The sequence below is a fragment of the Chlamydotis macqueenii genome, chromosome 4, assembly GCF_036417535.1.
Source record: "Chlamydotis macqueenii isolate bChlMac1 chromosome 4, bChlMac1.mat, whole genome shotgun sequence".
In the NCBI taxonomy this organism is placed as follows: Eukaryota; Metazoa; Chordata; class Aves; order Otidiformes; family Otididae; genus Chlamydotis; species Chlamydotis macqueenii.
Window position 1 is genome coordinate 5,307,711 of NC_141559.1, and position 143,424 is coordinate 5,451,134.

The 143,424-nt window shown below is 47.8% G+C and overlaps 1 protein-coding gene across 1 annotated transcript; it reads right to left on the bottom strand.

Annotated features, from left to right (window-relative positions):
- Positions 1-16,931: 16,931 nt before the first annotated feature.
- On the bottom strand, positions 16,932-121,026 carry ANTXR2 (ANTXR cell adhesion molecule 2). The gene is made up of 17 exons (XM_086746949.1): positions 120,670-121,026; positions 119,875-119,946; positions 116,804-116,875; positions 110,668-110,749; positions 109,516-109,623; positions 109,349-109,417; positions 108,434-108,514; positions 91,720-91,780; positions 90,533-90,628; positions 86,095-86,164; positions 67,390-67,468; positions 64,387-64,482; positions 58,382-58,423; positions 57,241-57,336; positions 52,643-52,810; positions 52,065-52,145; positions 16,932-18,808 (listed from the first exon to the last, which is right to left on the bottom strand). Exons 1-17 carry the CDS (start codon positions 120,828-120,830, stop codon positions 18,770-18,772), a joined length of 1,473 nt encoding a protein of 490 aa, XP_086603075.1. The 5' UTR covers positions 120,831-121,026; the 3' UTR covers positions 16,932-18,769.
- Between the last annotated feature and the right edge of the window lie 22,398 nt (positions 121,027-143,424).

Here is a 143,424-nt window from a genome sequence, read left to right on the forward strand (position 1 = left end):
GTTTGTGGTGTCACCGCCAACGAGTGTGACGTGCGGGCCTGCAGCAGCCTGGCTTTCCTGGTAGCCGGGATGTTCCAACATAGATCTAATCCCTCTTCCCAGTTCCTGGTGCCTGCCCTTGCGCAGTTGCTGACCTGCTATCCCTGCCCTCCTTCCCTTTTCTCCACCAGGCCGTACCCTCATCACGGGCATCTTGCATCCGTCTCTGGCGTGTGAGAGGGCGGGGAGCCCCCGCCCAAGCCAGGTGGGCAGCGGCTGCCTGTTGTTTAATGGAGAAGGACTCTGATGCACGCTTCTTGCCCTAACAGCAGAGGTACTGCAGGCGCTGGAAGGGTCGTGCAAAGATGCTGGGCAGCTGAGCCTGCGAGTCCCTGTTAGATGCAGCCGTAACCTAATAAAACATCCCAGCTTCAGCGGTGGCCCGTCTGCGGCCCCCTTGGTCCCCATCCTGCCTGTACGGGAGGAGGAACGGGAGGAAACCACCCTTGCTGCACTTCTGTTACGCGGCTGGTAATTAACATAGCACAATGCTGTTACAGGTCCCAATAAAAATAAAAACTCTTGCAGTTATAATGAGATATTCATGCATGGCAGCACCAGGGTATAAACCAAACTTTTATTGTATGCGTTAGCGACGGTAAATGAAGCGCAACAGGGCTAAATTCATTACGTCCCATCTCGGCCCCATCTCACAAATAACGGGCCTTGAACATTCTCATCAGGAAGTCCATTTCCTTGTGTTGCCAGCAGCAGTTAACCAGCACTGAGTGTTCCCTCCGCAGAGATGGCTGAACCTGAGGGTGATGTAGGGCAGCGGTAAACATTTGTTAGGTAATTGCTATGACCTGTTTACAAGGAGTGCCCGCCAGTCACGAGGCAATAAATAGTCTCGCACCTTCTATTGCTGCTGGAGGGAGGGGAGCTCTGCGGTGAGAATGTCGGTCGCGCTGCAGCACCCAGCGGGGAGGCTGTGGCGGGTTGCGGATGGGGAAACCGAGGTGCGTGGGGCAAAGGTAGAGCTGCAGACGCGTTTCAGCACCCGCCACTTCTCGGTGCAAGGATGCCTTGCTGACTTTGTGACTGCGGGCCAAAGTTGTTTGCCCTGTGACCAAAGCCGCTGCTTCATCCGGAGCAGAATTTGGAGCTGAGGAGGGACAGGCAGTCCATGGTGGTGTCACCCCCTTGGCCTCGCGGGACGGGTGGTAGGAAGCAGGGGGCTGAAGGCCACGTTGGTTGTTCCAGAGGGAAGGGGCAAGGAAGGGCCGCAGCCTTCTGGCTGCATCTCTGGGTTGCCTGGGGAGATCCCTCGGGCCTCTTCACTCAGAGACGTTGAGCTCGTGGTGGTGTATGTCCATCTGGGCGGCTTCGTTGGTCTCTTGGGGTTGGGCTGGGGGTGGTGTTTAAGCGAATTTTCCATCCGACTTTACAGCACAAAGCATCTTCTGCACTTTTTTCCTGCCGAAGTGATCTTGCAAATGGAAGAGTGCTAACTGAAAGGTTGTCTCGTTTGGCACTGGTTTCATTAGATCAAGCTAGACGTTTGCTGCTGATAATACTTCCACAAATTCAGAATTAATCATAGCATAATAGAATCTGGTAGCTCTGGTTGTTAATTGTCTATTGAGTCTGCATCCCCGTGTTTATTCTCATTTGTTCTGATAAGGTCCATTGTCTCTAATATTGCTTCGTAAAGGGTAAGAAATAAATCAACGGTATTTAGCTTTTCTAACCATCTGCTCTGGCTTACATCCCAAAATCGGTTTTTAAGTTGGGCACAGTTCGCGTATTTTTGCCTTGTAGCAGAGAACGTCTCTGGGGAGAGGAGGGAAGGAAGAGTCGCTGCTGATCTCACCTCAGGGCTTCGTCATTTTATAGATAACCGCTCTTCAAACTCTGCAGGTTTTTGGTGCTGCCGTGGCTTCGGTTGGTGGGCTGAGCTTTTGCAAAGTGCCAAAAGGAGCTTCTTTGTCTCTCTGTTAAAGGGATTAATACTTTGAACATCAGCGCGTTACTTGGGAGTGTAAAGGCACTTGGTTTGGGCGTGCAGGTTATTTGCCTTTGGTAGCACTCGGTCTCGACAGTGTTAATCTTCAACGTGTGTATACGTTTTAGTGCACTTCTCGGGGCATTATAAAACCATCCTGTGGCCTTAAGCCAATTGTTTTTGAGAGGTGTTGTTACTGTAGTGAAATGCAATGCATTTGGGAGCTACTGTATTGCCACAGATGGGAAATACATCTTGTAAACTATAAATTTTTAAAAATTATTTAGCATCTCGATTGCGTTGTGGGGCCATGTGGCACTGCGCACAGGATAATTCCACAGCCTTCATTAAAACACACAATCATCAAACATTTAAAGTCCATGGACGATGTTTTCGGGAACTATTATAATAATTAGGAAAGGGAAATGGATTGAATAAAAGTTGTAAGCAATTATTGCCAGGCAGACCTTGTCCCTTTCTGCAAACCTCATCTGCATCGCACATCTGGGCACGCGAAGCAGGGAGCGTAGGAGTGTTCGATCTCAGCCACCCTGCCCCAGAAGAGAAGGCGTGCGTGTTTGGGGTCGCTCTGGGATGCTGCAGTGACAAAGAAACTTGAGGAGGACAAATCTGTAAAACGAGCTAGCAACCTAATCAGTACCCTTCCAGTCAGCCGTTACTGCCCTGGCCTCGGCAGCCTGCCGCTGGGTGCCTGGGGCTCGTTTTCACGAGGCCGTGCAGACTCTGCTTTGCCAGGTCGGTACCGAAGGGGCTCAGCCTCGGTGAGGGCTGTTTGTTACAGCAGGTGGGACGTGGTGTAGCGGGGCGCGAGGAGGAGTATGTCTGAAACAAAGGAAGTTCCACTGGCGTAAGCGAGCGGGATGGAAGGTGGCCACGTCTGTCCAGGGCTTAGTGGGGTCGGTGTGCCCGTCCCTCCCTCCAGGTCGGGGTCAGAGAGCATAGGCGGGTTTGCTGAGCCAGGCCTGTGCTGTCAGGCTGTCGCACCTGTCTCTGGAGCCTGGCAGATCCAACTGGGTAGCTGTTTGGTGCACTTCAGCTGCCAAGGTCAGACACGCGAGGTTAAAATTGCGAACTCTTACTTAAAAGTAATAACGGCTGGACTCTAATCTGCTTAATTGTGCCAAGCAGGGAAATCTTTGGGTGCAAAGCCGCTGTGTTGAACAGAGCAGTCGGCTGGCTCTGACAGCTGGAGAGGTCAGCTGGGCTGTGTTGGTCGTGAGCATCTTGTAAGTGATGAAAGTTACCATCCCAGATTGCACCCAGTGGAGGAATACTCTGAAAACCAGGTTGCATGTTTACATTTTGTATTTCATGCATCTGGAGTGCTCCTGCTCTTTGTGGAGAAATGTAGGATGTTCACCCGCAGCCTCTCTGATCTCCCTTTCATATCGCACTCTGCAGTACTTCAATTCCCTGGTGATACGCAGCGCCTCTCTTCAGTGTGATGGAGGTACTTGTCTTTTCACCTAGGAAAGAGGAAATTTAAGATAATGTGGAGGGGAAAGAGATTCCAGTGATCTGGTGAAGAGGTTGTTTAATATGTAGCTGCTTGCTCCAGCTGAATTCTGTTACTACTCCATAATAAATAGGCTTTTCTTGAATCAGCAGACCATTGACGTCGTTTGAGATCTCATGTGGGTATCGGCCTCCTCAGGAAGAAGCCAAGGCAGCAGACCGAGAGCCAGCGTCACAGCCTGTGGGCACCTCGGTTTGCGTAAGTGCCACTGGGAGAGGGCCCCGTTTCAGGGGGAGCCTCTGGAAGAGCAGACCCCTCTCTAGGCCAGGGAGCACGACAACAGAGCTGCAGTGACCTGCCGGTCACTGGCTGCCTTCCAGACCGGCCACCAGCAAGGTCTGCGCGAGGGAGCTTTGCCGAAGCTGTTGCTGGATGTCGCCCTGCTCCGTTGCCCCACACCTGGGCTTCTCCCACCCGCGCCACCCCACGCGGCTGTGATTTGTGTATTGGCACGGGAAGGCAAGCAGGATGGGGGGAAGCAGCGCCTTGTTTGCTTGGAATTGGGGGTTCTGCAGCTCGGTCTGGCTGCCTGACTGAACACGGGAAAACAGGGCTTTCATCTGCCCCAGCCCGGGCTGGGTGCTGCGTCCCGCCGAAGGGCAGCCCCCCCGAAGGCAGCGGGTGCCCGTGGCTGGGGCCGGCCTGTGCGCGTGCCGGAGCGCCGCGCAGCCCAGCCCGTCAGCGTTGCGTTTGGGCGGGCTGCTGGCTGCTGACCTAAATTGAGACTGAGCAAAGAGAGCAAGCAGCTGCCCCACCACTGTTGCTCTGTTTTCAGCGTGGCCCGAGCCTCCCTAATCCCCTCGGATTTTGTATCTACCAAAACAGCTTGGGCCCATCAGTAAATTGCAGTGGCATATGGTCCAGGTTTATGAGTAATCTGGCACACGCTTAAGGCAAGGACGACGTCATCCCTCAGCAAATACAGAAAATATTGTGGGGCACTTTTTTGTGACTATATTTAATGTAGTTGATGAGAGAGCTGTGAGAAATGTTTACCTTTTAATCCAGTCCTATTTCAACTTCAGCTGCTGGTTGAAGCAGCTACGTGACGGGAAACAACCGTAAATGAAAGGGGAGTCCCATTGTCCTGCAAGCGTTGTGTAATGCTGACCCCGGGGTGCCTTTGGGGCTGGAGGAGAGGGCGGTCAGCTGGTGCCACCAGTCACCCCGAGCACAGTGTCTGAGTGAGGGAGGTACCCAGCGCCACGCTGGCCACTTCAAAAAGTCCTTGTCACCTCTGTGCTGGTGAGGAAGTTCCTCTAGATGTGGCACGTGCCAGAGGCACGGCCTCCTCCCTAGAAGACAGAGGATAAAATGCAGTTTGGGCTGCTTTGGGAGGAAGAGGCCTGATCTGGTACAGCTCGGTGGGCTTGACCTTGTTAGGTGACGGCAGTGCACGTCCCGGCTCGGTTTCCAGCTGTTCTGCAGGGGTGTTGAAAGACACCACCCAGTGGGAGTTTCCTCACCGTTGGCTTTGTCTGGGCAACTCATCTTAAAGATGTCCGGGTCCCGATCAAGCAGAACTCGTCTCTCTCCCCTGTCTTGGCAGGGAGATGAGCACTGCGAGCGGTTTCAGCTGCCTTAGCCAGCGTGACAGCCGCTCTGCAAGGCGCCGGCACGGCTGGAGGCGTCCGTGGGCTCGGCCGCCGCTCCCCAGGAGACATCTGCCCCCCTCTTGGCCCTGCCTCAAAACCAGGGCGTCCCTGGGGGAGAGGGGAGGACGCGAGAGACGGAAGTGGCTTTGTTAGGCAAAACACTGCAACAGCATCGCGAGAGCTGTTCCTTGGCACTTGATTTACTTCTCCGGGTCTTACCAGTGACGCTGCTTTTCCCTCCAGCTGGGGTGCGGAGCTGTAGCTTTTCTGCTCTCCTCCCCGTTCAGCTGCTCTGGGCTCTGGACCCCGGTTCTGCCGTGCGCTTGAACTCCCTTTCACTCTTCCCAGGATTTGGGAGCCTCGCACTTGCCAGCTCTTCCCTAACTCACGTTACCAGCCTCCAGCACTGTGTAATACTTTGGCAACACGAAATGTGTTCTGTGGTTGCGCAGCCGTGGCCCGGAGCTGCAGCGGCGGAGGAGCAATCACCAGGGCTGGCTGCGAGGCGAGGGTCGGGGCTCCTTTCCTCCGGCTGGGTCGGCGGGGTGGGGAGCAGAGAGGGGAGCGTTGATGGCTCCCAGCTGCTGCCCTCCCTGCGCTTAGGGCCTGTTGGCACGGGTTAGACCCCCTTCACCTAATTCTCTACCTTCTTTTAAGAAAAAAAAAAAGGAATTTTTCATGTAAAGAAAACAAAATGGCTTGAGAAAACTGGTTTTATACTGGTTTTATGCATCAAAAGGAGCAGAAATGGTGTGTTTTTCTTTCCGGAGAGAGCCTTTAACCTCGGCATTTCTAAAGCTTTGGAAGCAAAGTCCAGCAAGCAAAGACACGAGTGAAAGTCTTTCAGCTGGCTTAGGCTGGGCTGGACACAAACACGCTGTTAAATAATACCGCCCCGTAAAATGGAAAAAGGGAGCTTTTGATGGTTATCAGATGGCCCGTTCAGAGGAAATTATCGGAAACAGCAAAGCCCCCCCATCAGCTGGTTTGATTTAGTTAGAGATACAGAAATGCTGGGGGCTGGTTTCAGAGGAGTCCTGCAGTCCATGTGTTTGTAGCTTGAGGGAGAATTACCACAAGGCTTGGTTCAGAGGGAAGCTAACCATGATCTTTTTGTACGGTGGCCGCAGAGCGTGCTGGCACGTCCGTGCCTCACCGTAAGGGGCTGCGGCCGGGGGCCCTGGCCCTGTTTGTGCAGCTCTTTGGTTTTCCTGCGGAAAGCAGGGGGCCTGGTCCGTGTGTCGGGGCAGGTGGGGACCGCAGAAGGGGTAGCGCAAGGAGGTTGTGAAGGTCTGTGGGCCTTGCCAAAACCCACGTCCCACGCACTGCTGGGGTCTGGCTGCGTGACTCCCTGGGAAGAAGGAGGGAGAAGCCAAAACAAAGCACTGGATTTTCTGACCTATTTTTTTGCAGGCAGGAAAAACAGTTACAGAGCTTGGTTGGGAGTTATGATGTGCTGTGGCCACCGCGTCCTCCTTAAAAACTGATCATGGCAATCAAAAGTATTTCACAGTAAGCGCGATGACCCCCAGCTGCCGTCAGTCCCCACGCTCACCTTCGCGGTGCAGGACCAGAGGAGGTACCAGGGGATGCAGGAGTACTTCACGCACATTGTCAGGGATCTGTCCTCAAGAGTCTCTAACCGCAAAGTGAAAACACACAGAAGCGTATGGCTGGCGAGGCTCTGTGCGCAGGGCTGCTGAGCCCTGCGGGGGGGAGAGGGAAGACACGGGCACTGCAGCAGGGAAGGAGAATTTGAGTGCCATCTGGGGGAGCTGGGTGCTGAACACTGACCCTGGGCAAACTCTGCCCCTGCTTGCTTGGGGCTTCGTGAAGAAATTCCAGTTTCTCCCAGGAAAGCCTCCGTGCTCTCTGCCCCGTGCTTTCAGACCCTGATACCAGGGGCTCAGGCAGCTTAGAAACAGCTTAAACCTTGGGTTTTTAAAACTTTGCACAGTGCCTTTGGGATTGTATTTGTTCACCCGATGAGGAGGGGGTGCAGCATCCCGATGGACGCGCTCTCTGCTGTGGGACCGGCGGTCCTGCCGTTTCTGGAACAAATTGCTGGAGCTCCGAGCAGGGAGCTGGAGTTTTCTGTAGTCCCTAGAAAGCCAAGGGCATCTGCTCACAGTTCTTATTTTAAGTGTGTGTTGACAGGATCTTCGCATGCTGCGTTGCTTTGCTGCTGATCTTGTGTGCGTTTGGGTTGATCGGGGACACGGCCCCGCCTCACCCTGCCGGGTCGCTGTGGGCACGGCTGAGGCCCCTCTCGCCCGGGCCGTGCGCGCTGGCGGGGACGGGACACAGCTGTTCTGCGAGGTCCTTGGGTGATGGCTGGTCCTCTGCGTGCTGGAGCTGCCCTTGCAGCCAAGGGGGAACACGGAGCCACGCGTCGCACCTTGCTGTCAAGAGGGGGATGACCTCCCGCCTGGAAAACAGTCCGCGCGTTATTTCCCTGCCTGCTCCTGCCTCAGAGACGAGAGCCTCTTCCTTGGGTTTTGGGTTAACATATGGCGGGTCCCACCCTGCAGGAGAAATGATGCTCTCCTGCCGTAAGAGGATTAGGGATGTAGGAGGGTTACGCTGGCTTGCTTGGCGGAGCGGGAAGCCTGCGACTTGAGGGACATCTCTGTCGTGGTGCTGAGAGCCGGGTGCTGTGATGGGCGCAGGCTGAAGAGGGCTGGGCACGGTGACAGAATGCCTCTCCCCAGCTTCCGTAAGAGATGGTCTGGAGGCAGAGACATTTCGGAATCCAGCCCTGTACAAAACAGAAGGAAAACAAAATTCAACAGCAAAGGAGTTGAACGTGGGCTGTCGTCATTCACAATGTGTGAGCGCGTGCCTGTGTTTCTGGAGGCCACTGGCGCCCTGGGTTGAATCTCCAGCAAGTTGATTTAGAAATTAAAGCACTCGGGAGGCCCGTTTAACAGGGAGGCCGTGGATGTAAGGGGCTTGTTTGAGGAAAAGGATGGCTCTAGGGCCAGTTTAGGTACCTGCCTATCACTGAGAGCCCAGAACTCAGAGGTTCATGATGCTGTTATTTTCCTTGCATGTTGCTGCTGTTATTCTCCAGAGCATGTAAACAGGAAAGGCCAGTATTTAATGACATGGAGATATGGGTCTTGGCCAGCTCTGGCGTCAGGCTGTATTGCACAATCGCAGCGACCTGCAGCCAAGCCTTGTCCCAGGTTCTTCTCTTGGTGCTCCTTTCTCCTGCGTGTTCCATCAGAGAATGGAGCGTGCCCGAGTCGCGGGGCAGCGTGGCACCGCTCACCAGCTGGGGCATCGCAGCGGCAGTCAGCGCCCACGATGGTCTCCTTGGCGAGATCAGGCCAGGGACAGCCGAGGTTTGTGAGTCACGTACAAACCCCTCCCGGCCCGCTGGCTGGCGGGGCCGCGTCGCTCCAGCGCGAGGCGGATTGTTTCCGTGGCGCCTCACACGCTGGCTCCCCGTCTCTCACCGCCACACCTTTGTCCAGCCCCTTGGCCAGGGCCCGCGGTGAGCCTCGTGAGAAACAGGCCCCCTGCGCCAAATTTCGGCCGGTCCCTGTGCAACAGGGTCGTTTCCACCCCTGAGAGCTGCGGAGCTGCTAGGGAGTGATTTTCAAGAGCTCTTGGCGGCAGTTTGGCTGCGGGATGTTGTCAGTGATAGTCCCGTGTGTTTCCAGGCTGCAGCGTTAAGCTCGGTGGAAAGCTGCTGAAAACCCTGGCTGAAGCAGTTTTTCTATGACACCCACTAACAGCTTGTTGGGGTGGAGAGGGAAAGGGAGATCTCTGCGCTGTGGGACTCCCTGCCCGGCTGGCCCTTCAGCGTGCTTTGGGTAGGGCCCGCCGTGGGCTGGGGGGTACGTCCAGCCAGTTGGGCTGGCGGCAAGGGGACGGGGCAGCCTGGGATCTCCTGAGCTCTGTCTTCAACTTTGCCCGCACCGTCCTTCTAGCCTACGCAGCGTGGGAGCTGCAAGAACAGAACACAGGCGGCTCCACAGGCTGGGGGTCAGCAAGGGTCGGAGCGGAGCGTTACCTCCCTCAGCTGGTGCGGGTACCTGCAGGCCCGCTGTGCCTGCTGGAGCCTCGTGCGCTGCCGGGGGAAACCCGGGCAGCAGGCAGAAGTCACAGAGCTGTTCGCGAGAGGAAGCAGAGCAGCAGCGTTCCCGTAGGCGCAGGGAGAGGGGCAGGTTGTCCAGCCTGGAGTCAGCCTGGAAGTCTGCGTTCACTCTCTGCAGAGGCTGGTTTGGATTGGGACCATCCCCGAGGCAGTATGTTCAAAACGTGTTGCCTCCCTTCCCTTGGAAAACCATGCGGAACAGGGAGTCGGCATGTCCCTCGTGTGCTGAGCAAGTGGTTTAGCTTGTGGAGAGTGGGAGCTTCTGAGTAGTTCTAGCCTTAAAGTTACTTTTTTACAGGTTATCATTGTGTGAAAAAGACATCTCTCTTGTCAGACCCGCATGTTGCCCTTGATGTTCTGGTTTTATCTCACGGCTTGATGACTCATAATTGTGTTTGTAGCTGTGCCCGTGCACATGGTGTCCTGCTGCAGGACACGCGCGCTGGATCCCTGAAAGCCGAAGGAGTTAATCTGCTTTCAGATTGGCCGTTGGCGCTAATAACATACCCTGGAGCCGGTCCAGCACGCAGGCACCAGGGTGGTCCTCCAGCATCCGACGCCCCTGGAGAACCAGAGCCTTGATAAGGTTTGTACACTCACAGAAGCCTTGGAAAAGAAAGGAGGCTTTCCATAGAAAATGGATTTTCAGGGCCAGCTGAAGGACATGATGTTCAAGATCATTGCTTTAAAATAATTTCAGCTGCCGTTAATGTGAAGCAGAGAAGAAAAGAAACCCCAAGACAGTGAAAGGATAATTAATTCCGAGTTGGAACTGCAATTTGAAAGGGCTATATTGTGAAGTGACCCTGCACCAACTTCTGTCTGAATGGGCTCTCCTCATAAAACCCTTTTCAGGTGAAATGTAGGGCTGTTTTACTTTTCTGGCGTGTGTTTGTTCTCCCCTGGTATCATGGAGTGACCTTGGATGCAGACCCTGCCTGGACGAGGTGGACGTGGCCCGGGGGTGCTGGAGCCGGCCCCGAGAGCACAGGCACGGGCTGTGCCGCAGCAGAGCTCTCTCCAGGTCAGCCCGCGTTTCCCCGGCTCTTGCAGCGTGGGGCTGGCTGTGCCCTGCGCTGGTCTCAGAGGTGCCCCTTCACCCTCACTTCTTCCCTCCTTCTGCCTCCCCAGTGACCGTAACACGCGCCTTTCCCACGATCAGTTTTGCGGAACGCGTTTTTGACCAGTCAGCCATCCCTTCGGGGAGCTGCAGCATCCCCACGGCCCAGGGGCTCTCACCTCGTGAAGCTGCTTTTCTCCTGGGCAGCTTTCAGCTCTGAGTGAACTTGGAGCAGCTGATAGCGCGCTCGGGCTCCAGCCTCCTCGCCCCATTTCTAGTACATCTTGCGCTAGATTGCTCCAGAAGCTCGGAAACGCTTTTTGTGAGGAGATATTCCGGGGAGTAAAGCCAGTATGGAATATGATGTTTATTAGTGGACAATTCCTCTGGAAATTGGAAAATGTATATTTCTGGCATAAGTATTCTTCCTCAGCTTACAGAGAACCCAAATGAAAAGCATCCAGGCCAGAGCTCTAATGAGATTCACGTTTTGGACATCCTATTAGTACAATAATGCATTTCACACTGTTGTTCCCTAATTTGCCTAATCAAATAAAAGGAGATCAAGCATTACATAGCCCAGCCTCCCCGTTCCAACAAGGTAACGCAGAACCCATCAGTTTTGCAGTTCAATTAGTTTTCCCTGCGCAGGTTGGCTGAAGCACGCGATTTAATCAGCATTTTGCGGTTTGTCAATAGGCACGATGTATGCCGGGTGTCGACAACACCCTGAGCAGCTGTCCCCAGCACCGAGGAACTGCTGAGTGTGTGGGCAACTTGGAGAGGTTTTTGGAAGGAGTAAAGGCACCTCGGGCTGCTGCGTTAAACGCTGTCACGTCGGTGTGTCGTGGCGGTGCAGGCTCTTTGCTGGAGTTTTTGGCTGCCTGGTAAACAAAAGGCTTTGCGTAGCGCTGTGGTGAGAGCAGGCGGCTTTCCCTGTGCCGTCAGTGGGTGATCCAGGGCCGTGAGGGACGTCGGTGGTGCACAGCCAGACGTGAATGCTGAAGGAAGTGATGTGGTCAAGGAGGAGTCTCTCCGTGGCTGATGCCAGTCGTGTGAGTAAAATCCAGAAACAAGAAATGTGCTTCAGGTGCATCCCTTTCTCTAAAGATGTCTTGCAAGAAGCGTGCTGGTAGGAAAAAGTTCTCATCTTCCCTTTCCATTGCCAGAAGCTCCGTTCTAGGAGTGCCGAGAGGCTGCAGGGGTTGGTGTCCCCAGCCAGCCGTCAGCCGGGGACAAACCAACGTGTTTGCCACATTTCAGCAAGTCAGGTCTTGGGGAGCGTGCGGGGAATGTAAAGGAAAAACTGAGTGTCGTCCGAGGTGGCCGAGGCACCACAGTCCATCTGAAGAGCTCGTAACGAGCTGGTTCTCTTCCTGATCTGTGTCCGCGGAGGGTATGGTCCTGCTGGGCGCCCCAAGCAGCGCTGCAGGCAGCTGAACGCCGTTGTGTTGCGTTTGATCCACTATACGGAAAAAAGCAGTTCTACATATGTAAGCTGGGCGCTTAAATCTGGCATCGCTCTCTTGACTGTAGAGCGAAACCGAGAACTTCGCAATGAGCTGCAGTCGTGTTGCCGTTGCAAATCCGCTGGGGAAATACTGGTGAGGTGAGGAACTGCGTAGCTCATGGGGTTTGGAGGTGACTGTTGTGGCTCTTTGTTATCAGGTTTTTCTTTTTCCATTACACTGGACTTTGGTAGCAGGCAAATTTGTGCTGAGACAGGCATCGGAGACCCGATTGCAGGGCGGGCGGGCCCACTCCTACAAACACTTGTCCTTCGCTGTTGCTTGGGCACAGACTTGACCTCAACCCGTGCTCCAAGCAGCTCCGCGAAGGCAGCAGCTACAGCCGCAGGAAACCAGCCGAGAGCGATCCTATGGATTCCAGTTTGGGAAAAGAAGCTCATTTACAAAATAAGGCAGAAGAAGCACAGGGGAGAAAAAAAAAAGTGTGAATTAAATAATATGACTTTGGTGCAAACATGTAGATCAACTGTTTGCTTTTCCATAGGATGCAGAGCCATCCTTGTAACATGGTAAGAATTGCTGTGAGTTTACAGCCAAAAAAATTTAAAAATCATGGAATACAGGCCGTTTCTTGTATCCTAAGTCCCTCATTATATTAAAAAAATTATTGCAGCAGAAAATTTACAAGTGCATCACAGGACCCACTTGCACTGTTAAACAGATGGCACCTACACAAGACCCAAAAATATATAACAATTTTAATTGAGCCAATGCAAAACAGATTTGTGAAATAAAATAGTACATGCCAGGTCTAATAAGGCTCTTACTAGGAATTTTGACATTAAGTAATTTTGTAGCAGCACGAGAGGTGTTTAGAAGATGCTCATTAGCAAATTGACTTCATTTGCCTCCTGTAGGCTCTGAAGTTCTTGCTCAGTGCGTTCCTACCTGCTTTAGTTTCTCCTGGGTACCGTTTGTCTGCCTCCCGCGGCGCCGAGGCTTGCCGTGTTAGCGGGATCATTTTCAAGTTCAGCGCCTTGGGCTGGGTGCTTTTGCTGAGCACGGCAGCGCAGCCTCCCCAGCCCCGCCAGCAGCCTGACAGGGAGTGTTTCTCTCTTCTCACGCTTGAGCGTGGCTCCCACGCAGATGGCCACGTTGATGCCCGTTCTGCTGATAGTCTCAGGTTGAAGTTTTTGACATGGGAGGAGCGTTTAGCCTTTGTGTCACCCACCGCCATGCAAACGTGCTCTTGAACACGGAGAGCTCTGTGCGCGCTGCGGGCTGCTGCGAGGACAGTGCCTACGGAGCCTGGGCTCCTGAAAAATCTGTACGTTCTTCTGCCCACCAGTATGAACGGACAGGGAAGGTGGCTCGAACAACGCACCCGCGTTGTGCGCTCACACCTGAAGTCAGCTGCGGTGTGTCTAGGGCAGGTTACTGTTAGGTCACCTTCCCCCTCCCAGCTCACTGTCTTAGCTCGTGGGAGATCCCCTGGGCCGCGGGGTGCTTCCCAAGCCACGGTGGCCGTAGGATGGAGGAAAGTCAGTGGTGCTTCTGCCAGATCAGTGCGTGTGGATCAGCTGCCGAGAGGGGGGCGTGTGATGAGCACGGAACGTCCCGGGGCACCTCGCGCCCCCTTAGGAGATGGGAGACGGTCAGCGGCGCGGGACGGGCACCAGCGGGAGTGGTCAGGGTCAGGCCCTGCCTCCCAGCGCTGCAGGTTTTAGTGTCCAAAATTCTCCTCTGGCAGGGAGAAGTTCCACTGAGCTGAAATCTAAAGACACACGGTGCCTGCACCTTTGCTGTTCCCAGTGAGCTAGCAAAAAGAAAACCGTTCTGCAGCAGAGCAGTGTTATTTTAGGTGTGAGGTAGCAATCAGTAACCACAGGATGAAATGTGTGTTTTCCCACCTGGAAAAAGCTAATGGATAGCACTCAGGTTCTCCCCTTTTCCCTGCACTCCAAATTGTGAGGAATAAAGGAGGCGGTTCTCCCACAGCTGGAAACGGGGTAAAACCCACCCTACTTGTGACTTTCACTTTTTTTTAAATTTTATCTTGAATATGTCAACATTATTTCCATTGTAAAGACATGCTTAAAAGTGGAAACAAGGAACAGTGCAGTGTTATGTCCCCACAGATCTGGGAGAGGCTGGATAACTGTATTAGGAGTGTGTCGACATCGCGGGGAGGGGACGCAGTCATGACTTGCGTGAGGTACTCTGTACGCAGAGGGTGACAAAATAACGTTATCGTGTGCCTCTAGAGACCCGAGGCACCACACGCGGGATTGTGTGCGGGCATGCTAGAACGCTTCCGTGTGATGACGTTGGGTAAACATCAGGGTGTAAACCACAGAGTTGTGATGTGGCATTAAGGACCATCAGAGGGGGAGGGATGCGGCACGGTCGTTTCCTGCAGGAGAAACACCAGTGTGAATTTACAGCAGCCAGCCCCAGCCTCTGTGCGGTGCGGTGGCTCGGGATGAGCCTGCGTCGTGGGCTGGAGAAACCCCGTACCTGGGTCAGCCTGACCCGACTGCTTCGGTGTAAGCCCGCGATTAATGTTTGGTGAAAGCTGTAGTGCTTGTTAAATTAAAAAAACGACTGAAAGGGAACACTGAAAAATTAATTTTAATTTTTATTTCATATTAACTCCAGCCAATTAATTTCTGCTATTATCAGGATGTATAAAATAAAAACAGCCGGTTAGATTTAGGATATCCTGTTGTCCACGGTAATGTTTCCTGTTCCTGTAAATGCTGCTTGTGTCCGGGCTGGGAGAGGAGCTCCTCAGGGGCTGGCCATTGGGGCATTTCTCTGCGCTTTGTACATTGCTCTTCAGAGAAAAAAAAAAAAAAAAAAAAAAAACAAACATTTTCACCACTGCATTTTTCTTGCTGGTGATGCTCTTATCCGTGCTGGGGTATGCGTTCAGTTTCTCAGCGTGATCAAGTAAAAGAAGCATCAGTAGATCTCTTTAAAACAGAGAGATTATTGCAGAGTGCTGTTTGTCTCGTGCAGACCCAGTTTTGCTCAATGGCTTGCCTGAGAACAGCGTTGGCACACATCTGGGGTTAGCAGGGAACGGGGCGTAGAGACAGTGAACTAACCTCCCCTTTCCCTGACACTTCGGGGTTTTTCTGCTGGGTGGTGCTGCACCTGAAACGGCTTTCGGTGTGGCTGCTGGCAGCTGGGCGAGAATCCGGTCAGATTTTATTTCTCGTCCCTGGATTGGGTACTTGCCTCCCCACGCTTGCTGTGTGCGATGTTGTACCCCGCGGTACGCGTCGGCGCACCGTGGTGAGCAAGGCATGCCGTTCACAGACTGCTCCTACGGCAGAACGTGTTCAACTGCAGTGAAAGCACAGGAGCGCTCGGCATCTCTGCGATGCGAGGCATCTGCAGGTTCGGGGAATACCACCCCATGAGGATTTTTTAGGTTTTATTCTTTTCTTTGCTCTACGTTAATCTTCATGCTTACAACACAAAACCCCCAGGCCTGTTCCGTTTTCAGGGTCCCTAGAGACCAGCGCAGTGTCCCAAGCCCGCAGTGCAGGAGCCGAGCGGCAGCGCGGGACGCGGGATGCGCGGGCGTGCCTGGAGCCTCACCTGGGCGTGCGCGCCGTTCGCCGGGCCGTGGCAGCAAGCACTGGCTTTGGACAGCGCAGGAACCCGGAGCGCGTGTTCCTGGGAAACCGCGCCTTCCTGAGAAGGAGACTGGTCTGATTAGACGCTCTTTCTCCTGGCATTTTTTGAGAGATCAGAGGTTTCCTAAACTGGTTTGAGATGTGAAGGGTCCTGCTATCCAATGCCTGTAGCTGCTGTGTATCTCGAGGATCTTTCTGACACAGAGACAAGGCACTGAAGAAGGAGCAGGCGCTTGCTAAAGAACCGTTTCAGACGGTGCAGTTTGTGCATGCTTTCAGTAGAACGTTTTCTGGATCACCCCTATGCTCGTTCAGTTTCTCGGGAGACTTCCTTCCCTGTGCAGGCTAGAATAGATACCGATGACGATATTGGGACGTGGGCTTTTTGTAAGGAGATAGCCAGGGTTTGTGACCGGGCAAGGGACGTACTCGGTTAGCCCTCCCATAGTGGTTCTCTCAAGCGCTCTGAGCTCCTGTGCCAGGGAAGTCTCACTCTGTGTCAGCTGGGGTCAGTGGATTTTAAAGTGCTGTTACCCTGTGCCTCCTGCCCTCCAAATGATTTGTGACAGATACTCCGCGCTGTGTAATAATGAAACTCCCGGGGTCTTCTCCTCAGCGAAACGCGAAGTACAGCATCCTGTAATATCACGCCAATTAGACGGGAAAATCAGCGCCGATACCTGAAATACGTTTTTGCTGGCTATCAGCCGCTGTGAAAAATCGCGCGTTCCACGGTTTTTAATGAGTATGGACAGCCAGCTAGAGAGGACAAAAGATTATTACTGGAATTCTATTTTGTGGCTCTGTTTGTTACAAATATTCTTGGAGAGACAGCAGATACATGTGAGAGGAAAAAATCCTCTTCATCTGCACGTTTTCCTGTTACGCAATGTGCTGCTCAAAACGCAAGCTGACAATTCCAGCGATACCTCACAAGAAGTGTGGCGTTTACATTAAAAATGGAGGGAAATAAGGTAAAACAGAGCAGAGTTCATTTTAGCTTGGTGTCTGATGAGGTCAGGGCTTCTGCCTGTCCTGCCTCAGGACCTTGAGGAGTGGCAGGGAACCTCACCCGTGTCCTGGCAAACCCGCCGAGGTGTGGTTCTTCCTCTCGAGTTAAGTTGGTTTAATCGATGGCTTGAAATAAAGCAAAGACTTGCTGACGGTTGGGCTTTGTGGATAAAATCAGCCTTTTGTAGGCATCTGGGCTGAAACGTCCCCGACCAGCGGGCAGTGGCGTCGAAGCAGCGCTCTCCCGAGGTACAGGAGTGACAGCCGTCACTGCGGGCGCTTTACTGTTGTGTTTGAGATGGATGGTACTTACTGTACGAGCCGTGTCCGACGGGTTCTCGCTGGCTGCGGAGCCCCTGCGCAAGGCTGTGGCGGGTCTCCTCGGCACGCTGCGCGCGGCCGCAGGAACGCGGGCTGTCTTTTGCAGCCGGTATTGGAGGGTGACCGTGTAGCTGGCAAAATGAAGGTGTAAGCTGTGAAGAGGATGGGAGGGTAGTGGGGAGAAGAACGACGAAATAATCACTGAAACTTAGAGAATAACTTTATTTATAGTGTACTGTGCACACATGGCTGTTGATGATGAGGCTACCAGTGACATAAATAAACTCAAGCAAAAGATGTAAGCAAGTGGATATATGTAAAGGCTTCTTTGGGCAGTGCCACGAATTTGGACATAGACCAAGAGCATTATTTATGTCCCTTGCAATTTCAATGAAGAGCATAAAGGAGATAATTAGACCAGGATGCATCGCATTGCTCTTTCCATCTTGCGCACATTTGTGCCCACCGAATGTGAAATGTTCGCCTTTTCCCCTCCAACGTGATGGTTGTTGAACTTATTTTTAGTGTCATTTGATAAGCCTCCCTGCTCGCAGAGAGACATCCCACTGACCCAGCCACTGGTCATTGTCTATACCAGTTCCCATCAAAGCGGGCGCGCTTTGTCAGGTTTCGACTCGAATATCCATTTTGCATCTGAAGTACAGTATCGAAAGTGACTGGATCATTTGAGCCTTTTTCTTCAGCTGCTCCCTCCTTCCTCCCCCACAGTGTTTCCGCTCACGCTAACATAATTTGGCATCGTCGACGTGACACGACACTGGTTTTTCTAAAAAATTATAATACATACATTGCCGATGTTTTGTGATGGCCGGCGCTCCCGTAAATTTAATTTCTAAATTGATGGAAGGAGGTCTTTTTCCACTGCTGAATCTCGACCAATGCTCGGCGCCCCCTCAAAAACCGAGTAATGCACATACAGTAATAGGTCATTCAATGTCAAAAGGCATAAAAAAGATGAGCAAAATCTTCACAGGCTGCTGCTTGCTGTTGCCTTTAATTATATTAATTAAACTTTGAAATTCTCATGCAAAGAGAGTTGCTGGCTTGTGACGCTGAAGAGCCCTTGGAGATCTGGGGGGGGGAAACCCTGAGATACCAGCTTAGTGGCTACTGCTTTTTTTAATCTTTGAAAAAAAAAAATACATAAGCCTACAAGTGCTAGGTATGTTTATAGATGATGATGTTTTATGCGCTACTGAACTCTGAATGCAGGAAAGGGGAAAAAAACCACCAGCCACAGTGTCAAGGTCTGGAGGCATCAGTCCCTCAAGCTCGGCTCAAGATCTCTGGTTACAGGCTGTCTTCCCGTGGAATAACGCTCTATTAATTTTCCTCCTGTCCCGGGTGCATAATGAAAGAAAGGTGTCTTCAGAAACTAAAGGGCAAAGTCTTGCTTGCTAGCAATACCTTGAGGCACCCTGTCTACATTTTGTCATGCGTGTGCACTTTTCAGTGTTAGAATGACAAGATTTCCAGTCAGAAGGTTCCCGTAAGGCACAGCGCGATGGGAGGTTCGCGAGGGGTTTGTGATCTGACGTGGCTGTAAGGCACTCGGCTCCTGCGCTTGCTGAGCCTGGTGGGAATTTTCATCCTGTGCCGGTGGCTAGTGGTCCCTGTTGAAATAACACGTGCCATCGCTGCTCTGAGAAACTCTGCATCTCCGCTAAAAGCACGTTAGGTCCTGAGAATTTGTAGTCCTTATAAAAACATTAAAAAACCCCAAAATAGAAAGCCATGGTTATCATCTTTGGTGCCTGTTTTTCCCTTTGGTGTTCTCTAAAGCGGAGGCGTGCAGGTCGATGCCGCTCTCTGCTCGCGGGCGCAGATCACAGAGTGCCAGCGCGCTGGGGCGAGACGCGGGAGCTCGGTCCAGCGGTGCTGGCTCCTGGGAGCGGGGAACGCAGAAACCTTCTGAGTCGGGGCGTGACGATGATCCCAGAAATGCGAGGAAGTGCTGGGGTCTCTCTGCTCAGTGGAAAAGTGGTAATGTGGCTGTCTGTCCTCCTGTCCTCTCCTCCTCTACTGAGACGGAACTCGGGTGAAGTTGATGCATCGGCCCTGGGGGAAAGAGAGAAGTTCTTACTGGTGGAGTAATAAACACAACCGAGATTTGCCGATGCTGAATACGAGACGCTGGAAGGAGGCTGTGATTTAAATTCAGATGTTTGCAAAAATAACATACCCCTGAAAAACCTGTTAAGAACTAATGGAAATTACCCAGTGAAGCACTGCATTTGACTTGGAAATCTATGATGCTAGGAAAGCAGCGATGACACAGAAGATGCGTTCTGAACACTCTCAGGTCTTCTGCGAGGATGATTTACAAATTCTCAGTAGCTGCAGTGAGCAAGCTCGAAGATGGCGAGGGAGATCGGGGCAAAGACAGATCCCACAGACCTCCCCAGCCAAATCCTCGCGCAGGGTGGCGCAGGTAAACGTGACTGTTAGTTAGCAGGGCTTCTGCTGGTCTGAGTCTGTGTTCTGTGAGTAACCACCGGAGCTCTGCACCTGTAAACTCTGTTCTTGCGTGCTTTAAAATCGCTGCGCACCAAAAGGAGAAGAGCTCTCTCTGGGTGTCACCCCCGCGGAAATGCCCTCCTCCCATAATGGGCCCAGGTTGATCCTCACAGCTTTTGGTGCGTAGCGGAATGAAACAAATCCACTAGCAAAAGTCATGAGCCCTTCTTATTAATGTGGGCTAAGCACTAAAAATTGCCAGCTGCTTCTCCGAGCTCATTTAAATGCCCAGACTCCAGCTTGGTCATCGGGTTTTGAAGCAGAGCTCTTCCGGGCCCAGCAGCGGTACCTTTCCTCTCCGAGAGGACAATCCCAGCTTACACCCAGCTTTGTTCAGGACCGGCCCCACCAGAGAAAGCGGTTCTCCAAGGCAGGACAGGGAATGTTGAGTACCTGTCTGAAAACGCGTGTGGTGGGACCAGTGAACGCCGGGCGGCACTGCGTGTGCTGGCGTGAGGCGTTTCATCGATTACCAAGTCTCTCCGTTCGAGTGGGCCCTGTAACACACAGTCCCACACCAGCACCCCGTAAGGAGCCCAAAAGGCGACTCCTTCGGCCAGGGGCCGCATCTGGGTCTGCGGTAGCCTGGTCCCAGTGGCTGTTGCTGGACTAGGGGGAGATCTTCCCCCAGGTAGGTGATTTTTGAACAGTATAAGGGGGAAACTGAGGAGGAAAGAGGACATAAACCTGTTCCAAAATAAATTTGCTATGTGTGGAGCCTTAAAATAAAATGTAGAGGTGATATCTAAGGAGTTACAGGGCATAGCTTTCATGAGAATTTCCCTGCCAGCCTCTAGTAAGGTTTAGGTGGGTTCTGGAAGATGCTCGTGCGATAGTTCTTTTTTTCCTTTCTTCCCAAGGTGGAGTCACTTCCACTCTGAACCACCCGTACACGTTAGCCAGTGTACCTGATGTACGATCAGATCCCGCTATAACTGCTGGGCGTTCCTGTACCGGCAGCAGGGCCTACCTTTCCTTATGTAAGAGAACTGCGGGATGAGAGATGTTAAATTAAAACAAAGCCTTCCCTCTAAGAAGCCATTTTTTGTGTGCGATGTGATGCTCGCAGAGCACAGAGCTGGAATCAGGATGTTGGAAAATACGCTGGAAGTGCTAATTAACGAGAAGGTCAGGAACGCTGCGGCGTCATTAACGGAACAGCAGATAGTGCAGGGCGGCGTAGCGGAGGGCAGCTTCTACGTTTAGGTAACGGGATGTGACAAGGTGCTGGTTTCACAGCACCTACACACGAAGCGCATGAAGAAGTACCTTTCCAGCCAGCGAAAGGGCTCTGCGCTCTCGCAGTGCTTGCGGTGTAAGTCTAACTTGCACACTTACCACGTGCACCTTTCATATGACTGTTTCTTAGCAAAACAGATGTATACCAGCAAGCCTCTCTCTTGGCCTGTTGGCCACAGTTTGTTTCATGTACCTAACTCTTTCCCCTAAACGCTGGTGTAGAGGGTTTGTCCTCCCAGGACACGCAGTTCCAGATGCAGCAGGACCCAGGAGATGCCAGCTGAGCCGTTACCGCTCTGGTGCCCTGCTCATCTCCCGTGGTCTCTGCCCCTAACCTCCCTACTCATGGGGGAGGAAGGAAAATCAGTAGGGCTTGTTTGGTCAGGCAGCCCCCGCTCGTGTGACCCATCCCAAAGACAGATGCGACACCGTTAACTGGAGGACCTCAAAGCCCTTATGAAATACCAGCCATCAAAACTCTGTCGGTATCGGGCAGTAACAGATAATAACAAATACACTCTTGGTTTAAGTGGGATTTTAAACCGTTCGTGTTCTAGATGGGCAGACTGAAGTAGGCAGACGATAAAAGACTCCTTTTCAGTTGTTAAGGATTTCTCACTCCAGATCAGAGCAATACGAACTGTCGGTTTTCATCACCAGAAAACCAGTTTGTGCGTGGTGTAACCCGTATCGCCATCTTCACGCAAGCTAGATTTGAGAAAAAGGCCTGTACTTGTGTAAATCGCTCCTCTAAGTGAAATCCAATCTTCCTGTGTAGCGATATCCATGTCATTGTTAGGACCAGCTTTTAGAAACAGAATATTCCATTTTTCTTCCGATGAAGCTGAACTTTACAAAAAGGACTGTTTATGTAAACAGAAGCACTGTTTATCAAAGAGTGGACTCATCAGTCTATTTCTGGCCTCCACGATTACGCCATGCTTGTCCTGTGTAACCAGTTACACCAGTGAACTGCCAGCCCAGCAGCGCTGCCGTGATCCCCAGTTTGGTGAGTTAACGTTACACTCGTCTCCCTGCACTCAATTAAACAACCAATGCAACCCATTTGAAATCAGATGTACCACGCCTTGTAAATCACTGGATCATAAACCTTAACAATACCAACATGCAGCCAGTATAAAATCGAACCGAATTAGTGGTTTAGGGCTAGAGTAATTAAAAAATGAGTTATGTGAGCATTCTGCGATCTTCATGTGGAATGTGGGAGTTGTGTCTGTGCACCAGATTCAATAGGAGAAAAAAAACAAACCCCCCTTAACTCCTGAACACGCACCACAGGTACTGCAGGAGAAGATTATGGCAGGTGTTTAACAAAGAGAAAAAAAAAAAAGGAAGAGATCTACAGCAAGAAATCTCACACCGAAGCGCAGATCAGAGCCTCGTAGGGCAGCGTCCCCACCCCAGGAGGTGCCTGCAGAGCGCGGCGTTCCCTCCTGCAGCGTGACCCACGGGCGGTGCGGCTCTGCCGGAACAGCGCCCGGGCGTCTGCGGGTGCACGCCTCTGGGGCGGCCCTGACAGCAGCCGGAGCTCTGCTCTTGGTGGTGGCTGGATGGGTGTGGAAGGCGCTTCCCTTTGTACGGGCGCACGTGTGAGGAAACGTGCGGTGCCCTCCAGCCATCCGTAACGTAAGGCCGGGCTCTGGGATGGGGGCGGTGGGGGGAACTGCCCGGGCTCCTCTGGAGCCCAGCCTGCTTCCCAGAGCCGGCCTTCCCGCTCCAAGTGCCATGCCAATATTCACCGTCCAGCTTTTGTGTGATCTGGAGAGTAAATTAGTGTTTGCTACAGACTTGCTGCTCTTGCAGTGACAAGCCGTGTTTGTTGAGATGCAGGCGCAGTCCCTCAGCGAGGTCGGGCTGGGGAAGCCCCTCACCCTCCGGTTCCCCCACCTCTCCGTGTGGTGGGGTGGGCTCGGGCTGGGGGCAGCTGGGTGCCAGTGCCGCGGCTGCCTGCTGGGCTGGGAGGGCTCTATTGCCTTGAGCGGTGTCAGAACACAACTCTCTCCATTATTAAGTGCCATCTGGAGCACTCAGAGCGTTCTGAGCGGCATCTTTTGTAGTGTATGACATACATGCCAAGGAGAGGCAAGCACCCAGCTGCAGATCTGTGGGCGCTGTTCCTGGGATCTCGGGTGTGGACGGGGTTTGTAAAGCAGCCACAGCAGCCCGCCCAGTACTGCCTCTGAAGCTGAAACCTGGCCGCAGAACTGTTTCTGTCTCTTTTTCCTGCGTGATGGGCACGTTGTACTCACATGTGAAAGACTCTGCTATTCAATACCTTCCGAACCGAAGGGCCTTGCTGCACAGAAAGGGCTTTTCCAAAATGAGTATTTAATCATGGCTTGATACAAATGCTTTACGTTTTCTGCTTTGCTCTCCTTTCTTGTGTTGTGTAACTGCCTGAAAGGATGCAGTTAGAGGAAGTCGGGTTCTCTATATAAAACCCTGAACCCAGCATCAATTTCTGGATGCTCTCACAAGGGTCCCGTGAGATGAGACCTCTTTGAGGCTGTGGATCCTCCATCTCAGCCTTCCTCCAAACACTGCTGAGCTGACGGGCTCAGGCTCCCTATGAGCCGTAACCAGTACGACGTGGGAAGTTGAAGGGACAGACTATCCTCAACTGGGAACAGACTGAATTAATTCCCTTAGCATTCGGGTAGCTGGTGCTGCTGAGCGGTCACTGGTCTTACGAGGTAGCTTTCAGCCTACCCCCCGTCTCTGGCTGCTGCTCCCCTGGTATGTGTGGCCTCGCTGTAGTGTAGTATTCAGCCATTCAGAAAGGGCAGGAGAGGCGGTCTGTAAATTCAGGGAGGGTGGAGGTGGACTGTGATGGTACCCAGCCGCCCAGCCTGTGCCGCACTGTCTGTTCTCCAGGCATTTGTCGCTCAACCGTACCTTGTCCTTGGTATGACCATTTCTTTAACATGCTGAGTTCACTGTGCCGATAGGAAGAGGTTTCCCCCGCACTCCCAAATTGTTCAGCATCCAGCTTAGCACTGCTAACAACAGTCCAGAGGAGCACTTGCAGCTCTGTTTTGCCCAGACAATTGTATCACCCCCTATGATATACCCACGGCTCATCCTGGCTGTGGAGGGTCCAGGTCCTCCTCTGCCTGTCCCGGACACAGCGGCAGAAGCTGAGACTCACCCACTTCTCCCCTCAGCTGCAGCGTCCCGGTACAGAGAATGTACCCTTTGGGGATTTGCCGTTTATACCGCACACATGAGCTCTGTGCCCTCCAGCCCAACTGATCGCTGCCCGCATGGCCGTGGGGAAGGAGCGGGTTTTAGGATAACGTCCCTCCCAAGACAGGTATTTAGCCCTGCCATCACGGTGCTATCGGAGCATCTCACATCTCTGTGATGGGTGGATCCTCGTTAGCTCAGCTTTGCTGTCCCCAGGAAGCTGTCTTCTCGCGACAGCTCTCCACGACAGTCTGCCGAGACTGCCGGTGCAGTTTGAATCAGCAGACGAGAACACAGTTTAGCAGATTCTGTGTCTTCCTACACGCATGTTCCCTGTGGCCCAGCCTGCAGCTGGCCTTTCTGTGAGGAATCAAAGTTGAGAGTACCAGGTTGTTCCCTGTAAATCCTGTCCTTTCAGTAAAGGTCCCCCAGCAGAGCCTGGGACCATGGAGTGGAACACGACAGCAGCTTGTGCCGATAGGCCTGGGTCGGGCTGGGGAGCCAAACCCCGCCGTCTGACAGCCTTCAGAAAGGGCCGTCGGCGATCTGCCCCCGCTGTGACTGCCAACAGGAACGTTAACTGCAGCCGTGTCTCGCTGCCCCATCTCCTGGGCATTAGAATTCTGCCGGTATTAACGTCCGCATGCGTCTTTACTAGCTCCCCTGCTCGGGATGTATTTCACAGCTATAACCGTTAGAATATTACGCTCACCTCGTAAATACCCCTTGACAAGCTGGAGCATACCACTGAAGTTAAGTTTATATATATTTTTATAAAGATAGCTGATTTATATGTTTACTTTGGAGAGGAGCTGCTAACCCACCCATGTCCTGCGCGGCTCTAAGCAGCCTTCAGAGATTTAAACTGGCATCTCTCACGCTTGCCCTTTGTCCCTCATCTCAGAGACCCGAGAAGCTCAGAACATGAATGACTGTTTGGAACTGGCTTTACGCTTCTTCTAACAGAAACCTGTGTGCCAAGTTCTTAGTGCTCAAACCTCAGCTCTGCAGTTGTGCCTTGCTCCCAGCGTGTTTATTTTATATAAAGCAAAACCATTCTAAGTTGCCAGAGTTTCCTGTGGCTGCGTGTGCCGTGTCATTGCCCACGGAAGACCACCCACAACTGGTTTCACTGGCCACGCACTCACCGACGGCCATCCTCAGGCAGTGCCGCTGGGCAGCCGCACGAGTTGCGAGTGAAGAATTGCCAGTCGGCATCCCTGAACCACACTGCGGTGGTAGATGTTTAGCACCTGGGAAAAGATGACGCGCAGTGCTATGCGCTGCTGGAAGTACCATTTTTTCACTGAATAAATCAGCAGTGAGTCTCTCGGAGGAATCTGCACGGGCGTTATTGCTGCAGGACCTGTCCATGCTGATGCAGACATCAGGATCACTTCCAGGGCAGCGCAAGGAGGCTTTCACCCCAAAATTACGTAATTGATGGCTGAAACGTCACTGACACATCAGGTAAGCTCTGAGCCCCAAGAACTATGCTGGATGGGCTCAGAATCCTCCTAAAGTGACAGCAACATCATAAAAAGAAACAGACTACAGATGAACGGTGCTATATATTTTTACCTTAGGAAGGATTTGTTTGTTCACGCGAGCAGATTTTGTCAGTAACCTAAGTGGAAAGGCACATAACTTGTTTATTTTCCTCATATTTACGTAATCTTGCCTCCCTCGTGTGCATGAACCTCATGATCTTCCCAAGCAGTTTAGCAGTCCCATAGGTCAGCTTTCAAAAGTCACACAGTCTGAACTGCAGGAACAGTGGTTTCATGGTGCAAACTGGCATCATCTGCCTCAGAAAAAGACTGCTTTGAGGGAGCGCACCAGCACAGTTACCGGTACCTCAGTTCCGAGTCTGCCCTCCGGCCACAGAGCTGCTCGGTTCCCGTTTGACGGGTCGTTTCAAGCGCCTGGGGTGTAGAGGCGTGTTTTGGTGAATCTCGCGTTGGCGTGGTTGCTGTACGTTTGGAGCAAAGTCACTGATGCAGAGCGAGCGTGCGTCTATCGAATGCTGCTGTTGGCATCTGGCGGGGCTTGGTACCCGCTTCACAGGCGCTTGGAGATGTGCTGGCAGTACCTGGTGCACTGCAGGGAGGAGTCGAGGGGCATTATCTGCAGTATTTTTAGTGCGCTGGCGGCTTTGAGAAAATGCTATTAAGAACAGCTTTTCACCCCGCTAATAACGCTTATTTTGTAACTGGACATATGGACGTTTCGGCACAGTTGCTACAGCGAACACAATCTTCAAGCACACATTTAGCAGTGGTGTAACCCTGTGGGACCGGGACTGAAGGGTTTTTTGTAGCTCAGTGTGCTACTGAAGGGCTCTTTCTGCCAAGACAGATGCAGGGCTAGACTGCCAGCGCTGGTTTGCCCCCTCTGAAATTCCAGGTAACTTCCGCAGAGCACTCTGAAAAGCTCCGTCCACGCCGGACTCCTAACGAAGTCCAACACAGACAGCGCGGCGCTGTGCAGCCGCTCGCAGCGGGGTGACTGTCGGTGCGAGTGAGCGCAGAAGCTGCGGTTGTTCTTACCGGCTGTCCTCCCCATCTGCGTGCCGGTTGCTGTCGCTTATGTACCGGGGGGGCAGCTCCTGCCCTGACCGGGTTTCAGAGAAGGACAAGGCGGCGAGAGGACTGCAGAGGTACGCGGGCACCAGGGAAGGGAAGGAAGGAAGTGCTCGGCTAGCGTGAGCGTTTGCCATCCTGCCTAGGCAGGTTTTGGTAATGGAGAAGCGAGGGATTTCTCTTCCTTTGCCAGCTTCCTGTGACTGCTTTATTCAGCAGTTCTCCAAATAAACTACTGCCTTGAAAAAGAGTGGTTGTGACAAGCTGCCTCTCCTGCGAGTTGGCCTTCCAGGTCTGGGAGAGGAGAGCGCGACGAGCTGCTGAGCCGGCTGCGTGGGCCTTAGGGGAGAATAAAACTGTATGCATTTGTAGCATCTGCTTCAAAAGGAGGCTGTGGCAAATATTTTATTCAGCAGAGCTGGAGGTCTCCTGTCTCTAGAGGGCAGGAGTTTGTTGTTTTCCTCAGACAAGGCAAGCATTGCTTATGCAAAAGGAAGGGATGTGGAAATGGCCTGGAGAGTCCCTGTTTTTCCACTGTGAATCCTTTGGAGCGAGGGCCCCGGCGTGCACTCCGTCTGACCCCTTGGCGTAAGCCCCCCTCACTTGCAGCGCTTCTGCCTCCCTGGAAATGCACCATGGCCTGGCAGGGTTTGACCCAGCTTCCCTGAAGGACACGTTCTTGTTTTCCCATTGCAAGCGCCTGCCAATGGCGGGCTCTTCTCCTTCAGATCCAATTATGCCTGGGAAGGCAGATCAAGCTTGCTCCCACTGCCACGGGGAAAGTGATCTCTGTCCTGGCAGCCGGCCCAGCACACACCTCACCCAGCGCTGCCGCTCGCTCACGTGGGCACGGTAACCAGGACACTTCTCCTGCCATCCCCAGAGCGATGCGCTGAGCCGTCACGGGGAGAGCTCCCGCTCCTCCAGTGACAAACCGGAGGGTTCACTCATTTCCAGGTGAAGCTTCCAGAGCTCTTCCCTAATTTCTGTGGTGTACGTGCATCACCATGGCGGGGTGGGTGTGCCGAGGAACGGGAGAGTGGCTTCCTCTGCGAAATCTCTTGGCTCTTTGAACTCTTCTAAAACCCTCTGAGATGAATCCTTGGCCAGGACTATTACTGGGGATCCCATTTATGTTATGGGAGGACTCAGCCAAGCTGACAGCAGGCCTGATCTTTAGTGCCAAATGGTTTCCTCGCGTTAGCCTATTAAATGACTCCTCAAGTCCTCTACCTCTTTTTAGGAAGAAAAGACAGAGAAGGCACTCTATGGATGCATCACACTTCCAGCCTTGTAAAGTCAGAAACAGAGCCCAATTTTAAGCCCACTAAAACCAACAAATGTCAAAATCTGGCCTTTTTCATCTAAAAAGGCAAAGAGTGTCAGAAATTTACAGTTCCTAGAGATGGTATCTGTAAAGCACAAGTCAAACATCTCCATTATTCTTCCTTCCTCCCCTCTGCGCAACTACTCAAAGTGAAAAGAATGCTATTTATCTTTCTCTGAAATCAGAGGTAACAGATAAACCGCAACTGTCAGAAGAACCATTCTCCTCAAACGCCTCTTCTCCTCCATCATGACCTCAACTCAGGAAAGTCCCTTTCAAGCCTCTCCTAACATCTTCCTTTCGGAGTACTTCAGTCTCCTTTTCCTGATCGACTTCTCTGACCTGGGCTTTTCTGAAGAGGTGTTGTCATCTTCAAACAGCTCGTATATTAGGAAGCAGCTGCTCTACAGCTGTACAGTCTGTGAGTCATCCAGGGGTCATGTTCTCAGCTCGCAACAGAGCAAGAACATGGCATTCATACCCCAGCCAAAAACCTGGCCCGCTGGATTTTACGGTATCTGACTGGCATAGGATAATTATTTGTGAAGAGAGAAGTTACCCTCGTAATACAGCATTGAGGATGCTATGTAGATTGTTCTAAAACAGTTATCACACAGTTACTAAGAGGAAAAAGTTCCACTTCAGAAATTCTGTGGGAAAATGTGAATGTGTTTGAAGATGTAGATAGGGTTTACGTGGAGTGTCTTAGGAGGAGGACTGGCAGGGTCCCGCACAGGGGGAGGGTGTAGCCCTTCCGCAGTTGTGACCGGGTGGATGGGGACGGCTCTGTAGGCAGCAAGACGGAGCCGCGCGAATGCCTGCACACACTGCATGCAGCAGCCCTCTAGATGCCACTGCGATCCAGCTGTCACCTCACCAGCCCGGCCTGTGCGGTGGTGTCTGACAGCTGGACCCTCCGCAGCCATAACGAACTCGGCACTAATGACGCTGACTGCTGGGCCCAGTAAGGAATGCCGATGCCAAGCTGTTTCCCCACCCCTCAACCATGGCGGCTTCCCGCGTACACCGAGTGTGCGTCAACGAGCCAGCTCTCCTTCCTACGCACAAAACCCCGCAGCACGTTATTAGGCTTTTGGTTTAATTCAATTGGATTAGTAATGATAAACTTCACAGGTATGTGGACATTCCTCCCCTCTCCCCCCAAAAAACCCTTCTCCCTTTACAGCTGTGTGAGAAGTGGGAGCTCCAGAACCCTCTACCTTGGACCAAGGCCTAAGTGCTTCCTGAAAGCCAAACCCTCCAGCAGCACAACAGTTAAAATGCCCACAGAACGTATCTTGTCCTGCGGCCTGCTCCACATCCCATTTAGGCCTTCTGGATCATGGGAGGAGGCTCTCGGAAGCTGATTTATGTGCGTGTGCGTCTCCGTCACTCTGCCTCGCTCTCCGTTTGCAGACATGTCTGCTAATTGTATGTCAGGCGTGTTTCAAGTGGGGCTAATTTACGCCACCGTTGGTAGCGTTACTGCTGGGTGAGGCCCTGGCCGTGGACCCACCGTCCGCTGTACTCGGGGAACACAGAGGAGAGGGCTGGAACTGGTCCGATACAACAACAGGTGCCGATTTCTGATGCTAATAAATGGGATGCTAAAAAAAGACGAAATGCCAGTACACAGGCTTGTGCCCAGGATGATCCTGACAGCTAGTAGTGCCGTTCCTGTTTCCTACTAGCACGGCGTTTGCGCACAGCTCACTGGGACACGTTACTGTCGCAGTTACCAGCCTCTGGTAATTTTTAGGCGCTGCTTCTGATCTCGCAAGTCTTCGTGAAAATCGGGAGTAGTTCCCTTAAGGTCAGCAGCATCAGGCTCATGGAGATAAGACAGGAGCTGGTCCTCAGACTGTATTATGACAGCGTGGTGTCTGTCACAGGCTCCTTTTGGGGACTGCCCAGCAGCTGGCCCAGCACGAGTGGTGCTGGCAGCCGGCAGGATGCGTGCACTGCAGAGATGCTGCGCCAGTCCCGCAGCAGTCGCACGCGTTTCCTTCCTGGTGGACTGGGGTGTGTGGGGTGAAGTCTGCAGTCTCTGAAATATTCTTTCCTCACTGGAAATCACTGCTACAGATGTGCTGGGCGGAGATGTCATCTTCTCCAGAAGCTAGGAGAAGTGTCCCGTGGGGACACAGCCAGACTGCATTTATTCTCCTCCCTGTACGTTGTTCTGAAGTGTACGCTACCAGCTACTGCTGGAAAAAGGATCTGGTACGGGTCAACGCTCTGAATCCTGCGGAAGAATAGGGTGTTTATAGTCTACAGAGGATCCACATGGGACCTGCTTCTCTTGCTGCCCCAACACTGTTTAGATCGCGTGACTTACAAGCAGCTCTGCACTGCCTGTGTTCCCTCTTAGGAGCTCTCCCCAGAAACACGGTACTGGTACACAGTGCTGGATTTTGTTGTTCTTCAATTTCCACCACTCCCTTTCTCCCTTCTTTTACTTTGATCAGTATAATTTGTATAATGAGTTTGGGTTTTGGTGAGGCTTTATTATACGTATGCCCTGAGATCTTTGTATTAAGTGCATTTTATAAATTAATAAATAAATATGCTCATTTGCTGTAGCACTTCTATTGTTGGTTTGGGAACAGTACGTGCTCGCAGCTCTCGGCTTTCACCTTGCCAATCAGTGTATCCCTGTAAGTGCACCGCAGTTACTTGGAACCTTCTCCGGGTTGGTGTTGGCATCCCTTTGCTAGATTACATTTATGCATTAGTACCATCTGTGCCTGCCGCACCTTCTGTGAGTCAGGCCTGGCCAAATGACTGGCATTTATCTGGAAGTGCACTAGAAAAGAAAAGAGGGAAAGAAAAAAAAAAGCGGGGGAAGGAGGACGAGGCAGTAAGGATGGTACCTGGAGGTTTGTGCTTGCTGCTGGCGCGCGTGGATCTCGCCAGTGCTCACACTGGTGAGCGCGAACACCTGCGCTGCCGTCCCTCCTTTCCTGTTGTATTGAAATAAATTCTCACTACGCTCATGGACAGACAAACTGGCAAGACTGATGAGAAAAAACAACTGCAGTGTGAGGGGCAGTTCTGGATTGGGGATGGTCTCCTCCCGTCGCATCTTGTTTCAGTGTGGACCGAGCGATGCCTTGTGATCTGTACGTGCACAGCACTGTCACTTCTGGGGGGCAGTGGCAGTTCTTGCTGCCGAGGTGTCTGGCGTCCCTGGGGCAGTGTCCTGGTGCGGGCGCACGCGCCGCGCCCTTTCCCCGAGGGTGCTCTCTGGTGAAGGCCGTTTATGTAGTAGCGCGGCGGGCGCCGCAGGCGGTGGTGCGTGGGCGCCTAGGGCAGCACGGGAGGAGGGTCCCGCCGGCGCCTGCCGGCCCTTCCCTGGAGGGCCGAGCTGGGGGAGCAGCGCCGCGGATGCCGCAGAAGGCGTCGGAGCGACAGCGGCTGCTCTGGGTCTGCGGCGTGAAGGCCAGGTTTTTCAGGCCTGCTCCCACGGGCATACTGATCTATTCCCCAAAAATGCTTGTGGGCGTTCTCCTCTGTACCCTCCGTGCTGCCCTGAACACCCTTACTTCAGAGTTACATCAGGATATATACGAGAAGAACTAGAGCTAGTTTCATAAATATTTATATGTAATAAATACATTTTTTAGCTTTGTTCTGAATGACCACTTTCACACAGTGGAATCTTTTCTGCTAAGAATATGATATTTGGAATTCAAGATTTGCTTTTTCTTTCTTTCCATATGTTCTGTGTTAAGCATATGCTATATCTTATATTTAAAAACTAGCAGCAGGCTGAAAAAAAATAGCCCACACCACAAAAATATGTTTGCTTCATTATCAAAAGCTTCTGGGTTTTTGTATTTTTTTAACACATGGCGGAGGAGAAAACACCCTTGGGGACAATTTCAGAATATGTAACAAACTTTTCAGAGCGGTGGAGAGAGCGAACATCTGGTTCTTCGTTTGCAGCGTGTATGAGGCTGGTCAGAGCACAGAGCTGTATGCTGCTGCGTAGAGGTGGTGAGGGAGGTCTCGGCGTGGTACCTGAGGGAGGGAGCCCCCTGCTTTATGCAGGAATCAGCTTTGCCATACCTGGATGATACTTAGACTGACCTCCACTGAAAAACTGCACTGAGGCAAATGAAAAACGCCCAGCGTCTGACAGCGGCGTAGGTCCCTACCTCGCGACCTGACGGGCTGCCTCTGCTAGTTCCCTGTCCGGGATTCCCGAGGTTTCCTAGGCAGCGCTGCGCAAACTCGGAGCCTGTTTTCAGGACTGCTGCTGAAGTATTGATTATTTCTTTTTAGTTGTTATAAAGAAAATTATCTATGGCCAGGAAAAGATCCTTGTTTGAGAGCAGGGAAGTGGTACGGTACATTTAAATCGAGGTAGGATTTGACAGTCCCGTGATAAATCTCATGGGTGAGCTCAGGAACGGAAACGGGGTTTGTCGTTTGTTACATAAAAATGAAGCTGGGTGGCTCCTGCTGTAGCCGACACCTTTCCTGTTACACCGCAGACCCGACTGTGAGCGTGCTCCCTGAGAGCGCTTCACAGCCGTGCCTTCCCCCCTTTGTTGCAGCTCTTTTCCAAGAGTGTTTCATTTGCTGTTTGGGAGGGGAGGAGGAAATGCCCAGCCATCCTCTAGCTAGGTATGAATATTTAAAACTTTATGAAATCACTGGTAATTTAGAACTTGTCTCTGAAATTACCTGGTAAATGACCACAGCAACATTTAGAAGTAAAAAGCAATGAGGTGTGCACAATTACCTTCCAAAGCTGGAGACGCACACACACTTGAGCGTGAATTTAATTACAGTGTAGGTAGATTGGTGCCTTTTTTAATCCTGCCACTGATGAGGATGGCAGCTAATTCTAGCTGATACCATAATAAAACAAAAGCCTCCACTGTTAAAATGATAACCTTATAAATAAAAATTATCTTGCAATAAATACATTTAAGTTTAGTTAATGTAATTAGTTGCATATTTCAAATTATATTTTCAAGCAGGTGCAGTTAAATCAGTGAAGATAGCTTTGTGACCTGTCCTGAAGTGGCTTACAGACATTTAGCTGCAGTTAGTAAAGCGCTGATTTAGGCTAAACGATTGTTAAAATGTTTAAATGACCCAAGCATGGCGGTGAGGGGCCTGGCAGCGGCTGTAAGAGAATTTACTCAAGCCAGTCCATCCTTTGCCTGTGTAAGGCCTTACTGAAACGAACAGCCTCTAAAAATCCTTGCTTGTAACGACCCCTTTGCAGACCAAGGGAGGTGTCAGTTTGTGAATGCACAAGTTCAAACAAGTCAAGAGGGCCCGGCTAAGGAGATGCACCGCCAGCATCATCCCGTACGGGGCGAGGGCCACACAGCCTGGTGCCGCGGGGTGCTCGGTACCGCCGTACGTGGTGCAACGGACAGACTAACAGCCCGGCTGTTGGCTCCGTCATCTACAACGGCGTAAACTCCGAGAAGGGTACGAACAAAATACTTCAGCTACCCAGAGTAGAAGCTGCCGGCAGTGAGGTGGATTTTCCCTTGACTGATCCTGTTGGAATCAACAGGGCTCCACTGAGACAGCAGTACCATGGGAAGGTGTATGAAATGTTGTCAGTGTCGTGTAACGCTTCATTAAAACGTGTGAAATGTACAGATACAGGAAAGTTCTGATAAGAAATACATCTGTCAGATCTATCCAAACAATTAGAAAAAAAAAAACCCAACCAAAAGCTGATGTGAGAGCTGGAATGTGGTCAGTCTCTGTATTTAATCAAATCTCATTTCAGAGCAAAGTCTTTTTAAAATAAACTGGCTTCCTGCAGTGCTTGCAGCCCAGCTATCACAGCATTATAAATTAATGCAAAAGATGCCAAAAGGCCCCTTAAGTAGAAAATGTCAACACGCAAATGTTAAGCAAGAGATTCACAGAAAGTCTCCAGGTCCCAGTGAAACGCTTCACATGGCGTACGCCCCTTGGAACGTGTCAGTCCTGTGGCACTGAGGTAGCCAGAGTGGCAGGTGGAAGGACCTTCTCCACCAGACTAGCCTGAACGTACGGGGACAGCTGCTTCCCTGCCACACGCGCGCGGGGACCGAGGGTGTCCGGAGCTCGGGGCACACGCTCTGATATAAAACCAGGTGGGAGTTGGACCAGAATCACTCCCACCCCTATCCCCTCCTTTCCCGTTCACGCGAAGCTGCAGCAGCGCTCTGGGCTCGGTAGGGGCACCTGTGCTGTGGTCCCCCTGCGCAAGGGACGAGTTGAAGACAGCGTCAGCCCAAACTGGAGTGAGCTGTCAGAGCTGTGACAGGCTCGCCAGTTTGAACGTCTGCCGCTTGGACGTTAAGCAGTCGCACGCAGAGCTCCTCCTCTCCCCACGGAGAGCGCAGATTAAGCTCAAATGATGAGGTTAACGTGGAAAGAAGAGGTTTTAGCTATGGCTACAGAGACAGGCTTTTTTAAAAGAAGCTTCTGGGTAAACAGCTGATTCAAGCAGAAGGAGCGCCTCGTGTTTCCACAGGGCCAGGGTGGGACGTGCGCTTAGGAGGCTGGGGAGCTTCTTCCTAAGACTCATTAATAACGGCTTCATTACAAACACTAAGGGAAGCGCAGAAGCTGGCTTTTGTAACAAATAGGAATTAGGAAGTGGTATTTCCGAGGAAACGTCGGGATTTAGCTGGGATTGAAATCCTACCCCCGCGCGACACAGACCCGACCGCACGCTGTGGCCGAGTCCGGACCTGCGAAGGCTGACAGCCAGGAAGGGTTCCACCCCGCAGATGGGGACGTGAACTCAGCAGCAGTCTCCCCGAAAAGAGCCAGCTGACACTTCCCACAGAGCTGTAGCCTTGGAACAGGCTGGCTGAGGCTAGAGAAAAATGAAGGGTAATGGTGAAAGAAGAGCAAACAAAAATGCCTTCACTGCTAAAAGTTACGGATTTACCCTTCACTGATGGGTAAATCAGCGCCATCAGCTGTGCTGGTGGCAGCGTTTGGTGTTTTAGGAGAGCTTAGCACAAACCTCTGATTTGCTTGGTGAAAACCCTGACACCTGCCTAGCGTTTGCTGTGGGCAAAACAGGAGCAGGAAGGAGAAGCGGCACGTTCGGAGGAAGTACAGGGAGCGCGGCTGAGCTCGCCCTTTCCGCTGAACCTGCCGAAGGTTGCAGTTGCATCTGCAGGGCCAAGACAGACATCTGCAGTGTACCAGGGCCAAATCCACCACTAATTCTCCATTTTACTGGGATTTATTGTTCTAGTTGGAAGCAGTGTTTACTACAGGTATCAAAAACGCACTGCTGTGGTGTGTCCTCTCTTGGTGTCTTACTAAAGTAAATAAGAACTGCAGAAGCCAGGTGTGAAATTTACACCAGGAAACACTCAAGAAAAATATTTCTATCAATTAGTGCAGTTCCCTGTACAGCAGCCCTCTCTAAGGGGTATCTTTACTCTGGGAAGAGCCCGGGTAAGAAGCTGAGGAGGAAGCGGATGGTGCTGGTGACCGAGCGGCAGCACGTGGCCGAGCCTGGACGATGCGTTCAGCTGGACAGACGGCTGTTGGCCATCAGCTGTCTGCTCGGCCCCTGCCCCAGGTCCCACACCAGGGTGGTCTGAAGGTTTTACAATCAGCACAGCCAGGGATGTTGTTTGTGCGTGGCCTCTTGTTCTTACAGGGACCTCAGCGCAAAACCCACTTGTAGCGTCGCTCCCCGTCGCTTGCTTAAACTGCTGGTGAATGGAAGTGTGCGAGGAGTTTGGCTACCCTGGAGCAGAGCGGGGAGCGGGGATGCAGCAGCAGCAGCACCTGGTATTATGGGATGGACGGCACTGGCGCTTGGTTCCTGCTCACCAGCAATGTGCCGCGGGGTCTCGGCAGTTCGAGGGAAGAGGTGTCGGGCTGCGTGTGCGGAGCGGGCGCTGGCACTGCTCTGGCCTGTTGCAGCCGCTCCCCGCCCGTACGGGCCTCCTTTCCTCAGCTTTCCAGTCAGGTAACCTCTGCCGCCGGACAGGCGCGGTGTTTGTTAACGGGAAAGGACGGTTCTGCCTGTGCGTGTTCTCCACCTCGGGTACAGGACCCCAGCTGGCACCGTCCGGCTCAGGGGTAAGGCTGCGTCTTTATCAGCAGGCCCCTGGCTAGGAGACGTAGCAGGTGACTGCACAGCAGGCTTAGAGTTTTCGGGAGGAATAATTCTTAACGTCAATAAAAAGGAAAAAAGAAAACCTTTGTTATCTCTTTGAGAGGATATTCTCGCTACGGCTTCACTACTACAAGTACAGATCAGAAAAAATGTTTCTGCTCTTTATCTTTTCCTTACTTCTTCTCACAGACAAGTGATTTGGCTGTTCCTAATTAGAAAGAAGAAAGAAGTGGCATAAGCTTAATTAAGATTTTAATTCAGTTACAGACTATAGGAATAAATCAGTGTAGACTCGATAGTGACAATAAGAAAATACAGCGCCTGTTCTTCCTCTGAAATAGAGATAATACCAAATGGTGGGCAGGCCTGGGGAAGAGAAGGGGGTGCAAGAGCTGCTGCCCCGTTCTGAGCCCCCTCAGGCACCACGCGCTGTCGGTGGGGGGACCCCACCCGTGGTAACCATGCTGCCATGGTGGGGTCCCGTGTCCCCTCCCGGGGCACGCCGAGGGAGGGGCTGCAACAGACTGCTGCTCCGTTCTCCTGCGTGTCTGGCCCCCCAGGCTGGCTGCTCTGAGCCCGGCAACGTGCAACAGGACAGGAGGAGGAAGAGGCCAGGTTTGTGCGAGAGAAATCAGAAGAAAGAGCAGGCAGTAGGTCCTGTACTGTGTGCATGAACTGGGCACAGTTCATGGGCAAGGGATTAAGCAGCCAGCGGTACTGGCACGTTATCTCAAAAACGGACACGAGCTTGTCCTGGATCCCCGGGTGCCCTGCCCGCAGCAGGAGCTCACGCAGGGTCGCAGCAGGTGGGACCGTCCTCCGGCACCTCACCAAAACAGCGCTGCAGAGGCTCTGAGAGACGCGCTGCCTTAGTGGCTGCGCGCAAGCAGAACTGCCGAGCTGCTGCTAAGAACTGAGACGTTTGTTAGCTCAGGCGCACAAAAGGTGAAGAATTTATTTCTGATCAGCACTTAAAGGTCCAGATGCTTCTCTAATTCAGTTAACCCTGTGTTTATACCTACAAAATCTGGATCCAAGTGCAGAAGAACTGGCTTTCTCAAATAAAATTACCACTCCTAACACTAGTGCTAAGAAATGTTAGAATTTTTGTGGGTTTTTGGGACACGGACACATTGTTTGGAAATGCAGGCAAGAAACTGGGAAAATGCGAACCACTGGATTTTTTCCCAAGTGAATAACGGCTTTCGTTAGCACTTGGTACGGGTTGCAAATGCGAGAATGAAAGGCAGGCTCTTCTGAGCTGTATGGCCTAAGCATCGCAAGGCGGGGGAAATGAGGCCAAGGCAACTTCTCTGCCAGAATCTGCGCAGAAATCCTTCTCTTCCATGTTCCAGTCAACCTAAGATCTTCTGAAGAAGACAAAGTTCCTTTGAGTAGCACCCCAGCTTGTACAAATTATATGAATTTTTAAAGTAAAAACCACAGTAACTTTAAAAAGTAGTTCTGTGAAACTACAGCGTTTTTTTTTTAAGAGAACGAAGGGCGAACTATCTTCACTCTTGGCTAGTAAGTTCTCTGAAACAAGTCTTATTTCTCAGACTTCTAACATGAAGTTTTCAATTCCTGATAGTCCTTCAGAGGAATTAACATGGTGTTAGAAAGGAGAAGTAGCTGCTTTCTTTTAGGGGCTACTTCTTTCTTATTCAGGACGCTTAATAAATTGAGCACTGTGCAAGAATGACTACTCATATTACAGTCATTAAAAAATTATATCACCTGAACATTGAAAAACGCTGCAGTATGAGAGAAAAGTTCTGAATTTTACAATATTGCCTTTCGGGATTAGAAAGGGGAGGAAATAGAACCGTATGTCTAAACACAGGGAAAATCATCCTCACACGCGCCCGTCTCCCTCAGCATCTGCTCCTGGGAAATGGCAGGGTCAGGGTATTTTGGCTGGGAAGCGAGGGGCAGGTCTGCGCGCGGGCGAGTGCCGGGGAGGCAGGGAGACTGGCAGCTCAGCGAGGCGGTTCGCAGGGCTGCTGGCGGGCAGGAGACTTTGGCACAATGCGTTTGCAGTTTAATTTCAATAGGCCCTTAAGCTCTTAAACACATTAAGCACATTCACCGGTGCTGGTGAAGTCTTTCATGGCTTTGACTCTGCCACGGCGGCGTTCCCTGCTTGCGGGCGGGCTCGGGGGCCCCGCTCCGGACTGACCGCGAAGCACCCTGTGCCTTCACTCGCTCTTTGCCTTGCCTTAACGGCAAGCCTGTGTGCATGTAGGGAGATATGGATATATACGCTTTCAGCCATAGAAGTATCTGGCTTTTTCCTTTCCGAACTTTTAAGATCATTCACTAAATGCGTAACTTTCCAGTTCTGGTCCTGCTGTCCCTTTACCGGGCAGAATTACCGGCTGTCGCTTTCCTAGGGCTTTTTGCGTTATGGCTCCAGTGCTGGTTTAAAGCTCCTGCTCCTCCACGGCGATCTCCGTCCCAGCAGGGTTATAAACTAGCGCTGGGCTGGTTATTGCTCTCGGCTGCCAGGTAGGCTGCCTTCCCGGTTATTAAAACTACGCCTTGGGTGTCCCCGTGGTACCGCGCCCCTCTGGAGCTGGAGCCGGAGCCATCGGCACGCTGCTGTAGTGCTGTACCCGTGAGGGACTCGGCGGAGCTGTGATGTTTTCAGTGAGTCATGAAAGGGCTAAGAATAAATGAAACAGGTCGTGGCACGTTGAGGGTGAACAGGCACATGAAACGTGTGGTTCATTTTTCCTGATCTGAGACAGCACCTCACTCGGCTGCCCTTGGGTCAGAGTTTAAAATCCAGGTTGAAAACTTTTAGCAGAAGTAAACAGAAATGGAGCCGAACAGTCGCGTATCACCTGTGCCGTAATAACAGCAAAGGCTAAAGCTGTTGCCCCCAGTGTTTCAGCTTCCCCTTCCAGGTCAGGCAGTGTCATTTTGAAAACGCTGATTCTCACACGTGATCCTTGCCGGTGAGGAGTCATTTCAGACAAAGCAGCAGCTGAACAACTAGGCCTCGAGTGGATCTGGCATTGACAACACTCTCAGATAGACATTTCCATAAAGAAAATGCTGTTCCTGAATAGCGACAATGTTATTTTAAACGACGCTTTTTCCTTTGGAATCGACCTAGCTGCAGTTTCAATCACACGCTGTCTGTCAGCTGAGTCACAAATCACAGTTGGCTGGGTTTTCTCCCCTCTTTTCCTTGTTGAAAGAAAGAAAAAGAAGCCACAGCAGAACGAGAAAAAAATAGCTAAATAAAAGCCAAGGATGGCCCGATGCCAGAGATGCCGGGAACCACCAATTCCTCCTGTCTTACTGTACCCTCTGATGACTCCACATCACTTCCTCAAAAACAAGCAGCTCACAAGAAATGAAGGCGGCGCAGCCTGCTTCCCTACGGACAGACACCGAACACCACCTTCTACCTGGCCACTGCTTCCATGGCGCTTACAGGCAACGTGACACCTGCGAACCCAGAACAGCCAGGCTTGAACGCAGGCCAGGACAGGAGCGCTCGGCCCGTTCAGGGGTGACACCTCCGCCTCCGCTCGCAGGGGCGTTCTCAACAGGTGGCATCCCGCCGCCTCGCTGGAGGACGGGCCGGGAACAACCGGGCGGCTTCAGGGCAGCGTGGCCATTCCAGCTAAGTGTGCAATTGCGTTTTCAACATAATTAGCTGCCTAATTGTGCGCCTCGGCCTAGCTGATGTATTTGCACGTGTATCTAATTATAATTTATCTAGAAGCTCTCTGGCTGTAATGCCTTGCTCTCCAGTCTAACGGAGGCATTCACAAAAGTGAGAGATCAGTTTGAGTGCTCGCTCTTCCCTGGCTTTTATTTTAAACTGAATTCCTATTTGCCTTGGGTTTTTAAACAGTCCAAGCTCACTGAGGAATAGGAAAACTGCAAACAGCAGTATTACTGGAAGAGAAGCCTAGTGCTGCACAAACAGCTGTGGAAAAAAAGAAGAATTTCAGGGGGAAGGCCAGGGGGAGGTTAATAAATGAAATTTCCATGCAAGGCTGCCAAACAGCACTGGGGCTGGACTTCTCCAGTGCTGTGGATGTCACGCAGTAAGAACTTGTACCAGCAATCACCGAGGCCAAAGGGGCTCTTCCTTTAATACATGTCAAACGGGAGCCGCAAAGATAGCACTTTTGTTGTGAAACAGAGGAGCTCACAAACGCGGTACGCAGGAGCGTCACAGCAATAGCTTGTGCTGCCTGCGTGAGCGATCCCTGACACTTGCCCATGTGTTCTCCAACAGCAGCCTGAAAGGCTGCAGTGATGTCTGTTGTTCACTGACTAGAAACCTCATTGAAAAAGGCAAACAAAAAAAAAAACCCCCACGGATTTCTTGCTTAAATTACATTTCCTTTTCCGTAGATAAATTCTCAGTTCCTCTCCGGATTACTCAGCTGCCTTTTAACACAACACTGGCTTACCTCAGACCCCATCCGATTCCCAGGACCAGCTCTGCTACCCAGCCTCGGCAGACCTCTGAATTCACACAGCGCTGTGAAAATGTCTGTTGTTTTCCTTCAGTGAAACACTTCTTAACCTACAGCATCCCATCATTCTTTACAGTGTATGATGTCAGAAACAGTTACTGCACAAGCGGAGATCTGTGTTTCTTTTGCCACAGACAATAAATCTTTAGTGTCTTCTCTGGCTACGCATCACTCCACTTGATCTCAGGAGGCACCGTACATCTCTCTCTCCCTCTGTCTCTTCTAACAAGGTCACTTTCCAGTGATGAAACAACTTTCGCAGAAGGTGTAGCGTTCAATAATTAATATCTACTGATAATAGCTTCCCAAAGCAGTGCTTTAAAACTCTAACGCAGGCTCTTCACAAACTTAGAGCCTGAAACGCCCTTAAAATAGAGTCGAGTAGCACGTCTGAAAATATCAGCCTCAGAAAGTTAAAACACGTCTGACTAAATTTACCACTGGTACCAACAGATCGGTATCCACTTAGCCAAGAGGAAATGCAGCACTTCCTCTCTGCCAGCCAGCATTACTTTACTACAACTCTGAGAAGGGTAAGTCATCCTAACGCATAAACTCTAATCTGCTGGGAACAGGGAAATAGAAATATCTCCTGTTGCTTTCACCACCGCGCGTGTCGGTGTAGACTGGGTAGCACCCGCGTGGCACTCGGAGTGAAGGTGTCCCGAGCGCAGAACCCATACATCCAGAGACAGAGACCTGGGTACGGGTGTGCTGGGAGGTTTCTCTGCATTCTTGAGACGCACGGTCAGGAGGGGAGTCGAGCTGCGGAGCGCGGTACAGCCTCCCGCCCGGCTGCTGTACCCTCACACAGCTGAGCCTAAGCGCAGCGCTGGCAATCGCAGATCTCGGTCAGCAGCAGGCACAGTTAGCCAAGAAGTTGAGTTTTAACATGAAACAGCCTTACAGATCAGGTATAACAAATAATTATTTCAGCTTAAGACCAGTTACATTTACCACTCCTCAAACAAGCCCTTGGGGGGAGTTTTGCAGTCCCTACTGAAAACCACGAGATGTGTGTTTTAGTGGTCCGAAGCGGGAGGCAAGTGCCGTAGCTCGGGGTCAGCTGCGCAGGCATCACTCCACGCAGGCTGGATGAGCTGAAGCAGAGCAACATGCCAGGAAATGAAAGGATTTCTTAAATACCTGTGACCCAGACCACTCAAACCTTTCAGAGTCAAACCCCAGAATTTCACTTGCAGTTTGCGCCACAGCTGTAGCATTTATCTAGCACAGAGAAACCGGTTTTCATTCAGTAACAGCATGTGGTACTTGGCAGGAATTTAAAACATAAAATGGTATAAAGCGCCATTCTTGGTGCTGTTTATTGGGTTGGCCCTGACGAGGAGCAGTGCTAAGCAGACGCAGATGGCCCTGGGGTCAGCTCCGCAGAGACTAGCCCAAAACTTGATGGGGGAAGCTGGACCCAAAGGCATACCATCAATTTGGAGGAGAAAAAAGGAGGATAAATTGGATTTCCCTTTGGTAGATCTGAAAACTTTTAAATGCCTACATACCAAAAAAGCAAATGCTAGGAGCAGGAAGGACTTCCAAGATAAAAATGTATGACTGGTAGCACGCGCTGCTTGCTGAGATTCGAGGGATGCAAATCCACAGCAGGCCACCTGTATACACAAGTCCTTGATGTGCATTTGCAAGGCCAAATTCACTGAAATTTGCTCTTTCTTTCATTTTTGTACTCTGTTTCTCTTTGCCAGAGTAGGAAGGGTGGTAACTAGCTCTGAAGCACCTTGTATGGCTAGTTGATGAAAGAGGCAGAGTCGATAGCAAAAACTCCAGGAAGGAGCCAGTGTCACGCCACCTTCTCTGCCGTTAGTACCGATGTCCGTTAGCAATTTCTTTTACTCTACCGACCACAGGACAGCGTATAGCACTGCACTTCTAAAGGAACGAGATTTGAGAAACTAGATCTAGAAATCACGGAATTGTGATGTACAGAATCTGAGCTCCCCTGGAAACGTTGTCCGTTATATTCTCCTGTTCCTTTACAGGCCTTTCTCTTGTCTTACAAATGCTGTTACCAGAGGGAAAAATCCGACTTAGTTGCCATCATCATCTTAACAAAATGCCCCGTGGAGTCCATTGGGCACCGCTGATCTCTGCCCATCTGCCTGGGGTACGCCGGCGTGCTGTCAGCCACGGGAGCCGACGTCCGCTCCTGCCGCCTGGCGAGCGGCTGTCAGCCCGGCCCCGCCCGTCGCGGTGAACGTGACTGCGCTAACAAAGGTCATTCCCGTCGGCGGCCTGGGACCCAAACCGACTGCCAGCGGGCAGAGCCTCTGTCTGCAAGCGTTATTATTTAATTAATGTAATTAAGTAAATGACCTGCCACTGGCTGTGGCTCGGCGGTGAGAGGTGCTCCAGGTGCAAGAGCTCTCCAAAGCTCCGCAGTGGGGGGCACGGGGAGCCGTCCGCGCCAGCCGAGGAACGGACCAGGACCAGCGCAGCCCTGACGTAACGACGTGCCCTGAAATATAGCACCACGCTCCTGAGGTGAGCAGTTGTTCTCCAGCGGCAATACGCAGGATTCTGTGGGCTTTAGAGACCGGCTACCGCTTGTAACACTGGAGCGCTTGGCTTTGCTCGCTGAGGAGCAACCCAAGAGCCCTTGGGCTCTTCTGAAAAATTTCAGCGCTAAATAATCAACTTTCTTCTAGGATCGTACTCTCCTTCCTAAAGATACTCGTCCATCATTTTACAACCATTCCAAATTCCAGCAGTTTTATGTTGTACTATAATATACAATAAAGTATCACCCATCTACCTCGGCACAAAAAGATATAAAAGATGCTGCTAGCTACCGTGCACTCTCCACCTGCCTGTACCCTCTCTGATCAGACAGCAGTATTTTGCATGCAGCAAGCAAACTTACACTTCAAACCATTAAATAATTTCTGTTGTTTCCAGTGGAAAAAAGTGATAATGAATTCCAAGAAAATCTAGTCCTTTTTAATTTGATCAAACGAATGTAAATTGCAGGGTCTGGATTGCTAGACTAAGTAACAGAGGAGACAGACCAACACGGGGCAGAAAACTGCAGGTAGAAATGTGTATAAAAATAATCTTTCTCTACGAATGAGAAATTGTGAGCATGAGCAGCGCGATGGCAGTGGAAGCACTGTCCTATGCAGGGTTCGCTAAGCGCTCGGCGGCAGTAGGTCGGTCCCGTTAGCTGTCTGACCGAGGCTGCCGGGGAACCGCAGCGAGCCTAGCTCACTTGAACTCAAGTGATTGGTTTGCCTTTAGCATTTATCCACCACAGTTACCAGAAGTTGCAAAATTCATGTCAGAGTGACTTGAAAGGAGCAGAATGGTACGCATCCATATATACGGAGTGACACGGAGCAGCGTTAGTAACTCCATTACTTGTAATTGAATTAACTTTTTTAAAGACTCTGGTTAAATTACATGAGGGCTGTGACACACGCCATCAGAAAGCAGCACATTCAGTATTAAAATTGAATGTTAAGGCTGAGGGCATGCCGCTGTGTCACAGTGCTGAGGGACAAACGCAGTCGTAGTGAGACACTCTGATTTATGGATGGATGTCAGCCTGAACCCTGACGTGAAATGGGCTCTGGCACCGCATGGCGCGGTCGCTGCTCTCGCTCGGTAGAGATTCCCCTTCAGACAAAGCAGGCAGCTGAAGAAGATGAGAGGCTTTATGTTACTTGAAGGCACTCCCTAAAGATACTGCAGCCGAGTTGTTTAGAAAATACTATGGTTTACCAAGAGTCAGTTATTTTTAAATGCTAATAACTCAAGCGTTTAGGGGTTTTTGTTAATTTTTCACGGATCTATAGTTCATAATGTACTTAGATGTGCAAAAACTGATTTCAGAACAAAATGTTTAATTATGGGAATACAGTAAAAGGCTCAGAAGAAATAAATACAGTTTTTCATCATTTTTCTTCTTTTTCTCCCCGCTGTCTGCCTCTAATGTAAAACTGCCGCATTGAGCAGCGTATGTGCTGTAGTCCTTCCCAGCTTTTGCTGCTCTTGTTCACTCCTTGGTTGGGTAGGAGCTACGCAATCAATGCCGAGACAATGGAACAGCTCCCTCACCCCACCCACTTTTTGATACTGGTGTGTTAACTCTAAAGAGAAAATCTGCATGTGTGAAATGATTAACATGTGCGACCGCTTTCAGGCGTCGGAGACTCCTGTGTTGGTGCAGTGATTGTCTGGGTGGGCACGTTTGAGCGTACCATGGACTCAGCTAGCTACAGTTCAGCTCAGGTTTGTAGTAAACACATCCTAAGTGAGGGAGCTTCCTTGAGGTCTGGGCTGCCAAGGTACCTGCAGGTGACACCAACACCTTCTAGGTGACACTTTCTAAAAACAGTCTTTTCAAGCTGTTTTCCTTAGCCGTTCCTGTTGGTTAGAGAACTAGAGCCCAGTGGAGCCAAAGGAAAACTAGCCTATTTCTTTTCCCCTCATTCTGTCACCAGGTTTCCCTTCCCAGAGCCTCTCTAGTTCCTGGTCAGATGATTTCCATCATCACTCATCTGTTTATAGAAAGCATTCGTACTGATCTCCTCCAAACGGCGGTGAAATCACAGTCTGAGTCATTTAAAACGTGCCAGATGACTGCTGCAGAACGCGGCGATCTTTCACTTCTATAGCTATGGAGATTCCCATCTCTGATAAACTATACTATTCCTAATAAGCTTTGGAAGCGTGGGAGCTTAAATGACTAATGCATTATTTTTGCTCCAAATAAAATATTTTCGTTTCAGTGGTCGCAAAAAGCAAACCCACAGGGGTATGGATAGGCAGCTAAAGGAAACTCTGCTGATTCTGCATGAGCGACTGGAGGGCTTCTCATTCACTCTTGGTGTTTTTGGCCTACAGTGTGGTTTCAGGTTATTTTAGTTTCTCTTCTCTATCTGTGACTCTCACATTTCACTGAGGGAAGACTGAATGCAATTTACTGCAGAAAATGAGCAAGAGCTGTGCGTAACGATTGCAAGAGGCAACACAGTACCCAGGAAGGACATGGCAAAAGAGCTTTCAGATCGTTTTGCGTGCTCCTGCGTTGACAGAGGTCCCTACAGCACTACAGCTGCTTTGTACACTCCAGTTTTAGGTTAGCCAAGTGATCCGTCTCCATTTCCCAGGAAAAACTGGGAAATTCTTGGACTCGGTTGTCAGTAAGTCCTCCCTGATTACAGGGATTTTTTTTTCTCTTCCTAAAAACCAGCAGTTAACCCTTCTCTGTAGTCTGAAGTATCTGAAACCATTCTTATTTATTGTGAACACTTTAAGAGCAGACTTTTCAGCTCCTGAGGAACTAAACGGTTGCCTTTTGTAATGTTTGCATTTTGCTTTGGGAAGCAGGACACCATGGCCTAGCACACTTAGCAAGAAACAGGAATCTCCCCCTGCTCACAGAAGACTTAGAACAAAAGGCCTCCTCAGCCGGCTCCGTTTCCACACGCGAGATTCACCATGCAAATAGTCTTCTGTAACCAAAGTACGGACTGCAGAAATTTGCAGAGCAGTTCCAATCTGCACAGAATTCAGATGCCAGGGCTCTGTTACAGGTTTGCTTTTCTTGCCTAGTTTGCGTGCTGAAGGCATAATTCAGTCCTGCAGTACTTTGGGAAGCGTGAAGCGGTGTTTCTGGGATGTCGCACAGTGACACAGCTGCAGCTCTGGCTGGCTGCACCTCTGTCCACTCTGGCTCTTTCAAATCGTAGCTTGTGTAAAAATAGAGAAGGGAAATGTGACGGCCTGAACATTAACTCACTGAAATTGTGAAAGACGAAAGCAGTAATGTTCGTGTTTGTGATGGGTACGTGTCTGCGTGGCCAGCGGCACACAGAGACGTGTGCTGCGCGTCAGTTAAACGTCTTATAACTGCCACTCAGAGATTCCATTTGAAAGAGAATCTAGGTAGATGGCATGTGTAATGGAAATGGGTTCATATACATGTCAACATAAACAGAGATATACATGTACATTGTGTAGAAAGTTAACCTCTGTGCAAAGTGGTGGGGTTTTTTTTTTCATTTTTTCACATTTTGCGGAAGTGTGTGATGTCTCTGTGCACACAAGTGCTCCTGCAGCTATTTGTGTGCATATACACATGTAAGTATTTCTTCATACAGAAAAGTATGTGTGTGTAAATGGTGTGAATGTAAATATAAGATAGGCCATATGTCCCAGAAGTCCCAAAAGAGCATCTGATGGTGACATGTAGACAGTGTGTTAAGGACCCTCCTAATTAATATCCCAGATTAAAACCTCTTGGCAATCAATTAAGATTAATGACAGAAGTCATTCTCTATCCCCCTACGCCCACGTCTCGGGCTGTGAAAACCCTAGGTCGTGAAACCTTAATCCTGTTATCTGCTGCCTTCTTCATCTGAAAAGCCTGCAGATTAACGCGGCAGCCATGATCGAATTTACAGCCAGCCGCTCGGACAGCTGCCCTGCTTTCGGCAGTTAATGGCCGAGGAACTAATCTGGTTAGGAGCGCAGGACTAGTTCATAAATCTGCACGCCAAGACAGTTAAAGCTGTCACGTCTCTCCTGGAGAGGAGCAACCAAAGGAACCTGTCAGCTTTCTTCCGCTGCCTCGTGCAGGTAGCGGGTGTCTCCGTAAGCCGGACTCCTGAGATACTCGCGCTAACATAAACCACGCACGGGCTGTGCCCAGGCTGGGGCTGTGTTTTGTGAGGGGGCTGGTTAGACACGCGCTGCCCTCTCTTCACCAGAAGCCAGGTAGTGATTAAATATAACTGGTTTTACTGCAGTTCACTCCAGAAAAAAGGTGTTTTGAGGAATTAAGAAAACAAATGGGTTTTTTTCCGTTTGAATCACGCCCAATGAAACAAACATCTATTAAAAAAAAAAAGTGCATTTCCCAATGAACTGTTTCCTTTCTAGTAGAGCTCGGAAGAGGGGGAAGAACTGTAATGCTCTTTAGGGTGGCAGAGAAGGTGTTTGACAGCTGTAGCAAATTCATTCTCCACCCAGAAAAGATTGACTTTTCCTTTCTTAATAGGCATTATCCCGGTGCTGCCAGCAAAGCTCAGGTTACCACCGTGCCCGCGATGGTGAATTTGTTGCATTTTAGGAGGCCTAAAGCACTCATCTTTCATACAGCTGTTCGTAAAATAATAAAGTCAGCAAGAATTCTTCTGGCTGCACGCTCTGGCAGCTCAGCTGTTTGAAATGCTCTATTAACGTCTGTCACATCTTCACCAAGAGTCCGTCCCACGCTGGCGTGGCAGTCCTTCCCCCGGGACCAGCACCCAGCCGCGCAGCCTGCTGCTGCCCAACAGCGGTGGTGACGGCACAGCCGGCGCGGCATCCTGCCAGCACGGCACTGCTTCCACGGGCCCGCCACGGCACCTCGCTCTCTGGGAGTACTGGTCAGGTCAGTAAAAATGGCACGACCTTACAGCTGACAAGCAGATTTATCTCTTTGTACTACTTTGTTCATACGAGTGTTTGTTCTCACGCTGATGAGTTCTGAAGGTTCATTTTAAAAAGAGCAACAGCACGCATCTGCACAAAGGGAGGGAGTGCCAAAAGTGTCTGCCTACGTAGATGGGAAAATATCCGTGTTTCTCCTAGCACCAGAACAACATCACCTTTTGATAAAGCTGAGTATTGCTGCTGTCACTGATTGACAGCTAGCACGTCCAGCTATTCTGATAAGCGCTGGAGCTGGGATGGGGCACCTGAGGCAGACAGCCTGGTGGCACCCCCCTGGATGGCAGCCTACTTGTACCCAAGTGAAGCTGTGATGCCCACTTACGATGAGCATCCTTTGGAGGAAGTTCTCCCATCTGATGTTTTTAAATTGGAGATTATTCTTCTGGGTCTTCAGCATAAGAAAATTCTGCTAAGTCCATAATTCATAATCGTGCTTGTCTCTTGGCTAACATTCACCACTTTAACAAAAGGGGCAAATGTCTTCTCCAAAGAAGACTTCTTTCTTTCAGGCAGGCCGAGGACCGCTTGTTTTTCTGAAATTCAGTTCAGTGCTTCACTCAACAGAATGCACTGCTTTATGTTGGAGACCGAGCTCTGAATTCAGCCTGAATAGGGCTGTTTGAAATGAATGCTCTTAAAATGATTTCTTTCACTTTCTGTAGCAGTGAACTTCAGAATTTCAACAATAACACAGCTCTGTTCTGGGAGTTTAAGAAAAAGTTTGGCTCCAGTTTAGCTCTCAGGTCTTCACAAACAAATTTCCCCTTGAAGAAACGGCAGAAGGAATATTTTGGCAGAACACATTTAAGAAAAAGAGGTGCTCTAGCTCCCTTCTACTCTTAAACGAACAGATGAAAAGGAGCTGCCCGTCGAATGCCGTGAAAGCACCATGGAGCTGCCAGCTTCGGGCACTCCGCGGCACTGCAGTTAGTCTTTTGTTTCGAAACAGTGAGTGTCCTCTTAGCTGTAAGGCACTTAAAGCCTCAGCCTCCTAACAATTTCTGTTCCGCTCTGCAACTGACAGTCTGAGCTAACGAGTCGGTGCTGGCGGCCTGTGCCCGGCGTAGGAATTACTGAAGAAACACAAAGGGAAGGGTCTCCTCTCAGAGAATATAACACCGTCAGGTGTCTCTAAGTGTAACGTAATTCTTGTGTATAACGTAGAGATGCTCAGAAAGTAGCATTAGTTTAAACACGTTTGTATTAATTCTGAAAAGTGTCTTCCTTTTTATTAGGCTGTTTCATAACTTTAAAAAAGCTGAAAGTCATCTATAGTTCTACTATAGAAATTCTTCTAGAATTAGCTATATATTTTTTTTCCTTTTACCAGTCACACATCTGTGCATCGTAATAGGAAAAAAATCTCAAACACAAGTGCTGTAGGCGATCTGTGGACTTGAAAGACATCTGTGTGCGTAAATGTGCACAGGACCGGTATCTCAGCCGCTACCCAATCACACAAAGCAACACAGTCATATAAAGAATTTGAAAAACCCTGATGATTCCCTTTAGGTGCTAAACTACAGATCAGGAAATCAGCCCCAGGATTTGGAGAAGAGAACAGGACCCCCAGGCTTGCATTGCGAACCTGTCCCAAGTTCTGTTCTCGTGCCGTAACAGACACCCTGGAAGAGGAGTTCCAGTACAGGAACAACGGCAGGCGCTCCTCCGCGGTGACCGTAACGGCACACGCACTCAGCGCTGCTTCCTGGCTGAACGTAATGCTGTGGACTGAAGGTTGCCATCACCCCAGTTAAAACCCTCGGACAGTTAACTGGTTTATCAGAGTACCCCCGAACTACCGTGGTTCGTTCTTCTTTGCCCCTTTAATTAAAAAAAGGAAAGAACGTACAGACAGGAGTCTGAACGCAGGGTAATGCATCATTTATAAATTATCTTGTTAGTGCAGAAAACAAAACATGGCTTTGAAAACAAAATCTCCTGCTGCGGACTCCGCTATGTTTGATGGGAGCCCTTCAAAAGAGTTCGTGGCTTAATGGAGGCTGTTTATGTGGGGACTTCGATCCGTACCTGCTGTCCCCTGTCACTCCCTGGAAACTTGGCGGCAGATGTTGCAGCGCTAACTTGTCTCTGAAGTGGCTCTCCGTCCTCATCTCCCCACCACAACAGAGTCAGACTATATTAGATCTCTTTATTTGTGCCTGAGGCATGTTTGGGAGCGCAGCTGTGTCCACCCCCACTCTACCTTTAGTGTTCCAGCCCCCAGGCAGCAAATGTGAGACCAAAACTGTTCTGCCACTCTTAACTACATCTGCTGACAATCCCGCCGCCGCGCTGCGGGCTGCCGAGGACCTGGGCCTCCGCTCTCAGCAGATGTCGGCGACAACCTGCTAGCTCGCACCTGTACAAGCTTCCCTAAACTCGCGGATGGCGAGCTGAAAAATTCATGACTCGGAGGACTTCCATCCGCAATCAAAGCCTCTCGGCTCAACCGCACACAGCCCTCAAACCGGGCCACCCTCGGCATTATCTGGCACCGCGGCAGAGGTGGGAGAGGACAGAGAGGAGGAAGAAAAGGCTCGCTCTGCTTTGATACTTCACGCCTAAATTTCAATTACTTGATCAAGGACTTGAATTCAGCAGTTAATTCTCCTACAAATGGGAACGACCAAGTTCTTAAACAACAAAAGAAAGAAAACAAAACAAAACAACTCTGTGGCTGCCGTTTACCAAACAGTGCTTCCGACGTAAGCGTGTGCATGCATGTCTCGCTGTACGTGCGTGTGGCTGCTCATCCGTGCCCTGACTTAAACCCATCGGGTACAGAATGGGATCTCCACCTAGCAAACTGTGAACAAGTACAAAGACTTTTCACCCCCCTGCCCGAGATATAAAATACGCTGCCAGGCAGAAATTGCACTCCTGCGGGTCACACCTTAATGACTACTGGTTTAGATTTCATTTGTTACTACAAATTCTGCTCCTTTTTTCAGCGGGGATACTGAAGATAAGTGAGCTGCTACTACCCTGTTTTTCATAAACCAGGGCATGGGTCAGCGTCTTCCTCTCAGGCCCAGAGAAGCGGATGCCTGACTTCACAATGGCTCAGCAAAGCCTTCCCTGGCAGACAATTTTTACAGTAACTACCTGTTTTTATAGTCAGATATCCTTAAAATAGGGCCTGACTTACAGTTTTTTAGCCTGTTCAAGCAGCATTTCTTCTATGTTCCTATTTACATGGAATTTACAGGTTAAACTGTGTTGTACTGTGTATTTTGTATGTAGATTTGTTACGGTCACTTGTGCGATGTCGAACAGGCATCACTGATGCAAACAGTAGATAATTTTCCAGCATAACAACTCAAATGATAACACTAGTATTCGACAGTGCTCCCCACTTCCAGCATTGCACTTGGTCATTCTGCTTCCTCCCACGCTTGTTCTCGTCCTAACAAAATCTCACCTTTTCTTCCTTTAGAATAGCACCAAAGTTCACCCCAGGAAAATAATGTGAATACCGATGACCTCTCATTCTCTCCAAGGTAACTCCCTCCCTGTAACTCCTCTGATTCCTTTATGTCATCTTTATGGTGTACCTTGCGAAAATAGCGTTCTCACGCACTACTGCCTCGTGGGGGGAGAGCCTCTGATCTGTCCCACCCATTTCGTTTGCTTCCCATGTGCCACAACCAGGAAGCTGAATGGTCCCAGTAGACTTGGAACACGTTGATGATAAATCAGTTCCTGAGACAAATACTAAGGTTTGAAGTAGCACTTTCCTAAGGAATAACAATCAGAAATTCACAATCTAGCTTCACTGTAAAAGGTTCAACAGCTCTGCTTCCCAGTCACAGCAGTCTGTAGCGGAGGCCACTTCTAATGGGTCGTGAGTGTACTAGAAGAAAGGATTGCATGAGAAACAAGTTTCCCTGTTTCTTTTTCTGTGAAAGCTGCCTTTGGCATGGACGTGTAAAGCTACCTGAAGCAATTTGCATGACGGTTGTTGGCGGTCACTTAAATTTGATACGGTTTTAGTACTCTGAGTGCCAGAGTCTACTCTTACAAGTACCTGGTTATAAAGAAGGTTTGGGTGTTTGTTAGAGAGTTTACGCTGAGTGAAGCATGTGCTATATTTTTGTTTTCCAACTGAACACACAGGAAACAAAGAATCCTTCACTCTGCTTTCAGGAGATACATGTTTCTGCAACATTTCTGGGCTGGTGTGATTCATCTTTGAATGCACTTTGTTTCCCCAACACGTGCCATGCTTTCGGCTGCAGCGCTTTCTTTAGGTAAGGTGACGGAATTACCAGTGTAAAGCCAGCTAAAGCCATGCTGTAACATGCCCCTCTGATGCCGACCATAGCGGATACACGCGCCACACACAAACCTCATCTCCTTGCTGCGGTCGCATCAAAGAGACTCTGTCGTACTGTCTTCGTAACAGCGCCCACAGTGCATCGAGTCGACCCTGCGGCAACAGAGCAACGGGATGTTGGGTACAACAAAACCAGGCAAGGGAGAGCACACCACACCTGCCAGGTTACTGTCCATTGAAAAACTGACTGGCAGAACTGAGCACCAGTTCCTCAGAACCAGGTAAGCAAAGCATAACCTTGGGCTGTCACTCGCACCACACAGCTGTGGTGCTGCTCTTTCCCATCAGTGAACGCCAGGCACTCCACGCTCGCCTCTGCTGGGAGCGGAGCGGCTGTGAGCTATCCCACCTTTGCCTCTCAGCGATCTAGAAGTCATACGTTTACATTGTTTTATGAGATTGTTAAAATGCTATTCACCCTGAGTAGGCGTTCACTTTGGTCATAGTGCATTGCACTTGAATGGGAATACTTGAAAAATAATGTACAGTTCGGCAAGCGTAGGACTGGTAAGGCAGACAAAATCCAGCCTTATAGTTACTAGAGATAAAAAATATGAAATTATATTGCACTGAAGACAAAAAAAGATTACCTTAATTGGCGTATACCACTTCTCCTGAATGGCTGGTGAGGTAGGCTTTGGTTTAGGTGGTTTAGGATGAAAAGGTTCTTCGGGTTCTTCTGGGAGTTTCACCACAGCATTTTTTGCTTTTTCCAATCTAGCCCCTTCCTCAGTGGATCCTTTATCACCCCAGCGAACCTAAAGCCAGAGTTTAGATGTAAATGCACTGTATGCAAAGGACAAGTAAACTTGCAAATAACAGAAGTGCTGAAAAAGTTTAAATTTGGAAGAAGTTCTGAACAAACAAGGAGGGGCGGGTACTGAGGATAATGCTCCTTCTTAATTTTGGATGAAAAATGCTTTTTTTTTTTTTTTTTTTGCATTTAACTAAGAATGCATTTGCATTAAATACGAGTCTCTCAGTAGCAACAAGTCAAGGAAAGTACTGAAAGAAATATCTACCTTGCATCACACAGGCTGTGTAGGAGACAGGAAATATTTTCTAATTAATGATGTAAAATTATCATTTCTAGTTCTGATGTATCCTAAAATACCAGACCTTAATTTGGCACCAACGAAACCCTAGATCTTTGTCACCCTAGGTTTCCTAACATGGCGTGTTTGTTGGGAAGTCCGGTTTAGCTAGAAGGCGATGCTCGAGTAAGTTTTAGCTGAAGCTCCTTGACACTGCTCGGGTTTTCAAGTAGTTCTGCCAGCAGACACATGCTGGAGGAAATGCAGATGAAGCAGTCTAAGCTGCATAGTGAGTAAATGTAAAACACGTAGCAGTGTATATTTTATCACTGCCACAAGCACGCAAAATGTATACAAAGGGTTCAGAGAGACAGGAAACCTGGGTTATTGCTGTTGGTGAGGCAAGCACAGATCGCCACTTCCATAAAAGGCTGTACTGACTATGCTGCAAAGTGGAAATACAGGAAAAAAACTTCCCTCTAGGAGATGATTTGTCTTGCTACAGTAATCTTATTTCATCTTGTAACTGGAAACACGGTGCAGCAATTTGAGCAAGGATGACTGCTGTGCTGTACGAAGAAACAAACCTAGACACGATCACTTTATCATCCAAAAAGAGCATCTCAAAGCTATGGCTGGAGTTTGAAAGTTCTTAGTAAAACTGGCGTGGATTATTTTCAGTGCAAGACTTTTAAATCATGCCACCTGCTACAATCTAGCCCGTAAGGAGGACCTGATACACCTCCACCCCGGAAATTAAATTCTGACATTACATCTTGGGTAAGTGTGACGTGCTGATGAGCTGTGACTGGAAAATAGCTAACCGTTACTGCAGGACTCCACCAGCATATTTGCTTTTTTCAGGGACCTCCTGACTGGGGATGCCAGGCATGAAAAGAGAAGAATCCAAGTAAAAAAAAATCAGAGAAGACTGCCCTTCCACCCTGAGGGAAAGAATTAAGAGCAGATAGGTCTGTGTCGGTTCTGGCCTGCCACCTGCCAAGTCAAGCACTTGAAAGCTAGGCAGAAAAACAGTGGGACACAGCAACTCTCCCACTGCAAAGGGGCACAAAGTCATGTTGCTCACCAGGAACATGATGCCCTCGGTCTGCCTTCTGCTACCCGGGGAGAGGGGCAGACTGCCGTAGACTTGCTAGGGTCATTCTGTGATGTGCCAGGATAAGTGTGCCATAGCATGGGAGAAGGAAGCAGCCTGACTTCATCCTCATCAGCGCCGTATGCAGAATGCGCTGGTGCGGAAAGGGAGGAAAATAGGTAGGCAAGCCAGAGCCTAGCCCCCTTCAGAAAAATGAAATAAAATAAAAGGGAGGAAAATCGTGGCGTTTTATCACCACCACCAAGTGGTTTTTTGCCACTGTAATTTCAATGTAGAGAACCAGAGGGGCGAAGTACGGCAGAGCATCATTTGGTCTGTAGCACTGTAACTCACCCTGGTAAAATACAGAGCAGCGTTGCTTAGCAGGGGTACTGTTTTGAACCTTTCTGTTACTTCGAACTTCACTGTTTGGCTTGCTTAGTGATTTCTTTTTCTCGCTGGGGAACCCTCTCTGCAATACCAGAATGGGCCTTCCTGTCCAAGTAGGCCCTGCTGAGTCATTAAAATGCATCTGTATCCTTCACTGTGATCAATGGTGCTTTTACGGTGTTTCTTATGAGGTTGTTAAAATGTATGTTAAACACTGTTAAAACCATTTAGAGATAGATGGTGGATTCCTTCCTGATGAAATGGCCTTCTCCTTCAGAGCAAAGCGACTTCACCCAGAAGAAACCAGAACTTGTGGAGTGTGACAGCACAACTTTGACGTAAAAAACTTACTGCCTGTACTGGGTGGGGCCTAGAAATGACATCCTAAAACTTTAAAGCAATGCCAAAAGAGAGATCTAGGAAGAGTGATCACTGCTGGCTAAATTGTTCTGGACTGTCACAGAGGAGTGAAGCTAGTGGAGAAGGCAGGAGTGAATGCATAACTGCCCCGAAAGAGTACAGAGTAAGTGAAGCGGGACAGGAGCAGTAAGCAGAAGTTTACTGGTTCATTCTCTCCTTTTCTCTATGCAGGGAAGCTGCCAGAAGAACAGCAGGAGAACAGAGCACAGAGAAGCAACAAAAAATAGACAACTGCATTACCACGTGAACTGAAACCAGGGAAGAAATGTAGTGAGCAGCCCAGCAAGTCTTTTGTTGGCCACAGCACAGAAACCACATTGAACTGTCCAGTAAGGAATAACCTCCTGTCCTGGTTCTGGCCAGGATAGAGTTAATATTTACCTGAGCTGGGTGGAGAACTGAAGCTGGTAGCCCCTATGGCTGGGATAGTTAACTAATTAGCTAACAGCTGGGGTTAATTTACCCAAATTAGCCAAAGGGCTATTCCATCCCATCTGACATCATGCTCAGTATGTAAGTGAGGAGGGTGCTGAAGGGAGGCCCCCTGCTACTTGGAAGAGACTGGATGTGGAGATCTGTTGTGAGCTATTGTACTGTATTTGTGTTCCATCACTCTCTTGTTTTCTTCTGTCATTACTGTTAAATTTACTTTTTGTTCAATCTCAACCCGCGTGTTTGGTTTTTTTTTCTGGTTTTCTTTTGTTTGTCAAATCTCCTCCTATTCCCTCGGAGAGTGGGGGGAGTGAGAGAGAGACTGCGTAGTCTGGTCCCCGTTGGGGCTGAACTACGACACCTCCCTATGAGCCGCTCTCTCCATCATCCTGTTAGAGGGTTTTTGTTTTCTCTCCTTTCCACACTTGCTCTGCCCTGCCTCACCAAAGGAGCAACGTGCTCTCCTGAGCCAGTGAACGGCAGGAGGCCTGGTACCGCCCTGTCGGAACAGCTGGGAGTGGGCTGGGGAGCCGGCGTTCCCTCAGCCCCACTGTTACAGGTACTGCAGGATGGGGTAGAGCTCCGTATTCGAATGCTGAGGCACGTAGGATGCAGCGCCCAAGCTTGACATTTCTTAGCTCCACAGAATGAAGTGCCTTTCACGAGCCCAAGATTGTCTTGTGACCACTTTCAGTCAGCTTCATCTTTAGCCCTTAGTCCTGCACAAAATTCCTAGCGCAGATCAAAAAGTTTTCTAACATAATCGTTGCTTTCTGCTCTCTTTTTTGAAGAGGAATTACTGTATTTTTCCATGTGATGAACATACATTTCTCTATGGTACTGACGGTACTTGTGTTCATGAGGTATCTATTGGTTTTCTGTTGGTTGTGCAAGATCCCTTTACAAACTGTCATGATTTAAACCCTGGAACCCCTTCTGGAACTCTCCTGGAGGCTCACCGTGGCTCCCGTTGGAGATCCAGACCTGTACTTCTTGATATTGAAAAAGTATTTTCTAGGTTGCCTCTGAAAAGCACTGCACAAAATGTTTTGTTGTTCTAAAAGCTGAAGCTCTTCTAAATTAGCAATTCTGAACTGCTGAAGGAAACGCATACGAGCAACACAGCTTTAAACTTGCATGTTCCTCTGCCATGTCCAAAAAGAACTCAAGCAAAGGCGATTCTTAGGCCAATACCCTTGAAGTTTCATTAGGATACATCAGTGTGGCCTAGGTGGGTATTTCAGACAGAGACAGTTTCCTAGGTTGAAGGTAGGAAGTGCCCAAAACCGCTTTGCAAATTCCGTAAAGGCTGACTTGCCTATGAAATCTGACATAAGGACGTGCCCATAAGGATGCACATTTTTCATTCCGTTTTAGTTAACATGATGCTATCGCGTCTCTTCAAAGACAGGCACCGTTGTCTCTGTGAGTTCCTCTGGGATCAAGTCTCTCCTTAGCATCACCATTGTCAGCGCGTTTGGCTGGCCCACAGTTGGAGGACTTATGTTTCACTGTAATTTCTTCCAAAACATTCTGAAAAGGCTCTCTCTCTCTCTTTCTTATTAGAATGATGGAAAGAGCATGTCTTCAGGCAGCTATTTAAAGTTCCAGTCAAATGCAACTACTGAAAGCTGTTCTTTCATAGGCAAGCTCAAAACTGTTTGATATGGTACAAAATTTTACAAGGCTTATGTCACTGGGAAGGAAGCGCACAGGATGCCCTTGTGTTTTCAGTACACTTGAGAAGTCTTTGTTTCCACCCTTGGCAGCCTCAGAGAGCTTGTGTTTTAGTGAACTGGTATCCCCACATACAAACCTCCATCCTTTTAATTCCTCCCACGCCTCGTCCACCATAGTAGGAAGCATCCACTGTGGGCCATTTCTTGGTAGGCATGGGCTCTTGTTCTTCTTCCTGTCAATACATTTACATAACATTTACTTCTAAAAGGTACTTTTTTCCCTCCCCCCGCTAAGTGTCTTTTTAGTGTGTTTCACTGGAGTTCATGGAGAGTAAGTATTCCTGTGTTAGGTGTGAAAGATCAGATATTTAGGTTCCTCAAGGATTTACCAGTTTCCAAACAAAATCTGGTCGTGTTTGGAAATATCTTTAACGTTTTTCATGGGAAAAGCATTGGCGGTGACCATTTGGAAACTCCAAATGGGGCCTCTAACTGTATTCTACTGACAGTTATTTGTTTGCCCTGTCCTTTGCCTTTCCACAAATAAAAATAAGCAAAATACACACAAAGAAAAGGATTTGCAGTGGCTGCCTCTTCAGAAAACAGAATGCCTTCCAAGAGCCAGATCATCAGCCCTACTCATTTGGATTCAGCCGACAGCGCCTGCAGATCTGCAGTAAGGGTTGCACAGCCGATCACGGTTTCCTAAGCCAGCCTTTGTCAAACTCGCTCTCGGCTGCCTCGGCTCCATGAGGTGTGCTTCATCATGGACTTAACTGTGAGAGCGCACTTGAGCACGCTCAAGCAGTTGGCTGAATCAAGACCAAGGGGCAAAAATACTGAAGACACCAGAAGATCCTCTAGTGCATTATTGCCCATGAGAGGGAGAGAAATTCCCTTATAAGGGTTCTTCACTGTCTGGAACACCACAGCTGTAGCAAAACGCTGTTTAAGTCATACATTAATCTTCAGACTGTTATACAAGAGCTACTGAGTCTTTCTGCTTTCACTGCAGAATGGGAAAAGTAATGTTAAACTACAGTGGGATAAAGCCCCCAAATATTTCTGTGGATTTGAGCTTAATTCATGCCACACTGAGATGATTGAGACAGAACAGAGATTTGGACTTTGGCCATCGTGCTCTCAGCTTAAGGCTTCCCACGGGACAGTTACTTATTCAGCAACCAGGACAAAGAGCCGCATTCGCAGAACACAGGAAAGCACAGAGGAGTGGGATCACGTAGCCAGTGTGATGAGCGGAGCACCGTCATACCGTACCTCTTTGGGAGGCGGTGGAGGTGGAGGAGGATCTTTGATGACCTGAAAGAGCCAAACACATAAAAGCGTTAGGAACTGTAGTGGCAGCATCCAAAAGCCAACAGAAAATGTTAAGAGTGAACTGTTTCCATCTGAGTCCCCCACATCTGCCTGCAGACTGGCAACTGCTGCTGCCAAGCCCCTTGGGTATCGATTATCAAGGCCTTCTGGAAATTAACACCATCCGTCTAATAGAAAATAACATCAATTGACTGGCAGACACTCTCTGGGCAGACACGTCTGCCACTTTGCTTCCTGACCGGATCAGACTCAGTCGTGCTAAGTAATAGCCAGTGATGAAACCCTATGGAGTTAATTAGCAAGACTGGGAGGAAAAGCGTCCCAGGGTCTACGCGAGGTCTTGCATGATCTTGGGCCAAGCCGCCTGCTTCCTTGTGTCATGCTGCTGGATCCTTTCTGGCCCTATGACAAGTGTGACGTGCCTTCTGGAAGCTCAGGCTTCACCTGTAGAGATCCGGATCATGTCACAGATCTCATAATTTAAGTATGTCCCTCCTCGACTGCTCAGCCTGCAGTGCCTGCAGGTGCGAGCTGGGTTCACAAGGCTTCTCAAACTGTTTCTTGATAAGGCTCGCTCTTAGGATCGTTCACTTACGCCTATATTTAAACCTCTCCCTACGGTTTCTGCCTGTTCCCTTTCTCACATATGTACTGTCAATCTCAGGGAGTTCTCTGGTGCTGACAGGAACCCACTGGGCTTTACAGGGAGGGGAAGGGGAAGGCAGCGACCCTCTTAAAGTGATGAAGATGACAACTGTATGCACAGCTGTTCTTCCACAAGAAAAGCAGGTTTGTAAGCTAAAAAGAAGTACTTCAGTGATACGAGGTAATTTTTTGTGCTTGAATATTATCTAGAAATTACTAGAAAATACTTAATGAATATCAAGGAGTCTGTTTCTGCTGCACCTTAGTACTATATAAACATAACCAAAACTGTCCATGATGACAAACACCCAAATCTCCTAATACAGGATTAAGTACCTGAATTGAAATATGTCTTATTTTATTCACTCTGTGCTATTAATTACAGTTCTTTCATTTATTCTACCACTGCCTATAAGTACTGTCACTGCACAGATGTATAGTATCATACATAAAAGAAACCATTTTTTCTTGACCACTCGTCAAGAGTTTTCCTTCTTGATTTACATTTCAAGTTACAGTGCCACCAAGATAGCTCCTAGTTACTGCCTAGACAAGCTGTGGACTTTTAGCCCTGGAGACAGGAATTCTATCAAGTGTGAGAAATAAGCATGGTACCCTTGGAAACATTTTTCCACAGCGCTTCAGGTTTAAGATACTGAATTGTTCATCAGGCAAGCTCAGAATACTTTGAGTGGACTGGGAAGTCAGCTATGGATTTTAACTGGACATCCCTTTGCTGCTGTAGTGTTGCAAAAACATTCCAGAAATTACATTTTCTTTAAATATTTCTAGATACTTTTTCTCCTACCCATCAGGAATTTTTCAAATATTGAACAGAAATCAGTTAGTTAATTAGTGAAACACTCGTGAGAGCCAGACTGGAATTACTGCGCTGACTTAACAAGAAGCACCACCACAGAGGGGCCACGGGACAGATTCTGAGCAAGATGCTCAGGCTTGGATGCTGAGCAATATTTTCCAAAGCATGAAGATATTTCATTCTCACTGAAAGCAAGTTAAAAAAATGGAAACGGTAAAACAGTACCTTCAATATATTAAGGGTCCCCTTTCTCATTTCACTTCTATTCTTATTTCCCTTTTGCCCGTCGCTAACGATTATCTCACACAAATGCATTTTGCTGCCAAGAAGGCAAGCTGCACGGGGAGACGGCCTAGCTGGGCTGCGCGTTTGTGCCCGTACAGATTGAACGGTATTGTGACTGCACTTTCTACAGTTCTGCAGTTCTTAAGTCGTGCAGCCTCTCCCGAGCAAGGACACCTTCGCATAGTAAACTTTTGTGATGCGTGCTGAAGTTTGCTTGGACCCTGTGCGCCCGCTGGTATTTACGGAATCGGAATTTCCACCCCAGTGAATCACGAGAAACTCCACTTGTCAGACCTCACAGGGCTTCGAAAGTCACGAGTCAACGGGTTTTCGTTTGACGCCCTGAGCACAGGACCAAATCCTATGCTAGCTGCTAAACTCCCTCAAGTTACAGGATAAACCAGATTTGAAGCTAACCAATACATTAATTAGCTGCTATTTCTAATAGCTTCAGAAAATGAAAGTTGTTTTAAATGTGACAGTGGTGTGAGAAAATAATCTGCTCTGAGTAGCAGACACTCACCCCTGCTGACAGAAGTGGAATGTAAGTGCCTGCATCCTTATGTTTCCACAGGCTCCTCTCACACTCGCACACTCTCTCACACACACAGATTATTTTCAGTCTTGTGTGATATTGCAAGTAAAATCAGTAAAAGCCATTTTTTTAAAAGAGAAATCTGAGGACCCCATGCAGCTTCGGCAGAAAACAATGCAAATGTAGCAGGAAACTGCACAAACTGAAGATCATCATATTGCAAATGAACTTTTCCTGAACTTGATTCAGATTGTTTAAATACGGAAGACTCTGAATAATGCTGCTGTCTTGTTAACCTCGTGTAGAGATGGATTACTTCCTGGTTTGGTTTTGTTTGTTTTACCATCATCATCACCATCACCAGGCAAAGCTGCATCTCATTTACTTAGCTGCAAAAGACGAAGACTTGAGTTTGGAGGAGAGCCGATTTATTTTAAAAAAAAAGAAAGAAAGAAAGAAAAAAGTTAGTTGCTTGAGGCAACAGTCCCTTTGATCTGCTCATTAACACTTTTCAAATGTTCGCTTGATGTGGGCATTAGGAAATGTCAGCACCAGAGCCTGAAGCCAGCTTGATGCAATCATCTGTTCTGATATGGAGGGAAGAGTGAAAGAACTGTCAACAGCGAACTGCCTTCAAAAAAGAGGAGGCGGGGGGGGGGGGGGGGGGCGGAGAAAGAAGAAGAAAAAGGAGTCCCCCTCCCCAACCTGTACGTGTTCATGGATCCTCCCAGCAAAGAACGCTGACCCGACGGAGCCCTAGCAGGGACAGAGCGGAGTGCCGGAGCCACCTGAGCTCACCACCCTGCCTGCGGCCCTAGGGATGACACACCCGTGCGGCACCGGACGCTCGTTCTGGTCCGTCCACAACACCTTCTGCCTCTCTCCTTTCCATTTGATGCTGAAGCACGGGAAGCTTACACAGTTTGGGGGCTGCTGCTTTCTTCCTTGCTCACGTTCTTCGTCCCGTGAAACCAGCTGCTCTGCACTGCCAGGGAACCGGACTCAGAGGAAGGGAAGAGGAGGCCCTGCCTGGCCCTGATATGCTGCCTCTCTTGTCAAGGACACTGGCACCAAAGCCCAAAACTTCATAGCCAGAAGTGGCCACAACATGGAATGTGAGAACCCCAGGTGCAGGAGAGAGGGAGAAAAATGGAGGCACAGTGTAATGGTCTGAGGAAACAAACATCAAAACCAAAAGAAAGGAAGAGTCAGTGTTTGGTAATAGGTTCAGTGCAACAATATGTGGTTTTGGAACTGAGCAGTGGTGTAGCAGTGAGTCCTAAAATTACCTTTTCTTTTCAAAGAAACAAATAATATCCATCAGGTGGGAGAAACAAGAGAGGGCACTAACACTGCAAGTGCTGTGGTTTTATTGCTGTCATAGAAGTCAGGCTGCTTCTAACTAATAACTTAGCAATCTACGCTCAAGCCTTCCTGGGAAATAGCCGATCACGCCTGTACCTAACACTGTATCCTCAAAAGATGCTGAGGGTAAGGTACTGTCTTGTAAAGCAAACACCAGGGAGGAACAGACATAAGCACCGGGTGAATCAGAACCAGGGGACGTTTCTCACAGCTCCGGGCAGCTTTGTGGAGACGTAGCTCCTCACAGGAGATCAGCCCAGACAGAGCCCGGCCTCAATGCCATGGTGCACCATCGGCACGCAGGGCAGTGTCTTTGCTCTGCAGTTATGAAGGGCAGCATCTGTTTTATTTAATTGGGTCCTAGCAGAGGTGTCCCTCCACAGCTCTGCATGGTGTGTTGACATCGTGTAAACTGAACTCCTTTCACTTATTCCAGGCGTAGGCTGGTGCAACTCACATTTTCATATATTATACTGGTATAGCTACCGAAAGGGCTGGAAGTTAACGCTACAGAACCACGCATTGACTTTTTTTAAATGTAGGACTTGGACATAAAAAAAATGCAGAAGGCACCTTACTGATTTTCATTAGAGTCATCACTGGAAAGAGATTTCCTGCTCTCAAGGGGCTGCGCTACTGCAGTCTCTCCTTACTCTAATGGAAGGAAAATGCAGAGCATATGAAGTTTCACCGTACCATGGGAGCTGACGGCTGATGAGCGCTGACTTCTGAACGCTGACCAATGTGTGGAGTATTTTGATTTTGTTCACTAGGTTGTACATGTGTAAACCTGATGCTGAAAAAAAAGCCCATCCACTTGGCAAAAGATTACAACTGCAAAGACAAAACCAGCTGTTTTCAGAAAAGCAGCTCTTGAGGAAGGATGTGGTGATCCCCCTCAAGAGTTACGACTGAGTAGTGAAACAACTCACTCCACAGTATGTCTGTAATTAGCCGACAGGAGACACTGAAAGGAAAAGTTACTTGGCTTCACTTGAGGATTTAAATTGTATTTTGCTTGCATATTTTTAAAACACATGAAACACAAAGTGTTTGCAGTTCTACCAGCATCTTTGCTGCAATACTACATCCTTCATGTCCTCCGCCTCCCCCTCCCTCCCTGCCCCAGGTGACAGATCTACGTGACATGCCTAGCTGTAGCCACTTTCTACAGACAGGAAGCGTTGGAACTAAGAAGTGGGAAGATGAATCTATGGACTATGAATCCCAAGGTTAGCCAGTTATTTTAAAATAAGAAAATAGTAAGCTTTCTTCTTCCTGATGTCAAATTTTCCTTTTCCACAGGAAGCCTCACAGTATCAAATAAAGCTGAAGTAAAGCAACTAACAGACCATCTCCCTGCATTTCTGATGGGACTGTACTGTGGGGAATGAGAGAGAAGAGAGTCCTTTGATTACAGAAGAGATCATAATTCCTGCCTCAGAAACACCAGACCGTGAGGATACAGATGGGACTGAGGACATTTTCCCCAGGATAGCCTGGGGCCTGACGGAGAGCACCAAAGCTTTTGGTTACGTGGGCTTTGGCGTGGTCAGGGAAGAAGGCCAGTTCCTCTGCTGCTCCAGGCCCCACAAGCCCAAGACAAGACAAGGAATACGGTAACAGCCTGCAAGCAATCTCCACTTCCCAAGTCCTCAGCACTGCCATTGAACTGGATGAATAAAAAACTTCACCAGTTTAAAAACCCCAGCAGGCCAGGGGATGGAAGGAGAGTTAGTGGAACAGCACTGCTGACTGCTGCTGGAAGGATAAAGAGTGCACTCAGATGAAAATAGATGTCATGTGTGCAAGGGATTATTAAGACAATAAGGGATTTCCAACTTGAGAGCCCGTAATGGACTACAAATACCAATTTTAGTGATAGGACTTTTAAAATGGTCCTTGATTTCAGGATAACATCTGCATAGCATTATGGCCAACAACTTTCAAATAATAGAGAAAAGGGTTTTACCAGGATTTCACAGAAATAGAACACACGTGCTCACGCAGCAGAACGCCAGTGAGCAGCACGCCAGGAGGCTGATGCTGGTTCGTGTGTGTGCAGGTCTCAGAAAGCCAGAAGCACTGCTGAGAGTGCAGTCCGCAGTATTGACGCTGGTCTCTTCCATTTATTGCATATCACTAATGAAAGAAAACTCCCTCAACAGATGGCTTATGTCACACGTAGCTCTCCTGTTACTTAGCCTGTTTTCTAGGGTATCTGTGCTTCCCGACACGGTATGAGTAACAACCGTGAGTCACACACCCAGTGGGTTTTTCTGAGTCTTTACTCACCACTTTGCAGCAGAGGGGCCAGAACCACCAGAGCAGACCGAGTGCCACTAGCAGTAGCAGCACAAGGACGGCAATAAGCGCGGCTACTCCACTAGACTGCGAAGAAAGCAGAAAGACAGCATCAGTGTATGCTGCAAATAACTGCTGCCTGGTTCTCCCGGTCACCCCAAAACAGCTTCCTACTGACCAACACAAATCGTTCTGTTCTCGCCAACGGAAATTCCTCACAAGGATCGAGAAGGGGGTCTGTGCACTGTACAACTACAGCATGCTAAATCCCTGTAGTAGTGCTACCTGAACCTGAAGCCACCATCCTAAGAAATTGTGAACGAGCGTTACTGCTTCCAGCAGTACTGCTTTTTTTTAACAAAGAAATGAGCAGCCCGTCTCTCACCACCCCAAACCCACATCTTGTAGTTGCTTTTATTCTTACACTTGGCGTTCTGTGCTGCTGTGCTCGTTTAGAATGACACTCAGTTATTCAGTCTGCAGCTGGGAAAAAAGGAAAGGAGGGATTCCCAGGGAATCACTAAGGCTGGAGTACAGCGTAATTCTGTCGAAGTGAGGAAAGTGCTACTGGAGATACACCATTGCACAAGGGAGGCGAAACAGAGCTTTAGTCCAGCTGCATCTGGGTGCAGCAAGGCATGCACATTTACAAGAAACAGGTAAGATGCATGCCTCAGTGCCTAAATGCTCCCTATTTTTTGTTTGTTTTCACTGCAGCAATGTGTGTGTGCTAGGGGAGGCTGTAACTTGTAGCTCTCATATACCAACTAGCCATCAGCTGCTCCGCTATCAGAATTAGTGGAACAATTCTAGCAGTGACCCATTTCTTGCAGTTGCCCATCCGCTACTATGGAAACAGCAGTTCTCCCTGTATGGAGCTGTCTGTACAGCAACATGTATGAAAGGAAAAAAAAATAAAAGGGAAAAAAAAAAGATTATCAGAACTACAGTAGTCAACGCACATCTGTATTCATTCTGTTTCCTGTGAGTGAAAACTTTTGCCCACAGAGAACAGAGAAGCACTGTTAGAGTACAGCCGAGGGAACACAGCCGTACCCAGCAGTTTGGTACGATCTCCTTGGCATCAACACTTTGTTTTTACCTATCTGTGCAATCTTAGCCATTTTTAAGGGAGCACGAGGACAGACTTAATATGTGCAGTCTGCTCTTAGTGTGCAGCATCCTCCTGTGACTGTGCTGCCCTTGCGTTACCATGCCGAGAGGCTGCTTCAGCATGCTTTAGTGTGAGACTGAAATGCTTCCCAATGATAAAGAGGCCCTTAAACAGAGAAACCTGGTTTTCCCACTATTTTCCCAGTGATTTGGGCAGTGTGCGTCTCTTCAGCTCTCCATTTACTCAGGCTTTCTTCCCGATCCTGAAGGGCTGAACCGAGATGACTCTTGATTTCTGCAGTTGCCCCAGTATTTCATTTTTAAATGAATAGAAGAAATAAAAATGTTGGTTTTTTCTCTTTTAGGTTAATTACCTACAAGCGACAAAAATACTGTTGGAAAAGCGCATGCTGACGAGCAGAAGGTACTGTTCTGTGTGCTTCTGTGCCTGACAGGAAAGCTGCACTGAAGTCACACTTGAAATGAGACAAATTTAAAGAAACACGGTATCCGTGCGCAGTACATTTTCAAAACCTCCATCCCTACATAGTGGTCTTGTGTCTAACGTTTATATATCAAGTCAGAGGAGTCACTGACTGCCGAAGTACGTGGTTTATCCTAGAAGGTGTGCTTAACTCTTTTCTATAAGCCCAGGATAAAAACATAGCAGGAAGTTCACACTGCCTTAACCCAGGCTTACCTTAGGTACTCCAGCCTGTGCTTTGACAAGGACTGTCTCCCCTAACTAACAGCTGAGAGCCCACACCGAAGTCAGGTATCTAGAGTTACGCAACATTAGCATCCTCCCGTGGGATTATTACCACCCCCCGGACTGGGGCTGAAGTCCTGACATTCTGCCTGCTCCGCTTCAGCTGCTCCCAGTGATCCCGCTCAGTGGGACGGGGCTGGGGTGGGACCGCCGGTGACTGTGTCACTCCTGGCTCTCACGGTTATGGTTACAGTGAGCGAGGCTCTGACTGCATGCAGGCTTCTTGGTATTTGGAAAGCCACAGCTGCACACTGTGCTCAAGGAATTTGTTGTAATACAACACAGTTGTATTACAGTGCACAGCTGTGCACAATACAGTTCACAAGCTATAGAAAAATATAACCCCCCACACAAGGAACACAGATGCTGCTTGTATCTCGGGCCAGAGCCGGCCAAGTTAGCCTGGGAGAGGATGAGAATTCCAGGGCTTTCCCGCTATGTATAGTTCTGCATATGGTCTAAATCAGCAGCCCCCGAAGCAGCTAGCAGAGCAGATGCAGCAGCAATGAAAGGAGAAGCCCTTGTAACAGAGCCTGTGTCGGAAAGCAAAGGTAAATCTCCTCGCCTGCCGCGTAAGGGATGGCTTTTCTGTGTTATCAGGAAGTCTCTGATGATACATACAGCAATACTTCACTTGTGTGGAATCCTGCAAAAAAAAGACCTCCCTAAAATAAAGCTGTTTGCCACCTTAATGGGAAGAATTAAGCAAATTGTTTTATATAACTGCAGGAAAAAAGTCTTGTCTGTAACTCCCCCCTCACACACTTCAACAGGGAATTCAGAACAGCTGAAAACTGTGTTGTGTGTAGTGGTGTTACTAACGGATTCTGAGTGTGTGTCACAATACAGAGAAAGCAATCTAGCACACACACACACACATATATATGTGTATGCACCTAGACCTTAAGAAATGGTGTATCGTCCAGTTCTGTACATCCGGTGTGTGTCTGCACAGGTGTACTCTTTAGGTGGGTGGGTTTCTGCACTCTCAACATCCTACAGCTCCTGTTAAGCACTAAGGCTCTCTGCACTGAGAGGTCACGCAACAGCAGAAGCCAAAGGGAAACTGGATTTCAGGCTGTCACACGGAATGGGGTTAGCCAGTTACTTACACACTCTGAGGCGGTGATTGTCAATGAGCTGGACATGAAGGACTGCCCTTCATTCAAACTCACCAAAACTTCCAAAGTTCTGGAAAGAGAAAAAAAAAAAATCAGCAGCCATAAATCACTCACTGAAAGAGCGCACACGTGCTATGGAAGCACTTGACAGCCAGCCCTGTTCAGCAGAGGAAGCGTCCAGGAGAGGAAAACGGGGCTCGAGGCCTCCGACCTGCACTGGACGACAGAAGTGACTTTACGCATGGCAAAACTAAGGGGATTGCTTTGTGTAGGTACTCCTAGAAACCTCTGATGGCTTCGACATGATCAAGGTACTGAGCTGCTGCAGGGCTGGACATTACAGATTTCAGAAACTTGTGTTTACTCTTTTCAGACTGAGGTTTCTCTTCCTCAATTTATGCTGCTTAAAATGAGTACAACAGCCTCCCGTGGGTACGGTGTTCATTACTATTGGCAAGTAATTTTGGTCACCTCAATAGAGTGCTGAGTAGAGAATATCCCTTTTCTATGCCATATAGCATAAAATATTCCAAAAAGTTTTACATAAGATAAACTGAAGTTCAGCTGTAAAAATAGCATTGTTTTGTCTGTTCCACACACATCTCTTTAGTCATACACAGACATTACGGATAAAAATGTCGGATAATTATAAATGGTCAAGACTTTCTATAAATAGAACATAAACACTGCGTACAAATAGTGTGTGGTTTACATTCTACAAATTAACCCTAGAAGAAAACAACACATGGTGAATGTTAAACATAAGAAGACTCTTCAGCTTCTCTGGCTTGGATTCCGAAGATTCAGACAGTTTATATTATGCATAGATGTAATTAAATAAAAATATAGATATCCATGAACTAAAATGATTAATCATTTATACCATTCTTATATGTCATGAATTTTTATTCTGGCACAAATGCTTTAGTCAATATGGAGTTCAAAGCTATTTTAACTAATTTGGCTAATTTCTGTTTCAGTTTTAGTAAAAATGAAGTTGCTTCCGCTAAACTAATTTTTAAATGATCTGTGTTATGAATAATTGATCTAACAGAAAGAATAATTCTCATTTACTTCTAATTATTACTGGAATAAGTGAACCAGAACAGATAAAAACAAAAAATTAATTCAATTCCCTTCCAACGCGCTAAATAAAGCAAACTATACCAAAACTTTTGTTAGTGATGAATTTTTTCTATGTGATGCTTTTTTTCCCCCCAATGTTTTGCTTTGCCACTTTAATGAGAAATGCATGATAATTCCACTCGAGTTGGACTGGCAAAACAACCCCATTGCTTGCAGTGGGGAGGATTTCACGCCGTGCCTTTTCTTGGTCAGAGAAAGCCGTAAGTACTAACGGTGCTGCTGCAACACAGCCCAAATCCTGGCAGGTGTCCCTGAAGAGATTTGTTTGTTTAAACCCTTAAACCTCTGGGAGATCTGCGCATCGTAAACACACCACACGAAGCGTTTTCCTGCCCACTCACTAACCTGCTGCCCAGTGACATTAACGTGACTCTTCCCGGCCGCATCCTGTCCTACCCTGGCCATACCACAGCATTAACTGTGACTGCACTGGGGTAACAATCTCGGAGTCATGGAATACCTCAAGTTGGGAGGGAATACCTGAGTTCAGCCCATAAATACTGAAGAACCCACAACATTTTCAGTTCAGTGAGGCACAGATTCAAAGGGAAAGATGAAGCGCTCAATGTCTCATTTCCCCTGCTAGCCCTGTCTTTTTACAGCGTGACTTGGTGTGGAGCCTGTGGCGGGTGCCTCCGAATTTCGGTTACGCCCGAGAAAGGGCATTCATTGTGGTCATGGTTCCTGAACATAAAAGCTGTTCAGCCTTTCTACTTTTCCTGACCTTCCCTAAGCAATGGTGAGCTCTTTCCCCTGACTGGGATTATCCTGCGTGGTTCAAAGCCTCCTAGCATGGTAAGAACCCTTCCCACTGCTCTAAATCCAAATGTAGTACATCCAGTAAATCTGATTTTTAAATTAAGCCATCATGTTCTTTAAGAACAAAGTTCCTTGTATGCCTCCTGCACTGACTGTATTTCCAGTCATCTTTTAACTGTGCTCAAATACAGTGCAGGTTTTCCTCAGCTCTTTTCTCTTTGGTTGGAGCCATTTCTGTAGTCTCTTTTTGGGCAAAACTCCCACTGAGATAAAAAATAATTCTGCCTGTGCACTAGTGAAGAACTGCTGGATTTGGCCAGTAACGTCTGACTGGAGTTGCTGCCAGCCACTGGGGTCATGTTTCCCAAACACTTTCAGATGCTCGCTTTTTCCCCATTTCTTTTTTTTTTTTTTAAAGTGAATGTGAATCTCTGATTTCCTATGGGATTTTTTTCTGCTCTCCAATCAATTCCCTTTGCTGCCTGGCAGTATCACCCCTCCTCCTGACCCGTGCGTGTTCCTGTCAGTCAGGAGTATTTTCTAACATCAGTTCACAATGTTTTTTACCTTCTGGCAGTTTGTTGATTTGTGCAATGTGCTACCACGAGTCCCAAACCTAGGTGAGTGAAAAGGAAGCTGCGTCGGTGGCAGGCTGCCTTGCCAGCCCTAGCAGGCACTATCTGAAATGCCACATACGCGGGCTTGTGTGTGTTTCGGCTGAGCAACTTGGAAACAAAACGCATTTGAAACTGCAGAAGAGAAGTACAGTACTGTTGAAGCATATTCTCGCTATGCTAGCGGTACCTCTAACTGCTACTCGTGTTAAATTTCATTATCGTGTATAAGGCGGCCTACACAAATACCTGCTAAGTCCATAAAATGATAATATACATTATTTCATACAGATCTTCCTAACAGTAGGCTTCCACATATCCGTCAGATCATCAGGAACCAAATGTCCTCATTTGCAGCAACTCTCCCGACAGCGACAGCCCCCAGGCTGCCCCCCGACACCCCTGAGAGGTCTGTCAGCGGGAGCGGAGGTGCGCGTCAGGGCTGATCCTGTGGGTGGGTACTGCAGCGCACTGACGTGCTGCGTGTCACACTAACTGCTTCCACGTCAGAGGGACAGCGTATCTTGGGAGTCTCTGCACCTAAGACTTAGGTGTTGGGCTTTCTTGGCTCACATCTTAGAAAAAGTCCAGGTTTCAAGCAAGACTTAACATTCAATCCCATTAAACTTCTCACTCCGTTTCCCCCTTACGCTTTAAAGCTTGAAGCAAAAGTCACTCTTTTTTTTTTCTGCCTTCCCCATGTCATGCAGCAAACTACATACTCCTGCTGCAGTACGTATTATTTTCTTAAATGTATAAGGAGTGTTCTCTCTTGCCTTCACATGGGACATCTGTATTAGTCTTTCTCTCGCAGAGTTCTGTAGCTACCACACTTCACGCTACTTGCCCGTGTGAGCCGGATGAGTCCTGGCTGAAACAGGCAAGGTTAAACACTCCAGAAGAGCATCTTAGCCCATACAAAATAAAAGGATCATTGCCCAGGTATCTTGTGGAAAGTACCTCTAGGTAGTATGAAAAATTTTGTAGAATAGCGAAGATTTCTAAGTGAACCAGTCCCCATGTTTACACGTCACTGTTTGCAACACAGAGCTGGCCTGCGTATGTCCACTGACAAGCTCCGCTCAAACAGGGATTCCCCGAAGGACTGCGATGCGCTAACGTTATCTCTGCTGTCTTCTACTGGAAAAGGCAGCTTTGAATTCCAGCCTCACCAAAAAAACCTTAGTTCGGCTGATGTGCTGTACAGCCCTGAGAGCTGCCTTCTGGCTCCATTCCCTACCGAAATATTCCACCTGGGCTTTAGGAGAAAACCAGTGAGTAAGGATGTCTGCTACCTATTCTCTTCCGAGACCTGGCCAAGCCCCTGCGGGGCGGTGGGCCAAGCGGGCAGGGTCACCGGGACACAGCTCCGGCGTCTTAAGCTCTTTGTCTTCACTTCAGAACACAGCCACGCTCAGGCACCAGGTAAATTACAATTAAACAACTCCTATTAGAGTCTGTGAGTTGGTGGAAACAGATCCTCACAAGTGGCACCAAAATCTCAGTCCAGCAAAAACGCCCAGGAAGAAGCTTGCCCTGAACCAAACAGACGCGTACTGCGGGGCCTGCTCAGGCCAATTCTTACAGACAGTTACTAAAGCGGGGAGCTTACCCCTGTTTTTAGGGGATGCCACCGAGCAAGCTCCTGTCACCCTCACCTGCTCCTCGCTCACAGCAACACCTCTGTATGCCGTCCCGGCAATACAGACGGCCCCAGAAAAGGGCACCGACAGCACGTGCACCCACAGCTCGCCGACTCCCACGGACTGCGCTAAGAGCGGCTGCGGAGTCCCTGGCGCCGTGTGCCACCGCGCTGCTGTCAGGCTGTGCGCTCCCCCGACGTGCTGCTGTCAGGAGGCCTGACAGATATCCCAAGTAGCAGGCTCACTGAACACATCAGCTATCAGCGCTGATACGGTGAGGGAGGAACAACCAGTCTCCCTCTCAGCCTCCATTCTGATACACAGCTGCAGGGATGAGCCACTTGAGATTTCATGGGAGTTGATCATACTCGCTCAGTTCTAGAAGCTACAGAGTGAACTCACACAGATAATTATCTCATCTTCAAAAGGATGAACCTGTCAACATACAAAAATCACTTCTTCCTGAAATTGTCGTGTCTGTAGGGTATCAGAAACATGGATTTTTTTATTTCTTTCACATCCACCTGTTTGATGGGCTGTGTGTACTCCTGATTCACATAAGCACTACCCCTTCAAATGCGGAGTTCCAGACACTGGCTGCCCTATTCCTTCTACTCACTCATTCACAAACATCCAAGAGAAAGAGCTATACATAACTACATCTAGTGTTTACTAGTAACTGTCCACGTGTGAGGCTTTTAGCTCAGCACTCTGCATAAACTGCAAATATTTTGAAAACGAGATGACATTCAGCAGTGATTCTATCTGGGGCACCTTCATTTCCCAGTGGTGACTGCCAGGTTCCTTCAGAAAAGCTGAAATCAGCTAAGAGCTGAACCAGCCTGTGTCACCAGGTAACATTTCTAAATCTTCGGACCTCCGCTGATCCTTTTTTCTGCAGACTGGAGGAATACCATTTAAAGGGCTATGAGACTGCAGGTTTTTCATGACAGCCTCAGCTCACTAGGGAAGAAGCAGCGCAGAATTTGGCCAGCTGGCCGTAAGACCGTACCTTCAGTCTCCTGGTGGAGCTGATCAGAAACGCCTCAAAAATGTCTCCACAGGCACTGAATGCCTGGATGTGTAAGTCTGTATTGCCACATCTCCCCGTAATTATTTATGCGATTTACATGACTACACCCATAGTATCTTAATTGTTTTCCAACGACTCAAGGAAAATGGCCTCTCCTTCGGCTGAGGTATGCAGAAAGAGCGAGAGAAAAGAAGAGGCGTCAGCGTCCCACCCTAGCACCAAAGGAGAGACCTTGCTGGCGCGTGAGACCCATGTCTGAACCTCACTGTGCTGGATTTGCAGTGAACCTGGTCGCACCCCAACAGCACAGCCATGCATGGCGGGGGGCGGACTGGCCCTGAGGGAAACCGGACCTTTGGCAGAACCCTGTACTTGCAAGGAGAGGTTAGCTAAGATACTGATACTAGTTTCATACCAGCACAGAACAAAACCAAGCACGAGCTCTTGAAAGCTGCTGCAGAACAGAGTGTCTCCTCACCTCAACCCTGATTAGAAACCCACAAAGACTCAGGAAATGTAAATGTTGATGTTGCTGTAGCAACCCAGGAAGGCATCCTGCAATGCCCAGCCAAAACCTCACCTCTGCTGTGTGACATGCTCTGCGTGGGTCGCAGTGTGATCCTACCCCTGTGCACATGGGATGGGGAGGCAGACCCCGAGGGTAACAAGTGGACGTGCTAATAATCGAGGCCCACTCACCCTGTGCATAGATACCCTGGCCCTCCTGCAGTTATACCCCAAAACACAAGGCATCGACCAGCTTCTCCATGTCTAGCCTGACAAACACCGGCTGCGGGAACAAGCCTCCAGGGACAGGCAAGTGCAGCCCTTCACACTGCTCCCCAAACCCGCAGAAGCGCCCAAATTCAGCATTGTTTTAAGACTTTTAGCCAGTCCTATCTTCTGACCACTTCTAAGCCAGCACTTGAGTACAGTGGAATCAGAGACAAGACAAACCTGAGCTACCCAGCATGTACAATTAAGATGCTGTGCAGATGTTCACAAACTCACTGCTGTCTGTGTGCCACAGGTTCAATGTGCCATTTTCCAGCAGTCCATACTTTTAAAGCTATTTCATCGTAACAGGAAAAACTGTGGGGTTTATCTACAGTTCACAGCCCTTGCTCAACGTGAGTTTCCTATATTTTGTCTGTGAAGGATCACTTTTTGGATGGGAATCAATCCTGGAAAACTTAGTCCAAAAAGAGCTTATAAAACATGTTCTTATGTACGACCAAAGTTAACCACAAGACTCGTGACTTTAAACTGCATCAGTCATGGCCCACTGGCCATTCTAATAAATAATTTACAAAAAAAACCCCAATAATTGCAAGTCTTTCTTTCCTTTACATCCACTGCCATTTTACTGTTACAGAAGAGGAGCGTGGTCCAACGGCCATATGTCAGTACAGCTCTGGTCTGAAGCATTTCATACCCTGTGAAATACGGCTGACATTTCCATCCACGGTAACCTATTTGCAAAGTATTCATTTCCTCCTTACTTTATGAGTATCCAATAAAAGACTGCCATTTTATGACCCATTAAAAAAGATGAAAAAATTAAATAAAATTGTGAAAGACATTTGCTGGAAGTAATAAATAATTTACCTCCAATTTTCACGCACTGAAAATTGAACTGGCAACTGCTCAAAAAGTTATTAAAATTATGGTGACAAAGGTATTTTGGAATCAAGTGCCAGCACTAAAATAGCTAAAATGCTGTATGTAGTGGGAAGGAAAAAAATAAATCTATGTATTTCAGAATGCTTTCCCTTTAAAAACCTGCCCCCATGAATTAATATCTAGCTTTATTACTCAGTTAATATCAGTAAGCCAGTGGCGAGAGTGTGTGTGTGTGTGTGTGTGTGTTCAGACGATACCTATACACACACACACGCACCCACGTGTATATTTATACGCATACAGCAATCGCACACTGGAGAGTCAGTACCAGCGGTGGAAGAAGGGTTTGTTGGCACTAGCGATTTCAGTGTGACGTTTTGCATGCCTATCACTTTACCCCCCACGTAACACACTATCCCCCACACAACAGCCCGGCAGCACAACGGGCTGCCGCCGTGGCTGTCCCTTATTTTGATGGTCACCTGAAGGATGGGGAAACTGGAACCCACTGTGACTGACAATGGTGCGTTCAGGTTTTTACCACATAGAAATATTCACCGCTGTTCACAGCTGCAGCAAACAAAAAGTGTCATTCCATGCAGGTATTTCGTGCTTTAGTTTGAAGGAAGAGCTCCACGGCCAGACAATACTGACCTCACCTCAGGAGGCAGACTGAAATTTTCGGTGCCGAGGAGGCAGCCTCAGTCGTGCTACCCCTCATTCTGTGCCTGAAGGGTAAAAAGCAGGCGTAGTGGCACACACAGGGAGACAACTGCTGCTCAGGTACGGGGTAGGGGAGACAGCCGTAGGACTGTGAGCGATGGTGATGATGTCTCAGTGGGATCAACGCCAGTCTCACTGTATGGACACAGGGGTTTCATCTGACCAACGTGACTTACTTTGAAATCGCTGGCAATTATTTGCTGGGGATACACCAGGTATTTACCCACCGATCCTCACCACCCAAGGCCCAGAGCATCCTTTCCCCTGTTCCCGGTTAACAGACACCCCAGGACTACAGCTCTGGCTCCCTGCAGCAGGAGGCGGCAACCCAACGCCATGGAGGAAGGCGTTTTGAGACCATGCTTCTGGTTTCGTGGCTGTTCCTAGACCCAAAGTGCCAGGTGCCTAAGGCCACAGCAGGTTCCCTTGGAGCAGGGCTACAAACCTTGCCTGCCACTCAGTGCAGTCCCGCTGTGCCAAGGGCCATCTACGCCTGGGAAGCACGGGAAACAGTATACTCGAGTCGATGGGGACAGTCAATAATCTGCAGTTAGGGTCAATGGTCAGAGCTGTTTTCCTCCCACCACCCACACAGGCATAAAAAGGAATATTTAATTATTTTTCTGAGGCTACCAAGACTTGCACTCAATGGAAATGGTTGTGGTGTTCTGGGGTTTTGGCACAGAATTAGTACAAACTCTGCCCTGGCGCCCACCTGCCCGTTCTTTGTGCGGCTCAGCACTGACATAAATTCAAATTCCAGCTCCCTTAGCAGCCCCTCTTGTCACCCCAGAACTGCCTCGCGTTCTCAGCACAGGGTTCAGTATGCTGGCTGGCTGGGCTTGGCTTTCCATGGGAAACGTGCTGGGGAATTTGAAAGAACTAGAAGGCAGCAACGACTTAGCTCCGATCTCACAGAATCACGGGAACCTGCAGTAACAGGGTATGAAATGTCATTATTATGTTAAATTAGTCTATTAATTCAGCCCAGGATACTATGTCCACTGCATAATATCAAGCACTTAGTTCTGCTCACGCACTTTCCTAATGCTCTGGGAACACCGTGTGCCCTGCTGAGGAACGAGAAGGACTGCAGCAGAAATTACTACTGATCTTAACACCAGACCCATATGTCTTAGGAGCCAGTTAGCCTATGCAACCCATTGAGGATCCTTCCAGCTGTGAATAGTTCCCATTATAATCTAATTGTGTCAAACTAAATGTATTTCTAAAATATTTTCAGAAGTTAATATTTATAACGGACATTAAGCCTAGTCCAGCTATATTTTTTATTTCCCCCTACTCAAGTTTATTTCTCTTGCTATTTTGGAGGGGGTAGATAGCACTATGTATGTAACCAGTGATCGGTAACCATACTCCTCTTGATTTTTGTTGGAACAAAGTGGGAAGAAAAAAAATGTAAGTGCTGCTGCTGAAAATAAATGCTAGGTGTGCATGACTTTGGAAAGAAAAGAATTAGTCCAGGTGGAAGAGGACATGATTCACAGCAACTCTCTTTACCCAGTGCTACTGGGGAAGAACAGCTGTTGACATTGAAGGATAATGTTATTATCAAATCAACTGGCCTAATTAGCCACGCCTACATCCATGATGGAGAAGTATTCCAGTCACCTGAGCACAGAAGCTCTAGCATGAGAACAGCAGGTGAAAACAACCTGATCTGATTGTTTTCCTACCAATCTGTGAGCACATCACATGGCTGACAAGGGTAGCAGGAAGTCAAAAGGGGGTGAGGATTCTCCTTTTCTCTTCCCCCGGGCGTTGGCTATTGTTGTGAGCTCTGTATTAGAGAACTGCTGAACTGCTGTGTGTGGGGCGAACAGCGAGGCTCTGGGAAGGCTTGCAAGCCCAAGGAAGCCCGGTGTTTCTCCTGATGGCCAGTACCTCCTTTTGCTATGGTGGACTGCCTGTTCTTTATCGAGCACTTCCAAAGATACAGTCAGTTACTGTGAGGTAACTACTCAAGTGGGGTTATGGTGCCTCTGCCTTTTTATGGTGATGACTGGGGTTGCACAGAATGTGGAGTATTTCAGTCAACAAGCTGCTTCTTAACTGAGAAATGCTATTGAATCCTAACTGGAATTGCTCCCCTTTTCTCTAGACAAGTTGCTGGTCAGGCAATGTTAAGTTGCAATGTAGTTTATAGACTGAGAAGGAGACTTTGTAAATGGGTCCTTAAACCTACGCTTGAATGCTTAAACAAGTTTCCTAACTTTCAAGTGGCTAAGTACTCATGATGTGCATTGCCCACTGCTACACTAAGGAATCATTTAGTTGTGTGGCCAAATGAATCTCTTGATCGGTTGTCATAAAGGTTGTGATGAGGCTATTTAGTTAACAATACCCCAAAAAGAAGGTGAATGCAATTTGTTAGTTGGAAAGAGAACAGAAAAAACTCAACACACCACATGAAACATTAACCTCTTCTTAAATGACTCTGAAAGACACACAAGTCTAACCTGTAGCTTTCATGCAACTTGCCTTCTTTGGCACTTTTTCTCTGTGCTTACAGCATGTTCCCCAACATTTTACCTTTCTCAGCCAAGGAGAGTAACAAAAATAACAGCAACTCCAGCCACAGCCATAGTAAGCAACAGTAATCATGTCATTCATCTGGTTTTTGGGTCTTCACTTCCTTGTCACAAGAAAACTCAGTTAGGATACACACAACTTCTCTCAGTACTCCGTAGGGCAGACAAATGAATGTTCTCCTCAAATTAATGAACCTGATGTGTTTATTCAGACAAGCTGATAACTTTGTCATCTCGCGTGTTTACCTAGATGCTCTGGAAATAACCTGGTTTTGTGAATTTGAGTATTTGCATGTAGCTTCTGTGGGAGATCCACCTGGTGTGACTTGTGAAGAGTATCATATGTTTAGATTTACTTTGTAATAACACATTTAGAATTTTGTAGTTTTAGATACTTTGTATTTTCTTTCCATCTGGTAAAAGAAATGCAGAAAGAAAAAGGCTAATTTTAACTGAGGATTGTTACGGAATTACTAAAGAACAGAGCGCTGAAAGGTCGTGATGTAGGAGGAGCACGGCAGTGATTTTAGTTCTTAAATATGCGTGTGGTAGGCAGTGTGGCTGGTGGATGGGAACTCTCGGGTGTGAGAGGTATCACAGTGGCTGCAGTGGTCTGTTATGCCAATGCTGAGCTATTAAGATGTAAAAATGGGTGCAGGGTTAGGTCTAAATATTAGCTTACTGCCTGCTTGTTTCCTTAGTGCTTGCAGCATTAGAAGGAAGTAGAATTGTGTAATGTTAACAATAAGTTAATGACACTTTGTGTGTGGGGATGTAAATCTGCTTATCATTCACACCCAGCCCCCACTCGCAAGCATTTCCAAAGGCACTCATATGCCTCCTTTGAGAGAACTAATGATGCGCTATCAGCTCTCTTCCTATTTAGATATTTCTTTCATATTTGCTTGAAGAATCAGGCCAATGTTTTTGAAAGCACATTTAACTATACCATATGCCTGCTTAAATCATCCCTATCAAACAAGTTGTAGGATGATGCTCTGGTTCATTCTGTTCTGTTTTCCCTTCCTTCACAATGTGTTTATGTATATTTATCCAATTTGTGCTCTTCCCCTTGCCAAATTGCAGGTTTGAGATCTCAGCTATGCAGGGGCAGCTGTGCTATTGTTGATGCCTTACAAAACAAAGGTCACAGACCCAGCAGTATCACTACAACTAATGACAGCTGCATGTTAACCACTATGGTCCAGGCACAGACTGATCAGGGTTCACAGGCCCTCAGGAATAAATCTTACCTTGCCCTGTGGTAAGCAAGGACTCAGGTCTCACTTTTTAAAAGTAGTTTTTGTGCAAATTAACCTCTTGCAAAATATCCTGCTGTTTATTTAATTTATCGACACAATTCCTCCCCCTGGGGAAAAAAACTTAAAACAGCCTCACCACAAAAAGCCAAAATCTAAAAAAAACCAAAATAACAGCTGAGTTGGAAGGAATGATCTCTTCTGCATGGAAGTCATCTCAGCTTTTTCACACCTCTGAGACTGATAAGAATTACCAGCTGCTCCAGCCTAGGATGCTATTTGACCACCTAGAGAAGTAGGCTACCACAAGATGACATTTCCTTCAAAAGAAGGTTGTTTCCAAACCTAGCCCAGCAACTCCAAGCAATGAAACAGCAGGGCGGGACTGTTTGAAAAGCCCTTTGTTTGGGAGGAGAGATCAATCTGCCAGGCTTGTGAATTCAGAACTGTTTGCCCCTTGGGTGGCCTGACATATTCCTGCTTCTGCTGCTTCTCAGACCAGAAGCCAAGAGTCCAATGTTATTTAAAAGGGTGTTTCTTAAAGCCACACGTTGCTTTTGAAATACCAAAGGGGAGGGACTGTAATAGCTGGAGCAGACTAACGAGATGAGGCACATGTCCGCAGATGTGGTTCTGAGACTAGGCAGCTGGCTCCGAGGCTGGCTGGCTGAGGCTACTTCACCAGTGTGCTGTTAATTATTTAAAAGAGAGCGCTGGGGAAGCCACCAGCACATCTGTCACCCACACACAGGCAGAACCTGCACTCGGTGCAGGACCAGATGTGTTTATTCCAAACATGTACTAACTAGCTACTTAATGGGTTAGAATTATTAGTCTGAAGTTAATTAGGCAAACATATTAAACATCAGTCACCTTACAAAGAAAGCACCACTACTTTAACACTGCTTTGACCTCTTTAGAGCCACTATCAACCCCAGGAAAAAAGGAGGGAAAAAGCCAAGATCTCAAAGGAGCTGCAGTAAGGAATAGATGTACTGAAATGCGATCACTGTGTGCTAAGAAAAACTGCAATGCTCCAGGTAATGGCCTTAATTATGTGCCTCTTAGTACTGCAAGTGTACTAGCACACTGGAGGAAGCAGTGAGGCTTGTTTAAGGCCCTACAGGTGTGGGAGAAAAGGAAATTAACAGTGGAAGAGGCTTTTCTTGGTACTGTCAAGTCAAACTCGAAAAAGGATGGATTCACCGCTCCTGCACATATTGTACATATCCCTGAAGATGCGAGCTCTTGCATGGCACTCTGCCTGCATAATGAACTCAAACAGTGCTGGCCAATGGAACATGCTCTTGTTGCCTGAGAGACAAAATTCAAAAGCAATTCTTCAGTCCCTGGCTCCCAGGTTCAAGTCACAGGAAGCAGTGAATGGAGCAGAGGCTAACATGCTCTCTTTGGGCTAGGCAGGGCGGGAGGGGGAACAGTTAGCATCCTTTGTCAGAAGCCTGCCATGACAACCATTTTGTAGAACACCTTTCAGCTGCTCTCAAATGAGAGCAGCTGTCTAGAAACCAAATGAGGTAATTTGGAGGATGGAGCCCACAATCCATTCATCTTCACTGTGTCTCTTCCTTCATGTGTCCGTGCTCTTCCTCTGAAATGTGGTGCTGGTATTAATAAAAATGACACTTCAAAACTGGGAAGGAAGAGTCAAACTACCACAGTTGCACTGTCTTGAAAACATCTTTCCCTCAAAGCACCTAGAATTAAGTATGAAGCACATGCTTCTCCTTTTTATTGAGAGATGGTTTCCCAGAGAGGCAAAACCAGAGGGCAGGAGTGCCAGTGACAGCTTGGGAGAGAAAGCCTGGTCTTTCAGCCAGTCCCAGGTTTTGCCTGCATAGCTGCTGTAAAGATCACCTAAAGCAGAGAGCAGGAACTTCTTGGTGCATCCCGTGAACTGCCATGAGTAAGTCTTAAATAGGCTCCCATAGTACTGTTTTACTTGAAACTGGTTTTACATTGGTTTGTTAGAAACCTATAGGAAGAAATGCACTGGTTTCACAGGTCTGCTTCTCCAACTGCACAGAGCTACAAGCCTCGGCTTCCCTTAAGCCCATGCTGAGAGATGCTCTCCAAGCTATGTTTAACTTGAAGCTTGTGGTTAATTGCCATTGTTCTCAGCCCTGCACATCATCCACAGCAAAAACCAGAGCAGCTTGTTCTGCCTTAAATCTGTACTTCAGAGTAAGGTCATACAGCCAGAGAGAGAAAACCCTTGCCTGCATTCAGGCTGTCACAGGCGTCAAAAAAAATGGTATAAAAAAGATCAGAGATTGAGCTTGGTTTAGCACTACCTCAAACAAAAATAGACAGAGGGCAGGTAATGCAAACGGTCAAATCTGAACAGCCACACAGCATTACTAAATGTTACAGGACTTAATTCCTGATGTGGAAAAAAAAAATTATTTTCTAAAAGTGAAACAGAACCTACAAAAAAAAGGTTTTATTTTCACATGTAGGGAAGTTGACGAACTTATGAAGAGGAAGCCACATGGCTGCAACAGGTGGTTACGCTAGGTCCTGAAATAGGTTACTGAAAGCCTGAAGGTGCTACAGAACATAAGGAGATGGTTACTTCTTTCTTCCCCCATCTCTTTATTCCCAAAGACTAAGGGATGAGATCAAAGAGGCAATCAGCAATAAAACAGAACCAAACAAGTATTACTAGCTGAAGACCTGCAAAGACAGTGCAGACAGCGCACATGCGGTTTGTGTTTCTGAATTCCGCCCGGGCTGCCACTGAGCTCACAAGTGAGTGCAGAACATGCAAAGCAGCTGCTGTCAACAGCAAGAGCAGAGACCTGAATGGCACACGCTCCTCCTGCGAGGAATCTGGTTAACAGCTAAATAAAAAGCATGTCTCAAGGTAGCATTTGCAGTTCCAACATAAAGCAACAAGCTTACTCCTGGAGATCATTTCTCATCCTGTCTTCTTTCCAGGACAAAAGCTCTTACTTGTTCTACCGTTGTAGAGGCTGAGCTGTTTATCCCCCAGTTAGACTCTCCTGAGCTGCTCAATACTGTTAAATTTTCCCTACGTAACTCCTTACTGGAATGTCTGGATAGGAAGCACATTTAGAGTTAGCACTAAACTTCTGAACTTGTGCTGTGGCCAGGAGCTCTTACTACCAGAGATACTTAATCTGTTAGCGACAATCAGATTTTTTTTTTTCATGCATTGTGTGCTTTGTTTGAAGGGAACTGCATGCTGGAGACTAAACTCAAGTCAGCTACTTTGAAACTGGAGACAACTAAGAATATGAGAATAGAAGCATAGCAATTTTCCTTCCTACCACACAGAAAATAATTCCTGTTTAATCTTTCCTCTTCAAGTGCCACCAGCTGTTCAAGCTGGACAGGATGCAGGAAGGGATACATGCAAGCAGAAGCCAACACAGTTTGAATAGAGGGCAAATAAGGTCATCAATAAAACACTAGTGCAGACTGCACCATCTCTGCAAGCAATCTGATCATAAATTCAAGGTAATGTGAGCAAGGTGTACGTTTGGATTTATCCTTTTTGGCTTTGTTATTCTTTAAGCTTACAAGCCCAAGGAGAGATGCTGCCTGCTCCTGTCCCAGGGCACCTTCAGATGGGTTGAGTCGAGTGCCATTCTCTGCAAGGGTGTCAGAATGTCACTCAACTGAGAGGGAAACCATGTGATACTGAAATGAAAGCAGGGATCCCACTTAACCCCGTGTCTGCCCTTCTGTTGGCGTTTTGAAACGCAACTTTATGTACATGTGCTTGGATAGATTCAGTCTATGTATTTCAATTTATCAGAAGCTTCAGTCTTGCTGGACTGGGGAGGAAAAGCTCACTTAATTTTATGACCTAATCTTAGAGCAAAGACGGTTAATTCAAGTGCAGGATGCATACAGGTGGAAGCTGGCCAGCAACACTACAGCTGCATTAAAAACAAACTTGTGTAGTTCTCTAAACTATTTTAAGAACAATGATAATTGCTTAGCCTGTTGGTTTATTTTAGTAACTTTGTGCCTAGCCTAGACACGACCTTTCTTTGCTTACATGAGTATGTGCACAAGATCAAGTCGGATTTTTTCAGTAGGCACCAGCAAATCCAAAATCTCTTACTGTAATCCTCTAATGAGAAACCAGAGTTCAAACAAACGGAGGTAGTTAAGCAGCAGACAGGTAAATATTCACTACAAATATACTGGTATAATATTGTATTGTTGGGCTAGTTGAAATTTTCATTGTTGTCATCCACTCATCAAATAAAAGAACTTGTAAATGTTCAGAAAGTAAAAGAAATATTTGTTGTACTGATAGCCTTTGCATTGCAGGCAGAGGGGATTTCACAGCAAATTCAAGTCTAAGCTAAAAAGCGGAACTGATTTTTCTCAAATATTCTGCAAGATCCTACAAATATATGGCTTTGAAATGGTTAATGCAGTAGAATTGGTGTCCTTTTCAGCAAACCAGCTCAGTTGTAATGTTACACTTGCCCTCATAGTATCTAAGAGATCTCTCTAAGTACAGATGAAGCAAAGCAATCTAACTTGGGTTTTTCCCCTTGTCTTCCTGCAGAGTGTACGTGTAGGTGGTACTTTTCCTTTCTTGATTATTTCAGGACTTTCTAACTTTTTTAATAATGCATAGGTTGCTCATGTAGAGATCCCAAGTAATTCTGATCTGTTAGCTAATCAGGTATCTCTAAAATAAGCTGGTTTCATAAGCAGACTAATTTTGCACTTCTGAAGCAGCACAACAGGAAGGTATTTTAAATGGCATAAGCAGCACAGTCATGTTGTCACATAACGTAAGGATACCACATCCATCTGCTATGTGGTACTGTGAAAAAAATAAGCTTTGAAAAGAATGCTTGGTTTAACCTACAGCTGGCATTTTGGAGCCTCCTAACTAAATGCAGCCAGCAGCTGGAAAGAAAGTAGACATAGACAATGGCATCAGTCCAGGAGACCAGGGGTTTACCAACCCAACATCTTGGGTACTCTGGCATTTCATCTGTTCCATATGGGTTTCTGTTGTTCTGCCTGTGAAAACTGCAAACTAGTCAGTCAACAAGAAGTGTTTCCAATTAGAAAAATAAAATGAAACCTGTGAAGTGAGTTCTTCCTGTTTACCCAGAAACAAAGCTGCAGCTTTAAAAGTCACAAAGCTAACTTCGTCTGCTTGTGTTGCTTTTAACTCCACTCAAAAGAGCACTAGAAGAAGAGCAGACCGGTTGTTGCTACATTAGCGACTAATATTAGCTCCAGTACATGAGGAATTACTGGGAGTCATCCAGCAATAGTCTGAGCTGTGCCAATGCGCAGTCAAGAGTTCAAGTACGTACATATTGTTCATAGCTGTCAGTCTTATGCATAGCAAACGCTTTATCTCTGGGACAAAGCCCTAACTACTTCAGTATCATGGAAGTATATTTCACATAGTCATTTTTTTCATACAGTCACATTTTTTTCCAAATTTCCTGTGAACCTGTACAACTTCTTGGGTCTTGTTCATGCATTCCTTCTTAGAAGCACAGCTGAGAATCGTGCTGTAATTAAGTGCTTGATCTACACTGCAGTTACAATATGGTGAGTTCTCTATTTCAGTAATGCTTCGCAGGCTAAACAAGCCCTTCACAGGATAAGAAAGAACACAGCATGTTCAAGTAACCTGAACTGTGCTTAAATGTATATAAATATTCAGTGTATTTCACGTGGATTGGGCAGGATAGGCTGTTTACATACTCTCAGACTAATTGTGTGTGGAAAGCATTTACAGCTTCAGGTCTTGGGGTACTTAATACTGGGGGCCTAATTTGCTGTGATTCTGTTTTAAGCTAACTCCACTGAAATACTTGGCATGGAGAGGAGGAGCTGTTAACCTGACTGACTTAGGTTGTTCTGAGGACAGTTCTCTTAAAGCCGCACATGGTGCTGATTTGTTTCAGTGAAGACAGCATGTTCTTACAGCTGTTTGCACAACTGGCACACAACCACATGCACCCGAGCTCCACGGAAAATGGTGCAACTGCAGAGTTTAACATAAAGGCACGTAGGTCTAACAAATAATTGCTGCACACAGGACAAGATCAGTATTTCACATAGCTATGCAACAGGCAACTTGAGGATCATGAAAACAGAACAGCATTAAACACTCATCCCTTCCTCCGCTCCCATGTAACTGTACTCCAGGCTTGTTTTCCCTGCGTTGCCGTCAGCCAGCGCTGGCTCCCCAGAGGGCAGCTCTGGCTGCCGCACACAGGCTGTGATGCAGCTCCTCTGCAGTGATTCACCCCAGCCTCTTCCACTGGGGTTAATCGCTGAGGTTGGTTTTTTTCCTTCTACTGCTTTCCAATTTTTTTCCTCCTGGTTGCCATTTAATGCACAAAACAGATGTGTATTTGGGGTTTGCTATGGGTCTTACAGCACAGCTGTAAGGTTGATTGTTGCTTAACTCAGAAAAGTAACTACTGAAAATCTGTGCAATATACTTAGTTCTGAAACTGCTAGGAATTGCCACAGAAAAGTGACAAGGTAGCGCTGTAACGAACTGCTGGGCTTCCTACTGGATTAACATTAACTTCATCCCAGATGAGTCTCAGAGAAGAATTACTTGCAAAACAGGGAGAAAGCCAACAGCCTGAAAGCCCACACCCTCCTGCAGGGCCAAGAGCTGACACACTGTTTTCTGACTTCTGATTAGCTTAGGATTTCACAAATCTGAAAAACGAAGTGATCTTAAAAGCCCAGGGCATGTCTGAACTCGAGAGGAGGAGGGAAGGATGAGTCCTCGAAGGGCCAGAAGTACTGTGCAGCCACAGCCAGTGACACTCAGAGTAAGGCCAGAGCGGCAGTGCAGCCACCACGCTGTTATGCCATTGCTGCTGCTGCTAAATTTGTGCCTCATTTTATCATTACATGTTCAGCAGTGGTATGCAGCTTGACACATGATTTTAATAATAGCTTGTAAGTGTCAGTGATCATGTAATCTATTTAACAATGAGCCTAAAGATTACCCAGAAGAGAGCATATTATGCCCTGTAAAAACAGCTAATCTGCATAAAAGTTATGACAAGCCAGACCTTTTCAGTGTTGAATAAACTGGCTGGATATTCATTTTTAAGGCACTGTCCAAATTGATTTGGTCACAGATGACTATTTAAAGCCCATTCCAAAGCTGGCAAATACACCAAGGAAATACCACAAGAATGGGGGAAAAATGCAACAACAATGCACCCACAGTAAAAACAACAAAAGGTTGCCTCTAGCCAAAACCCCTCATGATGAACACCAGCAATAAGGGGTCCAATTCTAGCACAACACAGGATGACATTTGTTTCAAATACTTACTGTCCGCTTTTGTACAGGATTGGTGCAGGGCAGAGGAGAAATTCAGATTCCACCTTTTTTGGTTTTTCATCTGAAAAAAAAAATAAATCACACTAGCTTAATGTACTGTGCTGCTTAAACGAGAGGCTGATGTGTAACCATGCTATCAAGCCCCCTTCTCACAGTATGCTGGTTACTGGTTTGGTCATGGCTTTGGTCATGGAAGTTGCGAGCGAGGCAGGCCCAAGTTAGGGAATAAAACTCCTGCTTTTATAAAGCTGCGCCTTGAACATACAAACTCAGAGCTGCCTTTACATGCGAGCGTGAGCCCACATGCCATGGCTTGCTTTAGTTTACTCAAGGCAGCTCATGCTCTTCCAGAGAGAGTGTTTCCTAGAATTGAGAGCATTTTTGCCAAGACTGAGAACACTATTAGGGGTTTCCTAGTATTTGAAAGTCAAAGGTTTGTTCCTAATGAGCTCCAACCCAGTGCATTGCTTTAAATGACTATTTCATCAGCTGTGATTGGAGTGTCTAATTCTCCAACATTTCTCATGCTTTCAGCTATCTAGCTGTTGGCAAATCTGGTAAACTTGCAAAGCACGTATTTGTAGAGCACCGTGTACAGCAGAGCACTCCTCTCCTGCAGTTGAGAAAAGGAGAAGAGGGAACTCTTTTACCCTCACGCATTTGGTGAGCTGGGAAAAATTCTGCTCCCGTGAGCAGAACCATCCTCCCAAAGTTCCCCATGGTAGGACTGTTAATTTCTGTACTGGAGCTGCTCTTGCAAGCATGGACTGTTTCCTGACTAGGGGTGAGAGCAGACAAATGATCTGCCAGATGAACCTGGAGATGACTCGGTTCTGCATTTAGGGAACAGGCAAACATACAAGTAGTTCGGGGGCAGCTGAAGGAGGAGCTGTTAGCATAAATGAGCTTTTCTTATGTGCTATAATCTGCACTGACTGCTTGGCCTAGATTTGGGGCTAGTTGTGAGTGGGGAAGAGGGATTAGCACATTGCCATATGTTTTTGTCTTAATGGTATGTTTCATAGATTATTTTTCTATCCCACAGCTACATTTGGCAGGTTTCCTTTCTAGCATTTGGTAATGGTTCTTTATAAATGCAAGAAGAGAAATGTGCCAAATGCATATTTTAAAACCAGAACAACTGACACAAAATAAAGGTTTACTCCAGGGCTGGTCCCAAAGCATAGCCCAAGCTATCAGCCAGGGGAACCCTAACACTGAAGTACATTCTCATTCGAGTACCCTCTGTTATGCCCTCAAATGGTGAGGGCTCTGCTGAGAGACCGCCAGTTTTTCCTGGAGGAGAATGCAGTGACACAGGAACGATTCTTCCTTGGGACAATTTCCTTCCTCCTGCTGCTGCTCAAAGCACCCTTCCTACCTTTTTGTCCATTCTAGCTCCACTGTTCTCTTTTCAGTTTCCTCTGAGAGAAAAGCGCTTGCAGCCTAGCACAGAGCTGTAGAGAATGAGCTTGCCTATCAGAGGAAGGGTCGCATCCAGTTTCCCTGTTTCCTTCCTACACTACTCCCTAACCATGTGCTGGTGTCCACTCCTGGAGACAAGAACCTGGGCGGGTTGTAGCAAGCCTCTGGCAAGACCCCATACAGCTTCATCCCGTCCAAGTATCGTTAGTTCTACCATAGCAAAGCAGACATACACGTACTGTAACAGATAACTGGAGAGACCAGAGTCAGAAAACATTTCAAAAGGTTATTTAAAGAAGGCAACATGTTTCAGACATTCTTCAAGGACACTCACCGAAGCTGTTAAAAGGCTTTCTATGTAACCTGTTCCAGGCCTAAGAAACGTTGAGAGTGAGAACCATTCTCCTAATACCTCGCCTAGATCTGCTGCAGAATTGAATCCTGTTGCCTCTTGCTCTCTTCTCAGTGGATTAGGAGAGCCCAGGTTATTATTTTCAGCCCTGCAGCAAATACTTAAAAAATACTTTGGCCATTCTTCCTTTCCTGCACAAGTAACTGACTGAACTTTTCAGTCCTTCCTCAGAGCTTGAGTTCCGGACTTCTGCCCACCCTCGCCAGCTTCCTCTAGACACTCTCGACAGTGGATTCATCTCCCACTTGGAGCACGGAGCACATGAAAAACCAAGCTCCTGGGGGCTATCGTTGGCAGCACAGCCCCAAATTCAAACAGCACCGCTACCTACCAGTCATTAAGTACCTCAGACCTATTTGGTGTATGCTACTAGCATGGTTACTAAATAATGCCAAGACTTATAGCATGATAGCAGCACCCACCTGCGGGACACAGGAGGCTTACATTTGTGATGCTTATAGAAAATGGCTAAATTACTCCTTAACTCCGATACTCTACAGGTCCTTATCTCTGCTGGCACCTTAAGGTACTCCCCATCAGAAGATCCTGGATGGTACGAATGCCACTACGAACACAACCATGTTGATGCAAGCCTGAAAACACTCATGTGAACAAAGTACATGCTACTGTTTTAATTTCATAAATGGACAGATTGGAGTGTAGAGAAGTGACTGCTCATGGTAAGCAACAAGTCAGGAGCAAAGCAGGAACAGAACTGAGGAGTCCTCATGACTTAGAAACCAGCTACTTAAATTTAAATTCAGGTTCTAATTATCTTCAAGTGATGTGAAGATGTCTTAACTATGTCCCCTAGGCAGTGTGAAATGGATTTTATTCACCCAGGACTGAACTAGCCTGTTGCCCCACTTAGTTGACTAAGGAAGGTACACCGTGACAAATACACAACTGCAGCAATGATTTTCCTGTTCCAGATTCTATCTCTGTGAAGTGACTTTATGCACCAAGTTGAAATAAGCAAGCTGTAGTTTACCATAGGAAACAAAGGTGCCAATTTAAACTGAAGCTGAAGGGAAATTGATACAAGTAGCTTTTATTTACATAGGTTGCCCTTATCCAGGACCATTGTCCTATTCTGTTATTCCTCCAAACTATTTTAGATAGTTAACAGGCAGGAGAGACTGGCAGCCCATTCAAGTATATATGATATCCAGAGTAGTAAAAAAAATGTACTGGAAACACATGTTCAATTTGGTAGGAATTTAAGACAGGCTAACATAGAAATCAGACAGTAGGTATGGAAAAAACTAGTTGGACTTTTTCTACAGGTCCAATTTTGGTCATCTTCCAGTCTAGCTTGCTTCAAAGGGACACTGCTTAGAACAACAAGTTGGAGGTTCTTGCACTAGCTGTCCACTTTAGTTTCTGGATATGAGAAGTGGCAGAGGTTTCCATTAACGGCATTTTTTCCACAATCATCTACCTTGTGCCAGTTCAGGGAATAGAGCAGCACAAGGAGACTAATCCAAATTCCAGCATTACTTTTCATCTGCTGTGCTGTGAGTTAACGCAGTGAGCAAGAGAGGACCAAGTCCTGAATATTTTGCTGAAAATAAAATTCTCCACAGCATGCATACTTAATCAGATAGGAAGAAGAAAGTAGTCTGCACTACCTTTCAACTACTTCTAGAGCTTTTCTGTAGCATTCCACTCAGAATTAGCTCCCCAGTTAGTTTGACAAAGGAGTAACTAATAACATCTGGCCAATGGTGAGTACTAATAATGAAAAAAAAAAAAAAAAGCCCCACCTGCCTGCACACACACTCCCTCCCCCTGTACCCTCTCCCCTCCTCCCCAGAAAAAAAAAATAACCTAGACAAAGCTACAGGGAAAATGTCTGCAAAAGATGCCGTGGTCACTCTGAAACAGAACTCCTCTCCACAGGTCAGGAAACTAGACTCCATCTAGGGACTTGGTGCAGCCAGACGCGCTGCTGGGGAAGACTGCTACTTGGGACACTGAGCTGATGAACTGTGTCAAAAGACAAGGACAAAATAGTACCAACTGTTCTGACCTAGCCTTAATCTATGCTCCAGGAAGAGGACGGACTCCAGTCACGGAGAGCCACCCAAGCCCTGCAAAGCCCCTGAAACTAACAGCACAACGGCTACACATCTGGTACAGAGGACAGAACGGGCAGGGATGCTCGAAGATGACAAGGTAAGTGCACCTTGGAGAATAGTGCCTTTTGGAATCAGGAGAGCTTATGTCTTGACCCGGGTCATCTTAAAAGAAGGGGCGCTTTGTGGGTACATTCTGTGGTTGTGGTTTTTATATCCCAAACATCTTACTTAAATATCAGGAGCCAGACAGCTCTCACCATGTTAATTCACACAGCCAGCTGGGCTGCCAAACACCAGTCACAGTTTACATCTAATGGCAATTGGTAGCAAATTCAAACCACTGAGCAAGATCTGAAATAACTTGCATCCCCTTACTCATCCTCAGAACCTTCCTGTTTTCCTCCTCTTTGGTATGTTTCTCTTTTGTTTTTAATTAAATGAGGTAACAAGAAGCAAAATAAATCACTTATTAGGAAATATAAAGTAGATAATCCCAAACTTCAATACTTACGAATTGTAGTTCCATTTACTTGATAGGTACAAGTAACACGATCGGTTTTCCCACCAAGGGTTAAGCCACTTCCTCTCAGAACAACTTGAAACTCCTCTGGAGAGAAAAGCAAAAACCCCAAATCACCATTCTTTAGTGCACAGCAGTAAGTTAGAAAGAATCTCAATACAGCCTGCCGTAACTGAAGCACAACACAGGAATGCTTTATTCTTACTGAGGACTCCTTTTTAACTGACTCCAGTACTGTGTTCTTTAGTTACATGATATAGGAAAAAGTTTGTCCCCAAATCTTTATCACAGAGGCAGCCCTATTAAAATGGGGCTGTCTGGCTGTCAGCAGGATCTGGGGCTTGGTTGCACAGTAAGAAACAGGTTCTCGGGGAGCACTCTAAATGAGAAATCTAGATCTCGCAACAAGATGACTCCCCAAACTTGGATCAGGTTCACTTAAAGTGCCAGAGGAAGAAAATCCTTCTGTTGGGTACTACTTCTCTGGAAGCTGCCTAAGGGCCATATGAGTCGTAAACTGTGCAGAGGGGGAGTGACAACTGTTTGTTTACCAAAGCTGCTGATTTCATTGAGATGATACATGTTATTACAAAAACAGCAAAATGAGGAGATTTTGCAACTACCTTATTTTGACTGGTCTCAAACTATGTGTGGGTTGTGAAACCCAGCTAGAAAGCAAGCCCTTCAAATTTTGTCCAAGTCTTCTATTTAATAGATTTATTAACACCTGGTGCACAAAAATGCAGTTAAATGCTTTATTGCTTACACTCCACACATCTGGAGCAGGGTACTAGAAATCTTCTCATGAATTTATATCAACACAGGTTATCAGCATTCCCAGAACTTAACAACGTGACCATAGGTAAAAAAAAAAGTATGCGAGTGTCACAGAAAAAGTATCATGGCTTTGGATAGGATGGCAAGTGCAGAACACGACTAATGAGCAGACAAATGAGTCTCCGACTTCTACATGCATTATCTAAATACGAAAGCAGGCCCTGGAAGACAGTTACTCTGAGGAGAAAAATGAGTCAGAGAAGGATCTGATCTTTCTGTAACTCCTTGAGGATTTTTGAGAGATTTTTTTTCTAGAGACCTGTAGGGTTTTCCTTTGGTTAAAATAAGGAAATTGCAGTCCTATAATAATTGAATAATATTTTTAAGTTATAGAAACTTACCTCCCACACAGACACTGGATGGCTCCAAATACAAAATCTCAGTGCATGACTGCTTCAAAACCTATCACAAAGGAGTAAATTAGTCATAAACGGATTTCAGAGTGCCACTTAAGTTAGAAATAATATTTTACAATAAACGGTTGTCCCTAGAAGATATGCATAGCTACAGGTTTGATTTGCCTAAGTCTGGCTTGGTAGGATGTTGTCTTTGCCATGTAAAACTTCTGCACGCCTGTAGAGTCAGGTCTCCTAAGAGTTCTTAAGACTTGGATTAGTTTGTTAAATCTGGGACAGCCTTCAAAAAAATGTCTGATTTTGGTCTTGAAATTTCTGTCCAGATCCCTAACTTAATTTTCCGTGAACTCCAATCCCAACGCTTAAGCCAAAAATGACTCGCAAGGCGCTTGATCCAAAACCTAATCCAGTCAGAAGCAGTCTTCCAACAACCTGTGGGTCAAGCCAAGTGCACGTTATTCCAAGTGCAGGCACCCTGCCCTATATGAAGCAGAGCAAGAACAGACGGTGTTCTTGACTGCACTGCCTTCTGTAGGATGGGGTTTTTTCACTATGATACCCACTCAGCCTGCTTTGATTCTCCAGCCAATTGGGGAATAATCTTCCAAAAGCCTGGAACAAAACAATACTCCTACAAATGACTCAGAAATACAAGGGAACGTAAGAGGACGGAAGAACTAGACGCATTACTGACCTGTACTCAAAAAGCTCTCAGACACTACTCTTAGTTTCAGATGAGTCACATTCTGACTCTTACAAACACATCGAGTGATCAAGTGAACTATGGTCGTGTAAGCAGAAGCCTAAGTAGCACCCAAGTGTTGATTACTGCAGACCATGTAGTTTTCCGTTTGAAAATGGTGTGTCTCAGAAGGAAGAGGTCAAGTTCCTCTGACTACAACTGCAGCTGGAATCTAACAGTGAGATCATAACTTCTTCCCACTGCTAGGATCTCAGTCCTGCAGCAGGGCCCCATCTCTTACCGGTCATTCTCCAGAAAGGAGATGCCACACCTGTTACCAAAATGTGAATTCTCCTCTCTGAGCAGGTAACAGGATTTCTGTTAACTCAGTCTCTTGAAGTTTGTAGGGCTAAATACACACAAGCAATCCACAGTAACTTTTTTACCTTCACATGATAATGTCTAATTTTTTTTCCCCAATGGTTTTTAATTTTCCTCCCACTTGGATAACTTATCATGATGTTTTTAGATAGCTTTCCCTGTAATAAGTGGTATATTCTTAGCAGCTACTCATATAAATACTACATGGAACCAATTCAGATGCCTGTAATCACCTGCGTAGCAGGCAGTCCTGTTCCTCTCCCCCCTCTGCCTCTGCTTGCCAAAACTGTGCCTGCTCCTCAGCTGGCCTGAACTGTCACTAAATGTAACTGTCTTACGTTTAACTCCTTTTTCTTTCCTTTACAAATTTTATTTTACTGCCTACTCTATTTGTTAGTGACTTTTGTCGCTACACATCCAGGCCCAGTGAAAACAATAACATCTTTGCCATTATGACAAACAGCATGCCAAGCTCTGAGGAAAAGAATAGATTTCCTCACTTAACACTTCCCATATCACCTATCTCCTCAGTGTTGTGCACGCTCCCTGCTTCAAAACCTCTTTATAAACATGAGGGACTATTGAAAAAACCAGAGAGCTTGCAGGCACGTATGTTTGGATGAGACACAGCAACAGAGACCTTTGGAAAGAATGCAGCTTGGAGGGGAATACAAGCCGAGCAGTTTATATTAGCTGAGGTTCTTGTCTCGCTTCCAAAAAAGGACTTGGCTTTTTGATTGCCATTTCAGTGCAGAGAGAGCAAGTGTCACATCGTTGATTTCAGGGGGAGGATAATACTTTGAGCAAAAGAAAATACAAAAAGAATAAAGCATTCTATTCCTTTACTATTAAAACACGTTCTGCTTTTTTTCCTCAGAAGACAGTGAGTCAGAGGAATAGTCCAATTTCAGTTAATGAGACTACAGATTTGCTTGTATGTGAAGCATGGATCTAGCAGCTGACAGTACCAAAGCCCACTGAACTCACTAATTTTGTTGTAGAGCCACACCATGTAGACCAAGAGAGGCCTTGCAACGCTTGTCCCGTCCCCATTTGCTCACTCTCTGATGAAGTGGAGCCACGTTAGGATTTGAGGGGAGGACAATGACAGGCATCAGTCTTTTCTTGGAAAGCAGTATTTCTATAACTGCACTGTATCCGATAGTGGGTTTTTTCCCCCTCAACACTGGATTTCCAAATGCAATATAAAACAGAAAAAGAACTTACTTGGATATGCTTAAGCCCTTTTGGATTTAAGAATAGACTAGGGGGGCGGGGAACAACCCCAAATGAGATGAAATATGGTCTAGATTAAACAATCACAATTCATGCACAAAAGTGAATTTCAATATAGGGTTCAGGATACACTGATTTCCCCTGTGGCAGCAAGGAATTCATATTTAGACATGCAGATGTGCTGCTCTTAACATACAGCAGGAAAACATTGGGTATAAATACTGTTCTTGGAAATAAAGAATTGCTTTGACACTATTTTTTCATAATTTCAATTATTGCCATTCTCTGCTTGGCTGGAGAAAGCGGTACTGTTCAGACATCCTCAGTCTCTTTGCAAGGGTGGTACCCTAAGACTTCCTTCTTCACCCAAACAAAGCTTACATTAGGAAAAAAAAAACTGTGTGAAAGTACTAAAATTGTTTTTTCGAAGTTTAATGAGTTTTTTTTTTTTCATCCTTCAAAAAACTTCTTGATAGTCCATGCTTTTAAAAAAAAGTATAGAAATCTCCCTTGTCTTAAACATCTTTCCCTTCAATAAAATCATCAAGTAACCTTAAGAATCAGAAATAAAACAAACGCTGAAAAGAATTCACTGGAATCTAGCAGAACCAACCTAAAACCATATGGATAGCTCTGTGCTCAACCTTCAGCACTCTGAGTTCTTCTCAACACTCTCCAAGCAACAGTGAAACAATACGCAAAACTGAATTTTCCATCAGTTAAGTGAAATCAGAGCATGCTTGCAAAGGGTTAAATCCCATTAGCTGTACCAAGCACAACCAGTTGGAATGGTTAGCTCGCAAGGATATGGTAACTAGCATTTTGCTGTCACAATGGAAAACCCTGGAAGTATTTTCAGACAGCCATCACTACTTCTTCTTTCACTTGGAGGAGAAGAGAACATATTTTCACATCTTAAAAGGATGTATAAAACTGGTGGCCTTTCTTTATTCTTTTCTTGCTCTGGCTCACGCTCTTTTCTGTTTTAATCTTTTTTCTCACTCTCCCCATGCAAGCTGTTCGTTCCAAGCCAGCACAGTGCGCTCCAGTAAAAAGCCCCTGTCTGGTCTTTAGGAGGAATGGTGTGCAGCCATGTTGCCTCGTGATCCATGTTCACTATTCAATGTGCCTTCCTATCTCTAGCTCAGGGCTTTTCCTGTTTTACCCCTTCTAGTCCTCCCATGGAACGGTCTTTCAACAACAGCCCGTGAGGGATTTTCCAAGGTGCTTGGTAGTTGTCTGTGTCCCCCTTCCCTAGCCCCTGGTGCTTTACCATTCAGGTGGAAGTAGTAAGCGCTGGGCTCAAGCACACAGTGTGGGAGCCCTCATGCACAGCTCCCACCTGCTATCCTGGCCCCTTCTGCAGCCAAAGAGGAGGGATCTGACCAGTCTGAACAGAAACAGCTTCTCATGGAGCTCAGTTGTGTGTTAAGGAAGCACGTTTAACAATGGCAACATGTAAATCCAAGGACGCATATAATTTCACTTCCCTTCCCCTTCCCTCGCCCCTTTAAAAAATTAAAACTAACTTTGAACGATCTTGCTGTGGAAACCTGGGCTGCTAAGTCAGCAAGATCAAAATGAACTCTACAAAAGTCTGTGCTATGCTCCCCCTTTCCCAGTTCAAGGTATTCAGAGAATGATCTGCCATTGCAAATTCATTATTTAGAAACTTAGAGTCCACAAGAGAAGTTGAAATAATCACTTTATAAGGTCAGCCTTGGATAGGACAGTTAAACACTCTGCTGATATAAAATAAGCTCAAATAAGATGATCAATTGCCTTAGTTTAACAGCGTGCAGAGAGATTCAGAGAGCTGATGTCATCCATTTCACTTCCAGAGCTCCACACCAAATATAGGGCTCTCTTCTCCCGGCACTGCCAAGGCTTTCGGTCTGGTCACCTCCCTGAGCGCTAGCTGTCCCAGACAGAAATATCTACCCACAAACCAAAGTGCAAAACCAGAATTGAAACCTGTCAGCCTGCATCCTGTTATCCGGCAGCTTTGGAAACGAAGACCTGCGGAGGAACTGCAGACTGGTTTCTGCAAGCCAGAGACAGAAGTGTGCTATGGGGAAGCGGTTTGTGCTGGGAGGGCACAGGCTAATCGAAGTGGAGAGGATCACAGCTGGGAGCTTGCTGTTCTAACACTCGTTAGGATGCACGTGTGGCTGTGTGAAAAAGGCAGCTGAGTTCTGCTCTTCAAGGTAGTCTGTCTCCTGTACTTAAAATGAGTAAAAAAACCTGAAATTCAACCCCCAAACATGTGCTTGTTCAACAACAGCCTGCTGAGGAAACCCTTCTCTGTAGCTCCTCCACATACAGGATTTGTTACCTCGCTCCTGTATTGCAGCAGCCGAGCATCGAGATTTACGAAATGTTGTTACGCTGTGTTCTATGAACAGGAATATAACGGCTACCCCCATAACAATTGACACGAAGGCAGCTTACGCTCAGAGCTGAAAACACCACCCGGCACAGCTCCAGAGGGTCGGCTGAAGGGAGGGGAGCCTCTCCGGCTTTTAGTGAAATCTCATCCTACGGCTATTAAGTAAACGAATACTGTACCGTTTCCATAGCGTCTCTCAGTAATGCAAGTTAATCATTTCAGAGTACTTCCGAGAGCGGAAGTGATCAGAATCAAGGCATCCGAGATGTCCCAGGGGCACTCCAAAGCAAATTCACCCTTGATGTAAGCTCACTGACGTATGCTGGATTCTGTTTGGCCAAACAAGCTTTCTGTTTCTGAAAGGGTCACACATACCCGACTCTGTCTGTGAGCCAGCTATCGCGTTCCTTATCCGCATGTGTAACCTTAAGCATAGGAATATTCTGTTTAATACACTGGGACGAGATCGTGGCTTAAAGATGTCCCTTGCTGGATGGAGGCTTTGATGTCCTATATGAAAAATTCAATTCAGCTTCTTTCCACAACAGTCCTGTAGAACCTGGCACACACTCAGCTCTCAGAGGCTCCTTCCTTCACGAGAGTCTCCACGTACTCAACTCTTTCCGTCAAATGCTTTCTATCAGCTCACTAACAACAGCAAAGCGCGCAGCCGTCAGAACCAGAACTGCTCAGCTCCTGAACCAGCTAATTGGCATTGAAATTTTCTCTTTCAGTCGTAGGTTGTCTGATTGTCACCTATCTCCATCTCTCAAGTTATTTCAGAGGCTTACAAGCCACAGACAGTTTTGTGGTCAATGTAAGTTTAATCTTCCTCAGGCACAAACAAGTACACATGTAACTTTTCCTTAAAGCAGTCATAGAAAGTTCATCCAATTTACCAGCTTTTCAGTGTGGGACCACTTCTCACCTAGCAAATTTTTTCTGAACAATCTGGTCATTAATCAGTACTTAAAAATCCATACCAGTCCTTATCAGCGGCTCGCATTTCTATGCACTTCCCCTAGAAGGTCCCTGACGGCTCACGTAAACTTCACAGCCCACTTCCTAGATATGTGGTTTAACATTTTTGTCATTAATAAACCATTTAATTCAATTGGAGATGCCTTACAGAAGCATTGTCAGTTTCCGACCTGAAAGCGTCTGAACTGAAAAATAGAATCATGTTTTGTTAGATATAAGCTGCAGAAATGATACACCAACACAAATAATTACGTTAGCATAGAAAAGGCAGAAGCCCCTGCAGTAAATGACAAAAAAGGCAGCCAAATAACAAGATGACATAAGGCTCACTAGTGCTCATAGTCTTGGCAAACTCCACCCCTGTATACGAATTTTGCCCTGTCATAGATGTTGCCCCTGCTTTAATGCAAACATTTCTTCCCGTAGAAAACACACCTTCTGCATCGTCCAGTACTTCTTTAACTTGTCACAGACCGGGTCCAGCGCTGCTTTGACTCACTTTTTCCCTTGCTACTGCCTGTTACAAGTTCTCAGAATTTCATCAGTAAAGCAGTACGGCTCCTGCAGCTTTTCAAGTATTTTGACTACCATACACTCCGAACATACTGTGGAACAGAGCTGTACCATGCGGTACAGCGTTACAGGCAGGCTAAAACGACTTTCCCTTCCAGCGCTTTAATGAATTTCGTGTTCCAAGAAATGGTGAGAACAATGCAGTAGTAACGAGCCATGAGCAACCCAACTGTACATCGACAATTAACAAAATATGCTAACTGTCAATTTATTTCACAGCACCATTTGATTTTGCTTAGCCTCCGTATGCAGTTCAAAAGTTTCTGGCAGCAGTAAGCACCGTAACTGGTAACTCGCATGGCATCTGCTCCTCCCCAGAACTGCAGGCTGAGTTCAGGATTTGGGGCAGGTCACCAGTACAGCTGGATTCTTTATTGAGCCACCATAACAATTTTTAGGTCTGCTGTTCTGAAACTAGAAAATGATATATGGATGTGTAAGGTGTCTGCTTCCCAGTAAAAATATCTGTATAATGGTGAACTGTTGGAGGAAGAGAGCTCTTTGACACATTTCGATCAGACTTGGCACACTAGTAATTTTGAACAACTAAGGATCTCCAGAGCCACTGGTGGCCTTTACTCCCTATGGCTCCATTTCAAACACGCACCTCTCTGTTTACATCATTGCTTACTGGAAGCCGTATCAGGCTGGCTTGACTCTTTACAGGGAAAGGCAATACCTAAGGAGCAAAATATAACAACCCTGAGGAAAGCAGGTCTAGGAACTATGGTAAACTGCAAGCGTAGTTAAAACTGGAGAAGCTACGTTCGTAGCGTGACATGCAAGGAGGATGTGCTTTTCCTCACCCGCTGCGCCAAGAGCCTCCCAGTTAACCATGAAACCTGCCTCACAGAGCTGCACCTCCTTTATCTGCCCTCCATCGAAATACAGCTGTAAACGTGCTCAAGTCAGCCTCCCACAACCTTGTTACTGTCACTGCAAAACACAGGTACCCAGTGCCCCAGACCGGGCTGGAAGACGGGGGGCAGAAAGGGGAAGATGGCACACGCTACAGTAGCTCACAAAACCGTGTCTGGGAGGACCCTGACGGCTGAAGAGCGTTTAAAGCTGCCTTTAGCGTGACTAATGTCAGGCGGCTCTGTGCACACAGGGAACGTGCCTGGCGATGCTCCAGCTCTGTGGGCTGTTTCCTCGTCAGGGCTGGCCTGGGGAACGGGGAACGCTTGCCACCTGGGCTGGGCAGCAGGTATTTAAGAGGCAGGCAGGATGAGAGCTGCCCGGGTGCGCGCAGGGCGCAGGCAGGGCCCAGCCGCTCGGCGCTGGAGCTGCGCGGAGCTGCCTCAGCCCGTGGAACGTGTCTGTGGCGCCCGTCCCCTCTCTGGTAAGTCAATGCCGCCCTGAGCTTTCCTCCCGTGCGGAGCTGCGTCCCTCCCCCGACGCAGGCGTACCCAAAGCAGTGCCGCGCGGCGGCTGGGTTCAGCGCTCCGGCGGGGCTGGCCGCGCAGCCCGGCCCCGCCGCCGGGCAGGCAGCGCCTACCAAACCGCAGCTCACGCAGCTGCTGGGTCAGTCCCTGCAGTTGTGTTGTTTTGCCTGTGCTGACTGCCTGAATTAGGACCGGGCTTTACCCGTTTCCGTGTGTTTTTATTTTTCTGTGAGTCATGTAGAAGTACTACTGGCAGCCTGACTGTTTGGTTTTTTTTTTTTTTCCCCTTGTAGCTTAAAACCTTTTTTTTTTTTTTCCACTATTGCGGGGGCAGTAAGAAGGACATGCAAGTAAAGCAGGAGTGTTTAATTGATGTAATGAACTCATTGGTTTTTTTTGTTTTAAGCAATGAAATGCTGACTGTCTATTGATCAGTATTCGTCATACCAAATTTATTGAGCTTTACAGCGTGTAAAAGTGAACATGTGTGAAATCAGAGTGGTGAAAAACTTAGGCTGTACCTATGCTAAGTATCATTACAGGTTTCTCTCATTCACAACTTACTGGTTTTAATTTGTTTGTTTATTTGTTTTTTAACCTGAATAGGAGTTGTGCCCCCTTACAGCGGGGTAGTTAGTCTTTAAAGACACAGACCTGGAGTAGCTTACAAGAAAAACTGATTACAAGCAGAGCCCTTGAGTTCACTAGTTACACTCAAGCATCCTTAATCATACTCAGGATTTTTAAGTTAGAAGCACCTTCACAGCACACCTTAGGCTCTAGACAGGCCAACTTCTCCACACAGCAGCTCCTGTTTAAATTCCTTGAAGCTAATTGCTTGTTTCAGAAGTGAAATCTTCTATTCTTTCAGATAGTGTGACAAGGTCTGTGTCATTATAATCTGAACTTAATGAAAAAGAGTATTAAGAAGTAAAAAAAAAAAAACCTAAAATATGAGATCCATATGCAAAATGAAATTCCATAGTATTTCTATAGGTCAGTCCCACATCAGTGTCTCTACTATGTTAAAGCAAACCCTATTATTGCCCTTTTTTCTTCTCCCCAGTGCTAATCTGTGAGGAAAAGTAATGAGGCAACAGGACCACCTCATGCTAAACACAAGACACTCAGTTCAACATAACTTGGAAAGAAACACATAATTTCCTAAGTAACATCATTTTGATGTTTTTCTCCACCGAAGTCCCAGTAAAGGAACTAGAGCAGTTAATACCTAATGGGATCTAACTCTATCTGCTGCCAAACATCTGTGCTCTTAAGGACAGCTCGCTGCCAATTCCAGCCTACTACTTGATGCTGCTGAGCAATGCCTTAGACAAAGAGCAAGGGTAAAGGGGCTGGGGAGAAGGTTGCTGTTCTGTTCCCTATCTAAACCACCAGAGAGAAGCCCGGTGTAGTGTCAGGTTAGTGAGAATATTCTAATTGCACAGTGGGTAAGCAGTACCTCACTTGCAGTCACTGAGTAAATCCAATGTAGATAACAAAACTGTGGGTCATAGATTAATATTTTAACAGCACCAGAACTTTCACCCCCAAATTACTAAATACAACCCTAAACCCATTACTTAGCAAGTAATGTAAATAAGAACTAAGACAAACTGTTAGCTTCCATAACAGGAGAAAGTTGTTTGGGCTATTTTTGTTTGGTTGGTTTTTTTAGTTAGTAAGGCAAATCTGGCTGGAAGAAACTTATCACTAAGGAAACACTACACTTCACTTGGAGTTGTGAGTGCTTCCTTTTAGTCAAGTTTTACAGCATCGCTTATGTAACAGAACCGATAGCCATGCAGGGATAGCTGACAAGTCAAATCCAAATCACAAGGCACACGCGTGCTCACACAAACTAGAACCATGTCATTTGTGCTGCTGGCTTATCAAGCGCTCTGCTCTCCAGGAGAATATTATCTGGTTTGTAATATGTCAGAGAATGTCAAATTAAGGGCTGCACAGCAGTGAAGGGCAGAGCAGAAAGCATTCTATTCCAGGCCATTGATTCCTTTTAACAACTACATGCAGCAATTCCCAAAACTATCTACTCGGTCTCAATCGCATGGAAAACATAGCACAACGTTAGTTCTAAACCTTGCACCCGGTGCAGCTTGAATATTAGACCATCCAAGGGGATTAAAGATGACTGATTAAATCAGAATAATTCTTTTAATGATAACTTGTTGCATTACTCCTCCCTCCACCTCCTTAAATGTTTAATAGTTTGCTTCCTGGATTCCCAGTGCATAAACTGAGCATATTATCTTCCTACAGGAAATGATCCAATTAAGTTGATGTATAATTGATAATGAACTGTTTAAACTCATTTTCCTCTTGAAAAATCTTAACCACACACAGTCAGCTGGGTGACCCTCCTCCCCTCATGTGCAGCTGAGGGATGTGGTTTAAGGAAAAAGGGGGAAGCAGTCTCAGCATACTCCAAGCGAAGCAGACTACAGAGGAATTTTAACTGTACTGAGCTGAGCTGGCTCAGGAGAAGTATAGACTGCGGGAAAATAACGTAGTCCCTGATTGCTACTCCATGACCAAGTTGCTTGCAACTTGGCCACTGAGACAGAAGCGGCTTAGAGAGGGAGTGGCTCGGTAAACATTCAGATGGGAGATACTGCACGCTGACCAGAACGTCCAACCTTGGAGCATGAACTGCGGCAGTTGTTAAGTTTCCCACTCTCCAGAAATACAAACTCTGCTGACCTGACTCGCTGCCTTACAGCAGGTAACAGTGGGACATGTTTATTGAGTCGGATGAGTTTAATGATTCACTATCACCCCGGTACAAAAGCCAGGTCAGATTGAGGAAGCACTGCCGATAGCATGTCTAGCGCAGAAGGCATCAGATTCAGGGAGAGAGGCTGGAGCATGTTTCTGTAAAGCCAGTGCAGTAAGTTTTACAAACTTAAAGGCTGAAATGGGTCTTCACGTGAAACGGCTCTTGGCTACCTCAACGTAACTGACTACCACTCACTAGGCTTTGTTCCTTTTCCCACTCAGCCGCCATCTTGTTGTCCAGCACAGGCTGCTTCACGCTCTCCCTGCTGACTTTTCTGTTAGACGGGAAGGCATACTGGTAACAGGTCCGCTTCTCACCCAGTCCTGTCAGCAGCCCGTGCGGCCCCTCTCTCTGCTGAGGCACTCGGGTACACGTGCAGTGACAGTGACTGTCACCACATTTGAGATGAGAAGTGACTAGTCGGGGACTGAGAGCTCTTGAGCGTGCCACTGCCATGTACACTTTGTGCAGCCGGTCTCTAGTTGTGCACAGTGATTGATACAGGAACCATTCAACTGACATGGAAACCCCCTGGATATTCAATAGATATCCTTCACCACTGCTCTAATGAATCTGAATGTTAGAGGGATTTTGCTGACTGTTCTTTACAACCAGAGCAGGCTTCCCTCTGTCATCAACAGGAGTTCTACCAGAAAGAATTTTTACAATTAAGCAGTAAGATTGGTACAGCACTACCTGCTTATACTGCTATAGCAACAGTCTGCCACTGGGTATGTTGGGAGTTGTGGGTTTTTTTTTCCAAGGACTCTGGATGCATTTAATCCTTTTTTCAGTTTTACTGTTCCTAGGGACAGTCATTTGGCTCTGAGTAACTCCACTTCAGCCTTGGAGTCTATATCCTACAGATATTAAGGTTTCCTCTCCCTCAGATTACCTTTTACTGGGAGGTAGGATACCTCAGTAGATACTGAGGAACCTCATCATGTGGGGTAATACCACACAGCAAGTGGTGCTAACCATTTCAGTGCAGGCATTTTCACAAAAATGCTCCGCCTGAGAAAAGAATTGCTGATGTGTTTATTACTCTATTCCTTCCTGTTGTCCCGTCCCTCTTCCTTCGCGGTTAGTGTTAGCTAAGTTAGTGCCACTCCTGCAGTGAGCTCTGCGGGGCTGAATGCAGTAGCCAAGGTACAGCTGCAGGGGGGCTGTCCACAGGTGATCAGTAGCCTGCTCTACTGTGTCCGGTTTCTCCATACCTATATTGACGTTCAAGACTTGAGGACTCTTGCTTTGTTGTGATATTATCCATGAATTCACAACTTTTCTATAATGAACTCACACCTTTATGCTAAGGGTTAGGGTTCTTCCCTGAGGGCCTCAGCCGGCTTGGAGACAATTTAGCTTTGATGTGAAATGTTCTCGGTGATGCTGCTGCTCAGCTTACATCTCTCGATCAATTTTTATTGTCCTGTATGCCTAAGAGTGGATTTCTCACATAAAATGAACAACTCAAAACTGAGCACTTGCAAAATGAACAAGCCAAAAAGAGATTCTATTTCTAATCCAGGTAGAATTCTTAAGAAATTTTGTAACGACTAAAGCTAAAACAATTCTAGGCTGACCTGTTTTTGAACTGACTCCTTCCACTTAAGTTCCTGTACTCTTATCTGATAAGTTTTTCTGCATTTTAACTTCCTGTATTAAGTGCTGCCAACTCACTTTAGTATAAAAATGTGTTTAAGTCTACTTAGACCTGTCATACTCTAATAACGTTACTGAAGTGGGTTCCGTTAATGTAACTTCTAAAGGCACAAGCCTTGTCCGATTCTGCCTGCAGAGACAACCAGACAACTTTCACTCACACATCAGTAGGGCTTGAGTTTGCCTAAGCGAAAGGGGAAGCAGGGATCTCTCCCTCGTTTTGTTTTTCAGAATGTGGTGTATTAAAGCAACTCAGATTTGCTGAACTGTGCAAACCACATGCATAGAAACGTGCCATGAAAGCAGGTAAAACATGAAAAAAAAAAAGGAAAAATAGGAAATAAAACATAAATACTGATTTACAGCAGAGTGTTATGGGAACATTACAGAAACTGCAGCCTTCTGAAAGATACTGTCTTGTCTAAAGATGCTACATATTTGACCCAAGTGGGAGCAGCACCTTGGCTCCCAGCTCCTTAATTTAATTGGTTCTTCTCATTATTACCTCCATTCATCCATTCATAACTGATCAAAGACTTAAAAAGGGCAGGGTTCAGAACGGCAATGCTTCTTGTTTCTATGAATGCAAACATCTGCTCCCCTCCTTGACAGGGAGTCCAGTGCTGTTTTTGTATTACAGAAAAGAGTTTACCTGATGCCTGAGAGGTTATCTAATCCTCTCAAGGCTGTCAGCCCCACAGTCATCTTGCAAAAACTGACCCCTTAGGGAAATGTGAGTCTGACTGAGCTACTTAATAAGCACAAAGGCTCCACAGTTGCTTCCAATGAAAGCACTGGTTCAGGACCATATCTGGTCAGGTGCGAGGTGTGCTCAACTTGGCTTGCTTGCAGACTGCTTCCTTAGAGCTCAGCACTCTTCGAACAAGAAACGTGCAGCCTCACCAACACTCCCCTAAAGCCAGGTAGGAAGGTGCTACTTTGGTTATGACAGACGGAATCAGATCTAACAGTCTAAATGATAAATTCCCAAATGGATTTTATCAATAGGTTAATAAATTAACATAAATTATATTTAGGAAAGGAAAGAAGAATGGGTTTCATTTTCTTACATAGCACTGAACTGTCACATGGTGACATAAATTGTGCTCTCCCAAGCTCTTATGGTTCACACTGCTATGACTTACTCACAAGGCCATACTCCATGTAATTATCAGCCAAACTACATCAGTAAACTGTTTGTGATAGCATAATAACTTGCCTTCAGCATTCTTCTTTTAAGCTCTAGGCATTTGCTTAGATTTATTTACCCTAACAATGCTGTTTAGTTACTGCTTTGTAAAGTTTGATATTAATAATGCCAGAAGAGCTGGAAACTTAACAAAAGAGTCAGCCCCTCACAGAAGTCTGCAGAGAGCTTTGAATTGTTAGTTGATATTCAGCAGAAACACAACACAGCATGGTGGTGCTTCAAGCCTTACTCACTTCACTGGGATTTTATCTGAAGTAAGAAGGTCAAAAGAAAATGCAAGCTCTTGAACATCTGACCTAGGTTTTCTCTAAATGCTGATCTCAGCAATCTTGAATATTAATCTCTGGCCACGATGAAACATACTTTGTGTATCCAACTAAACCAAATAAATTGCAATCATCGCTTAGACTTCAAACAACTGCAGAAGCGGGTACCAACAGATACCCTGTGATAAAGCTCTCCATGACTTTTTTTTTCCCCCATGAACAAATTAAGATTAACTGGAATTTGGTACAAGTATAAGTGTAGCAGCCAAAAAAATTCACAGCTGAGTCCAGTAGAGGCCTGGAGCAGCTCCTCTGATCATTCCTACTGAGCAATTTTGTGTTGTAATTTTCCTTGAGTCTTTTAATTGTTGGTGACTGCCATTTCTGTAAATTGCGTATTTTTTGGTAAACAAGACATGATCTACAATGTTCATGCAGAGTTTCACAACTGTGGCTCTGACACCACACTTTGAGCAATACTTCTGCATGTTTGTGATGTGGGTATTTCATCTTCATCTGTTTGGAAATAAGCTTTCCCTTTTTTGACAGAGTGTCTCTTTGGGCCTGTATCCTCTAGCTAACTTAAAACTCCAATGGATTTGTAATTGTAAATGAAAAGTAAAACTGTGACTATTTCATGTTCAATTAGATCTGCTCATCAATTTTATAATGCAATGAGAATCAATGGTGGCAATCAGTCAAAACCCCTTTAAAGAAAACCAAGTTGTAACTACAGTGTACTAAAAAATCATGTTAATATAGCCACCACACATGAATTTAAAAAAAAAAAAACCAAACCACACAAACAAAACAAACAAAAAAAACCACACAGACACACAAAAGAGAAGAAAACAAAACCCACACCAAAAAACCCTATCTAGGGATACTTCCATCCCCACTCCCTGGTAAAACAGGAGAGATGCTGGCAGGGTGTCTTGCTGCTTCTAACAAGTAGATCTAATGTGCTTTACTAGAGAAGAAAAAAGGAGAGGTTCAAGTGTCTTGACAGCTGGTTAGGTTCTGTGCTTTTTAGAAAGCTGTAAACAATATTCATGCCTCTAAAAACCTCCAGGACCTATCAAATCACTAGTGCTAACTGGTTTTGTGTGATCCTTTATCCCAACAAATCAGAGTGATGCAGGTGAGACTGAAGTCAGCACAGATTTTTCCTATCAGAAAGGCTGTCTCATGCTCCTTTATTTATCAGCAAAAACATTTTCCAACTCCCTGACAGCCACAACCTACAAGACTTTTTAAGGACAGAAATATGCAGTAAGCCAAGTGTTGAAATGTCTGTTCCAGCTGCAGTCTGTTAGAGAAAATCCTAAACAACGCCAGAGTTCAGTCACAGTTTAGAGGGGCAGACAACGCATTTAAGCTGTAGAATGGCCTGCTTCAAGTTGGCTTTTCCGGTACAGTCCTGGTCAGCTGTTATCTTAAAACAAGGTGCTGCTGTTATTTGCATTGTTTCTTGCTCTACACCTGTGATACGTGCAAATCTGGGACTTCTACACTAAGGTTTTCCACAAGTGCCAGATGCAGCCGGATTGAGGCTTGTGCAAACGTCATCTGCCAGATCTTATCAGAAAAGCTTCCCATTGTCCACAAAAAAGCGAAGGTGCTTGAAAGCTCCTGGGAGGTATAAAAGAGGCAGATGAGCACTGGTACTAGCCAGAGACTGCCCAAAAATACTTTGGTTGAGAATGGGGGATAATGGGACAATATGCCAATCTTTCACATGTTTGAATTACAGACTCCTCAAGCTGAGCTCTTTGGAAATCTCAAATGATCGTACTCCTGCTGCTTCCTAGATGAGCAAGAAAAGTGGAGAAACCTAACTCCCCGGCAGAGTCCAGTCTGCAGGTCAGTGACCCTTGTTGGAGGGGAAACTCCAAACACAAATGCCTTCAGTTCTTTATCTAGCTCTATCTCGACATACGCATTTTGAAATGCGGTATCCTTAGAAACTTAACATAATAAACTGAGGTTAAACAGTCAGCTCTTCTAAATAAGTCTATCACTAGAGGCTTCCATGTTGCATCACATCGCACTAGGATAATAACTTATTCTTTTAAATCTTTAAAATGCAATAGAATGAGATTTTTGTAAAAGCAATACCACATGGGGTGTACTATCTTTTCAGGAAAATAAATGTCACTGCATGAAAAGGTTGATTACATCTCTTTAGAATGTTCAAGGAAGATTCTGAAATTACACTTAATTTAAGCAACAAGAAGAAAAATAAGTTGTTTCATTATAACATGAACTTCCACAAAAAACACACTATTCAAGGGAGGTGATAAATCTGTGATTGCATAATATCCTGTATGTGAGTAGTATCCTTCCTTTGTCGGGAAGGTGGAAGAAAATGGAAATGAATTTTAGTGGGATCTCTCTCAGAAAAAAGATTATTGGTTTTGAATTGACTTTTGACAGTAAGCCTTTTTCCATTGTGCTGCCTACATGCAGCAGCAGCACTGTTAACCTGGCATAAAATACATGCCCTGTAGTTTAAGATGAGGCAAATAAATTAGGTCCTCAGAATGACACACAGCTAAAATTCTATCAAGCCACTGATCACAACCAAAATGTTCCTCTTGCTTTGATCCCTTCTTGCAAAACAGAGTAATCAGCTGAACGGCCTCATCTCACTGGAGAAATGTTCCTCACGGCATGCTGAAAAAAAGGAACTGAAAGTCTTAGTGCGAAAACAAGTGGTTAAAGTCAAGGCTCAAGTACGTGTTTAGAATGCTTTTCTGTAGATGAATATTTGGGTAATTCCTAAATTGCACTCATTCCTAATGATTTTAACCAGTTGTTCTCAACTCTCCTGGACTAACAATCTCAATATTTTTTTTTTTTCAGACTAAACCTATAGCAGCCATTGCTCAGTGCATCCCCCTCAAACTCACTGCACTTGTATGGAGTCCTCAAACTCCACACAAGCTCTGAGCATGAAAAATTGTAAATTAACATTGCTTGCCACTCCAGCAGAACTGCATCTCTAAGATAAAGAGGAGAGAACTAAATATATTGCAGTTACTGACTTAGGAACCAGTCCTGCCAGGAAAAGTAAGTAGGACCAGACACGATGCCGTAATCTTGAGGAAAGGTTAAGCTTATTGCCTGATACTCACAGAATTGATTATCCCCTTAAGTGCCTGGAATCCTCCAGTGACAGGGAATACTTGCTCTTTCGTGTCAGCAATTCTTTCCAGCTTTGGAGAGAAAACACATGCAAACATGTCAATCATGTGGCAAACTAAATTCATCACACTGCTTTTCACCTTTAAAATTCAAACAGATGTCTAAAAAGAACTCCCATCAACTCTGCAAAAAGAAGAAAAAATCTTCAATTCCTTCACAGCTAACTATGACTTTACTAAAGGGGAGGAATTACTACAACCTTCTGCAGCTAGCCAAGTGTTATAGTGGCTAGCTGTGGTGTCGAACCCCCACAGTTAAGAAACCTTTTAGGGCCTGTACCTTGGTAGTGACTTCGTAACTCTTTCCAGAATCCCCTTCCCTATTGGCTCTGCCTTCCATCAGAAAGCCTTTCTGCGTGCCTTCGATAGGAAAGAGTGTTTTGTGTACTTCTCCATTGAAGTCACTTAGACAGTACAAGAGTAGGTACAGCCTGCATTAGCACACAGCAACTCTGGAAGGCTTTCAGTCCGTGAAGGACACAGATGCTTGCTTCTTTTTCTTATCGCGAGGCTCTTGTACGCGCTGCTGAACACCCTACTCTGTTCACGCGACCCGTAGCCTAATCTGGTTGCCATCTTAATGGAAAGGGGTTTGCCTGCATCTTTGCCTGCTGGCAGCCACCAGTTAGCAAGGGTATTTCCGATGGGCCTTCTCGGCAATGCTAGCAACACCCACGCATCCCATTTCTGTTTACGTACGCATCTGAGTGTCTGCTTCTTGAGCCAGGGAAGACGTTATACTGCATAATGTAAGTAAAATCAATTTCTATATTACTTAATATAGAAATATATTAATAATACCTGCAACAAGATACTGCCAATAATCTAAAACAGTAACGTTCTTACCTGTTCTTGTACAAAATCAAGAACGCCAACGCAGTAAACTCTAGCTCCCAGCTCTCTGGATTTCTTTGCCTGCCCCAGAACAGAGCAGAGGAATGAGCATTTTTTTCATTCAACAGGCAACATCTAAACTCTTTGAAAGATAACATGCATTTTCATGTACCGCTCACCTCTTTCTCTGCATACAAGGGAATCTGACCATCTAGCTTGCCATCTGTCAATGCAATGATGATACTAGAAAACCTTGAGGCTCCTTGCTTTGCAATTTGGTTATTGGCCTGAAAACAAAAAAATATTTATCCAGCGTAAAATTACATCTGAACTTTTAACCAAGATGCACCTTCCAAGTGAATACAGTATCTGAAACATCTGAAACCCAGCCTCATCTTCAAACCCATCTGTCGTGACAATCCTCGGCCTCCCTTTAACTCACCGCTAACCAGAAAATCATTCATCAGTATTTTCCAGTCACCGCTGAGCCCATTTCCAAAGTGCTGGGATCACTAACTGATCAATCCTTGGAAACACTTGATTCTTTTAGGACAGATGCTCTCTGAGTTGTGCAGCTTTCTTCTCTTTAGATCCACCATAAGGTTTCCTTTGCTACCCCCCAGATATCAAATACCAGTCAGTAGCTTCCAAGATATAAAAAGAATGGCTTAAAACTAAATATTTTTTTTAAATGGCAACAAACCTTGTTTGCCTAGCTTTTCAGCCCAGAGATCGCTGTTATAAACTTGTCTCCATAGGCCTAAAAGAAGAAACTGAGTTTCTACCCATAACGTGACAACTTAGATCCTCACTTCATCCCTCACCTTCAGAGCCCAAGTCTTTCAGCAAAATCACGAAGTATACTTGAGCTGTACGTCTCAGGAAACTATAAGCAGTTGGGAGCTCCATAATTAAGGTAGCCCAAAATGAAGACCGTTTGTCTTGAAAACGCTGATCTGTGCAGTGAACTTCCCACAAGCACACGCGCTAAAGGCACTGTTAGACTCACAGCCCTGCAAAGCTGTGTGTGACTGTTTACCATGTAATTGGTATGCTGCACTAGCTGTTAAATTCCCAACAAAGAACTGCTCTCCACTGCGAAGGCTCAAGTCAAAGAAATTCCATATGGCAATTTTCTGCGATGGCTAATCTTCTGCATGGGATTTGCATAGTGTCTGGGCAATCTCGGGAGCACTTAGGAAACCAAAAAGATTGGAGTGTAACAGACTGAGGTATACAATCGATCCATTTACATTAGAGGCTGTTGCTGTTGCTATCCAAAGGGTGAGAAGAGAGGATATTTTCACTGCAAGAAGATAAGTAAAACCTACCTGTATTAATCCTTCATGTATATATGTGTCACCTGCTGGTTTTACCTCCTCCAAATCCTTAAGACCTTTCTTGATTTTCTCTCTGAAAACAAAAATGTAGAGGACTGTTAGTGTGATCTAAGGTGGGGTAAGAGTTAATTTATTGATGGAAAAAATAGTAAAAAGACGAGATCTGAAATTAAAATCTATAAAATAAAGCATTTAGCTGAGATACCATGTGGAGGCAGATTTTGTGTTCACAACGGAAGCGGCACTGTGTTAACAGATATTTTAGGCCTAAATAACACAATATGTCTCAGTGAGTCAAAGAGCTAGAATGAAGTAAGATGTTTCAGATGGAGCAGATAATGCTGAGGCTTTTCCACTTCTTAGCAGTAAATAGCCCAGTGGAAATTCTGTTATATTAAGTCTACTTTGCTCAATTAAACCAACTTCACTTCCAATCATGCTGCAATTAAAAAAGAAATCCCCTAAAACAGCAGTTCTATTTCTAGAGAAATCTCCCAGGTCAACATGCGGGTATATAATGGTGTAGGACAGAATGCAATAATTAAAATCTCCCTTAAAAAAAAAAGCATCAATAGGCAAATACAGCATTTGCAAGTCACCTCTGGTATCTAAGGAAAGGGACTACAGTCAAGGATAGTTCTTTTAAGTTTTTGAATGCCAATGCCTTTCTGTGTGACCTTTGACAAGACATCACACTTACGTCAGGGTTCACTTATATTTAACAGGAGGATTTCTCACGGGCCTTTCAATAAATCCACCTTTGACTGCAACATGTTCCCTTAACTATGATGGTGAGACTGGAGAAGCTGGTCGGTAGCACAAAAGGAATTCTTTACAGTGAAATCGGTAGGGGGGGGGGGGGGGGGGAAGGCGAAGAAACTTTACTGAAAGAATAAAATCTGGAAGTTCTGAATTCTTATGCAAGCAGCATTTTAGTGAAGCCATGGAAAGTTGTGCTAGGAAAGGATAAGTGAAAACTAAGTAGGGACAAAATTAGGGCCAGAATATATAGAGCTCTATAACAAATATAGGTGACAAAGAGGAAACCAGCAGGGGTGAGGAGATGGAGGGAAAATATATTGCAGGATGTGAGAGCTTTCCTTAGGGCAAACAAAATGAGAAAGAATGCATATGCCGCTCTGCCTGAATACCACCCACTAGTCGTTTGTTCCAGTGATGGGCTCCCTCTTTGTTTAGAAGCTCTGTTCCAAAGTACAATCCATAGCTGTAATAAGCTCCCAAACACAGGATCAACCCATACAACCGGGGAGGGGGAATGAGAGAGAGGACTGTGGCATTGAATATACGGAAAAGAACAAGTTATGTAAGATAATACAATCTGTTTGATCCAAATATTTTACGTTCAGCATCTATAGAAACAACTTGAAACTGATTATGTATGAGTGCAGATTATAAACCACATACTTAGTGCTTGCCAGAAATGAGTGGCAGCACATCACAGGCGTTAGTGTTCTGCTGCCAAGAAACAAGCAGCAAGTGAAGTCCCAGTTTTCCGAAACAGATTTCATTTTGCAAAAATAGCTTTTGTACAATCAGTTCGGTTTTATTTATCTAAAATGTCTTGTGACCCGGTCACACAGTAATCTCTGGTGTTTCCAGGCCTCTGCCTACTAGAGGTTCCAGGAATATCTTTGGCAGCATGAGGTTTTTTAGCTACATTTAATCAGTCACCATCTCTTTCCCTTGGGGCAGACCTGTACTAATAGGCCCATCCAGATGCGAACAAGCTCCACTCATGCTTCAAGTTGGTCAGGTACTAGCCAGTCCTGGTCTGGATATCACAAGGACTATGGGGGTACAGGACTTGCGGCCCCAGCAAATGAGCCCCACCAGACAGCAGAAGAGGGTAGTTCAGTCACACCAAAACTCACACCCAGCCGATCTGGAGAGTGGGCACAGAAGCTTGTGTCTGCCTGAATCTTTCTGATAACGGGACTCCCTTTAGTCAACCAGCCATAGCACTCTGAGGCCATCATTTCTGCTCTTCAGTGCTCTCAAAACTCTCCTTTCTCTAGTTTCTGTAAGAATTTTTTGTGGCCACAAAAATCCACAGAGCAGGTTTGGTTTTAAAATTCATCTGTACTGGAATAACAGAGCTGTGACCTCAGCCTGGGTGTCTGGACACCAGCGGAGTACAGGTCAGTAACAGTGATGAAGGCTGAAGGGCCGCTGGCTTCATGTTTAAGTCAGACAAGGGAGGGAGGTGGAAAAAGCAGAACAAAATCAGCAACTTGCAGCCTGTCTGTGTTTGGGCTGACTGAGTACAAATTTAATATCTCTTCCCCTTTCAGCATATGCGCTGCATCACATCTCTGTTCTTTAGAAAAGGCGTATCTAATTTTTAATAGCTATGCTGTCTGCTCTCTCTTTTAAGCTTCGTCACTACTCAGGGTAGTTCTTCCAGCAGCAGCCGAACGCAACCATGGCTACAAGCTTTCCCTGACTTTGCTCTGCGGGCTCTCTTTAGATAGCCTGCAAACAGGCGCTGCACGCGTAATCCCAGCCCAGCCGGGGTCAGGAGAGGTTCTGGTGGCAGCTTCAGCAGTGGCCTCTGCTTGGAGCTCTGCTGTGCTCCACCCGGCAGAGCAAGACCCCGCACCGGCCCTAGATGCTGCCGCTGCAGAGAGCTGTCTGGCTGCGAGGTTCGCTGCCAGCATTCACTGGCACTGGAAGGCAGGTAATACTGCAACTGCAGCAGGATGTAGATCATACCCGTGCTTGAGAGGACCAACAATAAAGCTACAGACCAGTGAAGAAGCACAAGCCACCTTAGTTTCTCAGAGACGCCATACTGTCTTTGAGAGTCAGATCGCTTAACAGAAAGGGAAAATCATTTGCCTTAAAGGAAATAAATGCATCTTCAGTATGTGCAAAGAAAGGCTTAGACTTGCTAGAAAGGAAAGCATGCTTGAGGATTGAATCTTAAAAACCATTCAAATCCCTCCCTGTTTCTAGGGAGAAAAGTTTGCGCTCGTATATTAGTGCTGCAGAAGTTAGAATGAGCCGAAATTGTCAGGTAAGCCCCAGGCTGTGCTGATTCAGCTGGGCAAGGGGCTAGCCTTGCATGAAACACTGAGTCTCCATTAATCCCTACAACAGTTTTAAGCAGTGGTATTCTTAGCCCTTCTGCACAGGGGACAGCATCTTAGATTTCTATTCCATGTTGCGTTCTAGCTGTTGAAGTGCTGGAACGTGGAACCGTTTTTAGCATGTTGAGAGCATGAGCGCTGGCAGGGAAATTGTGGTTCCTGGTGAGCATATATTTATCGTCAGGAATGACGCTGTGTGCCTGTGAGGCCAAGTACTTAACCCCTAACAAATGAAGGCAAAGAAAACGGGTACTTCGGTTTTGCTGCTGAGAAGGAAGGGGCTGACTTTGCTGTACTTTTTACACAGCGCTTAAGGGGCTGACTTTGCTGTACTTTTTACTCGCAGCAGAACATGCTCTCTGCAGATGACTATTTTGGCAAGCTTCTTGAACCAAAGCATAGCGTTAGGTTACATGACTGAGACTCAAAATGCATGACTGTCTAGCTAGATTACATGTCTCTGTGCAATAAAGGAGCAGTTGGTGCTCCACCAGACTGTGGACAAGCACAGTAAGGTACAGCAGGTACTCAAGTGCCCTACTTCCCCCTCTTCATTAACACAATCTTTCTTCACTTCCAACAGGAGTTTCACCTAAGCAGAGTCAGCAGGGCTAGTCCTGGCCACGGACGTCGGTCAGATGCTGCAGAAGCAGGTTTACAGACTCCTGCAGTTCTGCTGGCCAGCGCACACTTGGGCAAAAGGGAACACATACGACATTGTGCCATCTGGATGATACTTGTAAGTGTATCCACTTTTCCAAACAACTTGCTTTTCAAAACTAGTAGCAAAACTGAGCCCCAAATATGAATGCTCAAGTCTTTGTTTACCACTTATCGTATAGTTTCCAGCTAAACTTCACAGAGAAAACATGTATCTCTAAAATGGGACATAACCATTGTGAGAAGTCTTTTCCATCTGGGTGTTATTTTTATTCTATGTATTTATTGTAGCATTGTGTGTACTGTGGTTAACAGTGACTTCTGTTTCCAGAATTATTCGCATAGCACTGCTCACAGTCACAAAATATTTGGTAATCTGGGGGCTTCGGCACTATAGCATGGGTTTCTTTATATCCACAGCTTTATTATGCGGTAAAAACCAACAAGAACTTGGTGCAAACAATTAGAAGCCTAAGGCTTTCAAAACAAAAAAAAGACTTCCCTACTTTGAACTAACTGCTGGGAATGAATTGTGGTTTCCTGACGTTTGCTATTTAGCAAGTAAGCAAGGGGAAAAACATCCCAAGTCTAAAATGCACATAGAAAAAACAAGGCTATAATACCCCATAATCACCCACACATACACACCCATCCCCAGAACCGCACTGTACTTAGCATCCTCATCTTCTGTTTGGAACAATGGGACTTACATGTTCCTCTGACTTGTTTAATATTGAAAAGGACAGCTGTTCCAACCGTATCTATCCGTTCTTACCTACGTACATATGGCCACAGTTACAAACGTCTCCTCCTTCATTTTCCTTATTCCTCCTGAACAATAAGGGTAGTAATTTCCTTTCCCCTGCTACATTCACAAAAGCATCAGCAAACCTTGCATTAACGAAAAGCCTCACAGAGAAGCTCACTAGAACTCAACAAGGTTTTGCAAACCCCTTTAGATGAGGCTTCTGAGGAAAACGTGGTTCTCTACAGGACTTAAAGCGTGCCACAGACACCCAATGAAAAAAGCGCTTGTGTTTCTGTGGCAGGGTTCCAGACTTCTGCCCAAGCATTCCAAGCGGTCGGTACGCTATCAGTATGACTTTCTGTGCTTGATAAGGAATAAGCCACTGACGGGGATTAAGGGCCTATTGAAATCAAGAGAAAGGATCCCATTGACTTCAACAGTCCTCAAGGCTTAGGTGTCCTTTTCTGACCTCTCTCAAGCCATCTGGAAAAATGGCTTATAATAACCTAGTCTCTCCCCACAGAGAGTAGATCCGGTATCCAAGTCCGGGTGGAGGGAAGTGAAAACTTGGCCGTTCTCAAGACAGACCACTTAGTTTAAATATTAAAACGGGAGGGGCAGAGAATTGGATCTTCAGACACCTTACTTCTAGGATGTCAGCATACATGTCTGCAGCGTGACACGTTTGTCTGTCACCAGTGACAAGTCTTTTCAGTAAGTCTTGTACTTGCTGTTATGCATTATTAAAAAAAAAAAAAAATCAAACACACAAACAAAACTCCACAGAGTAAACTAGCTGACCATGGCAGACCACATTTTCTGTTAACTGTACTGAAGGGAGCAGAAAGGAAGGACTACCTCACTTCCACCCCGCCACAGTTGGTTAAAATGATTCCTAAACGGTTTATGCACATGTTCAAAATCCAAGAAGTTTTGCAGTGTGGTTAGCTTCTGGACACCAGGGACAGAGACAGGAGGTCGTGTGGTTTTCGACAAGGCTGAAAGGCTACTCAAGGATTAGAAATCAGAGTGCGCAGCCTCACATCCCACTGCCTTTGAACAGAGCAACTGAAAAGAAGGGTTCAGGCATACCCACACATCACCACAATGCCAGAAAGATCCCTCACCTTTCAGGGGGCACCAACTCCACTGTCTAAAATAGATTTTGAAGTCGTGATTTGAAAATATAAAATGAAATAGCTACCTCATAAGAGATGATGAGAGATTATTTTACCATTGTATGCTTTACCTAAGCATGAAAAACTATGGAAGACTTATAGACGTTGCTTTACAAAAGTAAAAGCAAGAATCATTTCTCCCACTGCATGGAGTCATGCAGAGATGAAAACATTACTTGTAGTTGTTCTGCAAAGCACTGGCAGAGTTCACATCAAGAATTGTATTTCCCATCGCTCTTCTCCTTCCTTTTTTACTAGGCTATCCATTGATATGTTCACAAAATTACATCCAGCTCTGCACAGAGGCTTCATGACTGGTCAGCACTTGAAGGTATCAGGTATTGTTCAGCATCTGTTACTGTTTTTCTGATTTAATATGAGCCCTTACGGAGGAGGAGGGAGAGGGAGAATTAATAAAGCGGTGCACTAACCTGTCTCCAGTTAATGGCATAATGACGTGTGCCTGGGTGGAAAACACAATAAACGATAATCTCATCTTGGGGCTTTTAAAAAAGGAAAAGAGAAAAAAATACATTTTAAACAAATGAAGAGAAATGTACAGATGCACAGCATTTCATTCACTTATCCATGCTTCATTAGTATCATCATAATCTTCCAACTTCCAAAGAACGTACTTTTGTATTATGAACGCAGAATGAGAGCAGAATTAAAGGATTTCTGCCCATCTACTCCTTACCCAGATGCTTTGAGAATGAAGTAGCAGAATTATTATTCTTTCTTGCCTGTCTAGACTTCAGATCAAGACGTGCTAATCTTAGTATTTAAGATCTCGCACGACCCAACTGAAAGTGAACTTTACAGGTGATGATCTACCAGCATACAGAAAGTAACACATCCTATTACATTTTCATGGTCACTGGTGTAAAAGTAAGTCAGGGCTGCATACTCAGGGTACTTGCTCTGGGGCATTAAACACGGACACATTCAAAAGTCAGTTTCCCCTTTTTAAAGGTTGATCGTGACACAATGTAAATTTTGAAGTGTACTGATTGGCCATAAAATGAGCAAAGTCAAAGAAAAGGTGCCTTCAGACTCATTCATCCCCAAGACAGTGGAATGACCAACCCTTTCAGAAGGAGTATGTTTTGGTTTCGGTGACACAGAGTTGTGACACTTAAGATCAACTTACATAAAGGTATCTGGGAAACGTTTTCAACTATGAAAAGCAATACTGTATGATTTTATTTTTATTAAGGGATTTAGTGGTTTTTTTGAAGAAGCCTACCTGTCTGTTCCAACAAGACTACGAGGAATTGTAACCAACTATGAGTGGCATGTGCATAATAACAGATGCTCTGGAAGCCCAGGACATTAACTGTCCTAAGGTAAGTTGTAACAACATCTCTTCTACCTGCTTTTAATTTTTATTCATGACTATTTCAATATATTTAGTATTTTAATAATTCACTTTATATGTGTATCACCATTAATCCATCCGGTTAATGTTAGTAAAGACATGAACACTTGTAAAGATGAATGACTGTATATCTTCAGTTCAGTTATGTTAATGATGCACAAATTAAAATTATTGTTATCATGGCCATGTAAGTACTGGGCAAGTCTTTGTACAGAACTGCACAGATCTTGGATTTAACATCCAGTCCTGCAGTCTATCCATTAAGGCTTTGAACACAAAAATCTGAGATGTTCTAAACTAAATTATAATCTAAGACGTGGGATTATCAGTCGTCTTAGTTGCCGTAAGCATTTCCCAACAAAAAGCAAGTACTTTCAGTTCTGGTAGTTACGTCACCATCTAGTCCAAGTAACATGAGACTTCCCTATTTGAGATGCAACTCTCCGTGCGTAATAACCTCAAAGTTACGATTTAGCTAACTTGTCTTCAGGACAACCACAAAACCCTTCTCTTCACAAGAAATCCCACTTCTGAATGCTCTCTCCGAGCATTCAGACACTGTGACGATGGCGCAGGACCCTACGAACACATGCGTTAGACCTGACAGCCCTGCCAGGCACAGGCCTTTCAGAACCAAGATCATCAGCATGCAGCACGGTTACTGCAAATGCGCACGTTACAGACAGCTCAAAGGAGAGCAGATGCACGCCACAAATTAGTTCTGCAGGTGAGGACTGAAGGAAACTGCTGCCACTAGGTTCTTGGCCTTCCTCCCACGACTACTCTTTGGTTTAAGAAAGGGCAAGGTCGAATGACTCCGTGCCCTATTCTGAAGGCGTCCTGAGGCCCGAAGGCAGGACAAAGCCTCATCAACTTCCAGAGGTACTGCAGCCCCACGAGGGAAGCACCCAGGGAGCTGTACCGTTCGGGCTCCCACAAGAGCCCAACAACCGTCTTGCTGTGAAGGGTCTGTGCCACACAGGCTGAGCGCTGAGCGCTCAGCACCGGGACACCGAGCGAGATGCCCGGAGGTTGGACTGTCTGGCTCTGTGCCCTAGTTGATCCTTCTCTGCAAAAGGTCAGCAGAGTAACTTGTCAACTCAATAGCCTTATTTCAGATAGTGCAGCCAGACCACCACCACCAACGGTTCCAAAAAGGAGCGTCATTTGGCTGTAAAAGATGATGAACTGAGGATTTACACTGAGCAAGCACCAGCCTTTCAGTGGGGGCAAATGTTGTCTTTTACCACTCACCAAAAAGAAGTGCTGCTTTGGCATCCTCAAGCTCTTGTTTGTTTGTTTTTCTACAGCTTTCAAAATAACTTTCCAATGCTTGTGTCACCCACTTCATTTACAGAAGATTTGCTTTTTACAAGATTAATGTAAGCAATATTTAATTATGCAAGCCTAATTGTATCCCTTTATTAACAAGCCAAGATTATAATTGCCCACTGCACTTCATTTTCCTTACCAAAAACTACTGAGATCCTTGCCTGTGTCTTTGAGGGGCTTCCCTCTGTTTATTCAGATTTGGGTTTGGGGTTTGTTTGTTTTTGGTTTTGTTTTTTTTAAAGCAAAATGCTGCATCCCAGTAATCGTCAGCCGTTTCTGCAGGGTTAGCCAGTACTTACAAATGCTGTTTCTGTGGCAGCAATACTTGCCAGACAATGCTGCAAGCCAGTTACAAAGTTGATTACAAACATGTACAACACATACACTGTTAACAGGACTTAAACTTTGGTATGTTTCAGCTTGACAGACCTCCCTTCCTCTGGACCTGAGCTATATATTTACATATATACAGTCAGATTGCCTAAAGCAACATAAAAGAAATACCCCATCAGAAATCAGGCATGTGGCTTATGGAAAAAAAAGTTTAGAGAAATTGTCACATCACATCTGACAGTAATTTTAGAGATTAAATACTTAAAGATGCATACTCCCACCTTTTTACCAAGCCCCAAACATGAGAAAATGGAGAAGTTCCCAATATTTTCCAGCCATTGCAGCAGTAGAAGCCAAACTCTTCAACACGTTTATGAAACAGACCTACTGAGCTTAAAGGTTTGGTTTTTTTTTTAACATATCTCAGTATTAACAGATATCCCAAGGAGCAAAACGCACCTCACAAATCTTTCTGTTAGCTGACTTACAAAATCAAATATCTCATGCCAGTTCTGCGCTACGCTGCCAGATCTGAAAGGAAAACAAGAGCGTGTTAGCAGGCCTTATTTCGGGGAGCAGGCGAGGAAGGGTGAGAACGCGGACAGTACGGGACTGTGTGGTTTTCTAACGATTTGGGGTGACCACCGACCCCGGCTCCGGGGGCGCTGGCGCGTGACGCCAGTCCGGCCGTGCCGAGCGGCGCGGGGCCGTGAGCGGCGGGTGACCGGTCGCCCCCGCGCCAGGCCGGCCCATCCGTTATCCGCGAACTTCAGCAGAGCCCCGCCGCCGGCAGCTGCGGGGGGGGGGGAGGGGCGGCAGATGCTGCCGGCCGCCCGGGCTGCCCCGAAAACGTCCGCTTTCGGTCGGAAAACGTACCCGGCTTGGCCGAGATCCCCTCTCCCGCGAACTTCACAATCTCCATGGACGCGAGGGGGAGCGGGGGGGGGGGGGGAATCAAGCGCTCCCCGCCACCCTGCAGCGGGGCCGCGGCCAGAGCCCAAAACTTTCTCCGCGCCGCCCCGCTCCCCCGCGGACGTTACACCGACCCCCCGCCCGCCGAGACACACACCCCCCCCCCCCCGCCCCCCGGCCCCGCACCCCCCGCGCGCCGCGGCGGCCGTTGGCCCCTAACGGCCGTTAGCCCCGGCGCGCGCGGCGCCCCCCCAGCCTCGCGGCGGCTCCGAGGGACGCGCGCGGCGGGAACAAAAGCCACGCGCGGAGCCCGCCGTCCCCGTCCCCCCGCGCTGCCCGTACTTGTCCAGCACGAAGTACATGTCGAAGGCGCCGTGGCAGGACGGCTCCTCCGGCGCTGGGGCGGCGGCGGCGGGCGGCGGCAGCAGCAGCAGAAGCGGCAGCAGCAGCAGCAGCGCCGGGCCGCGCGGGGCGATGCGCCCGCGGGGCTCCAGCCCGGCCATGGGGCCTCGGGGCGACGAGAGGCGGCGGCGAAGCGGACTCCGGGTCCCGGCGCTGCCGTCCTGCCGCTCAGCGGGCGCGGGCAGTGCTGAAGTAGCCGCCCCTCGCCCGCCGCCGCGGCTGGCCCGGCCCGGCCCGGCCCTCCCCGCCCGTCAGCGCTGCCTGAGGCGGGGGCCGGGCGCGCCCCTCCGCGCCTGTGTGGCGCGGCCCGCCTCCCTCGCCGTCCGGCTTCGGCCGCCGCCCGCCGCTTCGGCAACGGCGGCCCCGAGCGGGGCCCCACCCCCTCGGCGGGCCGGCGGCCACGGGTTCGCGTCCCCGGCGGCCGGGCTCGCCGCTGCGGCCGCTTTCCGTGCGGCTCTGTGCCCGCCGGTCCCGCGGGGCCGCGGCTGGGGCGCGGGCGGGGAGGGGTGGCGGTTTCCGGGGTGCCGCCGTGGGGCCCGCCCGCGGAACCGTCTCCGGGGCAGCGGGGACGTGCAGCGCTGCCCTGCCCGGGCTCAGCTCGGCTTGTGCGAGGTTCTCCAGCCCGCGAGAGCTGACTGCGACACGCTAGCAGTACGGCGTTCCGCGCTGACCGTGAAAATAATTAAAGCAAATTAAATTAAAGCAAAACGCGTGGGTCCCCCGGCTTTTCTTCCCTTCCCGGCCCTCGGAACCGCGGCCTGGCTGGGTCCGGCACTCCGCCTCTCCGCTGCCCCTCCGAGGAGCGGGAATCAGGAACCTCCCGGATCCTTTTTTATTATTATTTTTTTCGTAAACCTTAGGATTCTCTGCTAGGGGCGCTGAACCTTGAACGTTTTTCTAAATCGGCAGCCAGCTAAAAGCCGTCGCGACCCACGCCGCAGCCGTCCACGCTAGCCGTGTTCTCTGTGTCCGGCTGCCCGAGATCCAAACTGTTGCTGTGGGGCCATGCGCGTGATAACCACCAAAACGGGCTGGTTTGCAACCCGCTTTGCAAAACTAAATATAGAGCAGACATTTGGTTTGAGGCAGAGGCTGGATCCCTCGCCGTGAACATGAGGCACTGCAGAAAGCATCACCCTATGCTGCAAGAATATTATCTTTACGATTTTTCCATCTGTGGTTTCAGATTTTCACAGGAAATTCAAACAAGCTTAATAATCTTGAAATACTATCTGAAGGCTAAAAAGATGTGTGAATTGTCTGTGAAGAAAAATGATAGTCATGTAACAAGCTGCATAAACCAAAAGAAGTATCTCCTAAGTTAAAAATAAATGTCTAGCTTCTATTTCTTTGTTTCTTTTCTGGAGTTTTCTCCACGAGAACTATGTGACAAGCAATTAGGAGGACTTGAAATAAAATCGGTTATTCTTTTTTTTTCAGCATTTGTGTGCCCAGTACTTTGTTTGAATAACATCTCCTTTGAGCAGCTTTAATTTTCAGTGGGCTGCATTCACCGCTGCCATGCACGGAAGCTCAAGACACAGGGCTCTCGTGCACCAGAGACCTCAGGAGACTTGAGATTAAGACCAGACTCAGGATTCTCTCTCGTAACGTGTTAAGTTACATTTTACTAGCCAAGTAATGTGCTGGAGCTCTCAAAAGCCTGTCTCCCATCACAACATCAATCACAGGAGCAATGAGTCAGTAAGGCTGTCCAACTGTGGAGAGATAAAACACAGTTCAGAGGTGCCCCGTGCCTTATGAAAAAAAAAAAAAAAACACACGTTTCCTTCAGGATCTGATAGTTCTGGCTTGCGATGGAACTGGTCAGAGGGTGAGCAATTTACCAACATAGAAATCCCCCAGAAATTCCCGATTTCCCCCGTCACCTGCCAGATGAATTATTCATGAGTCAGTAGGAGTTTGTGACTGGCAGTAAGCTGTCATGGCCTTGTGGCTTTTATTAAATTAATGTTTTATGGGGCTGTTTAGAGGATATTACCTGGAACCCTACCATTTGTTCCCAAGATGCTCTTCCTCCCCCGCCCCCAGTAACGATCTCGTTTCTTATGTTGACCATCTTATTTACATTTCTCTTTCAACAGTCACTGCTCCACTGTCCGTTTTTAATTTGATGAGAGTTCCTCACGCTGCTAGGCAACCTGCTGGCGTTACACAGAGGTATGTACGGGTGCTTCAGAAACCTCCCTGCGAGAACTGCTGTGGCATAGGCGTTGCAGAGCGCAGCCCCCAAGCAGGGTAGCAGGCCTGATGCTCAGGAATACAGGTGAGTCTTTGATTCGAGAGGGGTTAATAAAGAAAAGTTTAAAGGAGAAACACATTGTTTGTGCTTCTCTCTGGCAAGAACTGAAGAGATGTGCTATTGGAAAAGTATGGCTTACTGCAAGCTTCCATAACAGGATCTCTGTTTTACTGCAGATACGAAGGCTGGCATACTACGCAGGAGAGTCCAGACAGCTTCAGCGTCATTGGTAGGTGAGAAACACACACCGTATAGGGGGGCTGATATTTGTTATCCTCATCGAGCCTCCGTCTCTCAGTCAACATCTTTCTTGTTCACACACAATAAAATACAGGAAGAATCGCGCATCAGTCACGGCAGCAGTAAGCTGGCAAAGTTGGTATCTTTAACATCCATCTTCTCCTTGTCGCTTCTAACATACAGGTTTCCCATGCTGAATGGCTCGTTGGAATGACAGGACTCCACGCAGAATTTTCAAGTATTTTCTTGTTAAATTGGGCCACAACACAGTCCCACTGCTGTGAAATCAAACAAATTACTTCTGTTTTCCCTGCTGCAGACTTTTGAACAGCCTCAGTCTTTAAATAAGTACTATTTCTTACAGAAAGAATGGCTTGAGGATTGCGGATTACTGTCAGCATTCCCCGTGTGCAGTCACGTGTCACAGATTAAGCCCCGAACACATTCAATGTTGAATACGTACTGGTGTTACAATATTTTTTTTTCCTTTCTATATTGTTTCATTTTACTCTCAGTGCAAATAAAACAGAGGAAGTGGCTGCGTCACAAAGTTCGAATGGGAGGGCTGAAAAGAGCTTGGCAAAATGAGGTATGTGCAATAAATACACAAATTAACATGCAGTTAGAATCCAGTCCTAACATACACCATATCTGCACATCTTTGCCTACCAGTGATTGAAAGTTTCCTCTGCACAAACACAACAGAATTCTTTTTTAACCAAGACCATGACCTAACAAGGATCATGTGGCTCTCACAGGCCATGTAGGTGAATCAGACACATCGCCTGCTCCCAAACGGATCTTAAGCTCTTCCCTCTGCAAGAGGAGCTGGGAAAGTCGTTGTCAAAGGAGGCCTGCCAGAGACCTCTCATTTCATCCCATTTCCTGCCGTCTTTGGACGGTTTCCTGCGGGCACAGTGCTCTGACCTGACACATCCATGTCAGAATGCCTTCTCCGTGCCGATCCGAATGCAAAGCCAAGCCTCAGTATGATGCAAGTTGGAAATTTCACAAAACTCCGTGGACCAACAGTGATTTATGTCAGCCGAAGATCTGGCTCGTGAGGTTCTTAATGTCTTTGAGCTAGCAAGGCTAAAGGGTAAGCAGGCGGTATTTTACAGTCCCCGTGGATGCACAAAACAGGGAAGGTTAAGGACTTAGCACCCCGTGCTTTGCCAGAGACCCAGCAAAAGCGAAGGCTGATCATCCCTTACATCCCAGCAACACTGCGCAGGGCCCACCTCTCCCTCTCTCTGCAGGGGCGTGCAGCGTGGCAGAGCAGGCTTCCTGAGGGTTTCCAAAACAAGCTGCGCGCCAGCCGGCGGGGCTGCACGAGTCAGCCCCGAGCCCCAGCAGCGCTTGCCCTGCCTGGAAGCATGTGTTGTGTTATCCAGCTGTTGGAAATTCTACTTCAAGCGCATGTGACTGTGTTTGGAACGAGCTACCCCTGCCAGTGGGGATCTGTGGTAGCCAGGGTTTGCTCTTGTTTCCAAGTGTGTGAATTCTTCTCTGAGCCTGTGGTTTTTGCTGCGGTAGCAGATAAATCACGCCTGTTTTGCTGGAGTGGTTGGATGAGAGGGAGATAGGCACGGAAGTAGCCGGCAGTAGCTCGTGGCTAGTTAGACGTGGTTGGCCTCCTTCGCAGAAGGGCCCGGGGGCCTCCTTTCCCAATTCTCAGAACTCCTTAGGCGATGCTCGCCTCGTTCCCTTCCTCCACCGCTGCGCTGAGTGAAGCTTGACCTGCAGTGCCCAGCCCCAGGGGGACAAGCGTTTCTCACTGTGCGCACACCAGCACAGGAAGTGTAGCACGGGGAAGTGTGGCTGCCCTGACGACTGTTTGTACACAAACCGTCAGAAAAACAGACTCGCGGAGCAGAGGATCAGAGAAATGCTGCAAGATGTTCCTGAAATGGGACCCTCGTGCTGCTCCCTCCAGTGCCCGTGGAGATTCTGCATGAGCCGAAGGCCGGGGGTGATGCTGGTGCGAACCCTTGAGCCATTCCAGCTTAAAACAGAATTTGACTCCAGACAGCTCACAGGAAAATATTTTTCTTCTCCCGTCACAGGACATAAACAAGACGTGGAAGCCTCACGCTTTGCAAAAGGAAAGAGAAACCAGAGTGACTCCAGCAGCTATACAATATGCAGTAGGTATTCGGGGGCTGCCTCCCGCAGGATTAGCTGTACAAATCCCTTTTCCCCTTTGCAGATCTGCCCTCGTGGTCTGTGCTCGTTCTGCAAACTCGTGTATAAATGAATAAATAAGAGGGACAGCGTTAAGTAACAGAGGAACTCTCATGTTAGTGTGGTGTTGCATGTATCATCCAGATGGAAAGTATCTGTCTAGGCAAATCTGGGAGTTATGCAAGCTCAGAATTCCTGAATAAACATTCCTTTCCAACATCATTGAACAGTTTGCAATGCCTGCTGAAAATACACGCACACACACACACACACACACACAGGAAAAATAAACCCCACTCTACTCCAGAATGTAAGAGACGTAAATATTAGCAGTGTGTTGGAGGAGAGAAGCTATAAATGTGAGAGCACAGAGCGCTGTCATTAGCATGTGCACACTGGACCATTAGTTGCCCGAATGAGCCAGGGAGGATACCTGGTACTCATTCCTGGTCTCGGCAAAGGTGGAGAAGCCTCCGTTATTTTTTTGCTTGATTATCTGCTGGCTGATTCCCTGCACGGGGCACAGAGCTGTTTGTTTCCACTTTTTCAGAGCTGTTTGTTTCCACTGTACTCAGATGAGGAGAGGGAATGAAAACAAAGCAGGAAAGATGAGCTATCCCGGTGCAAACCATCACAGAATAAAAATAAATCCATCTTGGCGAAAAAAGGACAACAGAAAGCAGTGAACTTCCGCTCTGCCCGGGGAGCCGCTGCTGGCTCAGAGCAGCACTGAGGGATAACTTGGGCTGGGATTTTAGCGCAACTCTAGAGTTGTAGTGACCCTTTTTGGTCTTCTCAGGAAACACCGGCCCAACTAGAGAGACAGGAATGAAGTAGGCGGGAACACTCCCTGGAGAACCCTGCATCCCATAAAAAGGACAACACATTTCTGTATAGTATGTGAAAAAAAAACAAAACATAAGCACGTATGAAACACGGCGTGGTCCCACAGCCACCCAGTTTGTGACAATTTTATTACTGACTCTAGGGGAAAAGGATCAAACCCCTTCTAGGGTGCATCCAAACAGAAACATAACTTGTGTTCTGTTTGGGGTTATACTGGTTTAAAAGTGACCGATGTGTACCTGCCTACCTGATCTTGTGTTCTGTTTGGGGTTATACTGGTTTAAAAGTGACCGATGTGTACCTACCTACCTGACCTCTCTGGGGCTGGAAAGGAGAATGAGAACGTTATGCTGTGAACTCAGTTCGGTCTTCCTAGGCCTAGGAGAGAAAGAGAGAACAATTGGGAGGAAAAATGATGAAATTACTGCTTATACCACTGTTTGGGGGAAATTATGTAAATATTTATGCAAAGACAGCTTTGCAGGGCCGGCAAGCTGCAGCAGGACTCCCCTTGACAGCGTGCTCAAGCCGCTGTTGGATCAACAGCCTGAAAAGCAGATGTGCCAATTTCCTGCATTTGATGATGATGGGTCCTAATTACGCCAGAGCTGTGGCAATGTCCTTTCTTATGTATGACTCCTAATTTTGTTTCATGAAGTCATCTGTGCAACGTTCTTCCGGCTTGCAGTCGTGGTCGAGTGACGGTCACGAAGAGCTTTGTGCTCAGCAGCAGCAGCAGACGGCACCTCAAACCGCTGAGCCTGCTTCGCACCGGGGGTTCGGGCACCGCCGGGCACCGCGCAGACCACACACAGCTCCCATTCGCCATCGGCATCATCGTCACAGCCAAGCATTAAATCCATGCCCGTACGAGCTGTACAGACCCCTGAGGTCCTGTGTGGCTCCCTAAAGGTGTGATCAAGCTTTCGCCTGACTCATAGCCAGGGACACGTCACGCTCGCAGCCCGTCACCCGCAGCTCCGAGTGGGAATACGGCGTGCCGAAGCACCTTGCCTGTGCGCTGACCAGACGTAACTCATTTACGGTCCGAGCAAAAGCCCAGTGGGCTTTGGGTCTGTTCCTCAGCGTTCCTTGCCCCTTGAAGGGTGTAGTGCCTGGGGAGAGGGGAGGTGTTGGCTGGCAGGACAGGTCAGCAGGGAAGTGGGAACTTCGCGGAGACTAACACTTGGAGAGGCTGCTGGTTTGGGAGAGCTGGGGGGGGATTTTCCACTGTGCTTTTTCACCAGGGGAGATTTATTTGGTGGCAGTGTTGCTGGTGCTTTTTTCAACAACTTTTCATGGTTGCCCTGTTTTTCTTGGAGAGCGGCATCATTTCTTTCCATGTTTTTTCTCAGTTTATTTGGAATTTTTTCTTTCTCCTTTTTTCCATCTATACTTTGAGGACTTCCCCAATTTTGGAGTTTGCCAGTGGAGCATTTATTTATCTTATTTATTTACATAGGGGCTTTTATACATTTTGTAGTGGCTTTTGGAGTGGGGGCTGCTTTTTGCACCTTTTTTCTTACACGAGGCTTTGAGGAAGTGCCTTGGGGTTTTGGCATTATTTTTAAACTTTTTCTCCTCCCTTTCTCCCACAGCAGCTCTTTGCGGGATCTGGTCGTTCATCTTTCTGTGCGGGTTCTGCTTTCCTTAGGCCAGGGTGACGGCTCTGGGTGGGTTCTGGGGCCACCTGCAGCTGACAGCAGCTGTTCAGCGTTCCCTGACTGAGGGTCTGTGATTATAAAGGCTGAGCCCTGGCAGCCCCCTCTCTTTGGCTGGGTATGACCTGGGGTTGTGCTGCTGTTTGGAGAGGGAGTTGTGCTCCCAGAGCTCAGTGCTGAGATGGTCTGGAGGTTTGCTGAGCAGGGGGGAGTAGAAATAGTGCTTCTGGAGGACCAAGGCTGTGTAGTGGGGCTTGGTGGCCAGCAGACTGCTGGCCATCCCATGGAGGGCACAGTGCTGGCTGAGGGGTGGTTGTGGTGTGGCCTGGGGGAGCCCTGCAGAGGAAAGAGCTGGAGGAGGAGGGGATGGGGCTGCGCAGCACCAGGAGAGGCAGATGAGAAGGTGCCAGACCTTTTGTGGAGTTTTTGTGGAGAGCTGCCTGCAGGTAAGAGTGGGGGCACCTGGGAGGAGGGATGGTGGAATGCGGTGCTGCCTTGAGGGGTGGACGGGGGCTGCAGCACAGAGCAGGTTGGCAGCTTGTGCCACCCAGCTGCTGGAGAAGAGCTCCTCCTCTGCTTTCTGGTCTGAGTGGGCACTACCCCGATAGCAAGGGAGGGCAGAAGCCCTGCGGGGCGAGGCTCTGGGTGCTGAGCATGCAGGGTGGGGTGATGGCTGCTGGAGAGGCCTTGGGAGGAATGAAATAGCTCTGAGGGATGCTCGCCTTAAAGCTTAGGAGCAGGTCCTCGTGGTGCAGCAACTGCAGGAGGAGCGGAGCCTCCACGTGTCCCTTTTGGTCCAGGACAGTGTGTAGGCACCTGAGAGGTGGAGGGAGTGCTGTGCTGGATGGATATGGGGTCTCCAGGAGCAGGAAGGGGAGAGGGCTTGTCCTCTGCACGCCGGAGAGATGGGAAGGTGTGGAGCTGGGACTGGGCGAGGGGCTGTTGGTGTGCCTGAGGCTGGGTTGGGAGAGCAGAACTGCACTGGGCAGTGGCAGCAGGAGATAGGGAAGCCTTGTCATCACAAAGCCAGCTGAGTACTAGGGCAGGGCACCGCAGAGAGGTGCAGTCTGCACCCTTGAAGGGTTTTCAGGCCTGACTGGTCAAAGCCCTGAGCTTTGGTCTGGACTTGGTGTTTGCCATGCTCTGGGCAGGAGGTTGGACCGTCTGAGGTAGTTTCTCACCTGATTGACTGGGGGACTGTCCATCTTTGGTTTAAAGATACTATGTGATTTCAACATGCAGACATTAAACTTGATTGTGCTCCTGTTTTCTGCTGCCTGGCGTAATTTCAAGTTGCTGAAAAATTTTCAACCAAAATGCTAACTCCAGTCAAACCTTGTAGAGGATGTGGTGGTTGAAAACCCAAATTTATGAAGTAGCCTGGTGATTCTCGCACAGTCAGTCGTGTTGTTCTGTCTGCTGCCAGAGACTGCCGGGCAGGAAGAGCGCTTGTGGCGTGTTTGCCAGCTGAGTCACGGCCCTGCCAGGTGATTTACCAGCCGAGCCGCGTGGGTACCTTGGGCGTGTGTCAGTCTTACGTGCCCTGTTCCTGTGAGCAGTTCCCCACCGCCTGGATGATAAGTGGTTTTTTGTGCGTGGGTGTGACTGTACTGGCCTTGAGATAGGAGAGAGGTAGCTGTGATGTGTGTTCACTGACTGATGCTTAAATTTGCATGACTCTGCAGTACCCTTTCCTCAATTTCTGAACACTTTCCAAGAAGTTAAACTTGTACTGTATGGTGAGCAGTACTGGTGTCCTGTTTTGTGTAATGCAAGAGTTAATCCTTCTCTTTCTTCCTCTGCTTGGGCAGTTAGGATAGCTAGAGGTGGAGCAGTGTTGTCTGAGATTGCCGATTTCATTTCAGGCAGTGCTGTGGCAGAGCAGTACATACAATTCCCTCCCACGAACAGGGAGGGTAGTGCCTCTTCGCCCAGAGATGAGCAGATGAAGCAGCTTTGTAAGGGTTGCATGGGTTCAGTGCCTTGGAGATGGTAACTCTGTGAAGGGAGGCCAATGCAGAATGCACCTCTGTGGTCAGACTTGACAGGTTGTAGAAGGTGGCAGACTTAGTGTGGTGGTTTAACCCCAGCTGGCAATTAAGCCTCACACAGCTGCTCACTCACTCCCCCAGCTCGGTGGGATGAGGGAGAGATTCAGATGGTACAAGTGAGAACTCATAGGTTGAGATCAAGACAGTTTAGTAGGTAAGGTAAAAGCCGTGCACGCAAGCTAAGCAAAACACGGAATTAATTCACTATTTCCCATCGGCAGGCAGGTGTCCAGCCATCTCCAGGAAAGCAGGGCTCCATCGCACGTAACGGTTACCTGGGAAGACGTGTGCCATCACTCTGAACGTACTCCCCTTTCCTTCTTCTCCCAGCTTTAGCAGCTGAGCCTGACGTCCTGTGGTATGGAACATCCCTTAGGTCAGCTGGGGTCCCTCCCAACTCCCTGTGCACCCCCGGCCTGCTGGCTGGTGGGGTGGGGTGAGAGATAGAAAAGGCCTTGACTCTGTGCGAGCACTGCTTCACAATAACGAAAACATCCCTGTGCTATCAGCACTGTTTCCAGCACAAATCCAAAACATAGCCCCACACCAGCTATGAGGAAAATTAGCTCTATCCCAGCCAAAAGCAGAACACTTATCAGTGGGTTTGGGGAACACTTACAGGTGTTGTATATTCACAGGAAAAGAGCCAGGATGCTGATCTGTCATCCTGATGTAGCAGTATTTTAGTATTAATGTTGAATTCTTGTGGTCTCTTGGCTGAAAAAAAAACATCATAAATTAAAGTTTTGTTCAGCAAAGCTGAACAAGAAGCAAAATCGCTCATGGTGCCAAGGATGACCCCCCTCAGTGTGCCTCTCCAGTGTTTCTGGAAAAGCACGGCTGACCTTGTGGTGGAGGCTCAAAGGCTGATTGCAGGGGAAGGCTTGATAATGCAAAGCCCACCACTGCTTCCTGCGCGGTACCCAGCAGCTATCCACTGGCTTGATGTTCAACTTTCCACCTGTGGACAGTGACTTGGTTTCTGCTATTCCTTTGCTGCCTGGGAGGTTCAGAAGGCAGTGCCCAAGGAGGCCTGATCTCTCTCGGCTTTTCTGTAGTGGCAGTGTCCTCTCACTTGCAGGGGATGGACACCCCCGTTGTTAGACCTCTGTTTCCTTGGTGATGTCCCACACACAGCTCCTGTGTGGATTTGTCTTCTGCAGAACTGCTGCTGTGAGGACTCTGCAGTGCCTCAGCACCAGCATCTCTTCTTGTACAGACTCCAGTGGCACCTGCCAGCTCTCCCTCTGACCGCTCCAAAAGCCTTGGTGCGGTCAGGCAGTGCGGGTGGAGGCTCGTGCTTATTCTCCTGACCTGCATTTGCCCTGGCTAGTTTCAGAAGTGCCCCTGACTTTCTACATGGAAGCAGCTTTTTCTTTTCATCACAAGATCATCATAGCAGAAGACACTTGTTGTGGAGCACGTTCGAGTGGAGCTTCACTCCCTGCTGGGGATGTGTAAACAAGATATGGTATAATTCACAGCTAACTCATTTCCGGAGTCGGAGACGGCGATGAGTCAGTGTGCGTTCACGTCGGCAGCTCACAGACATGTCACCTAGACATAGGCAGAGCTGCCTTGCAGCGCAGAGCAGCTGTGGTGCATATACCCCTTAGCAGTTCCCTGCCAGTGCTGTCCCATCTCCCCTGCTCTGTAGCACTTACTCGTTTTTCTGCTTGCTCATTTAGGCTTTCATGCTCCTGACCTGGTGAGAACCACTGGAACCAGCTGCACCTCAGGGAGCAAGTCGGAGTCACTGTGGAGTTGGAAAGGTACTTGGTGCACACAGAGCAGAACTGGGAGATGCTATTGCCTGGGGCAACATTTGACATCATTTCATTGAACCTGACTTGTTGTAGATGGTAAATATCCATGGTGAGTTAGTCTTTGTGGGTAATGGAGACAGTCCACTTGACCTAATGTAGGTGTCAGCCTCTGGATGGGTTGAATCATTTCTGCAGACAGTAGTGCCTAAGATGTAGAGCTCATTGTTAGACATCAGCAAGAGATCTGTGTTCAGTGATGTGACTGCCACCTGTGGAAATCACACAGCTCATGGTTGGTCCTGACAGACACAAACTCACACTTTGTGTCCCACTGCAGCGTTCTTGTCTGTGAAGCCGCTCCGCAGCGGTGTTGAGGAGCCCAGCTGTACCAGGAGCGGCACAGCGGCAGCAATAGCTATTCCAGTGCCTGCTGTGCACAGCACATTTCATCCCGGTAGATTCACAAGCACCTTGCGGACACAAAGTGGAAGGCTGGCTGTAGACAGGAGTTGCAAGGAAAGGACAGCTACTCTGAGCTTGTGTCCTGGTTCTGGCCAGGACAGCGTTAATTTTCACCTGGGCTAAGAGAGGAACTGGCGGTGGTGGCTCCCATGGGTGGGGTGCCCAGCTGGGATAGTTTACCCAAATTAGCCCAAGGGCTGTTCCGTCCCATGGGACACCATGCTCAGTGTATAAGTGAGGAGGGTGCTGAGGGGAGTTTGCTGCTACTCAAGAGGAAACGGGGTGTCAGGGTTTGCTGTGAGTTATTATACTGTATTTGTTTTCCATCTGTTCTGTTTTCTTCTGTTATTTCTTTTAAATTTACTTTTGTTTCATCTCAACCCACAAGCTTTACTGCATTTTGTTTACCAGTTCTCCTCTCCATCCCACTGGAGGGTGGGGGCAGTGAGTGAGAGACTGGGTAGGTTGGTCCTGAGCGGGGCTACGCTACGACAGCTTGAAACGTGGGAACTGCCTATCCGCTCCGCAGGTCCTTATCTGCCAGAAGTAAGGAATAACCCCCATAAACCACGTCCTGTAAATGAAACCCTACCTATCTCTACTCTCATGTGCCGTGTCACAGGAACCTCGATGAAGGGCAGTGAAAGACACAGCTGAGTTGTCAGCAGGGAGTCATCACCTTGCTGCGTACCCTGTTGCAAATTATTTGTGTGCCCTGTCAAAAAAATCAGCCTCCTTCTGCCCTTCTTCTCCTGAGACAGGGCTGGCTGAGCACCGCACCCCCTTTTCCAGGCAGGGCAAGTGGCAGGGATGCAGGATGAGCCTCTGGATGTGCCGGTTAGGAGCCAGTTGCAGTAAGGAAGCTGAGCGGGGCTGCTGCTGTAGCACACGTTGCCTCAGGAATTGACAGGGACGCAGTGCTGAGAGATGGGAGTCATCTGCAGAGGGACAGCTGGGGTGGGCATACACTTGCAGGGCTGTGCAATCACAGCTGTGAAACTAATTCCTTATAGCTAAGGTGGCAAACTTGGCTTGTTAGTATTGACTAGTCCAGTTTTACCAATACCTGTGTCTCCCAGTGTGGTCATTGGGGTAAAAAAGAGTGTGTGTGCACGTGTGTAGGTGCGGCACGTAACGCCGGATCCTGGCAGCACGAGGGAGCTGGGTCCGTACAGCATCCTGAGTACTTGGGTAAATCACCCAAACCACCCTGCATTTTTAACTTGAAATCAACACAGAAGTAACAGTCCCTTTCTCTGGGGCCTTGTCTTGTGCCTTTTTCCCCACTGCCGTGCCACCTTACAGAAGTGCGTGACATCTCTTTGCTGCTGTGCGTCAAGAGAAAGCCCCCCCATCTTCAGGTAAGGATTTTCAGTGCGTGAAGCAGGCAGGCTTGAATGTCTGTCTCGTTCTTTAAGTTCCCGCAATTCCTGAAGTAAGAGGTGTAAAAAAAAAAAAGTTTCTCACCTTTTGTGCTGTGGGAATTGACAGCATTCAGCATCTTATAGTAAGCGTTTCATGTCTTGCAGGATGACACGGTTACTGAATGTAGCTCATCAATGCTGTGATATAATTTAGAAGCTCATTAGAGATGGTAATCATAGTGACAGATGTTGGCGAGAAGTAGGAACTAACACAAAGAAAACTAAGGAGCTGCTTGTCACAAAGATCTTGGTTACAAAAAGATTTGGGGACAAAATTTGCTGAAATATCTAAGGATTTTGATTGCGATTTCCAAGTTTCTTTCTAGGTTTATTAGTGCCTAAATCACTTAGAAAATAGGATTGAAGCACTTTAATACTGAAAGGCCTTTTCAAGAAATTACTCTTGTAACAGAGGCACAATTTCAAATCACGTCTACTAAAATATGTTCAAGTGGGACATGCCTTTCTCTTAAGCAAGCTATGGATAGTATAGTACCTGCACGTCGAATGCAGTGGGGATGGGCCCTTTGCCGCGAGGCGGGGGAGCTGTGTCTGTGCAAGGGAGAAATCTGAGCACTTGGATTGTGCACTTAGCCAGAGCGTAGGTTGGTGGCACGCGTTCTTAACAGCAGAACTATTAACGGCTGCCAGAATTACGTTACTTGGCAAGTTACCGGAGTAAGCGTAAAATGATAAAAAGACAGATTTGGAGATGTGCGCTCTTCCTTTGTGTGACCTACTTCCCTTTGGTTGCATCACCAAGACTGAGACAGATTTCGGAGAAACACGTGGTTGCCTGGGCAGCGTTTGGCTCTCGGTTGGTAACTGCACCTCTCCCTCGAGCGGCAGATGATGACTCTGTTTGGGGGTGGGGGGGATATCCTGAGGTGGGCATGTCACGCACAGCCTGAGGGAGAAGGACGAGCAGCAGTAGTGTAGTGTGAACCGCGATGTGGAGGTCTCAAAACCAGCGTGAAGCCCTTCAGTCCGTCGTGCTGCCATGCACAGGGGTGGTTGTGACTGAGTCAAGAGAGTGAAACCATCAGCTTTTCAGCAGGAATCTAGCTCTGTGCTGACTGACCTGTGCAAGTTTCTGCAAGATGGCCGCTGAAATCTGGTTTTGCTCAGGCTGCTCACGCATCTTCCCAAGGCCGGTCCCACCGTGGCGCTGGAGACGGGGAAGCGCAGCATCGTGCTTCCTGGGCAGCTGTGCTAGCTGCCGCTGCGCGGGGTGCGGGTGGCCTCTGTGGGAATCCGACCGATCCCAGGTCTGAGAGCCGAGGTGAGGGGCTCGCGTGTGAGTGGGTGCTGAGGGAAGGAGCAGGGGTGCATGGGAAGGCTCTCTGGGGTACAGAGCCCAAGTGCTTTGGCTGTCAGGGGGGTGTGAACCCTGATTCTGGCTGCTCTCAGGTGCTCCCTGTGCCATGCCAGTGGAAATGGGGCTGTTGGCCTGCCCCGGGATGTAAAGCTGCAGGTTTCAGTCATGGAAGTAAGTTAACAAAACGGTTATGAGACTGTGCTGGCGTGTGGGCTTGCTGGGATGTGAAGTCACCCGATGAAAACAGTGCCCAATAACAAAAATTTCCTAGCAGAAAATGAGCTTTCTGTTGCTGCAGTGCTGTTCTGAGGTTTTCCATCTGCTTTACAAACAATATCTGACTGAGCCTAGCAACGCTTCTGTGAGAACAGCATCTCTAGTGACAGTTTCCAGCTGTCTAGCAGACGAGAGCACCCAGGTGCCATGGTAAACCAGGGAGTGAATAACAACCGTGCCCGTTTTACAGAGGGAGGGATGCTGTTGCGTGAAGCAAAGGGACCACCTAGTTGGAGTGTTTCACAACTGAATGTCCCTGTGTAGGCACTAAAGATGTGAGCAGGGAGAGTGATATAAGATCATGTAAACAAAAGGAATAAATCCAAAGAGTTTCATTAACTTCACCTTTGGAAATGTGGGCTAAGCCATTTTGGCCAGTGGCTCTTAAAGATCCTTAAGCTTCCCTGTTTTGAGAACCTAGCACAGCCTCATCAACGGACTAACGCGCCAGGACCAGGCTCGCGGCTCAGTGTGGCCACTTCCAGGTCTGCAGCCTCGTGCCGGCTCTCCGGGCTCTTGGTAGTCCTGCGTCGCCCTTCCGGGAGCGCGGGAGGGATCACAGCATACTGCGGGGCCCTGAACACAGTCGCAGCCTCGAGCTGGTACTGTGGCACAGATGATCTCCATCAACTGTGATGACATTAATCTAATGTATGCGTTCTCCCACAAATGTGAATACCAACAAATACAAATTCTATGCAAATAAGGTGTTTGCGCAGTATGTGCAAATGGCTGAACATCTGAGGACTCAAATATTATTTCGGAAGTTTTTCACATACGCGCCTGTTCCAAACTTGGCTGTTACAGAGCCCTTCTGTGTTCCCATGGGAACACTCAGGTGAGTGAGGGATGCGCCCGCTGCCCCCCCGCAGCGCAAAGGAGCACCCGAAGGGGAACCATCTCCTTGCTGGATCTCTCCTGCCCCAAGCCCGCAGCGCCCCGCCGCTCAGACGGACTTGCACAGGCGTCGGTGGGGAGGAAGGTGGGTGGCAAGGGTTCCTCAGAACAGGGAGCAGTACGCTCTGCCAGCTGGCACAGAGCGAGCACTGGCAGTAGCGGCAGAGATGTCGATCGTTCATTCTGCAGGAGTACAAATCGGGAATCCCTTTCCCAATCCCTCCACACTTCTCCCAGCTGTGGGGACTGCAGCCCAGGCAGCCGAAGGGGTTTGGGAGCGTCAGTGCCCCAAACAGGGCATGAGGCTTGTTCTGACAGCGCCTTGGCGAGGTAGGGAAGTCTCATCTCCTGCACAAGAGCGAGAAGGAAGCAGAGGACAGCTGGGTGGTTTGCCCAAGGCTGCTGGAAGGAAAGGAGGGAGTGAAGTTTGTTCCCCTGTGCTCCCACCCAGCACCATGAGGAATTTGGTTTGCAACTGGAAAAGAAAAAGGTAGAGAAAAGTGTGAAAGGTGCAGGAGCCTTAAGGGTAAAAACAGAATAGTCTTTTTTTTTTTTTTCTTCTCTTCTTAGCTGCTGGTGAAAGCTCAGGGACCTCAGGGGGTTTCAAAACTGAGCTGGGTCTGGTAAAACAAAAGTACACTGGATGCAGCCAGTTTCACAGGAACTTTCCAGGAATAACGGGGAGAGAAATAACCCAATAGTTCATGTAGGCAGCCAGAGGCAACGCTCCAGATGGAGGGACCAGAAATGCAGCGATGAGGACCTCAATGGAAATTGTGGGCAGAGGAGATGCAAAGCTACGTTTTTGTCAGTACAGAAATGTTGAGATAGCTCTACCCTTTTTAGGCTACTGTCGCGATGTGATCATGGATGGTGATTTAGGAGAGGGAGCAAGTCTGCTGAGGGGGGTTACATCCCACGTAAGGACTCTTCTTCCATATAAACAGGGCAGCTTTTGTGGCAGCGATAGGAAGATGGCCGATGTGAGCTCCGAATCTCCCTCTGGAGGGCTCTGCCCTGCCATGGGCCTATGGGGTGCTCAGCTGGCTGAGGAAACGGCGTTCCAGTGGAGAAGGGGAGTACCTGCCCTGTTCTGCAGTAGTGATGTTTTATTTCCTCTGATGCAGAGCTCACAGATGGGATAAAGGGAAGAGTGCAGATGTGCTAGCAGCTACGCAATACACCTTCAGCTTTCCTCTCGCCCTCCCTTCATGCCCTTAACTGTTCAGACGGTTTCAAGTGAGGACGCTCCTGGTAACTTGTGTGCCTAAAGAAAGAGTTTGTTGTCAGATAAGCGGTAGCAAGCTCTGTGGGATGAGGTCACATTTACTCTTAACATGAGCAGGCAACTATGACATGTATAGCCCCCCTCAATAAAAAACAGAGCCTCTGCCAGCGGGTTAAGAAGTAGGGGCAGCGACCCACGGGATGTTGATAAATTTTCATTCGTAGCCCATTAAATCACCAGCCTGCTCACTGCAGAGGGATTCACATGCGGTGATACAAGACTGACCTTTGCTCTGCCGTAAATGCCAGTGTACGTGAACCAGTTCCATCAGCGCGCTCTTGTTTTGGCTCCCGTCCCTTTGTGCTGTTTGTCTGACAGTGCGGCCGTGCCATTAGCGCTGCGTCTCATCAGGCGTCAGCGCGGCGCGAGCCGCCTGCCTTTCCCGGTGGCTTCCTCTCGCGCGGCAGCGTGGTGCGGCCCAGGACGGCGCGGAGGCCCTCTCGTGTATTCACGTGGTTTTCTCAGGGTTGTCCACAGCTTTAACTTTTTGGCGGTGTGGGACTGTTGGGTTTTTTGCCCACCTCATAGACTTTTTAATCTTGTGAAATATTCTGTGGTTGCTGCATTGTCGATTTTTACCACAGTAAGGGAGAAATGTGGCTTTTTTTGATAGCCAGATTGTTAGCTTGTTTGTTCTTTTATTTTTGGCTTCTTACGAGCTTTTTGCCACTTATCACTTTCTAATTGTCTCTTTTTCTAATCCGGGCACTTCTTATGCTCAAAGCCAAAATTTCTTATGTTGACCTTGTATCAGCCGCTGCCTGGAACAGACCAGAAAAGGAACCAGCCTAACCCCGGAGGTTTGCCTGGCATTGCTGCCAGCCGCAGGGGTGCCGAGCGCTGGCGGTGACAGGGATTCACGGCAGGCTGGCTGCAGACGAGGCAGGAGTGAGCTGCAGAACAACTTGACCCCTCTCGTAATTTCAGTCCTCATGTTCACTGGTGAACCGCAAGACAGAGAGGCCTTGGTGGTGACAGGGAATTTTAAAACGTTTGTTGTGAATAGCGAAGCTGAATGTTAAGTAGCAACATTTTGAAATTCTTCACATAGCAAAATCCTGGGTGAAAATGACAGGCTCTCTGCAGGTGAGGGGCACCACCAAGCAGTGCTGCCAGAGGTGGGTGAAGGCATCAGCTGCTGGTTCTCCTCCATCTGCCCATGCTGGCTGTGGTGGGAGAGCTCTGGCCATCACCGGGGAGTCTGAAGCGCTGTTGCTGACGCAGGAACACGCTACGTGAGCGTTGGGACGGACTGGTGGCAAGCGCTGCTCACCCGAAAAAGCAGGAGGCAGTGCAGGTCAGTGCTGCCCTAGCTCTGTGCTCTGACTTGGGGCACAAAGGCACCCGCACGGGTGCTGCTGGCCCTCCTGGGGACAAACCCACAGCCGTGGAGCTTCTCCTTTGTTCCTCGGCTGGTGATGGAGTTCGGCTTGCCAGCACCCATCCCAGGCCGGGTCAGAGGCCGGCAGCTGCCCTTTACCTTTGCGCACGTGTCTGATAACGCCTCTTTCCCTCACAACTATTGTTTCCTAGCGCGCGTTCCCGAAGGGTTTGTCAGCCTGCTGGCTTTGCATTAGCCCGCGTGTGGGGCCAGCCAGCCGCTTTCCCTGGGAGGTTATTCCTGGTTGAACAGACCTCACTCCGCACAACTGCGCTCGTTAAATGCGCTTTCCTTCCTCGCTTTCCTTCCACTGGTTATAACGGGCGTTCTCAGACCGGTGAAACCACGTCTGTCTTTGTTCTGATATGAGACCTTCGTGTAGATGTGCAGTCCCCCCGAAAAGTGTGTCCTGGAAAATAGATAAAATGATTTTTTTTTTCTGAATTGCCGTTTAACTTGATTTTGACAGAAAGGATGGAGGAATCGTGCACAGAAGGAAAAAAATCTTTTAAAATGAGAACTGAAGCAAATATAGTTTAGTAGTGTACTAGTTACAGAATGAACAGCATATTGTATGTGCTGTGTTAGAGGTATGTTATGAATAACAAAAGCACTGGAGCATTTACATATTTGTTTTCAGAAATCCTGGCAGTTGGATTTCACCATTCTGTGCCTCTTTGCCAGAATCACTAAACAGTGGTACATATGGCTTCTGAAGTACCATATGCCATAGAAAATGTTAGCTGATGCCTATACTGATGCGACACACTATAGTCTTTATTTAGATTTTTTTTGCAGTTTTGAACAAAGAATATTAGATCATGCAAAACATTGTGCAAGCAGCGTGTAGGAGTACATACAGTAAAACATAATACATAGCACCCAAAGAGAAGCAAAGGAAAAGGAGGAAGAAACGGTGGGATTGTGAATTAGAACGTGCACGTGCCAGGAAATGTGTCTAACGGCGTGACACGGTTTTGTTCTGCTGAGGCAGGAGATTTTCTAGTGCTTAAAAAGCAAAGAGTTAAGAGACAGAGCTCTGTGGATGTACAGATTTTGAATCGAGTCCCAGTTCTGAGAGACGTTCCTTGTTCCAAAAAGTACTTAGGCTTTAAATCTAAGTACATGCTTGAAATCCTGTGAGAGGGAAGGAGACACGTGCATGAGAGCTTTTCTGCACAGAGCCCTCATTGCGGGAGCAGCAGTAACTGTTCTCTCCCACATGGTTCTCTGAAAATAGTGACAATGAACACAATTCTGATGGCTCATGTGAGAAACACCTTGAAAATAAAATGAAATACGGTGTCAAACACAATGACCACAGAGTCCAACCTGAAATTAGAAAATAAAATCAGGCTTTTGTTTTGGCTTGAGTTTTTACAATACATTTTTCTCCCCCATCTTGGCAGCCCTGGTGATGACTGCATTCACGTGGCTGATGTCAATGGAGATGCCAGACTGCGGGGAGCCCGATGCTGGTGGTGCAGAGCGCCAGGAGCAGCTGAAGGAGCGCCAGGCCCCGTGTCCCACTGCCGCAGCTCCCCTCTGGAGCTGTGCCCCGCTCTCCCCTGACTCCTCTGCACAGAGACCACCGCCCTGTCAGCACTTAACAGGCTTAGCCTCAAGCATGGCAGTCAATCAAAGGGGATCACTCATGTATTTAAACAGAGGTATAATGTTTGGAGGTCGGGGAGAGGTACCACATCTCTAGCCCCCTGTTTGGTTCCTGCTCTTAAAACGCACACGGTTCCAGTGTCTGAGGACAGTACGTTACAGGATCCACACAGCGGTGCCAGAAGGATGTTGGTGTGGTACAGCAAGTGTTAAACCACTTAAAGAAGGAAATTGGGGAAACACTTTATAATTTCCATACATGTAGTTGGTGGAGGACAACCAACTAATCAGAGCAGAGGCAAACCCAGTGCAGAAAGAGAAGGTGGATGAGGCTCAACCCTGAACACAGCCGGAGCAGAGTGACTGCCCAGAGAGGTGGGAGCAGAAGGCTGAAAGGAGAAGGGCTTGAGGCTGAGCCTGAGCCACCGCAGACAGCTGGGCTGGGGAAATGGGGGGAGCAGCAACCATGGGCTGTGGGAAGAGTTGTCCGGTAAGCCTCGAGCAGAGCACGCGTGGGGTTCAAGACAGGCAGTGACACACTGCGGCATGCCAGCCTGGTGAGGCAAGCCTGGATGCGGGTCTGTTGGGGCGCTGCGGGAAGGGCTGTGTGGAGATTTAGTAGCAGTGGGAATGGCAGAGAGGTCAGCACTGGTGGGAACAGCCTGTAATTATTTGGCTGAAATAAGTCAAAAAGGCACTGGGAGCTACCAGTGGCCTCTGACAGCGTGAGCAGTAGGTGGAGATTGAATACAGTGAGGCTGTCACAGAAATTCATCTGTGAGGCAAAGACTGCGTGCTGCTGTGTGTAGGTAGCGTTTTACACATTGTACGAACCACTACTTGAATGGATGGATGCAAACAGAAATAGAAGTGGGAGTGGAAATCGAGGGTGGGCGGAGGGATGAGGGGAGCTTTCATTGAGCACCTGTTTGAGGTTGCTTCCTGGGATGGCTGAAAACCAAGTCCTGGCTCAAATTCAAACCTCAGTAGGTGGTTGTAATTTTCAGAGTAATAGGAGGGGAAGATGAACACCTTCACATCCATCTCATCCCGAGCTGTTTTAATTCCTTTGTCGGAATTAGGACCTTTGCAGGAGGGAAATGGGGTGTCTCTTCCCAGACGGATGATGGTAGCAGTGCGGAGCGGGTGCTCCTGGCCTCCGCACAGCTCCGAAGAGAGCGCGGTGAGTGCCCAGCCTGCCCCAGTCACGCAGCTGCCCGTTCCAGGCTGTGAACCAAGATGTCAAAACCAGCACTCAGCCCGCTAAGTCACAGGCAGGGAGGTTGTCCAGATGGCAGCGCGTAGACCTCGGCAGAGGAGGGACCACCTGAGCCGGGCTGATGACGCAGCAGATCGCTGCGGCCCGCTCCTGCGGTGCCTGGGCAGGAGGACGGTTCTGGGCTTGGTGCACTGGGCGGGGGAGAGGTGGGTGCTGCAGGCCTGCCCTGCCTCCCCTTCTGTGGGGCTCAGAAGAGCTCGCACTCAGGAAACCTGCGTCAAAGGTGCTTGGGTTTATTTCCCGAAAGACCTCACTAAAACAAGGAAGAAAACCTCTGCACAAGTCAGCTACAACGCTATCTGAAAAGGCACCTTGGCTGCCGGACCATTGGATCCCAAGCCCAGGCTCAGGGATGCAGGAGGTGTGATACTGGCACATCGATGAGTTGGATGTCTCCGACATGCAGGCTGTCTTGACATGCAGTGTCCCCTTGCTGAAGAGGCTCTGTATCCTTTTTGGGTGCAAACAAGCAGATTTTCTGAATTAGTGTCATCACCTTTCCATTTAAAAAGCATTCACTGCTGCCTGCGCTGTGGGTTGGAAAAGGGGTTAAGGCTTTTCCTTCCCAAACCTCGACCTGCCAGTACATCTCCCCTGTGCTGCAATTATTAAATGACACTTCACGACTTCATCTCCTCGTCTGCTGCATCTGCTTGCTGCTCCCATGTGCTGCCTCACTCGCATCCCAAACATCTAAATGCATTGTTTCCTCTGTTTCTCTTGCCAGCGTGGACGGAAGCCATCCCCGAAGCAGGACTGCCATTGAGCTGGCAGCAGAGGAGTGACTGGTGCTGGAGCAGCACTGCGGAGACTCTGGCAGGCCGTTTAGCAGAGAACCTTGGCTAATGAATGTCATCCACACCTAGCAGATGTGCCACTGCCTGCCATGCCAGATTTTTGACATAATACAGTGCTGCTGGACACGCGAGAGCTTGGGAAAAGCTGAGGCGTAACTTGTGCCTTCAACGCGGCGTACCATCTCGCTTGCGTTTCTACAAGAGAGAAACAAAACCCCTACGAGGGAGGGTGATGCGTTGGTGTCTCCGGCTCCTCGCCCGTGGTTTAAATCGGTGCGTAAATCATATTTGTGCTGATTTCCCTCACGTGCCAGGGGACGAAAAAAAAAAAAAATTAAAAAAAAAAAAAAAAGGACAAAAAGCCCCTCGTCCTTTTTCTGGGGGTTCCAGGCGGGCTCCAGCCGGTCCCTCCAGCACCGCTCCCGCCGTGCCCCGGCCGGGGAAGACGAGGGGCTGGGGGCTGGGCGGGGGCGCGGTCCCGTCCCCCCCCCAGCCCAGTCCGCGGCGGGAGGGGGCCGGGGCCGGCGGCGGCCGGGTTTCCTCTTTCCTCTCCTGCCCTCCATCGGGGGGAAGGGGCATTTCCCCGGCGCGGCCCGGGGGGCCGGCTCCTCCCCCCCGCCCCGTCCCGGCACTCATCCCCGAGGCGGCCTGGCCGAGGGGGGCGGTGCTTATCCCGGCGGGGTCCCGGGGCGACTGCCCACGGCCGCGGGTGGGGGGATTTTGGGGCAAACCCCTGGCTCCCGCAGCCCCCGGGCTGTTACTGCCCGGTGGTGCCTGCAGGGAGGACTGGGGCACAGACACCCCTGTCCGTCACCCCGTGCTGGGGGCGTCCCGCCCACCGGATGCTTTTGGGGAGGGGTCGCTCAGGTGCCTTCAGCCCCGAGTGACTGCGGGAGGGAGTCTTCCCCCCCCCCCGCCCCAGTCGGCTAGAAGTCAAGTGGGGAGCGG

What these genes read in the sequence shown, in the direction of transcription:
- ANTXR2 (XM_086746949.1), bottom strand. Translation starts at nt 120,830, where the DNA reads ATGGCCGGGCTGGAGCCCCGCGGGCGCATCGCCCCGCGCGGCCCGGCG. An exon ending in AGTAAATGGAACTACAATTC is followed by an intron (nt 86,165 to 90,532) that starts GTAAGTATTGAA and finishes TTTTTTTTTCAG; the next exon opens with ATGAAAAACCAAAAAAGGTG. An exon ending in GACCGCAGCAAGGAGATGAG is followed by an intron (nt 18,809 to 52,064) that starts GTTTGTGTGTGG and finishes TCTTTCCCCCAG; the next exon opens with GGCCGATGCATCAACTTCAC.